The sequence below is a fragment of the Phaethon aethereus genome, assembly GCF_964289735.1.
Source record: "Phaethon aethereus genome assembly, chromosome: 15".
In the NCBI taxonomy this organism is placed as follows: Eukaryota; Metazoa; Chordata; class Aves; order Phaethontiformes; family Phaethontidae; genus Phaethon; species Phaethon aethereus.
In genome coordinates this window covers 16,730,198-16,873,576 of record NC_138591.1, presented here as the reverse complement: position 1 = coordinate 16,873,576, position 143,379 = coordinate 16,730,198, and the positions used below count along the sequence as shown (strand labels likewise).

Genomic DNA, 143,379 nt, shown 5'->3' with positions numbered 1-143,379 from the left:
TTTTAATTTAAATTTTTAAATACTTACAGAGGGAGAGAAGCCTTTCCTAGGCTACGTTCCAAGCAAGTGGAAATTTGGGGTTCGGTTTGTTTTCTCAAAGCCCACCGTCCCTCTTGCCCTCCCTCCCTTCGCTCGCACCCCTTGCCGCAGCAAACACGTAATAATAATAATCCATTTTTCAGCCGTCTTTCGGCAAAAGTGGATTATTTCCTGCGATTACCACCAGGGGCTGCGGCATGTCATGAGTTGTGATCGCTCATACGGTCCGGGTGAAGGATTTGGAGTTATGTCGTTACAGGTAAATCGGATGTATGAAGTGATGCGCTGCAATTAATGCCTCGATCTGTGGTTTCCTGTGTTCCAGAATGGCGTTCTTTCTGGAGGAGGTGATGACTTGCACCAAGCGTCTCCTGGAGGTGATATCTGGCTGGCTGCCTCGACATTTTTTCGGTGCGATCCTGGTTTCCCTCCCAGCTCTCGCAGTTTTTTCACACTTCACCTCCGATTTTGAAACAAATATACATGTAAGTTGTCGAACTCTGTTTCACGATCTGACGGTTTGGATCTAACAAAGCTTGTTGCTCGCCTGCCTCGCCTCCCTCGTGCTTTACATCTGTTTGATACAGATCCCTGAGAGGGATAAGGCTTTTGTGTGTGGTGAAATGCCTGGTTTGTTATGTAAATACAGTCACTTGCTTCTTTGAAAAGTGATATAAAAGAGGAGAGGGATACCTATAAATACCTGCCTGCATACATACTCTTTTTTTTCACTTGGACCAAACACTTCTGCAGGTGTTTATTCTAGATAACACCAGTGGCGTATCCCAGGCTTTTCGTTGCCTTCGCTCCGGTTTAGATGGAGGGTTTGTAGTCGGAGGTGCTGTGTATACATTAAAAACTTTGCATGTGCCTTGGTGAATCGCGGCAGCGAGAACAGCATTATAGCAGCGGGTGTTTCTTCTTTGCAGAGTTAGATGGAGAAACTGAAAGGAGAGAGCTCGCAGTACGTAGAAATGACTGCCCTGCGGGGATGGCTACGGGAACACGATAGCTGTCTTCTGAAAAAGGAACGGAGAGAGATTGGTGTATTTAGCCCAGCCACAGAAAGGTCCCCAGGGGATTTGGTGTCTCCTTTCGTAAAAACATTCGAAAAGGGAGAACACGGGGTTAAATATTGAGGAGGGGGAAGAACAGTTTAATTTAAAGGCTAACTGTAGCATAAAATCAATGCTTAAAAACTGTTTGTGAATACCGTGGACTGGAACTGGAGAAGAAAGTTTCTTCCTCTGCAAGTTTCTCTAAGGTAGCACAGTGTACAGTCCTTCCTTTCCAGGATCTTCAGGGGATTCTGTTTCACAAATCTCTTGCTGTTTCAGGGTCCTGAGCATAGGTGACAACCAGATCCTCGTCGTTCTTCCTATCACGGTTTATTACTGGGTGTTGGGAAGTGTTTTTTCCATGGGAGCGTGTGGACCAGACGTTTTTTGGTCCTTCCTGATTTACACATGTATTCCATGGTTATCACAGTCACAGAAAAGTGTATTTGATAATCTTTCACATCCCATGTTTTAAAATCTTTCAGCAGCTTTTACCTTTTGTGAATTATAGTTAACTATTTCTAAGCTGTAAATTTTACTTTATTTTATTTTCAGTTTAATGGTGGTCTTCCTCCCTCATGACTACCAGTAAACTAATTGTAGGAGTGTTTTCCTCACAGTGAAGGGAGCTGAAACCCTTCGAATCTCTCAAATCCATCCACTGGTTTTTATATCATTCCATTCATCACCATCCTTGATCATATCTCCAAACGTTTTAAAAAAAAAAAAAAAAGTTGGAAGAATCATTTTTCGAGCGTATTCTCGATACCTGTTCAGATCAGCTTGTTAGTCTATAAATGCTTCAGGCAGCAGCAGTAAGATGGTGGTGTTCATCACCAAACTGAGAATGAACTTGGCTTTCTTTCTTCTTGCAGGTCCTCCAGAGTCGTGGGGTTGTTGGCTCACTCTCCAAGAGATGTCCCAACTCGTCTTGTGCTCAGTGTTTCAACAATCATGGAGCTCTAGGAAATGGAGTCAATCTATAGAGGGTCAGGTAAGTGTCATATTTTACTATGACATGGTTTTGCAAAGTTTTTTTTTTATTCATAGCATTTTATACCCTCCCTGGATATAAAATAATTAAAATCAAAATTAACAAAAACAGCAATGAAAAAAAAAAAAAAACTTTCCAAAGCCATGCATACATAGTAAAACACAGCACGTACTGACCCTCTATAGGCTGGCTTCATGCTGGGGCATCACTTGGAGTGAGAACCAGTGCTCTGCCACTTTAGGAGACCTGAAATGGGGGGAAAAAAGTAAGTTTAAATTATGTTTTTTTATGGACACTTTTGAAATTCCTTTTTTCCATTTTTGAGTCACTTAAAAATCAACAACTGTGCTTGTGGTTTAAAAATGGTAAATTATGTAAGGCTTTTTTCCCATATGCTGTGTCTGCTTCTGAATCACATGCTTATTTGTTATGCTACAGTATTGCTAATCTGCAGGCTCTGCGCTTCAGCTGTAAAGGAAATGTAAAATGAGAGAGAAAGGGAGAGGATGATCATTTGATACTGTAAAATGCAGTATATAGCTAGAGCAGGACTCCGTAATGCAGTTGTGGAGTCTCTGTTTTAGCTTGGATGGTCATGAATATTCTTGATAAAACCAAAATCTGTGCATCAGCTTGAGAGTTTTGACCACTGTAAGATTGTATCTTGGGGAAATGGAGGCATTCTGGGGAATACATCCATCCTGCCCTTCCTTTTCTTTATCCAGTGAAGGTATGGAAAGGGAAGGAGTTTTGTTGGGTTGTGGGTTGGGGTGTTTTTGAGATGGGGCATTTGGAACAGAAAATCTAAAATTGTCCTTTCAAATTGGCACAAGTGGTGGCGTTACCGAGCAGCAGTTGACAACGACTGATACCTGCCCTTCGTTACCAAACTGGATTTTTTCTTTTTTGAGTTCACCTGCTGTTGGCCAGTACGATACTGTCCTCTAAGAAGTGTTTTTAAGGGTGGGCAGTTGGGCGAAGTTTTTGAGGACGAACGTGTTCCACATTTTTCAATGCAGTTGACGTCCTGTTTAAAACAGACAGGTTCTGACCCCAGTAACTGAGAGGAGGTTGTCATGAATGTTTACCCTCTTTTTTCTTTTCTTTTTTCTTTCCTTTTTTTTTTTTTTTTAATTAATAAGAAGAGGCACTGAGCTTTTTGCAAAGGTAAGCTGAAGGTATTGAAAGTTACTGAAATAATGGTTGTGTAATGCAGTAATACCAAACTGCATCTAGGGAAAGTTGTGACAAACTAGCTGTGCTAAAAGTTTTCTTGCTCTTTGAAGGGAAGACCTCCGTCTTCAAGTGCTGTCTCCTGACACAGACACTATGAGGGATTACTTACTGTGCATATAATACAGGCAAAATTAGATCCTTCTCTTTTATATCAGACATTCTTTAATTCACGCTGGCATTTATGGTGCAGAAGGGCTCCAGTCAGCAAGAAGAAGCTAACTCACGCTCTCTCTCTCCGTTGCAGTACTCCATGTTTATGTGTTGCGCGATTCTGATCACCATCGTGCAGTACTGTAACTTCTGCCAGCTTAGCTCCTGGATGAGATCTCTGTTGGCAACCGTAGTGGGAGCAGCGCTTCTTATTCTGCTCTACATCTCCTTGTGTCCAGACAGGTGAGCATCACGCCTTAGCACTCGTACACCGTGTTTTAGACGAACAAATTTTCCTTCCTCCCGCCGGTGAGGTGAGGCTCTAGTGCATGGCATTTTAGTATCTGCCGTGAATTTCTCCTCCCAAATCAAATTGTTAAGTTTGAGATGCTGGAGTTCTGCTCTTTTTTTTTTTTTTTTTTTTTTTTTTTTTCTTTTGGAAGGATTTCAGGACGATATCTGAGGGGCCCGTTTCTGCAGTCTGTGTTGAAATGACACGATGTCCTCAGCTGATGTGTTTCTAGGGCACACTTACCAGACTCTCAGAATTGCTTTTCACTGTTTGTTTGAAAATCTGTTTTATTAAGTAATTTCTGAGGCATTTGCTGGTGCCAGAGCACCCAGTTGTTCCCCCACACCCCTCTAGATTTATTTTTGCCCTTAGGAATCATGTCTTTCTTCCACCTCCTCCCTCAAGCAGTTTTCCCCTGTGGAAGGCAGGTGCTTAGATTCAATAGGACTGTAATACCCCGTTTCCTTTCTCACTTCCCTGTCTTTCCAGAAGACACTGCACGGCAGTAACCAGAGGAATCAAGTTAATGCAGTTTCTGTCCAGTAACCTGAAGGCTTTTCAGTTTTTCCTCTGATAAGCAATTTTCCCCATAGGAGAACTTGTTTGCAGTATTCTCCTTCTGCTTTCCTGCCGAGAGAGTCAAGGGAGTCCTTCCAGCCATCCACTCCTATTGTTAAAATTTTATAATCAACTTCTCAGTGGCTTGAGAAATATCCTAGCCTAATATCCTCTTATCATAATGTGGACTTTGCAAGGACTTCTTATGCTAGATCATCCTAGTTCCTATCAAAAGCCTTTCCTTTTACCCTTCTTCTGCTGAATCATATGGTGAAAAACACAAAAAAAGGGCCCAAACAAGCCAAAAAGAGTTTGCAGATACATGTTTTGTGTGAATATTTAGCTTTTGATCCCATCTTCAGGTATCTTCAACACTGTCTTTTAATCTTCATCTAAGTTATATAAAAAAGACAGAATAAAAGTCACCCCTAAACAGCTGTTCACGTCTGTAGTTTGGAAGTGGCTGTAAGGGTTGTAGGAAGAAGGTCTTTCCTTGGGGAAAAAAAACCAAACTTGGAACTGGAGTCAGCTGACAAATGGTTTCTGTATCACATTAGACTAAAGAAAAAGCCCTTTCTTGCCTCTCTGCAGAGCACTCGGGCAAGGAGTGCAGGACAGTTCCTTCTAGCTTAAGTGGAGGGGTGTAGCGATGCCTCCCCTTCCTCATCTTTGATTTGTCCCTTTGTTGTAGTTATCTGGCTTTACCTAACGTCGTCCCTCCTCCAGCACACGAAGTGACCTTCTCCCATTAAAGAAAGCTGACTTGCCTCCCGTTGGCTTTTTCCCTTGTAGCACTGACACTCACAGTCCAGCCACCAGCTTCAGTGAGAAGTGAATTTCCCTGGTTTTTCAGGGAAATTAGTGAAGAGCAAACCCTTGACGCCATCTCTTGACTCCCTGGCTGCTCCTCGGTAATCCCCCCCCAAGCAGGGGTTCTTGCAGCTCCTTCAGCTAAACGCGTGCTAGCATGTCCACGTGCAGCTAGCGTGGCATAACTAGATGCTGGTTCACGGCAGAGGCTTTTAAAATAGGGTAATATAGTATATTTGTAGTACCGAAAGTCTTCATACAAAGGCAGGCAGCGAAGCCGAAGCATGAAATAGATATCGTAGTGATTGACGTCCCCTTGAGTGGTTGAAAAAACCTCTGTGCGCCCACGACAAAGGCATCTTGTCGCAGACGAAAATCAGAAGGTTTGGTGCCATCTTCGTAACTCCTAATTCCTCAAAGACAAAATTTTAGAACAAATTGTATGTGCGATTACTAAATCGGCTTGTGCGTAAGCTCTGTGTTAGGACTCTGTGCAGAAAGACAGGCACAAAACTTGGGATTTTCCCTGTGTTTCAGCTTTATTAAGGGACTGGGAAAGGCTGTTGCCAAGCAGAGAGGTAGAGACCTTGCTGTTGTATCAGCTCATAGCGTCAGCTTTTGCTGACTACTAAAGGGGTGGTATGAATGTTCAAGAAAGCTTGTCTTCAGAAATTTTGCTGATTATAGCATATTTTTGCCTATGGTTTGAATAGCAGTGACCATTAATGGGCAAAGTACAGAAATCATGGAATACGTTGTTATTTCATCTTTTAAAAATAAGTATTTTAAATAATAGACAGAACTGTGCAACTGCAGATCTGAAAAGTGATTCATAGAACTGATCATGAACAAAAATAATACAGGTTGAATCAGTGAGACCCATAACTTTTGTTTGTTGATAATAACTTTGTTGTTCCTCTCTTGTCATTATAAGTCTGGACAATATTTTTTGGTCACAGTCATAATTACAGCTTTGTATGCATCACAGGCAAATCCATTCAGCAGATTTCTTTACTTCTTCCAAAAGTAACTGATCTTGAGAGTTGTAATACTTGATTGAGAAACTATAATGCATGAACTATTTACTTATTTTCTGTAATGGTATTTTCAAAAATAGGCTTTATATATATTTGGGGGTTTTTTGGGTTTTGGGGAGCGGGGTTTGGTTTTTTGTGGGTTGTTTTTTTTTTTTTAATCTTTGTATTGTGTGGTGAGATAAGATGAAGGCATAACTGGGTTTTAGAGGTCTGAAATTGCTTTTCCGCGTTTCCAAGGTAAGATTGGATTGTTTAACAATTACTCGTTGCAGGCATCGTCTTGACCGCGTTATCATCAGTTACCCTTCAGAGGTGTTTGCATCTCTGTGTCTGACTGTGGTTGCTTCTTCCAAGGGAGAAAAAAGTGCAGATAAGTCACGTTCAAACAAAGTTTGTCCGAAGCAGATCAAGCGTGCAATGCAATTACTGGTCCTACGGTTTACATAATACAAAAGTTGAAAATGCTAACTGAAATTCTGGCAGAATGCTTTAATTTTGCTTCTGATATCAATGCTTTTTTATTTCAGCTCCGTGGAAACTTTTCATCTAGATTTGGCACAGAACTTTAGGTAAGCTTTATATAAAATTACCATCTTTACGTTTAGGGAATGAAGCATTTTCAGTCAATTATACGTAGCAAAACTTCTCATCCACAGTAATGCACTTGAGAATTCAGCAAATTGGATCAGGAAGTTGTGTTTTAGCTCCTTGTGTACATGATTTCCTTTACAGAGGACTGAGGTATGACCAAAAATCATCAGAGAGCTGACGCTGCAGTCGGAGTTGCGTAATGCTGTTTTCTTTTTAAATTTGACTTCTAGGAAATAGAACTATGAAGGAGCTATTGAAAACAGTATCTCTTTTTCTAGTAGTAGGAGTTTTTAATCCATTAGCTCTACATCACGAGCTATTTGTTTTATTTCCTCGGTTTATTTGCACCATTCAGGAGTGTGCTGAGTTGGATGCTATCCACAGCTGGCCAGGTGAGATTTCCCTGTGGCAGAGGAACTTCAGCTGAAAAGGCTGGCTTCACCAGCGCGGAGACATGCGGGCGACTGCCACCCCGAGCTCCCTTAGGCAGAATAGCAAGTCATGTCATCGAGAGCAAATGACTTTTAAACAGACTTTTAAACAAAGAGACAAAAAGCTTTTCCTGGGTCGTTATTAGCCCCTTATAGACCAACACGTTAAAGATTCACCCTGATTATTTCGGTGCTGAAGTTCTCATCGTTTTAGTGCAAGCTTTGCAATATTTAAAGTGTTCTTACTGGTCGTTGGTGTTAGAAAACTATATGTTTGCTAATTGCAAATTTGGAGGCAATACTGGGGCAATATTGTACTTGATTGGACTAATGACCCTGTGAATATGTGACTCGGTAATTCATCTGAAGTTTGTATTCAGGAGGATGCTGCTTTTATTGGGGAGTATGTATCAAAACAAAATTGCTTCTTAAAAATATCATCTACAGGAATTCTGTGGTACAGAGAGATAGTAACTGTGCTTTCATCTTAGGTATTTATTCACCAAGAAGTTAGCACTTACTACAGTGATTTTTTTTTTTATTTTTTTACATCGGTTTTCTTGTTTGTATGGCTTTGATTCACGAAAGACAATTTCATTTTCGTAACGGAATTCCATTTCGCTAAAGCCAGAACGGAAAGCTAAAGCCAAAAGAACAGAGGTAGCTTGATTTTTTTTTTTTTTGTAAGCTAAAACACTTGAAGGGAACCTGCTCAAAATGCAATGTACGAAATATTAAAGCATGGTGATCACTGAAAGTAACGCCTTAGGATTAGCCTGAATTTGGATCTTTAGTGCTTTATTAGTAGTTTGTGAAATCACCGAACCTTTTGTGCTGCTCAGAATTACAAATGTCTTGCCCAGCATTGACATCGGCTTAGCAGGCTCCTGACCAGCTGCTAATCGCTAATAAATAATTCATTCTGCCCTTAATAATTGACAGCCCAGTCTTCCATTCGGTGACTATTTCTACATCTCCATTTATTAGAAACCTGGCCAAAAAATTAGCTGTGTCAAGCATAGTTTGCATACAAATATTTTTCTTCCGTGAACGTATCACGGAACTTCTAACTCGGGACAAAGGAAGGTAAAAGCAGGTAAGAACCCAAACCATGCAGGAGATGTTGGCGCAAACAGGCGTGGGAGCGCGCTCTGCCTGCTTTGCAAATCCTAACCTGTGACTTAAATACCAAAGAAGGCAACGACCAAATTGTCTGGCTCATTAAACGTTTCTAAAGCTTCGCTTTAAGCTTTTTATTACGAGCTGTGCTAGATTTGCGCTTGGACGGTCGTTCCTTCGGTTGGGGGAAAAACTGCCTGTACGTCGTGCGCGCGTCAGTACTACGTAGCGCTGCCCTTCCTGCGCGTCGGCCGCGGTTTTGGCAGGTTAGTTGGTCGCTGTCTCTGTTTTAACGCAGGAACTGTGTCAGCCCAGCGTCGATTCTTTTAATGGTCCAGACTCCGCTGAGCTGAAGCTGCCCGGACTTACAAACCGACGCGAATGCTTCTACGTGTTGGAAGTTACAGGAGAGTTAATCCTATCCTGTTTCTACCGCTGGTCTGCAAGAGAATTTGGCATCGCTTTTCAGGGGTCTTCTAACGTACAATATTGAATGCCACAGTTCTAGAGTTCCGTGCAAACCCAATTTCCCCTTTCTCCTGGTGAGGGGCTAATAGAAAGTTGAAACTCCCTTATCCTAACAGACATTTTTTGCTGTTGCTTTCTCCCTGAATTAAATACATAAAAAAGGTTCCTTGCTCACCCCAGTCAGCACAAAAGCTTTTCCTGTGTTCGAAGAGGGGCAAACTTACTCGTTTTGCATGCCTTTAATGAGGTTATTGCCTTTTCTTGATCAAGGATTGAGATCATTATTAATGTTACGTGGGAAGGGAGGTAGTAGTAATGGTAACGAAGTCTTAGCACAGAGTTCATCTCTGGACTGTCCACGCTGTGCTCAATAAATCAAAATACGGAATTTGCCTCGTGTTCCCGACAGACTGGTTCTTCAGCCCAAAAGAGAGAATGACCGTAAACGCGGTCTTTTAAGCAGGAAATGTTTCTCAGTTTTCCTTCGTTTCTTATCTCGGAGCAGGTAGGGTGTATCATTTTCCGGTTTGTGATGGCTCGAGGAGGAACGGTGATAGGCCACTTGAGGTGGAAGACTAAAATCGTTTGATGGTAGAGGGTTTTTTTTATATGCATCCACTATATGTTCTTCACCGAAAGCAGCTGTTTGGTTTCCCCTTGCCGCACTGTTCCGCCATTCCATTCTTTTTTAAGATTTAGCAGGCATGCATCCTCTTCAAGTAGAGCAAGATACCCAAATCCAAACATAGGTTACTGGCTCAGAAGCAAAACGGCTTTCCAAAAACCTTTATAAGTGGAAAGCCATTATCTTTATGATTTGTGATCAAGCCAAAGGAGATTCTATCTCCGGAGTTCTCACTTGTTCCATATTCAACATACAGCCTGGATGAAGATGCCAAATTAATAGTTAGGTGTCTGTGCCAGGAAGCACTTCACCAGTTTGAGTTAAAGGAACATTCTCAGTTTAGGATTTCGATCTGAATGACTTTTAAAATTAGTTTCCTGCTGCAGCAGCTCATGAAAAGTAGAGCTTAAAAAGGTTTGGGTGGGTGTGATCCTTTCTGTTACAGGTGCGTGGGGTTTTTTTTTTTCTTTTCATTCTAAAGGGTAGCTTCAGGTCGTCTTTGCTAACTGCCTGTGTGAAGATGATTTATAGTCCTGTAGGTCCTGTAACCTGGTCGCTGCAGCGTCCAGAAATTGACTTTCCAAATGAGTGAGGTATAATTGCTCCCTCCTTCGGGCTGGCGTTTTTGTACTGACGCTTGCAGCAGTCACATCGTGATCAAAAACGCCTGCTCTGGAGAAGATACTGCACCTTCTTTTTTTCTGAGATACTAACCCATTACCTTATTAATGAAATCAGGTCAGCTTTCAAGTGAGTCACTCGTTTCCCATGCAGATCTCTGAGGTTTGTACACCCACGTGGGAAACGAGGTCAGGCCACGCTTGAGGAGATGATTGAGAGCTCGCAGATGCCGGTGCTTCAGGGGCGGTGAATGAGAGGCGGCGGTTTCTTCTTAAAAAGCAGATCTTGCGTCCGACACAGGCCACTTTTTGTAACCCAAAATTTGTGGTGCTTGCCTGATTCATTTAAGAGGAATTCAGGTATTTTGAGGATTATTTTCTACAATAAGCTGTAAATAAAAAAGCTTTTAATGACTTAAATAAATCCCTGTGGCAGGGATGTTTGATGTTAGACCAGATTATCTGGATCAAACTTGTACTCTCAAAGGAATAACATGTCATTGCTCAGATCCTCTAGCAGATCTCGTCCCAGAAGATACGGAAAATAATGAACTCTTCAGAAAAGAACCTGAATCGTGCTCTTTAACTAAGAGTCATTCCTCGCCTTCTCAAGCCTAATTTAATTTCTAAGATCTTTTCTTTTACTTATCCTCCCCTCATTTTGTTTCAGAAGCCCATCAAACTGGGAGGATGTTCTGCCACCTGCAGAATAGGCAGCAAGGATTGTACTTCGGGAATTGTTACCATTCTAGTCATTAATAACTTAGTCTTTGTCTGAGTCTCTGACTTGCCTTTCTAGGCAGAAAGTGAATAGGTTCATAACAGAGCTTCTGTTGAGAAAAAGTAGTTGTAAGGGAGAAAGAAAGGAGCTTTATTACAGCAATGCACCAGCAACTTCGGGAACCTGATTGTAGGGACCTATTCTGTGAGTTGGGCGTAATCTCCTTTCGTTCTTCCCGCGGGGCTTTTTTTAATATCAAATCAATAAAATGAATATACCTTCACTTCTCCCGGGAGAAGTATATTTATGGTTGAAAACAAAAGGAGTAATTTCCGACATAATACGCGGTCTTATCTTTAATCTGAATTCAACCTGTAAGCTCTCTATTGTAAATATTTTACTTACGGCAAACTTTTTCTCCTACAGGCTTACTACGATAAAAGCTAATAGGTCCAAACAAAGACCGTAGCCCATACAACTGTTTTCAGAGATTGTGCACATCCATCTCTTTCACAACGGCGTCATGTTTTTGCTTCATCACGCTTTTCTGTCAGTCAGATATTTGAACATTCAGAAGAAGAACGTGGGTCCATAATACAGCTCAACTGCTAAAATGTCTGCTTTGATTTCAGAAGTGGAAGTGTTGGACGTAACAAAACAAATTGAACTTAGAAATGTTTTCACGTATTACAGAAACAAATTTAGTCTTCTCTTCTTGAGCTGTTGCTACAGTTGTGCTTTGAGTTTTAATCTCTTTTGCTAACATTCCTTCAAGGAGAAAGGTTGATGTGGTGCTTTCCCTTATCAAACCATCTCTTAACTTGAAAAACTTCAGCTTGTGTCTGCTGATGTCAAATCTTAAGCTTTGGCGTAATTTTATAGAAAAAAATTACAGTTAAGTGACTCCAGACATCACCGCATGCCAATCTGTCTGGGTTTAGACTTAGTTTTTAGGATTGCATAGGTGGTGTCTTCTCAGATTAAAGTGGTGTCTTTGCATCTCTCCAGAAAGTTGAGATTGTAGACTGCAGATGTCTCCTTCTTAAGGGCGGTTTGGCACTGGAAGCATCTTCCATCAGTGCTTCGTAATCTGCACAGGTAGTCGACGAATTGTCAGAAGGATTTGAAATACTGCTCTCAATCTATGTGAGACATGACTTTTTTTAATTTTTTTTTTTTTATCTTGGCACTTTGAGAAACGTTCTGTCTCCGCTGTAAAAAGCTTTGGTGGTTATAATGTACAAAAGATGTCAACCCAGAGCTCCATATTCTCTGCTTTCACTCAGGAGACATGCAGTTCTCCATCAAGTGTCTTGTACAGGGTTATCTTCTTCCAAAACCTTCACCTGTTAACATTAAAGGCAGATTGCAAAGGTTACTGGTCTTTGAGCAGACAGGGGAAGAGCACAACGAGTATATAAAGTAGATGTTTCTGAATATTGGAGGTAATACAAAAAAAACCCCAGTAAATCCCACAAAACTTACACGCACGCATCCCCCATACAGACATACATGTGCACGCATGTGTCTAAACACACACGGGGGCATTATTAAGCGTTTTTATATCCATATTTACCTGTAGTGCTTTTAGTTACGTATTTAGATCTAACGATAACCGTTTCTGTGGTAAAGTCCTTAAAATAAGGCTACCATAAAGGCTGGGCAATTTCTGTGTTGCTGAACCTGATGATAGGTCTTTAAGGAAGCACTCGGTGAGTTTAAGAATGAAATTTATTCTTTAGCGTGCTTAACAGCAGATAGAGTTATCGAAGCCTCTTTTATAATTTAGTTTGTAATGTACACTTCCTACGCTTTTTTTTTTCTAGAAAAGGATTTCTTAACTACAGAGCAGTGCCCCAACTCTTGTGTTTTTAAATGCAGCTTTCATGTTCTTCCTTTTCTTCTGCTTCCAGCTCCAGAAAAAGTCCGTGCAACAGTTCGGTGCCAAACGACACGAAGAGGCCAGCAGACCTCATCGGTCAGGAGGTGATTTTGGTTTCCTTCCTTCTGCTCCTCCTGGTCTGGTTTCTGAATCGAGAGTTTGAGGTCAGTTACCGCCTCCACTACCATGGAGATGTGGAGGCTGATCTTCATCGCACCAAAATTCAGAGCATGAGGGATCAAGCTGACTGGTTGCTGAGGAATATTATTCCCTACCACGTGGCTGAGCAGTTGAAGGTTTCCCAGAGCTATTCCAAAAACCACGACAGCGGCGGAGTAATCTTTGCAAGTATCGTGAACTTCAGCGAGTTCTATGAAGAGAACTACGAAGGAGGCAAAGAGTGCTACCGAGTCCTGAATGAATTGATTGGGGATTTTGATGAGCTGCTGAGCAAACCGCATTACGGCAGCATTGAGAAAATCAAAACGATTGGGGCAACCTACATGGCTGCTTCAGGACTGAACACCTCGCAGTGTCAGGACAACAACCATCCCCATGGACATTTGCAGACCCTTTTTGAATTTGCCAAAGAAATGATGCGAGTGGTGGATGACTTCAACAACAACATGCTGTGGTTTAATTTTAAACTTAGGATTGGCTTTAACCACGGCCCCCTCACTGCTGGGGTCATTGGCACCACCAAGTTGTTGTATGACATTTGGGGTGACACTGTGAACATTGCTAGCAGAATGGACACCACTGGCGTCGAGTGTCGTATACAGGTGAGTGAGGAGAGCTACCGCATCCTAAACAAGATGGGGTATGACTTTGACTATAGGGGGACGGTCAATGTGAAGGGGAAAGGTCAGATGAAGACCTACCTTTACCCAAAATGCATGGACAACGGGATCGTGCCACATCACCAGTTGTCTATATCTCCAGACATTCGGGTTCAAGTGGATGGCAGCATTGGGCGATCTCCGACGGACGAGATTGCCAACCTGGTGCCTTCTGTACAGAATTCTGATAAGATAGCCCATGGCACAGATAACTCAGAAACCAAGGACATCCTTCCTTCCGCCAAGAAGCTCCAGAAAGATGCGGTGAAGGCAGAGGAGAGGTGCAGGTTTGGCAAAGCCGCGGAGAAGACTGACTGTGAGGAAGCGGGAACTGAGGAGGTCAATGAACTGACAAAGCTAAATATCTCTAAGAGTGTATGATGCACTGTCAGAGTTGCATGAAGTGCTCTGTCAATAGAAACACAAAGACATTTGCAATTGGCAGTTTTCTTTCTCAAGAGAGACCTTCTCAACACCTGGGTTGTACGTTTGTTTTCATTTCAGCGCCTGGTGCTGTGTGGATCACAGCTCTTCAGGGCTTGTTTTCATCCATCTCTCTCCTCCATGCCCCAAATCACACCCCCAGCTCCCTGTGCAACCATCCTACAGCTGAGTAGAGGATATTAAGTGCCTTCAGATATACTCCATTGGACTCCCTGTCAAGGTACAGAGGCCCCAAGTGAAATCATAGCTTTGGGTATTTATCTAATTTTAAAGAAAAGAAAAGCTGTGGTTATATCACTTTTATTGTTGTTTCTCACAAAACACTTTTTTTGGCTAATGCAACTCCTTGGGTTTTTTATATCTCTCTGAACAATGTTTTACTGTTATCAGACCTTTTGTATGTAAACACACAGACAAATGTGCATGTATCTACCATATGAGACTGACGTAAAGTGCCAGTAACGTACCACAAAAGAATGTCTGGGCGAGGGGGTGACACAATTTGACTTTGTGTTGGGCTGGAGGAGGAGTTCTGCAGTGGCTCAACATTTAGTTAGAGTAGGCTGAACAACTGCTGTAGTTTTATTCTCCTTTACCGATGCTTTCTTCAACCTTAATGTGCCATTGTGTGCTTTGGATACACTTCTTTTCCATATAGCCAATGAGTTACCGATATTTGGGAATGGCATAAGGGTTCGGACATCACCAGCTCTCAGGACAGGTTTCCAGCAGCAGACGAGTGACCGCGAGAGTGTTAACAATTCAGGTCTTGCGAGCCTAAAGCAGTTTCGTGTTACTCCGTACGCTAGCTGAATTTGCGAAGGTAGGTGGAGTTGGTAACTCTTAAGCTTGGTCGGATTTGAGAGAGAGAGAAAAGCGAAATAAATGTTTTGGGAATGCCTTTATTTATTTTATTTATTTTATTCCTGGATTTATTTTGTCCGGGGGGGTTTGTGTGCGGAAGGGATCAGGAGAGATGAATTGGTAATTGGTTTAATAAGAGTAATAAGATGGTGTTTCAGCCTCTTTGAACTACCAGCCACTGTGAGGATGCTACCTAGGCAATATTTGTCTCAAAGCTGGTGAAACTTCCGAAGCTGCCAAACGCGATTGAGTTATCCCAGCTTCCCTCCATACTGGATCAATGGTGCTGCACAGTAGCCTTCAGGATTTCCCCCCACGCCCACACGCTGTGCTTTTGCAGCAGGGAGTAGCACAGCACGCTCCCTGCGTGCCCCTGAAAGCAGGAATAGGGAGAATAGTCCTTTCTAGTGAGCTGAGAAGCACAACAATTTTCCCAGCCCTGCAGCGAGCGCAGGAACCTGCTTTTGGGGAGGGGGACCTGCAGGCTGGGGGCCTTAGACTGTACTGGTTTGCCCTCTGCACGCTCCCATCACCTCCCTCACCTGCGCTTGATGCCCCGCTTCGGATAATACTGATCAGTTCAGCTAACTCCTCGCGACGCCAAATAAAAATGCAAGGATTTTTATGCCCAAAATGAGTTCGTTAGCCAGGGAAGAGCCGGTGAAAGGCAGCGCTGCGCGCTCTGCGCATGGGCGTGTGTTGAATTCTTTCCCTCTGAACTGCATTCAGAACATGTTGATGCTGCTTTTTTATTCCCGATGTGATTTTTCGGCGTTCGAGTAATAAACGTCTGCCTTGTGAAGCTCCTATTCAGCTATTTGAGATCCACCTACACTCCACGGTCAGCACGGAGCCCTCGAAGCCTTTGTCAGACGTAAATCTGGGAGATTTCGGAGATCTCTGTTAGTTAAACAAGACTCTGCACGCTGTTCCCCCACGAGCTGCCCTTCAGGCACGTCTGAATTGTGTCTGATAGGAAAGCTATTTAAAATTTAATCTTACTTGCTCAATCTGCCAGCACACCAAAAAAAACAGGGGATGCCCATCCCCATACCCTTCTGCCACAGACGCTGTAGCCTGTTTGGGGGCTATTCCTGACGAGCGACAAGACCAGGTTTGTAGCAGTGCATGGTTTTACAGCAGCCTTCCCTCTCTCTAGCTTAAAACTAGCCCCCCGACGCCTCCCTCCCGCAGTGGGTTGCACGTCCGACTTCCAGGAAGTGTAATTCTGCAAATACCTCTTGCATCTGAAGAATGTGTTCCTGAAACCATTTGGGGGGCTCTTGTTTCACTTAAGGCTGTGTCAGTATTCCTTTTCTTACGGCAGAGGCGGCAACGTGGTCCCGTGCTGTCGCGCGATGGTGCGTAGATGTATCGTTGGTTTTCTGGGAAGATTAGGGTACCAAAAAAAAACCCACCCCCCCCAAAAAAAAAACAACCCCCAACCAGGGCCTCTTTTTTTTTTTTTGTTGGCGCTAAGCAAATAAGATGACTGAGGACAGAAGTATTAGCGGGCTCCGAAATCAAGGGCACGGCCGGCGACGTTACTCTGCCTTAACTTTGAAGCTGGGAAGAAGAGTGGTAAGAAGTTGACCTACTGGTGGTTCCCCTCTTCGCTTGTTGCCACCGGGACGGCGGCAAGCGTTGGACGACTGAGAGCACAGGGCGTCTTGCGGAGGTTCTTGGTCTCCTCTTTGACGCGGCGTAGTCGCGAAACGGAGGAGCTAAGCTCTCGGCGTACGGTCGGGATGGCCCAGGCACAAGGAGCGAGGCGATACCTGTTTTGTAGGGCAGCGGGAGCTGAACCTTCTACGCCTTTGAAAAGATGTCCCAATACTTGTGAAAATTCATTCTGGATCCGTCGTGCCGTTCTGCGTTCCTCTCTGCCGCCCTGAGACGCGTGCGCGTCGGGGCAGGTGACCTTGGTCAAAGCTCATTTCGTTCAAAGAGCTTCTTGCGCTTGTCCCGTTAGTGCCGGCGCGATTCGAACGCGGTGTGAAAGTCGAGGAGCCGGCCCGGTACCTGGAAGCGTGTTCTGCACGAATAGCCTGTGCGTTGCCGCGCTCCCTATTTTTAGGGTGTTTTAATGGTGAGGATTTAAAAATTATCCGGAGGAGGGGAGGGCAGGGGGGAAGGTTGCGGAATATTTTCTAGCCCCGTGTCGCCTTCTGCCTCAGTTCACTTGCGGGAGCTGCCCGAGAGCGTAGAGTAATGAGGAATAATACACTGAATATTTTCTGTAGCGTCTTAAGCTGCTGCTCGCACACAAAAATGCTTATTTTTCTCCCAGCTACTTCGGCGAAACAGATTTCTCGGTGGAAAACAAGTACATGGCATTCCCGTTGAGTTCCTTCTGGCGTTTATGGTTTTGAGAAGCACAGATTGGGCTGTAGCTTCCCAGGATTTGGGGCCGTTCCCCTTTACTGGAGGTAACGCGAGCGGGGCGGGACGGTGCCGCTGCCTGACTGATTTCGGCGTGACAGGATGAGGGGGGAGAGGATGGACTCCCCGAGGGCTTTACAAAAAAATAAGTATTTGGGTTCTCTTCAGGGCTACAACACAGAAAGGAGGAGCCCGGAGCAAAAATGAAAGGAGCTATAAACCAAACGCTGTACCCGTACCAGCTTTTAGCTAAAGAAGAGCTTGTTCTTGATTAAAGAGCCAAGCTTTTAGGGTATCTAGCATGTTTTTAAATTGCCAACTCTAACCTGGTTCTAAAACTTTAATTCTGAACACAGCAGAAGAAAAATATTGCAAGGGAACAGTTCCTACGCGTTTTTATTTTGCAACATCGAAGAAGCTGAGAGCCCCCGAGGTTGGACATAAAGCCGTCAGCTGTGCAGCTTGGGGTGTTTTTTGTTCTTTTGGGGTTTTTTTGCCAAATTTAAAGACCGCGTCTGTTTTCTCCCTTCTTCCCTGCTGCGGTCACGTTTGCTCGGTCCGGACGGGACGCGCCAGCGGTTCTCGCCTCCCCGCTCCTCGCCGCCGCTAAACTGCGTTTTCCCGCGTTGCGCAGCAAGATTTGAGCTCTGCCAGGCCACGGCCTCGGATGCTGCTTTCTTCTGCGAAGAGCAGCAGGCACGTATCAGGAGTTAAATTTAAGACACCTGGAGGAAAAAAAAAATACGTTTATCATCACACCAGAAGTGGAAAAAGTGTTTTATTACCCTGAGTTTTAGCAAGCGTGCAAGCGGGTAAGAAATAAGATCGAGTTGTTTGCCGTCAGCGTTGGGATTCGCTGAAGCAGCGTTGCTTTAAGTCCTGTTTTGATTAAATAATACAAAACTGCTAAAAATGCAGTAATTATTTAGTGATGTGACTTTGCCAGTTGCCGACGGTGTCTCGGGGGTCGTTTGACTGTAAATAGAGAACGATTTTCATGTGGAAAGAGAAACGGTGGAGGTAGAGGTGCGGGGACCCCCCCGTGCCGTGGTGGGATCTCGGAGAAGCAGAAAACCCAGCCGGGGTCTTGGAGTAATCCTGAGACTCGGCTAGCTCTGTGTGGAACATCAATTTGGGCAGGAAAGTCATGCCAATGTTGGTTGGTTTGGGGTTTTTTATTTGTTGTTTTGGGGTTTTTTTCACTTTCAAGTTCTGTAGGCAGGCTGTAGCAGTCCTTGTTTTGATTTCTGAGGGAGCAACATTGAAGGGGAAAAACCTGAGCTACGTGGTGGCTGAGAATATCCTCCGCTGCCAGTGGCGGTAGGATTCTGCAAAGTCCTGTAAAAAAGTTGGAAATCATAACCGGTAACGCGCTAATTCTGGCAGACGCTGTAGTTGTCCAGGTTTTAGTTTGAGTGCTCTGATGGCCCTGAAGCTTTTTCAGTCGAGAGCTGCGAAATCGCGGACCGTTTTCTGCTAAATACCCCAAAAACGTAAAGGAACCCGGAGAGCTGGAAGACCGTGGTCTGCCGCGGGAGGAGCGTGCGGCATAACGGTGGGGTTTTGGCTGGCTGTGCGAGCGTAGGCAGCCCGGGGGATGCTCTGTACGATCGCCTGTGCTTCCAGGTCTGAAATGGGTGAGAAAAGGAGGAGCTCAGGGAGCCTTAAAATGGGCTTTTTTTTTTTTTTTTTCAAATCTGCTTTAACGCTGCCCTCGGAACTCTGTCCGGAGCCATGAGAAGGAGTTTTGTCAGTGAAAATCCGACATGAGGAGCTTATTGGTTTTGTCTTCATTCAGGCTCTGAAGAGGTTCGAGCAGAAGATAAAACAGGGGTGAAATATATTTTTGTCTTGGCAGCGGCTCGGTTGAAGTGGTGCCTTGGGGAAGACTTTTGAGGTGCTTCAGAGATGCGCCATAAAGCTCTGGTAGGAAAAAAAAAAATATTGCAAGTTTTTGGTAGAAAACCTTTTCCAAGCCTTTATCAGGCGAGCGAAACGTCTGCCTTCCGCCCTTCTATGCGACGCGTGTAGAGGCGTTTGCTACTTAACCTTCGAGAGTCAACGGTAGCGTTTGAGAAAGAAGATTATTTTGGAAAAAAAAAATAGATCTGTAGGAGGTACTTCGAGCTTTTTTTTTTTTTTTCTTCTTTTTTCCCCCTGGTACTTCATTGTAGCTGGCTTGCTTGAACGTTGGCTCGCCCAGCCCCAGGCTGGCGAGGAGCGGGAGGCAGGCGCCCGGCGTTTGCACGCGCGCCGCTCCCGGTGACGTCATTTTTAGCAGCTGCTTCACGCGCGTGCCTCCGAGTCGGGAATCGGTGCCGAGGAAGTAGTTGTTCGTGTTTTATGCCTCTGGAAGAGCCCGGAGGCCGCCGTGTCGACTTTGCGCGTCGTAGCCCTTACGTGGTCTGTTCTGTTCTCTCCCTGTTTTACGTGACGACGCGTATTTTAATCTCCAGAAGTTGCAGCGTTCGCTGAATCTGAAGAACTGCAGAAGGCCGTGGCTGGGAACGCTTTCTAAAATTCTAAGTTTTGGCTCTAACCGGTGCTGCTCTAACCAATTTGTCATCCGGCGATAAGCGGCAGCACGCAGTGATGTTGGAGCCCAGCGTCCCGGCGCGCGATCGCTGCCGCCGGCGCGTCCCCGGCTTGAGCGTCGATTTTCACATCCTCCTTCGGATGAGTCCAAACGAAGCGACTTCCTCGAGTTTTTCCTTTCTTTTCTCCCTCAGTCACTTGCGTCGTCGCTTGGTTTCGAACTTTTTTGGCGAAATAGCGCAACCGGGAGACGGTTTGTACCGATTCGTTGCTGACGGGTTTAAGCCGAGGGCGGGGAGAGCGCGGCGTGTGGCACGTCCGCGGGTGTGCCCGGAGGGAAAATGCCTCTCTAGCGTCTTTGAAACTTTGCCTGTATTCGAGTGCGACCAGAGCTCCGTGTTTGATTTATTTCGAACGTTAGCCGTGTCACTCTGTCTGGCTCCTGCCCCGAGGAGCTGCCCAAAGGAGGGGGCTCGCAGCGTCGCAGTGGTCTGCCCTACGTCGCTGAACCAGGACTTGGCCACCGTGCAGGTACCGGCACGGTCCCACCGGCCACCGTCAGACTTTTTCTCTTCACGTGTGGCGGTTCAGGAGCCCACTGTTGCCAGAGGAACCCTCTCCCCAGTGTAACTTCTCGTTTCCAGAGACCGTGCTGCGAGAGGGATGCCAAGACAGAGACTTGCTATACCCTACTGCGAGTACAGCTTTAAACTTCCAAAGTAATAAACTCTTTAAAGCCAAGAGCCTTAACAACTCTAAGCGTCTGCTGAGAGACAAAACACGGTGTCAGGTTTGCGCTGAGCGTCCGGGAGCTTTCTCTGCTCGGTGGCGGGTGTCTCCCATTTGCGCGGCGGCAGCGGTGGCAGCGCCCGAAGGGGACGAGGACCTTGGCCACCCTCAGCGATTACCCAGGAACCGGTAGGCAGGCTCCCGCCTTGTGCTCTCAGGAAAGTCGCCTCGCTCTCGTGGGCTGGTGTGATGGCTTTATACACCGCCTTGCTCGGAAAAGCTCCTTCTTTCCCCGAAATGGTGTTTTTAATTTAGCATGAAACGCTGTCTTTGCTGGCGGAGGGGCTGGATTCCTCCCTTCCCACCCGCCGGGTCTCTCGCTCCAGCGGCGCCGAGATGGAGAAGGCAGTTCTCTAAAAGCCGCCCCCGCCGTGTTCCCCGCGACGTGGGCGCCGACCGTCCTCGCGAAAGCGCGCGCGCGGCGGTGGCGGCGAAGGCGCCGGTCGAGAGCGTCGTGGAAACGCCACCGAACTCTGGATGGGAACGCGACTTGGGAAGAGTCTCCAGTTAAAAAGAAAGGCGGCGGGGGGCAAGTGCGGACGTTTCGGGGTCTCCAGGTTACGTCTCTCCTTTCCCCCGGCGACGTCCGCGTTCCCGCTGCCGCCTCCCCTCCCGCCCGGCGCAGGGGGGACCGGCCTGTTGGCGGCCGCCGCGGGGGGCAGCCGGCAGCTTCTGCCGGGGGCTGCGCGCGGGGACGGGGCTTCCCCGCGGCCGCTTCGCTGTACGTGCTCTGCCCGCGCTTCCTTGGCACAACCGAAACGGGGGCCGGGGGGGGGCCCCGGGGGGAGTTGTTACCTGTGAAATATTAAGCTATACATGTATATAGATAAAACGCGTATTATCTCTGACTCGTTGCTACGGCTCTGTAATCCACTGTGTATTAAATGTTTTACTGTATGGCAGATCATTTCACGCTATTCGAGATGTAGAAAAGCTGAGAAAGTAATTCACAATACACTATGTCAACTTAAAATTGGTTTGCTTTTTTATTTTTGCTCCAGCACGACTTCAGACGCAACCCTGTGCCGTTTGCACATTGTTTCGAAGAATAATAGTCTGGAACAGAAGGGGGGTGGGTTTTTTTTTTTAGCCCTTTGGTTTGGATCTGGTCTTTTACCACGTTTCTTCAAGAAATGACGAAACCGCCGAGTTCATTTTTCATTAGGTGCATGTTTAGAAGGCGTTTTAAGAGGAATTTGTCACGTAGACCCGCTGCACCTTGGTGTGTCAGTTGGCAGTAAATGACCGTCCTGTGCCCGGTGCCAGTTGCGAAGACGGCTCCTTCCTAATTTTTCCTCCTTTTAACACCGCTCTAAGGCGCCGGGAAGGGGCTGTGCAGCGGCCCAGCCAGCAGCGGCTCGGCAGCCGTCGTATTGTCGCCGCTGGCCGCGGCGGGAGACCGGGCAGAGCGCTTTCCCACGCCGGGAGCTTGCTTTGGCCAAAATTGGGGATGAATTTTAAATAGCAATTTTTTTTTTTTTTTTTTTTTTTTTTTTTCCTTTAGCAGAGAGCGTGGATGGTTTATTCTGGAATACCAGTGCCTCGTTCAAATTATCTTAATCCACGGGGAAAGGGGAGTCAGGCACTGTTGTTCTGGAGTGAGATGCCCCAGAAAAAGAAACAGCTGCCCAGGAGCGCCCATCCAAGAAGAGGAGCCTTGGCGCCTGCGAAATCTGAACGCGTCCGGCCAAAAGAGCTGAGGGTGTTGGACTGCTGCAGGCGACTCAGCAGCAAAACCCCTGTCTGTCTGTCTGTCTGTCTCACACACAGCCCCTGCCTCCCTCGGGGTCTCTTTTAAGCATCCCAACTCCACGTTCGTTCGGTTTCACTGGGGGGGAAAAAAAAAAACCAAACTAACCCGAACGAAGCCCCGAGCCCTTGCAAAGTCAGGTTTTGACCTGGAAGACTTGAAGGTTTCCTCTGGATCCGTGCCCGGGCGCTCTGCTCCTTCTGCCCGCTGATGACCAGAGACCTGCCGCCGTCACGTCCTCCAGCACCAAACCTTCCTCCTCCTCCTCCTCCTCCTCCTCCTCGCGCGTGCCAACGACGGGGCCGCGCGGCCGTAAGCTTTTGTACGGGTCCCCATTCCCCTTTCCCCTGTGCTCCCCGCGGCTCGCGGCAGACCAGGGGCTTTGTCCTCCTGGAATCACCGGGAGGTGGAGTCCGGTTTCTCCGAGTGTCCCGATTTATTGTTTTCCCCCATATTTTAAATAGTTCGGGTGGGTTGTTTTTTTTCCCCAAAGACAAGGTGAGTATCGGTTGGTGCGATGGGCTCCACAGCCGGCGGTTGTGCCGCGTTCCTCGATGCCGACCCAGGTTTTGAGCACCTGGAGGTGTGTGCGAAGCCACGCTCGAGTGTTCCCGGGCGTTCGCCTTCTGTTGTAGGCGAAAACTCTTCCAACGTTGCCCGGTCGGGTTCCTGTTGTAGCTTGTGGTGATTGTCAACTGCCGAGGGATATTTTTTAATAAATCTCACCGGGGCATTTCGAAGAAATCCAAGTCTTCCCGTTTTTCCTTTTCAGCTCAGCGTTGTCTTCTCCCCACGTAACTCCGCGTTAAAGCGTCTTCTCTTTCTCTGCTTCGGTGCGTGGTCAAGAACACCTTGTACACCGGCGCTGGGTACGTCGAAGGGTGCACCCGCTGTTCCTGCGGTTTGCTGGGGACTCTGGGTGCACGAAAAGCCCGAAGATCTTCCGGGGACGCGTGTCACGGTGGTTCCCAAAAGGCCAGGCTGCGTTTGTCCGCGGGCAGCCCCGGGTGACTCGGTGTCCTCGGCCGAGCCAGGCGATGGGGGACGACCTGGACCTGCGTCGGGTGCAGCACGGCAGCGAGGGTGCTCGAGCCTGGCTCCCCTCGCCAGCGACCGCCTTTCACGCCGCTCAAAAAGCTTTTCCTCCACCTCTGGGGCCAAATCTCTTTTTGAAGGAAGAATATTTTTCCCCAGCCCTCCCTGGTTTCGTAACGTTTCGGTCCAGCCAAAGCCCATAAGCAATTCGCATCCGGTTACCGTCGCCGCTTCGGCGGCGGCATCGCGCGGCGCGGATCCGCCACCGCGCTGCGGAGGGAGCCGGGACCTGCCGGGGCTTCGCTCGGCCGGGCCGCAGCCGCCTTTTGTTCTCGTTTGTTAACCGGTATTTTTGCTTTTGGTAACTAAATTTTTGTTGCTTTCCGGTGCTGAGCGGCGATTCTCATTTTACAGCTTCGCGGAGTTTATGGGAATTTAAGAGCTAGATGCAAATGAACTTCATTAACATGCTTAATTATCTTATAAACCTCATATCCATCTGTCCTGCGTATGCTTTGTACTCGATGCTTTAAGGCGGGCGACCACGTGAGGCTTGGCACGAGGCGGCTGCGCGCGGGGGCCTGGGGGGAGAGCGCGGCTCCGCGGCGGGACCGGGCTTCAGTGCCGGGGGCGCGTGCTGCAAATGGGCGAAATGGCATTTTTGCAAAGGCCGGGTCCAAGCTGGGAGCCTGGAAACGAACCAGTAGAACACGCAGCAGGGCGGCGCGGTCCCAGGAGTGAGTTGCTAAAAGCAAAAAAAAAAAAAACACAAAAACCCAACATGGAAACTTTTCTGACGCGTCAAAAGGAGAAACAGGCTGGCAAGAGGCTCCGGGCCAGCAGCTCCCCGATGGGCGAGAGGTCGGGGCTGGGAAGGCAGAGCCGGAGCCGGGAGCTTCGCCCACCGTGGAAAAGCTTCGGGCAAGCCTTGGAAGACCTCGTGGTCTTCCAAGCCAGCGTGGCCTCGCGGTGCCGCGCTGAAGGACCCGTCCCAGCTGAGGCATCTCTAGCCGAGGGGCTTTAAGCCGGAGGCCACGCAGAGGATGGGTTTGCTGTCGGGGTCACCGCGGAGCTTCATGCCGCTGCTCGGGTCAGGCTCCCTCCTCCCTCGCGCCCAGTGGCTGCCGGTGGCGCGAGAGAGCTGTGGGGTCCGGCGGAGCACCCGTGGGTGCTCGGACGCCAGCCCGTTGCGGCGCCGAGCGCCAGCGCCGATTGCTTGCAGCAAATCTCCGTAAGCGTGGCGAGGGGCAGCGCGAGGGCGACGAGCCGGCTGCAGCGGGGGCTGCGCCCCGCCGAGCTCCGCCGCCGAGCGAGCCCCCGGGCTCCTGCCGGCGCACGGGGCAAAGCCGGAGGCAGAGGTGCGAGAGCATTCCAGAGCCCGATGGGATCTTCTGCGGGCTGAATCTCCGGGCCCGGCTGCCCGTTCCTCCGGTCGGTGCTCCAGCCTGGTTTTGGGAATATGGAGCCCCAGAGCCTTCTCCGGCGGCCGGCTCCTCCCCTGCGTGGGGAACGGCTGAAATAAGCCCCAAACCCTGCCCGTCTGCACCCGAGATCCTGAACCTGATCCCCTCGGTGCCACACGACGCGTTTTGCGAGGGGGAAGCTGTGCCGCAGTCGCAGCACTGGGTGCCGCCAGCAGCGTCGCAGGCAATGCTTTTTCTCCTTAGTTAATTTTATTCAAAAATGCCATAAAAAATGAGCCTTTACTGCCAGGCTGCCATGCAAATCCACCAATCTGCTGGGGAAGAGACAGTGTGAACCCCAGACTTGCGCCAGAGCCCCCAAAGGGTTTACGGGCCGTAACGGGGACTGGGGACAGAGAGTGGCTCTGGAGGAGAGGGAACAGCGGCCGCAGGGGTTGGGACGTGGAGCTGGAGCTGCTGCGGTTGGGCACAGGGGGCCGGGAGCGCCTCGGCAGGGAAAAACAAGCCGAGAGCAGAACTTGCTACAAATCTTCAGCTTTTTTTATATGGCGGCATCGCGCCGGAGCTGCCTCCATCGGTGGGCTCAGCGCAGGGGGGTGACCCATCGGGGTGCTGCTGCGTGCACCTCGCCCTCCTCTCATCCCGGGACGAGCAGCGACGTTGCTTTACACCCGATGGCCGCTTGTCAGGGGTACGTTCACAACGAAGCCAAGGCAGAACGTGAAGTTGTTTCTCGGGGCCCGGGAAGGAGCGAGGACCCGGCGTGCGGCAGCCCCGGAGCCGCAGAGCCCCGGGGACAGGCGTCCTGCCGCCGCGGCACTGAGCCCGCGTGTGCGGCAAGCGCAACGCATAGCGAGGCGCTGACGGAGGATCTCCTTCCCTTCTCTTGGTTTGCCAGCTCGTACCGTGGCAAAGACACCTTGTTCCCGCAGGGACTCGGGTAACACCCCGGCCCGGGCACCCCCCTCCACCTTCCCTCCCGCTTTGCATCCAGCTTCCCTGGTCCAAGGCCAAGGTCGCTATCGAGTTACCAGCCGCCCCGGCCTCCCCGTTTCCCTCCGGCACAGCCAGACGTGAAGTTTTAAGAGTGAGGATATTGAAAACTTCAAGGCTGGAGCTCTAAGTAATTTTATACATTGGCAAAAGAGACATGCGGCTGCAGGGCGAGCGATGCCGCCCTGTGCCACAGCGTGACCGCTCGCGGCCAAAGGGCCCTCGCCGAGCCGTGGCGGAGGGGCTGGAAAGCCCATGCCCGAGCCCTTCCACTCCCACAGGGCGAGGGACGGGTTCGGCGGCCGGTGCAGGCCTGGGGATGGGCTTGGCCAGGCGCAAGGAGCTGCCAGCAAAGCCTGAAACCGCCCCCGGCGCATCCAGCTCCGCTCCGGCGCTGGGGCTGGGGGAGGCCGCGAGCCCAAACCCTCCGCACATCCAGGCTGGGGAGGGAAAATGTGGGCTTGGGGCGGGTTGGTGGGTTTGGAGGCAGGAGGTCTGCAGGTGTTTCGGGGGAGCACAGACCCGGGGGGCATGGCACTGCGGTTCGATGGCATCGTGGGCGATGCGTGAACCTTTATAACTCCCAAGGCGCGGTGCCAGCTGGGCTCTGAATCCTTCCTCCCGGAAAAAGGGGATAAGATTTATCTTTTCTTTTCTAACCTGTAGAAAGTACAAGCGGGAAGTGCCCCCCTCGTGTTGCTCCTGCCCCGCGGGGCCACTGTCGCACCGTGCTTACCCCCGTGTGCGGGACCCACGGCTGCACCCGCGGGTGCCCGTGAGATCCGGCTGTGCGCGACCGGCTCGGGCAGGCGCAGGTCCTGCTGGTTCAGGTCCTCGGCTCCCCGGAGCCCTCCCAAACTCTGCCCGGGGACATCCTCCCGTCTCCGGTGAGGGGGGTCGCAGGGAGCCCCCCGAGAGGGGAAGCGTCTAGGGGAGGCGAGGAGCGGGCACAGCGCCGGGGTGGTGCCCGGAGCCAGCGATCCCCCCGCGCTGCTTTTTGGCCCGGGAGCTGCCCGGGTTGCTGGTGGTCCGGCGCAGGGGCCCGGCGGGGGCCGGCACCGCTGTGCCGATGCCGAACGCACCCCCGGGGGCGTCGGGAGAGGGGAGCCGGGGCAGCGGTGGGCCGAGTTTCCAGCTGAGGTCCGGCAGCGCGCGTCGCTCTGCTCCCAGCCCGGGTCCCCCCAGACTCCTCTCTCACCGCTGGACCCTGTTTTGCGCGTCGTCTGCCGTTTTCCTTCCTCCTGGGTCCGTTTTTGGGTGCCCCTGTGCTATCTGCACGTGGCAGGCGGCGGCTTCTTGCTTTCATACCTGCTGCAGGTGTAGACGCCCAAAGGCCCCCAGCACTAGAGCTGCAGGTGCCGAGAAAGACCCCGCAAAGCAAAGGGACCGCGACGCGTGGAAACCCGCCGCTGGGGCCAGGGTGGCCCTGGGGGCATGGGGACAGCGGGGCGGGGGTGGGCTGGCGAAGGCGCAGGGCCCGGCATGTCCCGGCCTTTATCTCCCCCTAGTGCCACCCCGCTCGGCGCCCTCGCTCCGGCACCGCACAGCGCAGGGTCCGGCGGTGCCGCGCACGGCTGCCGTGGGGCGTGGGGGGGAACCCGGCTCTGGGGCAGCCACGTCCTGCAGCGGTGTGGGGTGCGCGGTCGCTGCCGGGAGCGCGGGGGGACTGGGCACGGCTTGGGGGCGCGGGGCGCGGCGACGTGGTGGGGCAGGACCTGCGTCAGCATCGGGAGCGGCGACCTGAGTAACCCAAAAACCCGGTCGAGCAGACGCCAGGTAGGGCCGTGGCATCCGACAGCGATAAGGAGGCGTTCGGCAGCCTGGGAGCGCACCGCTGCGGTGGTGCTGGGGAGGAGAGGGAGATGATGGAGAGCGAGGCGAGGAAGGCGCCTTCGCTTGGCCCAGGGGTACCCAAAAGGTGACGTTTCCAAGGTTGGAATGCGGCTGTTTCAGCATCGGTGTCTGCTGCACATCGTCCCGTCCCCTCGCAGCCAGCGCCGGCGTGAGGCTGACGGTTCATCGCAGCTGCGAGGGTCCGCGGGGCGGAAGGAGAGGGTCCCCCATCCCCGAGGCCCCGGGGGGTCTCTGCACCGCGCTCGGGGCAGCCCCGGCCCCGCTGGAGCTGGGGGTCAGCCCTGGGCTCTGTGGGACCTCTGGGGACAAAGGTCCTGATCCCGTCTTGTCCCTGGGCCATGCATGCACCGAACCGTGTCCAGCCTCAGCGGGAGCCGCAGGGTCGCACGCAGCCCCTGCGGGCGGGTTCGTCCTCTGCCGTCAGGCTGCGCAGCGCGAGGCCGTGCTCGGCGCGGGGCTCTGCTCTGTGGGGGGCCACGAGCGACGCTGGCCCCACGCCACCGCGTGCCCGGTGGGAGGACCCGCCCGAGCCGGGGGGGCTGCGCAGGGGCCGTGCTGGTGCCTGGCCCCCCTGCGCTCCTCCGCGCCCGGTGCCGATCCCTGGGCCGTTCCCAGCAGGAATCAGCCCGCAGAAGGAGTTTGCTGCACTCTTCCGGCTTTAGAAACGTTTTGAAATCGGAGGATTCCCCTTCTTCAAACCACACAGAGGCAGAGTCACCCGAAGGGTTAATTGCAGCGAACCCCCCGGGCCGGAGGACGCCGGCAGCCCTGCGCCCGGGTATTTATAGCAGGGTGAACTTAGAGCGCGTCCCGCCAGCAGCGGGGGGAACCCCGGCCGCAGGCGCGGGGAGGCCCCGGCGGAGCTGGAGGCGGGCGGGGGTCCCAGCCCCGGGGCTGCGGCAAAGCTACCGAGACCGTCTGCCACCACGTCCCGGCCCCCACGCGCTCGGCTCCAGAGCCGGGCACCCCACGGCCGGGCGGGGACGCCCGGGCACGCGGCCGGGTGGCCGAGGACGCAGGGTTAGGTGTCCTACAGCCGCGGCGTTGGAGCAGCCTCCTCCCGAGCTGATGTTCCCGGCTTCGGAGCGGCGTGTGCTGCCAGCGGGACGCCGACATCTCCCCTTTTCCGTGACAAACAGCAGGCAGGAGCTCCCACCTTCTCACGCTGTCCCGGGCCAGACCCCCTCCCACCAGGCGACCCGCCAGCCCGTTCACCGCGTCCTGGAGGGAAGCAGAGCAACGTCACGTCTGGCTCCTAACTCTGAAACGGGGCAGAGGAGGGGGGACTATGGGTGGCAGGGGATGGGAAGCCTTTGTGTGTGTGCAAAGCCATGGAAAAAACCTTAAAAACAACAACAACAACAACAAAAACTACCAAAAATAGAGGATTTGCTTATCTTTTAGCAGGTGGCAGCTGTACCTGTGGAGCACCGGGCCCCACATCCGACGCAGCAGTTTGTCCCTGTCAATGCGGTTTGCAAGAGCCGGCGGAGAGGCTGGAGGACGTGCTGGGCTCACAGACGGCCACGGCCACCCTACGGTCACGGTGAGCCTCACGCCATGCGTTGCCGCTGCCCGGTGCTTCTGAGCCCTGCTCCCCACCAAAACCCGAGGCCGTCCTGCTGCTGGGGCCATCCCAAACCTGCAGCATGGTCCACAGCCGTCAGATGGTCTGTGACTGTCCTGGTCTAGGAGGACATCAGCGGTCTACACGGGAGAGTGGTCTTGTCAAGTGCAAGGGGAAGAAGAGAAGTGTCTCAAAGAGGTGTTGTCTGGAGCGTGCTTGGGTAGGTGCTTCCGAAAGGACATTGATCTGAGACGCATTGATCTAGGAATGTCAGATGGAACAATGTCATCTTGCCACTGATGGAGACAGCGTGTGGGCTGGGAGCCAGCCGCAAACCATCTGAGGAGGAGCGTTATGAGTCCGAAACAGCGTTCTTTCAAGAGCGGGACTGCTGAAAGCAAGCGGTTCCTGAGGACGGGCTGAGCTGCTGATGGCTGTGCAGGACACGCACCCACCCAGCTCTCGCTGCCAGCACTGCAAGCACAGGGGTCTCTGGAAGACCCCATCCCTGCTGACGAGTCTTTCTCCAGCCGCAGCATTGCCGAGGCTGGGAGCATTTGGTTGGGGCATTATTTTTAGGAACGATTGAGACTGAAGCAGAGAGGAAGACGGAAAGCCCTGGCCTGGCATGCCTCCGTCCACGGTGGGCTCGTGCTTTGGCCATTCCATGCTGTTGAGATCTCCTTGACTCAAAATCGATATACTTCTTTGCGCAGAAGGACGAGGAGTGGAGATGGGCAACAAGGACGGTGAAAGAAATGGAGTGGCTTCCACCCAAGGAGCAAGTAAAGCTGGGGTTCTCCATCCGGGGCAGGAGATGACAAGGGAAAAGACGACAGAAGGCAGGAAAACCGAAGTTTTCCCTCGGTCAAGTCTGGGTGGATCTTCATGAGGACAACGGGAAATGCATCACTAACACGAAGATTATCTCCAGCTCCTTCTCCTGGGGCTGAGCGTAGAACTTGCAGACGTGATTACTAGAAACCTACCAAGACCACGTAGTCATTTTTTCCTTCCTCAAAAGCAACTGAAATGTTTTGGCTGAAATTTGCTTTTTTGGAGGGTGAGTGATCATTGCGATTCTGGCCCCAGAAGAGAACATTTCATCTACTGTAGGTAATGTTTGTCAGCGTTGTAAGCAAATGAAAATTGGGTCTTATAAAGGGCAATGTCTGGAAATCATCATCACGGAGGACTGGCCTCATTTATAATTACAAATATATACAGTTTTGTACAATTACGCATCTGGGCCAGCTCTGAGAGCAATTGCTCAAGATTGCCTCTTTTTTCCTGAAAGCGCTGGCGATTTATTTCTGGGAAAACTTCTTCTACGCCCTCGGGCAAATAAAACGGCATTGCTGTTGCCCTCTGAGGTGTTTTTAGGTCCTACCCTCCCCAGGGACGTCGATAGACCTTTGCATCAGCAGCCAGAGGAGCAAGCACCGAAATGTCAGGGAAGGAAGGGGAGGAATGGTTTCAGTCTTACGGATTTCTGCGTTCGTTACGCAAGGTTGTTGGGGGGAAAAAAATAGGCTGATATCCCTTTTTTTAGGAAATACAGGGAGTTTTGTGGGTGACATAGCACCTTCCACTGAGAATGCCGGTATGAGATAAGAGGGTTTCAAATCAAGGAGTAAACATCTTCCCGTGGGGACTGGATTCATACCGGGGAGGAAAGTGTTTCTTAAAGGTTTTTTCGACGCTCTACAAACTACATTTTAGCAGCACAATGTGCATTTACTGCAAGGATGCTAATTCTCACCTTCACCTGCAAATTTTTGCTGGTTCATCTGAGTTTCGGTGAAGCTTTGGGGAGCGGGCAAGCGAAACTACCTCTGTTTTGTGGATGTGGTGGTTTTCAGGGCAGGAATTTCAGGGCGAGGGGGAGAGTTCCGCGTGCTCCGTAGGAAGGGAGGGATTTTTCAGCGGCCGCCGGAGCAGGCTGTGGTTTAGCGATACTTTAATTTCATTCACAACGAGTGGCCCGGTGGGGGGGGGTTTATTCTGATTTCAGGTTGGTGGCCCTTTGAGATTTGCTATGCCGTGCTTCAGATCCGCTGCTGTCTGGCAGAACAACCCAGGCTGCTCGGAAGCGATGATGAGCATAAATGAACGAGTGGGTGAAATGTTCATTATATTGCCTACTGCCATGTTTGTGTACCAGATTTTGTTACCATCTGTCATTTCTGTTTTCTTCTTGTTGCCAAAAGTTGTCATTCTGAATGGAGGGTGGAGACATATTTTCAAAAGCTAACAGGAGATAATTTTAGGTACTTCGGGGCTCGTGTGTTCAGTGCTGGGTGTCAGCAGCCCTCGTGCGCATCGGCCTCGCGAGTCCTTGATAAATTCTGGGCAGTGATTTAGTTAAAGTAGTTTTTGAAGTCACTGGTTGCAGGCACGCAAATGCACGAGTTCCTCAGCGCTCGCCATTAGAAAAAAAAAGGTATCTGGTCCTTGCCATCGCAAAGGAAAGCTTGAAAATAAAATACATGTTTTCCCTACTGTTAAATAAAATGGAGACTATAAAGAAGGGGGTGTGTGTAGTGACATCGGACTCTAGCTCCCTGGCTAGAAATCTGACCGAGAAGGAGAGCGACAGCTCCGCTATAACAGCCTGCGACGTCCCCAGGTTATTTCCAGAGATGTAAATGTCCCGGGGACGAGAAGCTGGACAAATTCAACCTTGAAATAAGCTGCAGCTCTCTCGCAGCGACAGTAACCGCATACTGCGACAATTTGCGAGGGGAGCGGCGCGCTCACCAGGGCTCGCAGCCTTTAAAGCGAAACGAGCTCGTTTTCAGCTGCAGGTTTTTAATTCAGTTCTGGGAGGAGTGGCTCAGCCTGCGAGCAGGGAGCTGGGTGGCTGAAGCCACGAGGGTTTCTTGCCTTTGCCCCAGTGCTGCCAGAGCACCCGGTCCGGGAGCTCGGTGCTCTGTGCCAGCCGGGGAGGGAGAGGGCTGCGGGGTGCATGGATTGTCCCTCTCCCTTTGGGCCGGAGCGCTGAGCCCGTGCCGAGAGCGTTTAAAGCCTCCCTGGCAGTGCCGGGGCCGTGCTGGCACCTTGTCGCTTCCCGTCTCAGCCCACAGTAGCTCCGCTCCCCCGGGGTCTGCGGGGTTTTAATCCGGCCCGAGTTACAGGGCTCAGCGTTAGAGATGCCTGGCAGGAGGGATTTGAACTCCATGTCCAGAGCCGTGGGATGTCCACCCACTGCCGAACCGTGCCGGGACGTTTTCTGGCTTTGGCAGGCCGAGAAGCCACCAAGGGAGCAGCCCAAGCAGATCCTTCGAAGGGGGCCGGGAACGGGTCTCTGGGCTCCACCACGGGGCAGTTTGCACCAGAGGGTAAAGGAAGCGTCATGTTGTGAGGGAGCCAAATCCACGTTCCCTCCTCCGGGTCTCTGCCCTGGCCCCTTCCTTGTAACCGTGGGGGGAGGCAGGACCAGGGGTGCCAGAGGAGGCTCGGGAGCGCGGTGCGCCTCGGGTGCCGGTGCTGTCGGCCGCGGCTTAGCCCAAGCGTGCGTCGGGGGGTCAGCCGGAGCCGGCCACCTCTGCAGCGGGAAGCCTCGCCTCACTCTTCTTCCCGACGGCTTTGCTCTCCCCACGTGTGGGTCACGGGACTGCACATGCCCCAGCGGCTGGGCTCGTGCTGGCTCTGGTACCTTTTGTGATGCTTTCAGTTATAAACTCTTCCTGGCAGAGGCTCCATCCGTGCAAAATCCTGTATTTTACCAGCTTTTGTAGTATGGGTTTGAGGTAACAGGTCTGTCCTGTTTTAGCGCGCCGGTAACGTAAATTGGCTTTCCTAGCTTGAATTCTCCCCCATTTGCTCTCTCCCAGAGGGTAATTTGACAAAGCTGGCGAGCAAATTCCACCTGTGCGTTTCGCGATGCTGCCGGCATCACTGAAAGCCGTTTTTATTTCACAAGTGTATTTATTTCAGAGGTCTCAAGTTCAAACCGGCCCGGTAAATTGTCCTAAATGAGCACCAAGTGCCTTCGTGGGTAGGAGCACCGGGAAGGGAGCTGAGAAGCCTTCAGATTCGGGCTTGGACCGCGGGGAGTGGAGCTGACCTGGCAAGGGGTTGCTCGCAGGCTGATTTAACAGATGTGACCATGGGCTGGATGTGGGGGAGTCGGGGGGCAGATCCCAGGCGTGGTGGTTCGTCAGGCACCGCTCCAGGATCCGGGTGGTGGGACCGCCGGGCTTGGCAACTGGGAGCTGCTCCGGCTCCACTCCCCTGCTAAGCACAAGACCCGGATAAGCTTTAATGGCTGATACGGGATAGGAAAAAAACCAGGAAAAAAGGGGAATTTCCCTCCTTAATGCCTAATCTGCTGTTGGCTTAAGAAAACAGAAAAACAAGCGACCTAGGATGACCGAAGACCTAAGCACAGCTTGCTCAGCGCAGGGCTGGGCACACCGACAGCCAACTTGTGGAATTCGGCGTTGTAGGAAGTAAGGAGCGTGCGTAAGGCGGACAGGTTGGTTTGAAAAGTTAATCCTGTTATAATGAGAGGCCGTGTCGTAACAGCAAAATCGTAGAGTCACAAATCAGCGGGCGAGGTGCCACCAAGCCCTTACAGTGTGTCAAGTCCTGCAGGAACGGGGCAGGAGTACCGTGCATGACGAAAATAATCCAGCCTCACGCTTAAAGGAATGGAGCAATAACCTGAGCGAGCCAGGGAAGGCTCCTCTCCCGGTCCAGCTGACAAGGTGTTTGGCCTTGAGGAACTTCAGGCGAGAAGAGTATCGTGTCCAACCAAGGACACAAAATCCAAACAAATTAAAATGCATCTGGACTAATGTGCGGTGATGTGCATACACGTTAAAAGTGCTTCCTGACCTTTACAGGGATTGTTTTATACCCTGGAGCATGACATTTTATTACTCTTGCCTTCTACATAATTTATCATAGAAAAATATTATTTTGGCTATAAAACTATTCGCCTTCATGTTAAGCCCAGCAATAGTATTTAACTTTCTGATCCTTTTTGAAACTAATTTCCCCAGGCAAATTACATACTGTGCCAAGAGATTCCTTCAGCTTTAAATTTGCCTGCCATTAATGTCACAGAATGGGACATCACAGCTGAGAGGGTGATCATTTTTTTTTTAATAACCTTGAAAGCAGCAGAGTAGAGCACCTCACCGGAGCTGCTCTCACACAAGTTTTCCAGTGGAAATTATCCCAGTTTTTCCTCTGCCGGTTATCACCACCACGACAGTCCACTTTGCTGCCCTGCTCTGGTCCCCTCAACCTGAGCGAGAAGCCGTAATGACAACAATTATTTCTGGTTTTGCCTGAGCCCGTTGTTGAGGCGCCGTGCAAACGCGTCGGCGAAAGGCGATTTCCGCTGGAAAAGGTTTTACAGCTGAAGCCCTCGTGCTGTGTTTGGGAGAAACGCTGGAGTGAATCGACAGAAGGGGTTTGGGTTTGGCTCTACCAGACTCTACACTCAGCACCCAGGAGGTGCCGGGGTGATTCAGGCAGCCGAGGCCAGTCGGTAGGAGGGAAGTGAGACGCATCCGAGTGGGGTGCACGAGAGCCAGACCTTACCCAAGGAGGTCCCCGAGAGAACCACAGGGCTAGAGGAACAGTGGAGCCTTTGAACTGGTCATAGCCATAACAAGAAAAAATAAGGAATTTGGTTGGAATCAAACTGATGTGAAAAATTCAGCGAGGGGAAGGGTGAAGGTCGCTTCGTCCTTTCTTACCCCTTTTATTTTCCTCCTTTCGGAGCTAAAAGCTCTTTTTAAAGCTCTGCTCATGCAACATGGAAATTAAATGTTTTCTTTATCAATTAATAGATCAGAAGGTTTCAGTGCTTTCCAAATTCCAAAAGCTGGAACCTCAAGGGTTTTCTGAATACTCACTGAATACCTGAGCATGCAAGAGTTATCCACCTGCAGAAAAGCGCGGTTTTCCACAAACATCTTACTTGCTAGGAAGAGGGGGAAAGAAAGCCGTCATCATCCAAGCCTACCAGTCCCCCAGAAATGCTGAGAAGACGACCGGCATTCAGCCTCATTTCTCCCGGAAAACGCAGTTCCTAACTCCAGACCAGAGGGAGGTGTCTCCTCTGCTTGCCCTCTGCCACTGTAATGCTCTCCTGACGTCCAGCCCGGCACCACAGCCTGCCTGGTTTGGCCCCAGGTCTCCTGAACCTCAGCTCCTGAGCAGGAGGGCCCTCAAGAGACCACCGTGCCCGTCCACCCACCCCAAAGATGGGCCTGGAGCTAGATCTTTCCTGGTAGCTGCGTGACCCACATGGCGATGGGGACCAGGCACCCACGGCATGGCTTGGCGGGGTGCTCTTCAAGGAATGTGGGGCTGGGCCATAACAAGTCCCACTTTGAACCAGGCAGCATGGAGCTCTGAACACCCCCCTCCTGTGCAAGGTGCTCTTTTTTTGTCTAAAAGAAGGAAAGGACCTTTGTGGTGGAGGAAGAGCAAGGCTGGAGGAACAAACAGGCAGTTAATGCATTCACCTTGCCAGCCCAGCTCAGTGGGCTCCCTGCCCTGATGAATATTGAAGAATTTTATACAAATTGGAACTGGTTCAGCAGGACAGTTTTCCAGAGACCCAGCCCAGAATGGCTTCCTGGTCGCCGCTGGGGGCCCTTCCCTCCATGGGAGGAGAGGAGTCTTGCTCGAAGGCTGGCGGGGGACCAGCACTCCAGTTCCTCTTCAGGGTGAACTGTGGGAAATGCAGGCTGGGGGGCTTCCTGAGAAAGGGTGGTTGTGGGGGGACCCCCAGGCCAGTGGGATGGAGAGATGGCCACCTGCAAAGCTGCTGGGCCTTGAGTGCTGCGGAGGTCTCATGTGCCGCGGGCTAGAGGTGTTCGCATGTGTCCAGCCGCAGAACCGTAGTCACCAGGCATTTCCACCGCTGGAATACTCAAAATTTAGGTGCCTCAGGGGAAAGGAGAGGGCTGAGCAGGGTCTGCAGGCTGGGTGGTGACTAGGTGGTCAAGACAGCAGTAGGGAAGGGAAGCCCTGTGGAAGAGCCGACCGTTTCCCCCCAAGGAGCTCAGCTTTGGGACAGCGGTTGGGGTCTGTGGAAGGACAGTGCTGTCGAGCATTCGCCGTCGGAGCTGGTCTCTGCCCCGAGAGGGCCTGTCAGATGCGTGACGGCACATGACAGTGCCTGAGCACGGACAGGGCAGCCACCTCTGAGGCTTTACCGGTCTCCAAGAATTTGGGCAGAGTTAACTCTTGGAGCCTAACATGGAAGATGAGGGACCTGGCTGCCACCTAAAACCCAAACATTTCACCTGGCTTTTAACCCAGGTGACAGAGAGAGGCTGACACTATGGAAGACCTTGGGGTTGCTCCCTGGGTGACTCGGGGAGTTCAACAGAGCCTCTGATAAGAAATAAAGTTTTTTAACGGGTGTGAGGAGTCAAGGCCAAAGCAAAAAGGTTGTGGGTGGTGGACAAGCCAGGATTAACCCCTGACAAGGTAGGGAGAATTTTCCAGGAATTAAGGTCCTAGAGATAACCAAAGGTCTTGCACTAAAGCCGTGTTTGACACCAAGAGTTCCTCTAAAGAAGAGGACTGAGGCACAGAGACAGGCAAGGCTTAGTGGAGCAGGAGCAAACAGCAGAGCTGTACGTCCACCAGCCAGGACAATGGCAGAGCCGGGGAAAAATGCAATCGCTGTCCCCATGGCCTGGCTTTGCAAAGGCTCAGCAGAATTTTGCACGCGGGTGACTAACAGGATGATGGTAAGGCTACAGGCTCAGGCAGAGTTTTCATGGGAAGATCAGATTTTGCTGCAGCAAAAAATAAGGACTGCCAGCCAGAACGCAAGGAGGGCATTTCCAAATGTCATCTGAGATGCTTATGTGGAAGTCACGGTGTCGCTGTGAGCATTGCTACCCATGAAAAAAAGAAAGCTATATGCAGAGAGAGAAAAACAGCTGAACTACAAGATTTATAGTAATGAATTTACTTCCACAGAAGAAATACGCAGTCTATCCAAGTAGGTTAATAAATGCTTGGGTCGCATTTGATCGAAAGGAGCAATGCTTAGTGTGGTAAAACGTTCTGAGCCCTTGATCTTGTCTCTGTGATGCCATCCTGAAAAGGGCAGAGGACAGAAATGGGTGAGGAGGAATATGAAGACGTCTTTAAAGGTACAGGGAAGCGCCCAATCCCCCACCTTGGGTCAGAGGTTCAAAGATGCTAGCGTGTCACTGCTCTGAGGTGCACGGGGTGAAGAGAAGAAGGAATGGATGGAGGCACCAGCTCTGGTGGGAAGGGTGAGATCTTTCTCCGAGATACAGGTTCAGGCAAGAGGTGGAACCTTGGTGAACTTAGCAGATGGGAGCATGAGCGGTGCTCGCTGACGGAGCTCACAGCTCAGCACGTTAACCCGGACTGCCGTTCTTTGGGGGTTCAGGGGTTCGGCTAACGCCAAGCTGTGACCTGCAGCACCTGGAGAGCTTGCAAATTCTCCCTCCTACTGTGTAATGCGGAAGACCAAGTCTTTGAGGGACAAGGCAGAGAGCAGGGAGGTGGAAAACACTGAAATCTTCCCATCTCGAATGGCCAGAGTGTGCCTATGGGCACCCTGCACTTCATGTGCTCAGGGAAGTGATCTTTCACCGTAATCTGCAGGGGAAAAAAAAAAAATTGTGCCTTTGTTTTGGCCCATGTTGGCTGAAACCACCCATAAACCACTAATTGCAGCTGCTAAAAGGGAGCTGGCAGACGTGAAACTTGCCCAGATTACCCAGATTACTATTTTATGGATAGAAATATGCTTTTCAAACTGACTGTCAGGCTGCGTGAGAGCTGGTGTCGCATGGACAAAACTGTAGTGTAGCAGAGCCCAAAGACAGACATTTTTTATAGCAGTTTGACTTTTAAAAAATCAATCAAATGGACCATTGTCTCTCCCACAAAGTGGAAAGTATGATTTCTGGAGCAACAACCCAGGACAAGAGTGTAAAGACAGTTTTAGACAGATTTTTCTTAATAGTTTGTCAAGCATGGCAAAATTACAGACCAACTCCGGCAAAAGGGCTTCACATTTGGGACATAAGAAAAAAGGACCACTCGGAGTGACAGATTGGATCACACTGATGACGGACAACTACGTGTTTTTCCTGAACCGTTATTCTCACTTCTGTGAGACAAGCCTTACTTCTCACATGGATAGTCCTCTACATCAGAGTTATGCTAGTAGAGAAGATGGTCTCCACAGATGATGGGCAGAGTTTTGAGCAGTTCACAGCGAGGTCCATGTCTGCGTCCGGTCCCCACTAGACTCTATTCAACAAGTAGGTAGGAAATGGCGTTAAAATAACGAATACGTACAGAAAAGGAAAGCAGAATCAGGTCTGACCAGTGCTTGAGAGCATTAAATGACAGGATGGCACTGACAGAACATGGCTAGCCACCTGCAGATACTTTGTTTTGCAGAAAATGAAGAAAGAAAATGAAAAGACCGCTCGGGATGTTAGTTAGGCTCCATCGCCCAAGGAGCTAAGGGTTTGCAGAAGTGCGCAGACATATAGCTGAACACCAAACAGTGCCATGATTGCGGTGCCAGGGGTTACCACCACTTCCTGAACACAAGAAGAATTCACACATACGATGAAAATCAGAAGCCATAAACAACAGTTATTTCACATAAAGTTGCCTCGCAGTCCCGTGAGTGCAGGGCGTGTGTAACCAGCCAGCCATGCTTGGAGGAAGGGTGAGCAGCACCTTCTGCGGCTGCCAGGATGAGAGGAGGTAACAGTCGCTGGGCTTGTCTTTTTGCCTGGGACAGCTTCTATTTGGCAGCACCCAGGGATGGTAAGGCAACCAGATGCTGGGACGTAACGTTACCAGGCAAAACAGACTCTCTTATTCCGCATGTGAACTAGCTCTGATGATGCCACGGTGACTCCAAGTCACAGTGCAGCGCTCTTCAGAAGTTACTCAAACGTTGTTAATTGTTTGGCTCTCAGGATTTGAGGTCACAAGCTATAGAAATGATACTTCCATGTTTTGGACGGGGAAGTAAGGTAGGATCTCGGGAACTTTAAGCGGCTTAGTTTTGGAGACAGGAAGTTTGGAAATGGGCTGCAGCAGGGCAGATTTTATTATGCAATTTCTCTTGGAGCTAGTTCCTGGATAAAGGAGTTACCCACCTGCTTCACCGTGCCTCCTCAGCACCGGCAACGAAGTCCTCAGGAGTCCATGCAAGGGCTTAACCATCGGCTGGGGGAGCGGGGAGCCGCGCACTGGGCTCCAGACTGGGAACCCTGGGTGCAAGCCTGCAAGCAGGGCTCATCTGCTTCCTATGCAGCCGCTTCCAAAGACTTCCTCACAGAATCCTCCTACTCCGTTTGAGCTCGTTCTGTGTTTGGCATTACCAGTGGGTGAGGCCATCTGACTCTTGCAATACTGATACCGAAGGGCTATGGTACCCTGAGCACTGCAGTGCTTTTGGGCATTTAATCACAGCCCTGTTTCCAAGGGCGGTGGATAAGGGTCGAGGTTTCCCCCTCCCTCCTGCCATTAACCCAGTGCTGTTCTAATCCCATGGCAACTGGAACATCGTGCCGCGGAGGAGCTGCAGGGGGTGGGTTAGTTGGGCACGGTGGTGTGTTGGATTGATGGTTGGACTTGATCTTAAAGGTCTTTTCCAACCTTAGTGATTCTGTGGCACAGCAGCAATAAGATCCTCCTCCTCTGCGACTGCCCGGGGTACAGGATTCCCTGATGTTCTGGCAGGAGCACCTTCCTGGAGCTAGGCAGTAGCTGTGGGATCGCTCAGCGTCTGTCCCCAGTGGTCCATCTCCATCCCGATTTCATGCCAGAGCTGCAGATTTATGGTGGCAGCAGAGAAGGGGGTTATGAGCAGAGCAAAATGCTGTGAGGGTCTTCTGGCGTCAGCTGCTCCAGCAAATCCTCCTTTTCCAAGACCACAAGTGATGTAATGGGCAAGGCAAGCGCAAGGAGTTATCCAAGCTGCAGTTCAAAATGCACTGACCAAATTTGTTAAAAAGTTGAAGCAGCAGATAGCGAAGGGCACTGCTGTCCTCAGTTGTGCCTGACAGACAATCTGACCTGATTTCCACCCCCCGCCTCCAACAGCAAAACATTTTCTCCCAACTGAAACTGCGGCAAATGCCTTATGTTACAGTCAAACACTGCTGGACAAAAGCTGTTGCTCTTGTGTCTGGAGCCGCTGTGAGACGCCGAACCCTGTCCCACGCTGAGCCATCCTAAAACAGATGGGGACTCGCTGCTTTTGAAGGAAATTAAGGAAGGCATAACCAGGGAGCACTTACTTGTGTAGCTAATGAGTAATATAGTGATAGAAGCAGAGGCCTGTAGGAGACCTCCAGCGTGATTACAGCCAGACCTCAGCAAGGACAGGCACCATGTAAATAAATACGGAATTTGCAAGTAAATGTAATGAAATGCATGTAAATGTAATGAATTCGAGTTCTGCAGTCAACGAAAGACAGACTTGCTCTTTGCAAAAGAAAGTGTCATGATAGGTCTCCTTTGAAGCAATAAAATGTTGCCGATTAATCCATCGCGGCTTATGGACTTCATCAACAGATCCTCAGGATTGTCTCACTGCCCTTCTCCAGCCTGCCCTCGGGTTGTGGCTGCTCTTCGGGGACATTCCGACATGTAGGCGACGAAAACAGCCCCGAGCAACCAGTTTGGGTACGAGGAGCTCTGCTGCCACGTTGGCACGGCACGTCGTCGGGGCTTATACAACCTGCTTCTCAGGTTGAGAACCAGTATGGAAATCCACAGAGGTACATGAGCTCCAGTCCCAGAAACCTGTTCCGGGCTGGGGAAGTCTGTGTAGACAGAGCACAAGGTGTTTGTAAAGCAAGGCCCTGGTCAGCTCCGATCAGCTCAGGTTGGAGACCGGCCCTGACGCGGGGCTGGAGGAGCGGGGGAAGCTGAGCCCCTGCGGGTGCAGGAAGCAGGAGGAGAAGCCCGTCGGCCAGGCCACAGCAACCCCTCGCAGGGTGCCTGCGGGTGCAGGCACAGGCAGGCGTGAGGAGGGTGCAGGGGCTGCTGCGCGGGTTCCGCTCGGGAGGCGGGAGGAGGCAGAGGAGAAGGGCCGGCGAGGGGCGGCCTTGAGGGAAGCCCGGGTAGGCGGGCGCTGAGGGGACACAAGCACCCCATGGCCTCAGCGTCGCCCCAAAGGCCCTGGGCTGCCTGTCACCCGCTGAGCGCAGCGCTGGCAGGAGAGGGAGCGTGGCCTGCGTCGGGGCGTTGGGTCCTGTTGTGTCTGAGCCCTGGGGGAACCAGGGGCACTGAGGGAGGGACCCCGAGAGGCGACGCTGTGTGGGGGACATTGAGGGCGACATCTGTGTTGGGACTGAGAGACAAGGCTGTGAGGAGGCTGAGAGGGGACGCTGTGAGGGGGGGACGTTGAGAGGGGACATCCGCCTCAGGCCTGAGAGGGCGAACTGAGGGGAGGATAATGTGGGGGGCGGCTGTGAGGGGACTGAGGGGAGGCTGAGATGGGACACTGCGAGGGGGACGTTGAAAGGAGACATTGCGGTGGGACTGAGAGGGGAGATTGGGGGTGGCTGAGGGGAGGCGGCTGTGAGGGGACTGAGGGGAGACTGAGAGGGGACACCGTGAAGGGGCAGCTGAAGGAGAAGCCATGACGGGGGCTAGTCGGGGGAGACTGAGGTGAGCGACCGGGGGCAACGGAGGGGGACGCTGAGGAGGGGACTGAGGGGGAACACTGCGAATAGGAAACCGTGCGGGCGCCGAGGGGGTCCATGAGGAGGAAGAGCGCACGGGGAGACCGAGAGGGCGGGGCGCTCCGCCGGCCCCTCGGCGGAGCACCCGTCCCCTAACCCCTCCGCGGAGCAACTGAGGACGAGCTCGTCTCTTTCCGGCGCCGCTCGCGCCTTTCCGGCGCCGGCGAGGGCGGGGGGAGGCATGCCCCGTGCGCGGTGACGCAAGGCGCAGTCCCCGCCCCGTCCCCGCCCCCATGGTCTCTGGAAAAGAGAAGAGAAAAAAAAACTTTTTTTTTTAATTGAGGAATCAACAGCCGCCATCTTGTCGCGGAGCCGGAGCGCGGCGCGAGCGGAGCAGGGCCGGGCCGGGCCGGGCCGGGGCAGCGGGGCCGCCCGCCGGGACACGGGCAGCCGCGCGGAGCGCCGCCGACGGGCAGAGGGGCTCGGGGCAGCGGGGCAGAGCCGGCCGGAGCCAACCGAGCGCCGCCGCCGGGACCGGGAGCCGCGGCCGCCGCCGCGCCGCGCTCATTGTTTTGGGGCGTTTTTTGGCTGTTTTCGGTTTTTTTCCGGTTTTTTCCGTTTTTTTAAATTTCCCCCCCCCCTCCTTTCTCCTCTTCCCCCTCTTTCCCCCCACCCCCCTCCCCCTCCCCTACCTCGGCCGCGGTTCGGCCGGGGGCGGCGGGCGGGGGCCGCCGCGGGGCCGGGGCGAAACCCCCCGGCGCGCAGGGGAGGGGACGGGGCGAGGTGGAGGGGAGCGTGTGTGTGTGTGTGTGGTGTGGGGGGGGCGGGGGGGGGCGCTATGCTCCCCCAGTGACTGACTGAGCCGCCATCCGGGCACCTCCTCGGCGGCGGCCGGGCGGGGGGAAGAGGCCGGGAGGAGCGAGACCGGCAGGGAGGGGGCGCTGGGCTCTTCCCCACCCCGCCCCGAACCCTCCTCCCCTGCGGCCTGCTGCGGCGGCGGCGGCCCGGCCCGGGTATGGGGGAACGGGGGCCGCCGCCGGTCGGGCACTGAGCGGCGCTGTTGTTCGACGGTGGGTTCCCCTTTGGAGGAACGGGGAGAAAAAGCTTCGCCCCTTCTTCAGACTCCCCCTTCTCCAACGATTACCGGCTCGACGGCCTTTCCTCGGACGGCCCTGCCGGCTACCATGGCGGAGAACTTACTCGACGGGCCGCCCAACCCCAAGCGAGCCAAGCTCAACTCGCCGGGTTTCTCCGCCAGCGATAGCACAGGTAAGGCCTGCGGGGCGGTGTGGGGGCGGGCGGGCCTCACCGGCGGTTCCCCCCCTCCTCTCACTCCCCGCTCCGGCGGGGCGGGAGGACCCGGCCGGGCCCTCCCGCCCCGCCGGAGCGGGGAGTGAAGGGAGGGGGGGAACCGCCCGCCCTCGGTTCCCGGCGGGGGTGGGAACCGGCCTGACGAGGTACCGGGGAAAGCGGGGGGGGAGGAAATCCTTCCCGGAGCGGTTGGGCCTCCTCCAGTCGAAGTTACCGGGCGGGACCTGGCCGTTAAAGTACCGTCCCGGCTATAAAATAGCGGTTGGGAGAGCCGAGGGGTAAAAGCCTTTTGAGTTTAATTTCCCCATTATCAACTAACGCTTCGTTTTAAATGATTGAAGGGATTGGAGGGATCCGCCTCGGCTTGGATGCTGGGGGTGCCCAGGTGAGCGGGGTGTGCGGGTAGGGAAGGAGGAAAAACCCGGCTGGCAGAAACACCGACCACCCTGCTTCTGGAGGGGGTGGTCGGGGTTTCTAGCTGTACTCCTTAAAACCCTTACATCGCCCACAACTAAAATTTAGCCCAGTGTAGGGCAGCCTCTTCCACCGTGCCCCTGCGTGCGAGACACTACGGAATAAAAAACTCCCTAATGGCATATTAATACCTTGCTTTTTTTTATCCTCCCACCTGTGACCCTGGTTTAAGGCGCTGGGCTTGACCTGTTTTGAGCATTTTTCCTTAAAAAATCCCGAATAATTGGCAGATAATAATTTAAGTTGTGGGCTTGCTTGCGTGATGAAATGCCCAGCAGCCTGGCAGTCGCTGCGACTTGTCCGTTTGTCGCGTAGTGTCTTTGCCGTCTTTTTTTTTTTTTAAATTGTAATGGGTTTGTAGGTAATAAAACGCATCAAAATTTCTCATTTCCAGCAAGCGCGTGCCCGTTGTAAATACGCACGTGTGTGCATAAGAGCATGTGTGCGTGTACTGACGTCTTTCAGTGTTCCAACTGTTGTAGTCACTGAAGCAGTGGTTTTATAGGGACAAGAAGTGTGCTGGATTTGCACTTCTGTTTTCAGAGATTCATGAATCTTGTTGAAGGGACAGTGATAAGTTAATTATGCTATGCCTGCTGTGTTTTTATAGACTGAAAAAATTAATACTATAATTGAACTGATAAATTCTGCGGGATTTTTCGATTTGCTTAATCTGCATTTGGCAATAGCTTATAGGTACTTCAGTCTCGGGTTTTTTTTTTTTTTTAATGGAATCTTTTTCTTCTCAACCTACAAATAAATGAAACATGCCCAAACTAAGCGGTATTGAGAGTAAGAATTAGCGGAGAATATCTAGGTGAGGTCTTGTGATTGAACTACGTTAATTCCTTTCGTAGAAGCGCCAGAATATCATCTGGAAGGCTGATACGCAAGTTGCTACGAAATGCACCACAGCAACTCAGGGAAAGCACAGTTTTTCTTTAATTCTTCAGCTGGACTTTTTAGACACTACTGGTAGTCAGTGAAAGATGTTTTGAAGTGGTGTCGTCTTTTTTTTTTTTTTTTTTCTTTCTTCCTTCCCCTTTCTTGAAGTTCACTTGGTCTGTTCTGGAATGCTTCAGTCATAATTACGTCCTGTTCAGCAAGTTCTAATGCGTCTTGGTGAGCTCCGTGCAGTGCTAGATACGTAAACTCCAGCATCTGCATGAAGTTTTGCACGGTTGAGGGGGTCTCTGGTCACCGGGGACAGCAAACCTCAGGTTGTATTCTGAGCAAGTAGGAGTGTGTCTGTAGCTTTCTGTTGTCATCCCGGTGTTCTTCAGGCAAAAATACCTCTCTGCTTGAGAGTGCAAGTGATGTTTGTGCACTTAGAAGTGCTTTTTCCAAAAAAAATCTCTTTACGTTTGTTGCCAGCAGCTAACGCTGCTTGTTGAAAGATTGCTGAACGTTTCTGTGCATCGTAGCAGGCAATACAAATAGTTTGAGTAGCGATTGCTATCAAATACCTGCTCCTGAACCTAAACCAGACTGCTCTCCTGCGCTGAGGCTTAAATGAAAAAGTTATGTTGCAACCCGGAAAGTTGCCTTTGTGACCAGAGGTGCTTGGGTAGATGGGTTTGAGCCTTGCGCCCAGAACGAGCAGTAAGTCGTGTGTATCGGATAACTGAATTGTAGTTGCAGTCATAAGCCCGCGCTGTTTCATGCTGCAGCTTGAGTGGGATGTGCTTTAAAAGACGTTGCGTTAGGCCCGGTTGTGCAGTTCTGTTGCTGAACAGCCAGGCTCCGAGCCTGCAAATGCTCGTAACTGGGCGTAGCGGTGCGATGGTGAAGGGTATGATGTCAGGCCTGAACGTTCGGCAGAAAGCAACTGCTCGTCCTTATTTATATTTCACTTTACGCTTTGATGCGGTGATGTTAAGCAACTCCTTTTGTCAGGGTAAATTTTAGCTGCCTTTAATCTTTCTGATAAAAATAGCTCCTCAGCTTACCGGGGCGAAGTTTGTGCAATTGCAATTGGTCTACTTACGTTCTGAAAATAGGACTTTTCCTGTTAAACTTAAGCAACTAAATCAAATGTGTGGTCTCAGAGAAGGGAGTAGAGAGGAAGGGATAACTGAAATGTCTGCTGTGACCATTGTTAAGTGTCATGATAGTCCCATTTTGCAGTTTCCCTGTTGCCCTTTGTATCAATAAGGAAGGTTAAGACTTGTGGCTGTTAACTTAGCTTGCAGTTGCCGTGCAGTATTGAACAAACCGAATCTTGTGGTAAAATGCCCATGGGAAAGATTTTTCCTTGTCTAGCCAGGTAAGGGTAGTGCTTTTATCCAATTACCGCTTTGTTAGATACACAGTATTTTTCATACCTAAGCATTTGTCTCTTCTATAACTTACAAGGCATTCTCATCTAGCATGCTGCAGAATAAACAAGGGACTCGTACAAAAAAGACTGTACCTTTGGTTATGTCAGTGTATTATTTTAATGTTGAGTGTCGTGATTACTCTGTACGTTGCTGGCATTGGTCCTTCAGCAGAATGTACAGTGAACTGGCAGCGTTCCTGAGTTGGTCTTGGTCTGAACTCCGCGCACAGACTGCAAAAAACCTGCTTGAATGGAGCAGCAGCAAAGCCAGCGTTCTTCAGGTGCCCCTTCACTGTGGTTCTGCAGGTAGCTTGGTGGTGCAAGTAAGGCCTCTGTCTGCATTTGTTACGTAGCCTGCAGCCTTCTGCTGTGCTATGCTGGTTCCAGAAACGACATATCGTAATTTGGGCCAAAGCAGAGGGTGTCCTTAACTGCGTTATGAGTTAATGAATTCCTAAAGTAGGTGAAGTTGGAAAGAAGGCAAGATGAGCAGCCTCAGAATTCCATCAGAGGTGGATTTTCACTTCATAACTTTCTTGTGTGTGTGGTTTGCTTTTTTTAACACACACACACACCCTGACCATAAACAGGTTAAGCAGTATGGCTGCTGCCGCAAAAGCTACGGGCTGAGATCTCTGGTAATTCACTTTCTCTTTACAGCCCAGAGCCTGTATTTTAAAATTGGGGGAAGACTGGCCTCATTGCACGTCCCTTTGTATGTGCTGAAATAAGTAGATCTCTGGCTGTCCCCCAGCGAGCTACAGAACTTCGCAGAAGGGAGTTGGTGTCGATACGCAGTCTGATTTGATCTTACTCTTCTACTAAAAACCAGATAGGTGTATTTCAGTGGATTTAGTTTTTAACATTAAAACAAAGTAGCCTAGGGAGAGACAGTGAGTCTTTCTAAGTTTATGTTCACACCCTTAGCTGAGACTTCAGAGGGACTGATGTCTCTGTGATCTAAACCCAGATTTTGTTTGTGCACATGAAAGCGTTAGTATGTATGTTTTAGAAGGGTTCGTTCCTGCATAGTTGAAAACTTTCACGGAAGCCTGTTCAGTTGGACTGCTCCTGTTCTATATGATGGGTGCAAAACTTTCGTGTCATTTGTGCGCTGTGACAGTAAGAATCGCTCTTACACACATGCTTTCTCTCTCTCTCCCTGGAATAAGAAAGGTAGTTTCTTTTATTAATAAGAAAATTCATATAAGAAATGGTAATTCCATTAAGTGAATAGACTTGGATTTATAAGCTTAAAACTGGGGGAAGAAGGCTTCTTCTGGAAAGATGTCGGTGAAGGAGTGAGTGTAGTTGTAATTATTTTGCAGGAGTATCCTTTGATTCATGGTACTTGCACCATAACTAGGTGGGATGGGAAAAAAATGCGGTGTGGTGTCTCCTGGCTATATTGTTTCTTAAGACTTTACCATATACATGTAATGATAGGAGTGGTGAATGGGAGAGGATGATGCCAGCAAAAATGTTTACTTTGAGCTTTGTTAAGTTTGATTTTTTTTTTTTTTTTTTCTTTTTTCACCTTAAGTGTCTGACCTGCATACCTTTTATGCCTGCAGTTGTAATCTGGGGCAGGAGATTTGCAAGATTAGAAACTGGCTTATTTATTGAGAGTCTAGCGCAGCTAATTCTTACCAGTTCATGAAACATTGCTGATAGCGGGTTATTCTATACTTTCTCATTTTTGGGGTTTTTAATAGATTTTTCCAAGGAGTTTGACAATAATATCTGGGTGAGATGAAAAGTTGAGCAGATAATTGAGCAGTAAAATCAGCCAGCCTGATTTTATGTGACAGTCTGCAGTCCTACAGTTGTGCCCCTTCCTTTCTTTTGAAATTCATACTTCAAGTGATAATTGCATATGTATTTGTGAGTTTGTCGAATTGATTCCTCCCCCTCCTTCGTCATGACTTTAAATTAACGCGGTAAATGCTGTCTTGTGCTGTGATATAGTGCTCCTGGAGAAGCCCTGCCAACAGCAGGCAGGAATAGAGGCTGTGCTTGGGGGGTCAGTCTTTGTTTTACCCCAGAGATCTCTTGATAGCTTGTGAAATGATTCTCGGGTTTTGTTGCAGATTATTCACTTTCTATTCCGGCTGAACGTTCCTTGGAGTCATAGCCCAGTGCCATTAATTATTTCTACAGCAGCATGCTGTGTTTCGCTATTATATCTGCAACTTCACATTAAAAAAAATCCACCTATTCTTGGTGTTTATTTTTCTTATAGATTTTGCTCTCTGTTACCTGCTAATAGAGAAGAACAAAAATGTCACTCTACTAGCAAAATGCTGCAGGTTCATGTGAAATCGGGTTGGAGGGGCTAGTTGAAAAACAGGATTTGAAAAATTTTGGGGTTTGTTCTTATAAACGAAAAAGCATGTGGGATAGCTTAGAAATCTGACACTTCCATCCTAACTTGGTTTACGCTTTCAAGAATTTTTGCTTTGTAAATCTTCCTTTTAACATATGTTATGTTTTCCATCTGTCTTCTCAGATGTCTAAGATACAGAGAGGACCTAAATCTTTTATTTGGAAAATTCTCTTTAATAAAGATGTCTCAACAAATACTATCAAGTGTTGTGCAGAACCATAGTGTGAATCAAAAGCAAACTGAAACTTCTATTATCACTAGTAATTTGCAATCATAACTTGGAATCTAAATCTCTTAACATACACTCTTCAAAAGCTTCACTTCATCTTGCCTTTCCTTTTTTCTTATTCACCACCACTGAGAAACAAGGATCTTATTTGGAACATTGGATAAATACAGTATCTTTGATTTGCAATAACTTAATGTGGTTTTTTTAATTTATTTACACATATGTCTGTAAAATAATCTACTTCTCTGAGGGACATCTTTAATGCTGTGGAATCTCCCTCAGGAAAACTGTTGTCAAAATGGGTTGCGCTTTCTAGGTGACGTGCCTTCCAATCTCATAGGTAGACATTATTTCATTGCTGCTGTTGGACATCTCTGAGGCAGACATCAGAGCGAGCTACTTTCTGTTGCGCAGTGAGAGAGGAAGGTGGAATATTAGATGCCAACCCCTGTCAGTGTGTGTCGCACCTGAAGAGCATGAGCTTCTCTTTCTCTCTGCCCAACTTTACCGCTGCCGGTACTTTGACAGCTGTTTTAGTGGGTGTTGTTGATGACATAGCTTCTGTGTCATGCCCTGTGTAGTTTCACCTAATGGAGCAAAGAAACGTGGAAATTACCAAGAAGCTTGAATTCAGTAAGTACTGAATGTAAATCTGTTTTGTAGTAGCTGTGAAGTTTTTTCCTAAGGTTCATAAACTCCTTTAAGGAAAGCATTAATGAGAGTGATTCAGAACAGCCTCATGTGTGGTGTGTTCTTGCAGAGCTGAATTTGAGTTGCCAAGCAAATGACCCTTTGCTTATAATATGGTATCAGAAATAGGAAGGAAAAAGTGTCATTAAAACAAAGAGAATGGAAACACTCTTTTTGCAGCTATTGTATGTCGTAAAGGAGACACAAAACTGTCCTCTTTCTTAATAATCTTGTGTAACACTTTTTTGTTTGTTGCATAATATTACTTTGAGTACCTCTTAATCGTTGCTATTTTAGTCTTTGCAGAATGGGCCTGTTCTATGCTTCTGTTACAGAAGGTGCATAAAGGTGGGAACTTTTAGAGGAGAACTTGTGTAGCAGAGGGGAGTGTTTGAAGCAGCCTGAGCTAGAAGGCAATATTGAGCTTGAAGTTCTCAGCACCGATGCTGTGTCAGGAGGATAGAGGACTGAACAATTTAAAATCTGAAACACCTTGTGTTGACCTATGTATTTAATAAGAAGTCTATGGCCAGAGGACATCACAGTTAAAGTGTGTTTGTCAAGATAATTCGGGTCTTTGTACGTTACCTGCTGATTTTTTTTCCCTGGATGTGCAGTGAGGGTGGCACAGCCTTAACGTGAAGCAGTGGACCTGTCAGTTGTGTGAGCTAACTGAAGACATTCGTATGCAAACGCTGTTTTGGTACAGACTGTGCACTTCATGCTGCCATAAGCAAGTGCCCACTATTAATTACTGGATTCTCAGATGAATCCTCTTTAAAGGGTCATCCTGAACTTAAATGTTTTGTCAACTGTTGAAATAGGGCAACAGAAAAGATCTGTGTGTTTGTGATGGGGTGAGGAGATCCCTCTTCTGTTAATGTGCTCCAAGAACACTGAAATATTTAGTAGTCACGATGGTCGTATGCGTGAGAAGCTGATGTTACCAGTACTGCAGTCCCAATCTATAGGCAGATTGCTTGCCCCCTCTTCCTTTTGTGCAGATTTCTGCTCTTAACAGCTAAAAAAAATTACTGAAGCCTTTTGGTCAGTAGGTGTGTGTAGCCTGATTGCCACATGCAATGTGACGATAGTCATGTCCATGTTGTTGATGCTGCTGTGTAGGATTTAAAGTTACTCGCAAGAGCAGATACAGCAGTAGTGTCAAAATAGTGAGGACACCTTGGGAAACAATTAGGAGGAAGAATGGTTATGGAGAGGCTCTGTAGGACCAGAGGAAAGCAAAGTCCATCCTTCGTTCGCCATCTGATACTTCCAGCAGACCAGAGTGAGTGCTCTTGTTGGGCTGCTTCTGCCACATGTTTTGGGGGTTATTTTGGTTTTATTCCCCTCTGGCATCTAAGAAGAGATAAGAGATTAGCTTCTTATCTGAATGCATTTTTCTGTTTGTTTCTGTATATTAATTTTGGTGCCAGGTGCATTTAATGTGCCCTTATATACTACTTTGGTTTTAATAGTGGAACATTCAAGTAATCTGTGATGTTTTTGTTTTTTTTTTTTTTTAATGGACGAGAAGTAGAAGTAGATCTGAAAACGGGGATTATTCCTGAAAGAACCTGGTATCTTAGGTGTTTCTGGCCCTTCAACACATTGTATTTTCATTAGGATCGCAGCAAAAGAGAGGTGGCAGAGACAGTTTAGATAAGTACAGTAGAGAGAAACTTGAGGTTATGACATTGTGATACACAATGTGCAAGTGAAAAGAGAGGCTAGGAACTAAACTCAGTGTAATCAAGGAGGGATCTTGGTTTATACCCTCGTCTTTTCAGGGAGGTGAGAAAGAAGCCTGGGGCAGAACAGTTGGTCTTTCCTGTATCAGGTAGTTGTTATCACACACATTAGTTGTGGTATAGGCGATATCGGTACGTGCATTTTCCCCGCCCTGACTTGTATGTCTGGTGTTTGGGCTGGTGTCAGGAGAGTTTTTAAAACTGCATCAATAATACTGGTAGTATTGCAGTAGAGGTTAGAAGAGAACTGATTCTTTTTCATTAGCTTCTTGATTTGTTTGCTTTGTGTAATGAGCTTCAGTTTTGAAAAGTCACTTAGCTGCTGAAGTCCTACAAAAATGTATTGGAGGAGATTTTAGGAGCTTGAAGCTACTTTAACTTAAAAGATTAACTAGATTCTAAGCTGATAGTGTCCCTTTTGGTATTGGGGTGCACATAATGGATCTAATTTAATTGATTTTAGGAATTGTGTCACGTCTTAGTTGCATGTCTGTACCCTGAATGGTACTCATCTTAGGGAGAGCCATGGTTTGCCAGAAGACAAGTTGCAGAGGAAGTGTGGTAGAACAAATCTATCCTTGGTCTCCCTGTTCTTAAAATCCCAGCCACAGGAAGGCAAATGTTGCACGCATTTTCAAGAAAGGCTAAAAGTACAATACAGGCAACTACAGACGAATGGGTCAGCCTCCCTTCCATCGCTGGTAAGATCATGGAGGAGCTGGAGTGAATTTAATGAAGAGCTACCAAGGAGGTCTAGGGACTGGAGCGCTTGCCCTTTGAGAAGAGGCTGAGGGGCTGGGCTGCAGACCTCTTGATGTCCCTTCCAACCTGAGTGACTGTGAGTCTGTAAGCAAGAGAGCACTGTAATAAATACTCTCATGAGTTTCCTAGAGACAAGTACCTAGAATGCCTGAAGGCGAGGCTCATTTCTGTGTATCAATATATTTGAGTTTTGACCAGTCCACTGACTTAAGGATGAGCAAACCAGACACTCTTTCTTTCTCATCCCTAATGCAAGTAGTTCAAAAGATCGGGCAGAAAGAAATTTAGTTAAATATCCATATCTGTTATTATGCAAGCCATAACTTGCTTGGACTCATTCAGATGCTGGCTATTGGAACTCTCATTTCCCCCTCACCTTCCTCCACACAGACTTTACGGTCTCCTTGGTCCAGCCAGGTCCCTCATTGCTGTCTTTCTCAACCTGGTTGTTAAACATCATGTTCTGAAAAAGTCGTGCTCTTCTCCTGAAAGTCAAGGTCAGGTGCACACCAGTTTGCAATCTTTCTGTGTCTCTCATTAGGTTAAGACGCTAATGTAAAGTTTCCTTGCTGGAAAATTTATTTTTTCTATGAATGCATTGTTTAATTGCTCTAAAACATTAAATGTGCTAATTGTCTTTTATGAAACAATAAATTATAGAATCCTCAAACCTCGACAGGACGTTGGAATGGATCTGGTAATTGCTGACTGCACCAAACAGTATGGCTATTGAGTTGAGTTACCTGACATTGAATTTTAGGGAATGGCTAGAGCTCTGAACTGTTGAGGCTTTGTCTGCTGGGGTCTGGCATGATTGAAAGAAGCCTTACAAAACAAAATTGGGCTCACTGAAATGTAACAGCTATGTTGGCATGAAAGAAAGGCACGGTGAAAATACTGCTTGTGTACTGGCACTGCAGTGTGACTTCAGTGTCTGCTCTGTGGATGGGCAGTCAGAGTTTGGGACAGGAAAACTCCCAATCATGTTTCCAGTGGAGATTACGCTGTTAAAAAATGAAACTGAATGTCATAGTTCTTCACCTGCTTGCTGTGTGATATGTTTGAGATGATAAATTACATAAAGAAATACCTTAGAATGTTTGTCACTTCTCCAGGCTAAGCTAAAAGTGGAAAAAATGGTGACATTGAAACAAGTTAATTGATGGAATATGTATATTAGGAAAGAATCTGGTGATAACAGTTGCAAGTAGTCATACAGCTGAAAATGCTCTGCCTGAAAATGCAGCACAGGTTTGGGGTTTTTTTTTTATGTTCTTTTTTTCTGCTGGGAAGGCTTGGAAGGAAACAGAACTTTTTTTTTTTTATTCTGGTTGCTGAAAGCATTGTCCAGGAAGGCAGAAAACTGTGACATTTAAGCTCATCAAACTGAAATTAGGAGAGAGTCTTTCTCAAGTGTGGTTATCTCCTATGTGTGAAAATAGCTGCTCAAAGAACGCAGAATTCTCAAATTGGAAAAGGAGCACTTTGGAAAGAGTCAGGGTGTTGTAGTTGCCTAGTGCTTCTCCAAACCTTCTGAAAGACATGTTATCTCTGGTTTTTGGTTCTCTTCTGTTAAGAGGCTGTTTGGCTTTATGTAACAGAGATAATGAAAGGCATGAGGTTTAGGATCGGAAGTGCTGTGTGAGAAGTGAGACCCTATGAGGTGGGTCTCCGCAACCTTAGTCAGCTCTACTGCTTCCTGAGTACTGAAATCAGACGTATGTGCCTTATTATTTAAGGGAATCTATCCTCTTTTGAAATAAAAACCCTTTTTCTGATCTGTTGCATGCTAGGTAAGAAGCAGGTTTGAGAGACAGAGCAGGTACAAAGCTCGGTAATTGGAGTGGGACTCCTCAGTGTAGGTATTTTTTGAGCATTGCTTCAGATGACTCTATGTAAAGGCAGAGGCATCTCTCCATTTTTTTAGACTCTTGTTAGCTACTGTTGACTTTGAGAAATAGTTGAAGCATAGAGAATGGGATCAATTATGTTCTTCTCAGGAGGATGAGGTGACTGAGATTACTTTTCATTTTGCTACCAGTAGAAGTGGGCCCCATTCTTATTATGGCAGATTTTTATATGTGTACACATGTATTTATTATTTTTATAACTGTCAAGACAATCACTTATCTTTGCAGATTTGTTGCAGACATGCTTTAGTAGACTTTTGTTTTCTGTTGTATTTTATAACTGTTGTAAAATGTGTGCCGTGTGTTGATGTTTTTAACGTACATGACTGATTAAAATATAAAAGCAGGAAGATTAATCATTGCCTGAACATTTGAATACTCAGTGAATTTTTACAGGGCTGCTGTGCTAAGCTGTTTACCTGCTTTTTATTTTCCTGCTGGCAGAGCTGTAAACTTTCCATGCCCAACCTTAATGTAGAGCATTCTTACAGGAGCTTAAGAGTGGTAGATTATTTTAGGTTTTAAGAGGCAGTATTCCCAAACGCTTTCTTCACTCTTTTTGTAAACTGCAACAACATTTCCAGTCCTTGGCTCTGGCAAGGCTGTTAAAGAGTCCAGCCAGCCAAACAAAAAAAAAGTGAGCACTTGTACTTCAACATCCCATTTTGAAATACAACTGGAAAAAACTACTCTTCTTTTAAGCCACAGCAACATCTTCCCCCTCCACCTTTTGTCACTTCTCTGCTCCTGGCCACACACATATACATCTTTTCTTCATGAAATACTAACAATTCGAGTGCAGAAGCTTGGAAAAACACCGTTCGTGGGATTTACAAAGTTGTCTGAACAACCGCTGTAAACCTTGAACTTCCCAGCAAGCTGGGATGACGAGAGCAGTTTAACAAAGGTGAAGCGTCAGCCATGGACCCTGTGTCACCACCCTTCGTGACGCGCAGGCAGATGGCTTTGGTCGTGCTCCAGGCTGCAGCCGCTGCTGCCGTCTCTGGCAGAGCCTGCCAGCGCGCAGGGAGAGGGGCTGGGCTGCCGGGACCCGGGCGCCGGCGACTTGCTTCTGGCCAAACGGGGCTTGGCACTGAATCAGGCAATGGGGTCTTCATCAGAGAGGGTGGATGGAATAAATAGTGACACCTTGGAAGAAGGAAAGTAGAAAGAAAATAGATAGGAAGAGACACAAATTGCAGTGTAGCGAGTGTCAAGTGGTTGTGTGGGAAAGAGGAGGAGAGATGAAGCGATCGCTGAAAAGAATGTAGTCGACAGTACACCAGGAATTTCTGCAAAAGGCAAGCTGAAAAGGTGAACTAAACAACCGAAGGGAAAGGCAGCAAGTCAGAGAGAAATTAAAAATACTTCAATGAATCTAGCTAATGAAAATGTTAGTTTGTTACTTCCCTGCTTGAAAGGCAATAGGAGGTCTGTTCCTGAGCTGTGATTTTGTCACAGCCAATGTCATGCAAGCCTGGAAGGATTCTTCAGAGCTTATTGACTTCAGTAGGTAACGATGGCAGGGTGTAGGTCCCGAAAGGACATGCTGCTGTGCGCACCTCAAATCAGGCAGAATTTAATATTTTTGTGTGTGTCTACTGTGACTGCTTATGTAATTCACTGGTCATTGCAACACATCTGAAATTTTTTATTTTCATTTTTCTTCAGTTAGGTTGAATTGAAAATTCGAATGCTGATGACATGCATGATATTTAAGTGTACTGCGATGTGCTGGCAATGCATGCTAGCTTTGTGATACAGGTTACGTGGTATTTGGTTTTTGTTGTTTCTCTTCAATGCATTTAGTGTGGTCCAGGCTGTCACTTGCTGAATGATCTTATGTTACTTTTGCAGCCTGAGTCTTGCACCTACTCTTTGTGGTTGAAGAGCAAATTAAACTTTTAAAACAATGAAGCTTTTGGGATGCCCTTCTTTAGAAAAGAACTTTTGTTTGCTCTAAGCTGGAAAAAATTTGGTTTGTCTGTTGCTCACTGTGAGGGACTAGGGTTTTTCAGGGCTGACTTGGGGGTTGAATTATGTGTTTCACACATTTCTGTTATGTTACAGTAAAAAGTGGTTGTTTTGGATCACATGCTTGGACTGGAAAACTTTTCTGATGTGTGCTGCATGTTTGAACAGCTACTCTGATGAATTGAGGCTAGTTTGCTTATGCCTTTATTACTACTGCTGTATGTACTTGTCCTTATGTCTTCAAATACATAACTTTTATTTTTACATGGAAGTACTTATATACAGTCAAGTAACTTTCTATTTTTAGTTACAAACCAAAATAACATTGTTGCACAGATGCTGCTTATGATGTGCAATGAAATATTTTAGTGAACCTGAGTTGCTCCTTTTCAAAAAAAAAAACCCAAAAACAAACCCAAACCCCAGCACCACCCCCAGTTTTTGTCAGTCTGGATGTTCTAGCCAGGCAGAGCAGTTCCTTCAAGTGGCTTAATGTAGATTTTATTTGATTTATTTTGCTCATCTGGAGAGTATGTGGATTACCTCTGTCAATATTGGGCATGATAAATGAGGGCTGGGCACTTAGAGAGAAATTTGAATTGAGCCATTCAGGGATCGAGAAGTGACTTGATTCAGGAGGCATTATGAGGAGAAAATGCTGAGTGCCTTTCGGGACCTTCTGAGGTAGTGGATTGTGGTACAAATCAATGACAAGAAACTGATATTGAACGTGTTTATATGTGAGACTGGGATCAAACTACTGAAATAGTAGTTGTCTTTTGATCAAGCCTAGCTGGAAGATGCTCTTTGGCCATGTGCAAACATAAATTACAAGGTTGAGGTAGAATTGCTGAGTGAAATGCAGTGGCTTGGGATTACATAGGAGGTCGGTGAAGGTGATGTAATCACCCTTTTGGGAGAGTAAATCAATAGGAAAAAAAAAATCTCTTGGTATTTCTGCCACCTTCTTTTAGCCAAAACAAGAGAAATTTAGGAGTTAAGTTAGGACATTGTATTCGTGCCACCTTTAGTTTCTTAAGCTTGGTACAACGTTTTGTCAAAAGTCTTGCGAAAAAACTACTTATTGGCCAGTGCTCTACCCTGTATGGTTGTATGTGCACAGTATGTACCAACAACTGTGCTTTCTGAAAGGCTCTAGAGTTCATGTCACGGGGACCCTCGCTTGCTTGCTGGTGATATTGAGTCTTGGGTAAAGATACATGTCATTAAGACTAGCATAAAGTAGTGTAGATGAATATGTTAGTTACTTGTTTGTCATGTTTTTCTCACCTGTGTTTCTGTTTTAACTTGTAGATTTTGGATCTTTGTTTGACTTGGAAAATGATCTTCCTGATGAGCTGATCCCCAATGGCGAGTTGGGCCTTTTAAACAGCAGTGGGAACCTTGTTCCAGATGCAGCTTCCAAACACAAACAACTTTCCGAACTTCTAAGGGGAGGCAGCGGCTCTTCCTTAAACCCAGGAATTGGAAATGTGAACTCAAATAGCCCTGTCCAGCAGGGAGTTGGTAGTCAAGTTCAAGGGCAGCCGAACAGTGCTAATATCGGTAATCTGGGTGCTATGGGTAAGAGCCCTTTAAACCAGGGAGACTCTTCTGCTTCAGGCCTTGCAAAGCAAGCAGCCAGCACCTCTGGACCTACCACACCTGCATCACAAACTCTGAACTCTCAAGCACAAAAACAAGTGGGGATGGTGACGAGCAGCCCTGCAACATCACAGACTGCACCTGGGATATGTATGAATACTAATTTCAGTCAGACACACCAGAGCCTTCTCAACAGTAATTCTGGTCACAGTTTAATGAATCAGCCTCAGCAAGGACAAGGGCAGGTAATGAATGGATCTCTTGGGGCAGCTGGAAGAGGAAGGGGAGCAGGAATGCAATATTCTGCCCCTGCCATGCAGGGGAATGCAGGCAGTGTGCTGGCAGAGACTTTAACCCAAGTATCTCCACAGATGGCTGGTCACACCGGACTGAACACAGCACAGACAGGAGCAATGACTAAAGTATGTACATACGATTTAATGTATTCTCTTCATTGCACTTGTTTTTTCTGCATACAGGTGTTTAGAAAATGTAGTAGATTCTTTTCTGGAACAGAACTAAGGAGTGCACTTTCTTGAGTCTGTATTTATCTGTTTCAGTCACCGGTGATATCATGAAAGCAGGATAATTGAAACAGTGTTTCTCATGTAATCAGAAATGAAAGAGCTTGTTGAAAAACACATCCTTGAAGTTAAAAGTCAGGTAGTATCTTAGCAGGGTGAATTAGAAAGGAGCAGCATAATCCTGTGAAAAGGAAGCAGATTATTACTTCTGTGCAGGATCTCAATTTAGCTGCCAGACAACATCATCTTCTAAAGCAGTGTGAAAACTGTTAGAGAAATATTTGTAGATTGAAGGGAGAGGTGTAGTAATTGGTCCTCTTGTCAAGGACCACTGTCAACAGCTCTGTGGTGAGTGTTTTTCAAATATGGAGGAACTGATCTGAAAACATCAAATTTCATTGCCAAGCTAATGCACACTCTGTGAAAGGGAAAGGCAGTGTCTAGGCAAGTGACTAGGCAAGTTTGGTGGCCACTGCAGATCAGGGCAGGGAATACATACACCTGGAAGTATCTGCCTCTGTCTTGGGGCACTGCTGTGGTCCCTGGTTGATATAGTCATTGTTTTTTAGTTCTTCTCTAAGACCACAGCTGGAAAGTGAAGTGTTTTGATTGCTGCTCCTCCTGTCTTCCAGTTGGATAGCAATGTGCTTTGTCTCTTGTCTGTGTGGCTTTGGTACAGATCCTTCCTGAAATTTTTGATGGCAAACCCATCATGTAGAAAATCTTTTTTTTTTTTAATCTCTGATATTTTATCTATTCGTACATCACTAGTCATTATCGTTGTAATTCATTAACACATAAATGTTAATTCACTGATGTGTTAGGAATTACGGGAAAAAATTGCATTGCCCGACATAAAAGTGTATGTCATGTTCTCTGAAGCAGTGCTGATGACATTGTGGATTACTGTGTAGTTAATTTTTTTTTTTTTAATTTAAAAACATAAAAAGCATTCTCTCTGCAGTGAAGGGGATCCCTTTGCTTAAGGAAGAGATGCTTGTGGTCTGAGTGAAGGTCATAGCATGTGAAAGTGGATATAGCTGCCTCCAGCCTCCAAATTGGCTAAATTGTAGTGTGGAGCGGAGAGCTCTGCACAGAAAGAATATCGGCTTATCTTTCATTTGTTTTTCTTTAAGGATTTGTGGGAAGAACGACAAATTCTAATTATCTGGCTTATTTGTATAAACTTATGGATATCTATGTTCTTAGGAGTAGATTTTTCCTAGACACTACACAGTTATGTAGTGAAACTACTAATTTTCTATGTGAACTAAGTCAAGTAGAATTACCCCAAAGCAAAGGGACTTGCCTGAGGTCTTCATCTGATAGAGTATGTATGAACCTGGTGGGCGAGGTTCTGTGATGTCTTGGTTTATTTTAAACAAACCCACTCCTGGTAAGGAATAGGCCAGCACTCTCAAATTCCATTTTTCAAGGACTTCAGTTCTAGCCTGATGCTAGCTGCAGGTGGGATTCACCAGCTTGGGGAGGCGACCTGGACTTTCTCAGTTAGCATATGTTCAAGAAGTAAAGTAAAAGTTAATTTAAACAAGGAATATGTTGGATAAGGATAGTGCAAGTATCCCTATTACATACATCATTAGTTTGTCCTTGTGCAGTGCTGTGTTCAGCACTGGTGATGCATTTCCAAAAGATTAGAGTAAAATGAGTGCTTTCAAGTCCTTACACACAAAGTTGTTTGGAGAAACTGAAAAAGTAGGACTGTTTCGTGACAGAGCGTAAGTGATAAAATGGTGCTTCTGTGAAGGCACTAGCACTTAAGAGAAAACAGTTTTCAAAACTTGGCCAACTTACAAAAATCGAGCTCCATCTCTTGTTGAACAAGATGAAGCTTAAAAGCATTGTGTTGGGTTTTTTTTAAGTTTTACTTTATTTAGATCGTAATTTTCTCTTCATAAGAGAGCAAGTGAGCTGAACGTTTTACACAAATATTTTGGGTTTTCATTTTGGAACAATCGCTCCCTGAATTTTCTTCTGACCAGTGGAAGCATTCTCTTTTTTTGCCATTTTCCTTAGTAGGCATTTGAGGACTGTCATTGTCTTCCAGTCTCTTCCCGTCCCCCAGTTCATTGTCCTAATAGGGTTACCAGCTCTGATCGTGTGTTAACTTTTTCTCTTATTGATGGTCTGGTTGTGATGGAAACTTTTAAGAAAAGTAGAGAAACACTTCAGTGAGTTTGTTTTTCTGAAACTGAAATTCCTTCTGAAGGACTTTGTGGGTTAGTTTGGTTTTTTCACCTCCTGTTCCCTGATGACTACCACTTAACATATACAGCTTAAAAGATTTGAAAAGCAGCAACAGAAGTGGTGAGGCAACTGATCTACCTAATAGTGAATGTACCTAACTTGACTAAAGGGCTTAAAATGTAGCTGCCATTTGTGCCTGAAGAAGTGTGTCAAGGCTGGAAGCAAATTCTCTAGGTGGTGACTGTAGCAGTATATCCTAAGGGAAAGAAAGAGGTGTGAAATACAAAAGCAGAAAAAAAAAACCTAAAAGAACTTTTTAAACCAAGATTTTCTTTTTCTGCTTAAAATAAGTGATGTGCATCACTGATTAATCTCATTCAAGTACGGCTCAGATGCCCATTTTTCTCAATTCAGTGTGTTCATATGCAGTGTGTAGCAGTCATGACCCTTTATGGTTTGGGACCACTTTTGTTGGGCAAGACCTTGCTTCCTTGATGGTTTGTTCTAATCCTTTTTTAGTAAATGACTAATCAAGGAAAGTCCATTGTTTTTTTCTGTTTTTCTTTCTTGTGGTATGTTTTTATAAGCATTCTTTCTATTAAGAGGAAAAATAAGGGGGAAAAAAAAAATGCAGAATCTGATCCCTTCATCTACTCTCAGAAATAACTGGGATTCATTTTGTCTGGAGCATCATAAGCCAATATTGTTAATTTTGAGCTGGACTTGCCATTTTAGGGCAGCTCTTGAAAGAATGAAAAGTGTGCTGGAAATGAGCATGGTAGCTGAAGCTCATGATGTGTGTGCTTGCATAAGCCAAAGGTGGCGAGTAAACCTTATCCCTAACCGATTTAAAAGGGAATGAAAAATAACCGATTCTCAGTGTCAGAGGGCCATAAGCTGCTGGCATCAAGACAAATTTTTTTTGTTTTGGTAGGGAGAGACTAAAGCAAAATACTTCCTCAATCTATAGAGACATGAGCAAAGGATTTCATAGATTTCATATGATCCTCTGGAAGAAGCACCCTGTCAGTACAAGTTAAACAATAGCTATTAAAGTCATAGTCATGTTTTCTTGGGAGTAAATAGCATGTTCTTGATAGTCTAGAATATTCTTGGAAATAGAGGGTAGAGTAGTCCCTGAGAAGGTTTTGTGAATTAAAGATACACCAAATTACTATAGCAAGGATTTGAGTTCGTAGTTGCCCATGACTGTGCAGTTTGCATATTCAGAATGATTTAGAGCTCCTGCTTTGCGATTTTTGACTTCTCTGAGATCTTCTGGAAGCCTCTTCTATGCTACTGTATGTATCTCTGCTCTGTTCACTGCCAGACTCCTTCCTGTAACAATTCTGTTTGTAACTGTGGCATTGTGGCCCTGTTTTCTTGAATGACACTACAAGGATAGTTTTCATTTGAGTGGGTTGAAGTCCTTTAAGAAATCTGCTTAAAAGAGCAGAAGGATTCTTATTTGAACAATTATCATTTGGTGGGGTAGAGGAGCAGATCATCTTGTCACAGTAATTTCTAGTAGTAGCAGAATTCTCCTGTTGTGTGGTGCCATACTTTTTTGTAGAGTCCAGAGAATGCATTCAAACCATCTAGAAAACCTTTTTAAATTAGAGTTGTTTTTTTAAGATTGTTGGTTGTCGAACACTTGAAGCAGTAGCAAAACTAAGCAGATGGTCTATTGCTTCCATAGAAATGAGCACTTCATTATGAACATGCTCTGTGCCTAATACTTTCCTGTTGCTGTGAGAGTTCATCTTTTTCAAATGAGGGAGATGAAGCCTTCATATAGTTTATTGTGGCTGGCAGCTAGATCTTGAAGTTGTGTTTCTGTAGATCAGATGTTATATAGTCTTTTGCTCAGATGCGTTCCCCTTGTCCTAATACTGTTATCAAAACCTGTGGAAAATCAGAAGAAAATTTTGGGAAGTTCCCATTTCTTTTGTATGGTTATCAGCCTTCCTTTTTGCACTCTATTCAGAGTTTTGGGTGGAGATTCACCTAGTTGGTACTTTTGCTCTTCCCCTTAAGTAGTAGTAAAGTCCCATCGAGATTAGTAGGATTCTTGACTGTTTTCTTTTTCATGTGTTTCCAAGGTGCAGTGCCTGTAAAAGGAGTCGCCTTTTCTTCAGTAACTTCAGAGCCGTATCACTCAAATAAGGATATGCTGGTACCCAACAGCAGAAACATAGAAAAAAAATCCTGGAGCTGTGTGTGGCTGATGATTTGCAGAAGCCACTGCTTTTAAGCTGCAGTGAAACTGCAGCTTGCTGGGGGTTCCTTTCAAAGTGGTTTTATCTATAGAACTAGTAAACCTACCTCAAGCTTCGTTTTCTTCCTGAAAAGAGCAATTTAATGAAACATGTTATTGGGCTCTGTATGCCCCAGAAAAGGATGGAATTGTTTGGTCAGATCTTAGTCTGAATCTATGAACGGATCAGGAGGAAATCGTTGTTTATTTTCATACCTAGTTATGAGGATTACAATATTATTGGTTTTTTGTAAAATGCCTTTTCAAGATTGTAGATTTTAAGTAACCTTGTTTTGAAAACTCTAAAGGAAAATATTTATGTTGATGCAAGCTAGAACCTGCCTGGCAGGGAAAAACCGATAGACAAGCTGATCTGTCTTCCAGTGTAGTATTTCAGGAGATGATCTGGTAGCAATGAGTTTAGATACAGAGTTCAAAATGCTGTGTACAAGTGATGAGTTTTACTTACTTGTGCATTTATATATTTAACTGGAAGTTGCTACCAGTAGTAGGATTGGCACCAAAATCTTAGAGGTTCAAAATATCACTAACTGTGATATTTTGTGCAAAAATAAACCTAATATGCTGGGTTTCTGCATATGAATTCAGAGCAATCTTTTCTCTTAAGTATATTGGCGTAATTAATTTGAATAGTGCATGTTTTCAACTTCTGATCAAAATAGCCATATAGCAGTGCATGTTGCAGTAGGAGAAGTTTTAAAGAGGAGGAGGAACTCTTACCAGAAGTGAACTTCAGAAAACAGTGAAACCATTTTTTATCTCTACCAAGAGAATAACCAGTTGTGTCTCTCTCTTTTTTTTTCTTAAATCTGTAAAAGGACTGAATTCTGTTATTTGTTGTTTCTAGGATGGGTGTATATCTAATAAATGTGCTTTTGACAAGCACATTCATAGTTTTGCACCCTGTGGTGGTTCACTGAGTGGTGTTTTGGTGTTGGATATTAATCTTGAGTAAATTTAATAGGAGAGTGAACTACTCTGAAGAGCAAGAATTCTGATACAAGACTTCAGTTGTATATGTAGTTATGTTGCTTGACTCTGTGTTTTGAGGAATCTGTACTAAGGAAAATTTGTGGTGAGAAAAAATGAAGCAAACTATTTATTTAAACAGATTACCCGGCTGATATTGCTAAGTACCAGATTTAGATACGCTTGCTGATTGTGAATTAAGTCAGCTGAAGATGTTCTCATTCCTTGGCAGTTCTGTGTGTTTTAGCAAACTGCTGGTGCTGTTTGTTTCTTTGGTGACTCTCAATCTGTCTGAATCTGCCTGAATTGTTTTAACGTGACTTGCAGCTAATTTGCTTCTCATCCTTTTAAGTTGTCCTTACGAGGCTGCCAAGCTGACTGTCTCCGAGCAGACCATGCCGCTGGCAAACACAAGTAGCCAGTCCAAATGATACTGCAAATAATGCTTCTTCCCAGTTTCAAAGGGCTCTTAATAATGTTACAGACTTGACCGTAGTCACTTGGTTCTCTGTTGAATAACTTCTATCACCAAAACAGTATTTTTACTGAGAAGAGACATATGTGCTTTTATAATAATACAAACAGAAGAAGGATATAAATATATAGAAACACATAACAACAAAACTCATGGACTCGTGGTAAAATTAAAGTATCTGTAATGTAGTTTTGTTTTGAAATAGGACCATGCAAAATGGTACTTGACAAATGAGTTTACTCTGGTATACCAAAGAGATTTGGTGACTTAAAAAGCTTACTTACCACAAGTATTACTCCTGGCACCTGAAATTGAGTTGTTTCCTATTTCTAGTACATGAGTTAAATTCCATTTGCAGTTGTGCAATGTCATTGAAGATCTTTGAAGCGATAGTCACTTGGCTCCTGTTTCCTGCTTATGCTTAAGCAGGTGCTTAGATTCAGTTTGGCCCTAGTGCCACGAGGTGAATGCTGCAAGAAGCAGAACGGTCAGCCTTCGTGTAGGCAGACCACAACTTGGTTTCCCCTCCTTCTGCTTCCAACTCAGGCAGTTAAAAAGCCCATCTCTGTTAACTTGCATGGGCTTATTGTCCAGCTGATAAAAATGAAATGTTTGTGGTGTCTTTTCAGAACAGGATTGTGCTTTTATCTTCTAGTGTGGTAACACAATGTAAACATTAAGGATTTTATCACTAACTCTAAATCATATTGGTTACAGTCTTGAAATTCTTCAATTTTTGTCATTGGAATGGGGTTTATTTCTAAGTAATGTATCTGAAAGAAGGTTTGGAAGTGAAACTAATGGATCTACCGGTTCTTTTGGAAGCCACAGATTAAAAGCAAGATTTCCAGTGTTCTTTCAGAAGGTTTATTAAATTGACAAAATGAACTTCCCAGTCCTTACTAACAGATGTAACTGAAGTTATTTCCTTCTAGTTTTTAGACTGTTTTCACGTATCTTCCCACTGCTGTTTGTAGTTTGTTTTTTTAATACACAGGTTTAAAAATGACTCAGATGTTGGGAGGGAGGAAAGCCTGCCAGCTTAAATGTTGGTGTGTAGAAGTTATGCAATGCCTGGTTACTTCAGTGAGAAAGGAATGTCTTTGTCATAGTAATTTTCTTAGTAGACTCCAATAGTGCATATAGATAATATTGTACAGGAGCACTTCTGACAAGACCTTTTAGCAGGTCTCAAAACTTCTCCCTCCTTGAAAGATAAACTTAATATTTCTACTTGACAGTGAGCTGTGATTATATTGTGAATCCTGTAATTGGAAGTACATACAGAAACATGTCAAAGCAGCTGGTATTATGGTCTGAAAACTAAATGCTGTTGGTCTGTTTTCTTAGAAAAAAGGCAATGCCAGAAACTTCAAAAATTGGGTGTAGCATGATACACTGTGTTAACCTACCTAAGAAACAGATCAGGAGTGGAGAAACAGTGAGAGGAGGCGATTCTCCTGTGGCTTCCGCAAGTGAAAAACACTTTGTTGAAGTACAAATGGGACACCTTCTACCGTCAGACAAAAACAACATTATGTTTGAAAGTTGTACTTTGGAATTTTGAAATCCCCTCACTTTGCTAAGGGGTTGAAATTTCAATACAGAAGGCTACACAGGGCATGCCCAAGTCTACTTTGTAGAAGGCAGGCTATTTTTTACTTTTATTTAAAGAGTAACTTTTAAACTAGAAAAGATGTTTCAATAGACACTTCCCCCCCCATCTCAAAAAAAAAAAAAAAAAACAAACCCAAAAACCCCCCTCAATTCTTATTGGCACGATTGCTAGTTTACTTTGCAGTGCTGACCTAAGGAATGGCAAAATATAATAGCATTTTCCTTTCATCTTGTGAATATTCAGAGGAAATACCTGAGTGTTGTTTGGAAGCCTAAGTCCACTTGTGTGTGGCATCGGTGGACAGTTTGACTGCTGCAACTTTGTCCATCGGCTTTGAATGGCACATGCTCATTTCTCCTCCCCACCCTCCTCTTCCTTCCCGCTACAGTAAAGACTATTTACTCCAGAAATTGCTGTGGCTGTGGAGGGAAGTAAGATGCTAAGCATATCGTTGGTGTTTTAACGGTGTGTATGTAATCCAAGCAATCCCTTTAATTTTAAGGCCAGAAATACTTTCTAGAATTGAGATGTAGATGAATGAGGACTTGAGATGATTTTTGAACTGATGCTACAAAAACTACCACGAAGTAGCATCTGGAAATGTCAGTACTTAGATGTTCTGAAGGTGCTCAAGCCCCAAAGTGGTAGTCATATTCTTTGGTATGTGTATGTATGAATCTGCTTTAGCTTTGGCAAATAAGAAGCATACTGTGCCAGTAGTGCCTTTGTCTTAGAAAGGGTCATAATGAAAATACAGCACATTAAATACAGGCACATCCTCGCCAAAAGGACCCATCTATGAAACCCATCTTTTACAAGAAAGTAGTAAATAGGCTATTTAGCAGTCTCTGAGAGATGCTGCTGTTTTGGGGTAGAAAGCTTTTGTATTTTCAGAGTGACTGCAGTGTAACACTGTCCTATCTGTATGGTATTCTTTTTTTTTAAGGGGATTAAAACAAACAAACAAAAAACAAGTCCCCCTGGAAACTTCTGGCAAGTTGACTAAAGTAACTGTCTGTATGATGGGAGGATCTTTGTATCCTGGAAATGGAAAAGTGTTGAAACACCATGAATTGAAGATGAGATTTCACTCTTAGAATAACCTGTGTTTGCTTCCTTAGTCTGATATTGGGCATCTTGGGTTAAAATATGTTTCTGGATAGTACTGTGTGCAGGCCACTCTTAGTGAGAAGCGTGTCTGCACAGGCCCAGTTTGTTCACACTGTGCAGTTTTAAGCATGTGTTTAAAGGTGACCATCAGATCTTACCTTGTTTAAAAACCTGTGGAGAAGACTCTCGATAGCTTCACAGGAAATGTTTCTACAGAAAGACTGGAGATTTCAAGGTAGCTCTTGAAGTCAGTATGGTATTTCAAAATAAATGTATTTGGCTCTTAGAGTTATTTTAAAACTATTTAAACAGTGTAAATTATTCATAGTTATGTTTCTCCTTAGTTACTGTTAATTTCAGGCTATGATATTTGGGCTAAGTGGTTGTTTTGAGTTTTTTCTTCTAATGTATTTAATGTAACCTGTAGTGTAAATTTTGTTTCTTGTCTATTTGATTTTCTTCCCCCACCTTCCTTCTGGATTGAAATAGAATAATTACTTCTTTTAGAAGCACAGTCTCTCCCTTCAGTGTGCCTACTTTTCCTTTAGAATTCATGTCTGTCAAGGAGTGTACGTACTGTAAAGAAAGGAAACAGAATACCTCTTTTCATTATGTTTTTGAGACACCTTTCCTGTTCCTGTTACTCTGTAGAGCTACTATTGCCTTTTCCCCCACCCCTATGGAGTATCGTATCACACAGACTGCCTGATAATGTATCTTTGGTCAGTTCTGGGAGATAAATGGGAAAGAATCTCTTAAATAGTGCTACTGTTTTTCTTAGCAAAACAGTTTATTCCTTAATACTAAATTTTTGGAGCATGACATGCTCCCTTTTACTTGGCTGTCTCCAGCCAACTGTAAGAACTTGAGAACTGCTGAGGTGCCGCAGACACATAAGACTAATATCTACAATACACAAAATAAAGGAAGAAGCATGGGCTTTGTGTTGAGATTTGCTGTTGGTTTAGAAACCTGCATCTAGCTTAATGATAATTAAGTATAGGAATTAGGGGAGGACAGGGGTATTTTGAGTTGAGATCCTGTGCTAGAAAATTCTGGTTTGATGCGACCAGAAATGTGTTTTAGTACACGCTGATGCTGCTTCTGGAAGTAAGTCAAAAAGATTTTGGCCTGTGAATATGCAAGCAAGTATCTGTAGAGATGTATCTTAACTGAATTTCAGTCTCTCAAAATCGTCTTTTTAAGTGTTGTTGGATTACTGTTTGTGTCCAAACTCGATTTTCTTGATGAAACAAACCTTTGAAACCTCTTCAGTTAATTTTGTGGTTCTGGTTAACTTTCTATTCTTACATAGTAAGAATAGCTCTTGTTTATCTGAAGAAAGCCACTACTTCTGCTTGGCACTCAAAAGCTCTTGAAGCAATTGGAATACATTGATCAATTGTGGCTAATTATCCATTAGAGCTTTGAAGTTTTTATTTGCAGAGGTTACACTCATTACAAAGTAACTTTATTTTTTATTTGTAAGTACAACAGCGATGCTCAGTGCAGAAATTACTTCGATTCTTCCTGTAGTATGTTCTGTTGTATTAGCACTCAGGCTTGTGTAGAATTTTGGAGACATTTGCTTTCTTTAGGCATATATACAGTGCAAGCATATGACTTTTATTTTCCTGGAAAAGGTTAGTTACTAGTTAAATGTATTAAAAGAGTTTGTTCTCTATATATCCAGTCATTTATAAAGAGTGTTTTCCCACAAAATTCTGTGTCTTCTATTTCAGTAATTATGTGGAAACGTTTATACATTTTTAAAGTGGTCTTGTTGCCTTGGAATACTTACATTTGTCTTTAACCTCTGTGAAATGCTTGGAAGAGAATTTCAAGTCTTATTACAAGTGGTAATAAAACACCTGGCTTCCTCTTAATGGGATTTTAAAAAAAAAAATTTACTTCATCCTTTATTACAGGATGAAAGATTTGGTAAAGAAAGAAATAAATTATAATTATTCCTGGACATTTGAGTATTTTCCTTTGAGGTAGTTGACTACTGAAGAGCAAGACACTCTAAAGGCTTCATGAATCTGTTGTGGTAGGCTTTTGTTATAGCAGTTAACTTAAAGAGGTGGGAGAATGGAAACTTCAGCACAAGATAGGCTTCCTCTGAACGCTGCTAGCCAGATCATTATTTAATTCTCAAAACTGATTCTTGAAATGTTACTTTTTTTAAGGCATTCTTGTTACTTACTGACTTTAAAAGTGAATGTTTTAAAATTAGTATTTTTGTCAAACTGCCAAATCTGCAGATTGGGTTAGGTGAGAAGCTCTCACCTCAGCTCAGATAATAGATTTGCCACCATTCTTGCACTGAAACTGAATTAACTTTTTTTTTTTTGGTAACGCCACTGGCTTTCTGCCATAAAATGATTAATCTTTTCCGTCCTTCTCCATCTGTCCCTCTGGCATATATGTTCAAGCACCATGGTGACTTTCTTTTGGAACACGTTACTATAGGATGAAAGAGTAATTAGTAGAGACTCTTTTTTTGGTCAGTAAACAGATACAAGATGATGCCAATGTAGTAAAGGAAGCCTGTCTTTCCCACTTCACAAATGAACATAAATTCCTAATGGACCTATCTTTTACACTTCTCTGAGAGCCTTAATCGGTTAGGTGGACCTTGCTTCGTGTTAGAGGTTTGTATTTCATACCGGAGGGAGATAAGGGTCCAAAGTGCAAAGTCCTCAGCGTGTGCCTGGCTGGAAAGATGCTTTTTTGCACTGAGCGTGCAGGCAAAGCGGCTGATCAGAGTCATGGCAGTAGCACACAGGGAGTGAGGAGGGATTAACTCCAGGTGGTTGATGCCAGATCATAGTAGCTCTGGAACTTGTGTGTGTTAAATTCCTCTGGGAACCGATGGTGAAGCGGTGCAGATGGCAAAGCATAGGTCTCGGTCTCTCATGGAGTTACCACTCTGGAAGGCAGAAAGCTTTCGAAAACAGCCTTTCGAAAGCTGTTCTGTCCTCTTCCACTGTTGCTTACTAACAATATTAGAAGCAGCTGAATTGTTTATTGGTCTGAATTTCTGATGTTCCTCCATTGCTAGGAGCAGATCTACTCTTGCATTCACAGTACTTTATATGCTTTAAATGATAACTCCTGAACATCTGAGATGCCTGACTTGCTTGACTTCCTCCTTTTGAGAGGAAGATAAGAAAGATCAAAAGGAAGAAAGTAAAAGTTATTTAAGCCAAGCAAGGTGACATGCTTCTTGGTAGCAGAAACACTTCAATGGAAGGGAAGAGAGAATGCTGAGCTTTTTAACCAAGTTGCACGTTGAAAGCACAGATTTGAAGTAGGTGTAGTAACTTGATGACAGGGATTTGAAGGCTTAGTCCAATAATGGCGTATGAAGTAACTGGTTTTGGTGAGGCCCGAAAAAGAGGAAAGTAAAGGGTGCATGGCTTGATGGCAGCAAGTACAGAAGTAGTTCTGAATCATCCCTGTCCTGTAGTGACTTAAGACAGTGATAGCTTGGAGGCAGGACCAGTATTCCATTTCTGTATATCCAATCATCCTGTTCATGCCAAACCCAAAGGGTACTTCTTGGATCTGTGGGTTGTAGTGAGAAGTGCAGAATTTCCATTTTGTGCTAGCATGCTCTTTTAAAAAAAATAATAAATTAATTAAAAAGAGAGAGAGAAGAAAGGTGTCCCTGACATATTGGTGATGTAATAGGGGATTTTGGATGAAGCATGTGAGATGCTGAGTAGCAATGGCTCTGGAAGGGTTGGATTATTTATGCACAGTTGCTGTGTCAACCTAAGGCTATTGATTATGGTATAACCCTAGAGTCACAGCTCGGGCATTCGGAAAACTGAATCACAGTTTATAGGTAACTTTTGAAAGGTGGAACTAGTTATTGTCTCCTCAGCATTTAGCATTTTATTTCACACTGGGTTCTTTCAGTGATACAACAGGAGGAAGTAGCGGCGACATCCTTCCTTGCAAATACAAGGGATTTAGGAGAAAGTAACGAGTGACAAATACGTCTTATTAGAGCAGTTTATACTGTTGAAAAGGCAAGCACTCACATGTGCAGCTCTTCAAGATTACCATTAGTTTGTGAAGTTCTGGCCTTTTATCAAAACAGATCATGTCTAGGATGCCTCTGCTCTATCTCTTCTTTCCTTAATTATGATATGCATGTTGTGTTCTCTAAAATAATTTAGATTAATAATCTGGGCTTTACACTTTAATTGATTTTAGCTTCTGTACCATAGACTCAGTCTAGAATAATATAAGGGTAGTGGTGGCTCACCAAAAGGCTGTCTTTGTGTCTTCCTTCTAGAACTATTTTGTCAGGTTATGGGAACAGTTTGGTGGGAAGAAAGGCTCTGACCTTCCTATTTTTCTATTGCCAAAATAGAAGATCTGAGAGTAGCTTAACCAGTAGATTGGCTGTGTATCCTCACACTGCTACTATAGAGGCACCCTTCCCTAAGGGTCTTCTAAACTATTTCCTATCGTGTTTTCTGCTGCCTCTCATGTCCTTGGATAATCTTTCTGAGGTGCTGACAAGACAAAACTGGCAATAATGCTGGTGCATTCAGAGCCCTGGATACACTGTCTGCGCTAAACGCAGTGGGTAATGGCAGGGGTCTTTGTGCCTGTTCTTCCTGGAGATGTTAATCTGAGTGTCGTAATCTACTTGTCCATCTCTCTAGTTGGCAATCTGAAGAATTTAATAATCTGCGAGACTTTTAACAAAAATGGGTCCAACTGACCAGTGATTTCCAGAGTTATTAGAGGAAAAAATGATTTGAGGAAGGGGGAGGAGAAGGGATGCTGATTGTCACAGCAACCATTGCTTAAGCTCAGTTTCTGTAGGATACCTAGCTAACAACGTAGCTAGTTTTGTGATGCTGCAATCAATGTCATTCTGAAGAGGCAACTTAATTGCTGCTGGATTGAGTGAATGAATGAAATTCTGTCTGCAGTCTGCCCTCTCCCTGATCTCATGGTGTTAGAAGAGCAATCATCTGAAGTTGCACTTAGCCATGCTCAGTCTAATACAGTTCTGCAGTGCAGAGGAGGATACAACAGCTTGATGCAGTTTTTGGTTGCTGTTCTGCACTTTTGCTTTTCTGGACTTCGATACTTGTCTCTGGGTTGGGTTAATGGACTTGGCAGCTTGGTCAAGGTCTTAGATAATTTTTTGCTTCCTGAGACAACTTTTTCTTCTCACCTTTCTGTGTTGTCTGTATCAAGCAGAAGAAAACTTCTAATTCTCTATTATTAGGTACCATTTTGTAAAGACTTAAGCGTATAAAAATTAGTGATACAAAGTTAGTGATGATACCTCTGATTACAGGCCTTATGTTTTGTGAATTAATTCCTGTTGATGAATAGAAGCACACACTATTTAGATTAATCATAGGAATTGCAGTGGTATTTGGCCACTTACCTTTTTTTCTAATTTTTGCTTTGAAGCTATAGAGCTTCAGCTCTTATCTGTTGCTATGTTTTTGCTAAATAGAAAATATTTGTGTTACCACCTTTCTGTTCCCAAAATCAGTATTTTAGGATCACTTCAGTCCTTGTCTTAATATAAGCAAATTAATAAGATTATATGGTAAGCTAAATAAATTAGGCTATTAGATTGCAATTAGACTGTCTGTTCTAGCTGTGCTTTTTAGTCCTTTGAATAGTTCTTGAGGTCTCTCTGAATCCTGTCATTTTAATGTATTGTTCATGAAGAACTAATACAGCATGATTGTCGTCATTACAATAGCATTCACATCAAGCCAAACACATAAAGATGTCGCTTTGCACTTACCCAGTCTTCTTTTCATACCTCCTGTTGTCATATTGAGAGCTCAGATTTGTTGTTCAAGCAATTTGCAGATTCACAGCTTTTAAAGTCCAGCCAAGCTTGTTTAGCTTGCTTCCTTTCTTTCTAGGACTGTGTTTTAGTTAAAAATCTAATAAGTACTGAATTGAATATGAACGATAACTATTCTTAGTTTACAGGATTGGGTCATAATCAGATTACTTCAGCCGGGCTTACTTTCCACTGAACCCATGCTGCTTTGAGTTCTTTGATTCTCATATCAACCTTTCAGTATTGTTTTTTTTCTGCTGTCAGGCTAGTCCACATCTAGCAGCAATTGTTTTGTTTTTAAATACTTGGCCAGGATAACCTTCCTTTCTGTACAGAATAGTCAGTGCTTCAAAACTTAATGAAAATCACAGAATGGTAGGGATTGGAAGTGACCTCTGAAGATCATCTGGTCTAACCTCCCTGCCAAGGCAGGATGACCTAGGGCAGGTTGCACAGGAACACGTCCAGTCGGGTTTAAAAAAAAAGAGCATTTAACTTAAAAATAAATTGGTTTTTTTTCTGAACTAACCTGTCTGGACCAACTAATTTAAAAAACAAAAACAAAAACAAAAACAAAAACCAAGAAAACACATCATTAACTTTATGTAGTCAGCAGTGGTGCCAAATACAAAACCAAGAGTGTTGTCAGAAGTAGGGGCTGCTCCTTGGCATGTGCCTGCAAATGAGGATGCTTTCTCTCTTGCAGGAAAACTGATAGTGAACTCAGTCTGTCCTGACAGAACTTTATTAAGTTTAGAAACCCTGGAGTGAAAGGTGGGTTGGGGCAACAGAGGAGAGCAGAGTTTCCCAAAGGAAAATGGGTAGCAAGGACCTGAACTGTATACAGCTCTGTGGTTTATGACAGCGGATTGGAGGGGAAGCTAAAAAAGGGATTGTGAATAGGAAATTATCTGCCTGTAACAGTGAATGGTTTTTGCAGCATGTTGTATCGGTTGCGTGTCCTGGGAGTCTCAGGAATGCGTGGTAATGAAGTAAGTCTGCTTGAATGAGAGAACTGGCTGTAGTGGTAGAGGTGAAGGGACAGTTCATAAAAACTTGGAGTAGGAGGAAAGGACAGGATTTATTTACGGCCTAGACACTTTGTGTGCAAAGCGGGAGTAGCTCCTTGATGCTGAGCTAGAGGAAGCAGTACTGTAGTATGTCAGCAGTGATAAAGAAGAGAGGAAAAGAGTAAGCTTTAAAAATAGAACAAATGGCATAGTGTGAAGACCCAGTCCGGTCCTTTTAAATTACATCGGTGAACTTCTCATTTCTGTCATATCAACTCTGAGTTGCACCATCAGATGAGGTATATATAGATTTGGTCACAGACTTCATCTGTAATATCTCTGAAACTCCAGGAGCTAGAGGAAATTGAATTGCTGTTCTGATCCGAAAATAACTAAAAAGGAGAAAAACCAAAACACCAAAAACCAAAGAGAAGAACTTCCCACAGCTGCTGCTCAAAACATTGCTGTGTGCGATGTCTTGTATAGTCCAAATCAGCTAACAAAGGTTTTAAGTTTTCCTTTTTTCAGCTTGGAATTTTGTACATTCCTTGGCTTGTGAGAGTAGTGAAATACCCTATTTCCTATCCACACTCAGTAACAGCTTCCAGTATCTAGAGAGTTGCCATAGTGATAAAAAAGGGAACAGAATCTGCTTGTCTTTCTGGGATAGCAGAATTATTAAATTAAACGCATCTTTTCCATTAAAGGAGAGTAGCATTATCATATTTCTGAGAAGACCTGTTTTAGAGTAGAAATAATGTGTTTAAGCTCGTGTCCTGCATTATTCATGTTACTACTTCTGGCACTTCTAGCCTTGACTTGCGGTTCTGTGCTGGGTTGGTTTATAGCATCCCTGCATCTCCCCTATTGCAACTGATGGAACCGCTGCGTAGGAAACACCTTGCTTGTGAAAAAGTCTACTTTACTCCATCAGAAGTTGTTGCAGTTGTGACCACAAAGAACCGGCAAGAAGCGAGAGTTGCACAAAATTGTAACACGGAAACATGAGCATAAAACGTGATTTGCCAGAGGATGAGGCGGGATGAAAGGAGCCACCCCGGGATGAAGGAGGGCTGAGAAGGTGGCCTGCGGAAAATGGTGGTTGCATCAGGTAGAGAAGAAAGGAGATGAACAGACAGTTGAATGAACTGATAGAGAAGGCAACAGGGGAGGGAACATCCTTAAGCTTAGAACAAAACGGGAGTGAACCGCAGCATAACCCAGGTTTTTGGAGAGAAGCTTTATGCTTTTGTTGTAGTGGAAATACATCAGCTACTACGCTGGTATGTTGAAGCTTGAGTAGCCCTGTGATACACATCTGTGCCCATTTGTTGTGGGTGGAAAAAGAAACAACTCGCACTGGTTTGCTTTTTGCTTTCATTGCTTTCAGGAAAGTTAATTTAACAAACTTCAAGCAAAATACAAGTCTCTGTGATGACCCACCGAGTCCCACATCAAAATGACTGTTCTTACCAGGCTGCTAACTCCCATGTTCACGCTGGTTTATCTTTTTTGATGATTTGTAATTACCTAGTAGTCTTCCCCTGAACTAGCTAATTCAGGATCAGAGTTCTGTTTCAGGAATGTAAAAACAAAGGTCTTCGAGTATCTGCCTTCCCCCACCTGCCCCCTCATTTCACACAGGAAAAAAAACCTCGGGGCAGAGGCAGGAGCTGCAGTGTTCGAACCTTCCGACTCATTTGCTTTGGAGCTGCTGGTTTCAGTTTGCAGAATGAATAAGCAGTGTAAAATCTTTACTCTGTATATGCTCAATCATCTGATTATATTTGCCAGTTGTTTTTTGAGATTTCAATGAGCAGTGGTTTGGATCAAGTTTTACGGAAGGTCCCCTGATCTCAGTGTTCAGATAATTAACCAGGAAATGTCAGCGAATGCTTTATGCACTTGGATGTCTTTTCAGCGTCTGAAATGCAGGGGATCTGCCAGGTTCTTCCTTTTCTTCCACCTCCTATTTGTTGCCTTCCCACCGGTGAGGAGCTGACAGTGGTTGATTTTGCTGGACTCCCTACCTGACTCTGTTTGCTGGAGGTGGTTGCTGCTGGAATAAATGCCGAGCTGCTCCTCGGGTTACCAGTAACAGCTCTGAAAATACCGTTGATCTTGATGCTGTTTGGCAGCAGCTTGTTCTGCCACTAAAACTCCTCGTCAATCCCAGCCTTGGTTGAAAACTGTTATAAGTAGATAAGAGTTCGTTAGAGCAGTTCTTGCATTGTGTTGTGCACTTGTAGTCTCTGGTAGTCACAGTCCTGTTGATAAATTTAGCTCCTATGAGGCAAAACTCCTCTGAAACTACAAACATCTATTATCTTCAATAAACTTCTCTTGGTCCCGCCTGATTTTTGTCTCCATATTTAACTTCAGGGATTGCCACATAAGAAAAGTAGGTCTTTCCACGTTTTTAGATTTTTTTTTTTTAAAGATGGACTTCAAACAAAAAAAAGTCTTTGGCAGGTTGTTTCAGTGGCAGTAATTTACAAAATTGAAGTGTAGGTTAAAGGGCATGTCTAATGTTTTACAGTGTTATCAAACTATCTGCCTTTTTTTTTTAAGTTGTAGACTGGTGTAACTCTTCAGCCATAGGTTCCTTTCACATACTGAAGCACTGCTTTAAACATTGAAATACCATGTGGCAGAAAGCACATTTAAAAAAATACAAGGTTTCAAAGGGAAGCTGCTCTGCTTCCAGCTTGATTTCAAAGAACAAGCAAGGCATTTCTTAAAATTTCAATCAAGTATCTATTAGTTAACGACCACCTAGAAAAGGAAGAGTTATCCTCATCATATTAAGTACTTAGTTTGGAAGACCTGAAAGGTTGCTTTGTTGTTGTTCTGGGCTGTGATATGTTTAATAACAAGATCTATTGAAAAGGAAATATTAAAATATAATAAACCAACCATGTGGTTTACCATGTTAGGATTGCTGTTCCTTGGTGATTTGGGGACGTTCTAGTGGTTTAGCGTTTTAACATACTTAAAATGAAATTGTCTGTTCTCTTTCTTTTGAGACTGAAATATTTGTAATATTTTTTCTAAAACTCTATTTTTAAACATTTTCCCTTTTATTAAAGAAGTTAATCTTTCCTGATAATGAAATGAGATTAACAGCTCTCTGTTTCTTTTGGCGCAAGAACTTAAATTTGGTGTAAAATGTGCTTAGAGTTCTCACTGCCTAAAGAAATTCTCTCTTCTGCTTTTTCAAAATTCATCTGTGTTTAAGGTTTTGCCAGAGGCTTACAACGTTATGCTGCACAAGCTCAGCACATCCGTGTTGGGCAACTTTGTTGTCTGTACTGAATCTTTTTCATCTCCTCACCCGTGGGTGAATATGCTCAGTCCTTAAGCTGCAACATCTAAGGAGGACTTGGCTTGCGCTGTCTCCTGCAGGCTGGTGTGGCCCAAGTAGGGCTGTGGAAATACTGGAAACAGGTTCATGTGTATGCAGCATTTCTGTTTCTCTCTCCCAGTTTGGGTTCACCATTGTGCTTTCACAGTGGTGACGGTGACTGTAGGGCCTGTAGGAAGTGGTAGTATAGCACTGGTTGCCAGAAGAGTCTATTATACAATCTAAAAAAACCCCAAAACCACCTACCAAACCTGCAAGCAACTCCAGAGAAGACTAGAAGGGCTAAGTCCTCCTGCAGGCAAATGAAGTTTGTAGTTGGGGATTTAGACACAAGGGGAAACCGAGTAACAGCCAAACAGCTAATGTTCCTATTTCTGGCCTCTGGAAGGTTAAAGTAGTAGGTCATAAGCTGCTTTCTCAGAATCTCACTTTTAGTTTCAGAAATTTTCTTCACTGTTAATCTGATAGACTGTCATAGTATTAATGAATAGCTGAAGATATCAGATGACCCTTTCTCATACCTTGTCTGAAATAGTGGGTTGAGTGGGTAAGTTTATTAAATGCTTCACTATTAAATCTTCATAGAAAAGCTGCCAAAATAAAATCCATGCTGTAATAAATAATAATTTCTAAAAAAATTTCTTTGAACATAATCCTACAAAACAAATGCAGAAATACAGAAAATAAAATTATTTGTGTTTGTGCAATGTGATAATAGCCAATACCACCTTTCTTTAAAAGCACTCTTTATTACTAAGCTTTTGATGCTCTTAGGACTAAAAAAACCCCTCATTGCTTATATGCTATTTGATTTATTCAACTTTACTGTGGAACACAGCACATATGTGATGACTCTTACACTGCCAAGTGACAGCTTTTTTTTTAATGTGTGTATAGTGGGTCAGATTATTCTGTAAAGATTCAGCGTTTTGTACAGTGGAAAAAGACCTGAATCTGGCAACAGTCCCTCTTGCAGGATGCAGGTTAAGGGAGTATTTCCTAACGTAAAGCTACTTCAGGTACGGCTGGGCCAGCTGTCTGAAGCCCAAGTGTACAAAGTACACTGACAAAGAGGACAAGGCACAGTTAAACTGTGTTTATTGGACTCTGCCCCGACATAATTTACTGCTCTTAACCAGTGCTTCATCAACTGGTCCTTCAGTCCAATTCCTGTAAGCATGAAAAAGCAACCATTGAGCAGTTCCTTATTACAAGGCTGTTACACTGATAAGCTGATGTGCGTGGTCCCGCTTCCAGCCATGGGAATAGTCCTCCTGAATCCCTGCTGGTAAGGGAAGTGAAAAGACAAGGACCATGGAAAACTAGTGTGTTGTGTAAGTAAGGGCTGGAGAGGTCAAAGGAAGGGGAAAATAGGATTTAGTATTTCAAATAAAGACTCACTCAGTGGTTGGGTTTATATTTAAGACATTCTGATGGGTGATAAAGTCATCTAGAAATCCTCCCAGTGCGGGGCAGGGGGAGCACAAACATGATATGTCGACTTTTGTTTCCTCTTTATTTGGGGGGGGTGGGGTGGGGTGTGTGCAGAGGGTCCTAGTCTTAGTCATCCTCTTTCAAAGAAATAAATTCCTGCTAAAATGTCTTTTCAGGACTTTTTGTCCAGTGTAATACTAACTGACTCAATTGTGATTTTCCACTTCTCTTGGGAGACTGTTCTTCAGGCGAAATGGTTCTTTGGATGGACAGTGTTCTCTTTACTCATTCAGGGGGAGTTGCATTTCTGCTTGCTATTCTTAAGGAGTTTTGGGGGTGTAATTTGTCAAGGATGTCAGCCTTAGATAGATGTCCTTTTGTTCAGACATTTTTCCTCAAGTACCAAAACAAAATTAGATAAGCATTTGCTAGATGCTTCTCTATATCTCCTTTCCCTTCCCATCCAGTCTATGTACAACGTCATGCTTTGTGCACAGAATGCACAAAGTATTACAGGATTTGAGGTTTGTCTGGTTTTCAAAAGTTCTTGCAGTGTTGGAAAAAGTAATTTCTGTCAATGCAGATTGGGAAGGATAATCTTGTTTTCTCTTTTGCGTTTCACAACACCTTTGTAAGTTGAATCGCAAGACATCAGTCAGCGCTGTGTAAATATTTGTAAAATATTTTTTTTAAAACATAATTTAAATTTGATTAAAGTTGTAAAATTGAGAATTTAATATTGAGCAACTTAAACTGGAATTTTGTCTCTGTGAATGCAAAGATGGATATAATAATTTTGTTCATTCTTTTCCAGATGGGAATGACAGGTAACACCAGTCCCTTTGGGCAGCCTTTCAGTCAAACTGGAGGGCAGCAGATGGGAGCTACAGGAGTGAATCCTCAGTTACCAAACAAGCCAGGCATGGCGAATAGTTTGTCTCCCTTTCCTGCTGACATCAAGAGTACTCCCGTCACCAGTGTGCCAAATATGGTGAGTTGTACCTGCCCGTTTCCCTCGTTCATTATGTCTTGGTAGTGCATTCTAAATTCTTGGGTGATTAATGGCTTCTGCAGCGTGACTGGGCTGCTGCTCCATGGGCACTCAAATATCAGAGTTGCCCCATGGTTCCTCACTACCACTCTGCAGTGAAAAGTTTCTGTGCAATTTTTACGCAGTAATTTAACTTTCTAAGCAATCAGTGTTTTGTTACAATGATTGCATTACATCCTTTCATTTTGCCTGGTACATTTAGTTCTAAACCAGATGAAAATGTCTTGTCTCTAAGTGCTGTTCATAGGTTTAAATTCCTAAATCAATTAGAATGTGTTGGATACATCACAGTCTTCCCTGAAACTAAATAGTACCTTCCCTATACTTTGAATCTAATATGGTAAATACACCAAATGCTTCTTGGTTTATATTGTGCATGGCTTGCAGATCACCAGCTTATGAGAATAGTTCTTATTAGGATACCCTGCCCAAGTTCATAGTATTCCGTTTCTTTATAAACTGAAATTAAACATTCCCATTTGTATCAGTATGTCTGCGTATTAATCAAACTGCTTGTGTCGTTTCTATGGAAACTCCAGCTTGTTGCATTTTATATTCTTAGACATGGTAGCAGTTACTATAGAAACTTGTAAAACCTTCCATAACATGCAAATTGCTTATTTTTTAATTTAACTAGAACACCAGCTATTTTTTGGCACAAGCAATGCTTGTCCTTCCATCAGTGAGTTTGCTACCTGCCTATCACTATAATAGGGCTATATATGAGAGGGAACAGGATGTAATAAACTTCCTCTTTTCTCCTGATTTTAGAGGACCACTTCCTAATTCTCCTTTAGTTACACTGTGAAATCTTTGTTTAATATCATCTGTCATTTACTGCTTATGATTATGGAAAGGAGCTGGTGACTAGGATTAAGATCATGTTCAGAATACCACTTGCACTCATGCAGAATATTTGTAAGAGACAATTTGCTGCATGACTATTCTAATTTTGTTTTTAAAATACTTTCAGTTTGGATCAGGTGTAAAGCAAATGAATTATTGCCCAGATTCTGCAGAGGACCTGCAAATCTGCCCAGTGTATTGTATTCATCTCCAGGGACTGGATGATTCTGAAGCTAATTTTGTGCTCTTAAATGTCAGGTTTGGGAAAGCCTAAAATTTTAATGTACTAGCTTACTAGTATAGGGTGTAATGGCAGATATTCAGGTGGAATAAAAAAAGGCATTTGCCATCAAGGCTTGTCTAGTGGTGGGGGAAGAAATAAAAGAAGAAACTTTGCTTCCTTTCTCTATCTTGTCCAAGAGACAGAGGAAAGTAAGGGGGACTTAATTTCCCAGTACTATCAACTGCAGTTTCTTTAAAGTGTCAAAAATATGAGTCCCCTTCTGAGAGGACAATCAAAACCATCTTTCTTTGTTTCTCAGGTGTCAAAAGCTTCGTATGTCCAGTATATCTTTCTCTCCCTCAAGCCAATATGCAGAGTAATAACCATTTCAGCCAATAGACAGCTCTAGCGTTGAGGCAAAAGGTCTGAACCCTGCTTATGGATCCTGTGGTGGTTAGCGTTTGATTGCATTCCTGATGGGGGTGGAACTTACATCTTTAAAAACTGAAGTTTCCATCTAAACATTTTTATTGCAAAGCCAGGAATTTAAAAGGAAATGTCAGACTTGTTAAATTTTAACCTTTACTTGGCAGCAGTGGGTAAGGCAGTGTAATTATTTGGTAATAGTACATACATGGCCATATGCTATTCCTTCCACAGGGACTTTGCTTTATTCAGCATAGAATATGAACAGTGCCCTCTGAAAGAGCATGTAGTCAACATTTTGTTCTATTTTTGCTGTTCAGTTTGTAGCTGTGGGCCTTGTTGACTGTATGTAGTAATACGTTTCACTCAGCTGGTCTCTTCCAAACGGTCTTTCTGTGGCAGTCATCACTGGAGTAGGCATACACTTGGGATTCGTTAATTTTCACAGTGCCTCTCTGAGATAAAGATGTGTTGTTCTTGTTTTAAACATGAGGCTGAGAGGCATGAAGAGAGTAAGACTGGAAGAACCTGCTGACTGAACTTGAGGTTTGTAGGCTCTGGCTTGCTAAAGCCTTCCTCATTTTATATGTTAAGACATTATCTAAGTGTAAAATAACATTCACGTTGATTAGCTGTGTGCTCCTGCAACTCATGGCAGTGATGTATGTGCCTCATATTGATCAACAAAAATATGACTCAAATGGCACTTGTGAAAATTGCTTGTGACAGAGGCAGCTGCCCAGAGCGGAGTTGCAATGTTTGACCTACTACACCATGCTTTCTTGCTGCAATCCCTTCACCATTTGCTATGTCCCATGATGCTTTAGGACCCTAGAGATGGCAGTTTGATTGAATGCATTTGGCCCTGTGTGTGGTCTGCTGGAGAGATGGTCGATCCTGTTCCCTGAAGGAGGCAGGAGTGCAGTGGAAAAGGGTATAGTGTTACGTTACCGTCTATCAAAAATGAACCTGTGGAGGATCAGTTCAGACTCCATTTAGTACAGCAAGCGAAAGACCAACTACTTTTTAAAAGGACCTCCAGGGATTTTTGTGAGATGATTGGAACCACATATCTTGCTATACCAGCCCTCTATATTATCTTTATCTTAAAAGGGCCCCAAAAGTACTCTTCCATGTGAGAGGCAAACGCATGTGAATGAAAACATTGGTTATATGTGGCATGTCTGAGGCAGGAAACCAGATTCCATCATGACGTTAAACACCTTCGTTGCCACTAAGAATATCTAAATAAGAGAAGAGGAAAGGTGCAGCTGTTGTCTTAAAACCCACTTGGTCCTGAAAAGAAAGGAATTTTTTAAATATTCCTTTCAATCTTTTGCCTTTCTGTGTAGCTGTATGAGTGTGCTGCAAAAGTAAAACAAAAGATGAGTGTGTTTCTTAACCCACACTATTATAAGCATGGTTACGTGTGGCACCCCTGTCCCAAACACTAACCAGGAGTTTCCCTAATGCCAGGCAAAACCCTCACGTTGGCAGCCAGGATAAACCTCTGCTGCAGCAGTGGATTTATTTTTTTTTTAATCCAAATTCAGGCTACCGCTCTCCTAAGAACACCACACTCTCTCTTCTTCCTTGCCTCCCAAATTAAGTGGTTCTCAGAAGTGTTAGTTCAGTGCATCTTCTAGCCCTTGTTCAAATCATGACCTTACACTAGACCCTGAGAAGCACATTTGGTTTAATCTCTTTAATTAGAAAAGAAGTAACAAACCTTATGGTATTAAAATGATTAAAAGGTCAGCATTAAGGTATTAATTTTCAGTGCCAGTCAGATGGATCGATTTTTTTTTTTTCTTTGTTTTCTTAACTGTGGATCCAAACAACATATTATCCATTGCTTTGTGTGACTTTTACAGAATACAGTCAGTTTTCCTTGCAGAATGGGCAGCTTGACATCTTGAGTGAATGACTTCTTTCCAAAAGAAAGATGTTGCTTCTGACGTTCTTGGAAGTTTTGGTGACACGCTGTTGAGATTCAGCGTGACTTAAATTGTTCAATGCAGGATTGGCAATGCTGTGCTGTGGTGAGATCATGCAAAATCTCTGGACTGTGGAAGTGAGCCATGTTCTGCACTTCAGCACTCAGCACAGTGTGCAGCCTGTACGGCAGCCAGGAGCCTCTTGTGTTTTCGGAGTACCCAGGCTCCTGGATGTGCTGTCAGTGAGGGGAACAGTGTTAGTCTTTTCCATCAACCTTGGTGAAGCTTTGTGGTGTCTGCAGTGCTGCGTATTCCAAGGGTGGTGATGGATGGTTTCTTCGTGGACATACCAGTAAATCTAGTATTTCTACATGGGGTAGGAGTACAATGTGTGAAGTTTGGCTTTGAGACACCACGTTGGTTTCACAGTTATCCTTATGACCAGCAGATGGAGTTGAGAGAATATTACTTTTTTGAAGCAAAGGAAATAATTTCTCCTTGGTTCTCGAGACTTAGAATTGGAGCGGCACATGATGTCTTGCATTTTTTTCCCTGATCTCTTATTAAACTGCGTCTTGAGTTTTCTATGCATTCTTCCTTGTTTCTCTGTTTCTTTTTATGTCCTTTGGATTTCTTTATTAACAGATTTTGATCAGAAGAGAGGAAAACAATGACTGGGAGATGAGAATGTCTTGGGCATGCCTTGCTGCAGACCTCCTAGAGAAAGGAAGAAAGCTTTGAAAGTGTGAGGCCAGGTTTAATTAGAACAAGTAGAACCGTAGCTACTCAAAATAGACATCTCGTATTTTATTCTAGAGACCAGAAATAAAAGGCTTTATGAAAAAATCTGTAGTGTCCTTACAGTGAGGAAGGCTTGCTTTCTTAACCTTTCAGTGATTTCCCCCCCTGCCCTTGCAGCAAACTCAGCCTTTCATTGAGGGAAAGGCCTGTGACTGTCGCCCCAGAGGCGTGCTGTGTGTCTGCTTGCCGCTCTCATCAGCGGTCTCCCAGTCGGTTGTGGGCTTGCTGTTTGCTGTGTTCACCTTCCGTGTGCCTGCCCTGACCTGCACTCTGAAAGTTTCTCTTTCCCAAGAATGCTCACTTCTTCCCTTCCTCAAGGAACTCCCGCCTGATTTGAAGTGGAGCAGTAGCCTAGCAAACAGCTGGGAAAAGCTCGTGTATTGCTTAGCCATGGTCTTCTAAAGGAAAAGATCTTAACCTGGAAACAAATCTAACAGATAGTGTTCAGTGCCCGAGAAACTATGTTGTTGTGTCAGGAGCAGAATAGGCATCTCTGTTCTGTCCTCATGCAGGAGTTTATCCTGGGAACATGTATTGCTTTGAATGGTCGAGCATTTCAGGTTTTGCACCATCTGTAAATACAGTGCCAGGCTGGCAGAAGCTGAAAAAGAGGATCTGCGCTTTCCCCAGCGCTCTGGCTCATGTTCCACTCTCCCATCTCCTGTATACAAATGTATGTGGTGGGGAATATCCATTACCATTTCTACTCTCTTCGAGCAGTTGAGGTGAAGTCCTCCATAGCCAGCAGTCTGGCAGCATGGCTTTCCTTCACTTACAAACTTCTAATTTGCCTCTCATACGCAGATTCAGATTTTTAATGTTGATCATTCCTCAGTTTGTTTTATCACACAGTAAATCCTAAATAAACCCCTCTTAAAATTTTGTTCAGATAATTTCCTGTATGTTGGAGGTGGACTTTGGCTGCAGATTCCTATATCAAGCTTCGTTCCTTTTTGTTTGTTTATTATGTGTTTCTTGTCATTTGCTGGTCCTTCAAACTGGAAAGTTCATAAAGGCAAAGAGGTAAAACTTCGGAAGTGTATCCTTAAGAAAGATGCTGTTCCAGCCTTGATTCCCAGCAGAGTCAACTGCATAATACTGAGGCATTTGCTTGTTTTAGAAAACCCTTTTAGTAATTAAAAGCCAAATGCACTGAGGGCAGTCTCTAGAACAAAATACTCAAGTTCCTTCTATGGAATGACCATAGGAGCCTTCTCACTTTTTGTGGCTGTCTTGGGCTTGCAAGGCTCACTCCCCAGTACCAGCTTCGGAGGTGGAAGTTCTGCTCCACAGGGGTAAGTGAAAGTTGGAAGATGAAAATCTTCCTCTTCACTCATGACTTGAAAACTCTGCCTGTAGTCATGCCAATGCCAAAGCTTGGAAATAAATCTTGGGCTGTGAACATACTTTTCATAAGACAAGACAGTGCATCATGTTGACTTGGTATCCAGGAGGTGCAAGTATCACCTTACCTCTCTTCTGGTTTACTAACTACAGTGCAAGCTTTCAGATTGGTGCTACTAACAGGCTAACATAGTTTAATGCCACCTGAGTCAATGTCCCTCCAGAGAGCACGACCACCTTCTGAGTCTGTGTCCAGTTCAGGAAGCCTTTTTCCCCTTCTTTTAAGTCTTCTGCCTGCCATACAGACTCAGGTCCTGATTCCTTCTGCTACTTGGGTGAGAAGATGCAGTACTGCATCTAATACAAGTGCTTATGCCTGTAGTACTTCCACCCGTGTCAGCAGTTCTGTGTGTGCGTAAGCCTCCAATCTTTAGAGCCAAGGTAGACCTTCAGATTCCTGGTGTCAGAAGGATCCTTCGTGTATGGATAGGACCAGGCTGTTCAGACCATGCCTGTTCACAGTTAACTGCTGGAGCCAGAGAAACCACCATCCATGTGGAGAATATCGCAGTGAATTGCAAGAAGTCTAAACTGGTTCCACAGCAAAGCTCTGTTAGTCACTGGAGAAAGCCTCGGTCCATTAAGTGTCTGCACTGAGAAACACAGTCATCAGACTTCCTTGATGCTATCAGATAGCTGCTGGTTGAGCTCTCGTGGCAGTTCTGTGGGAGAACAGTGCTTCCTGGGTTGTTCAGAGCTGATTCAATGCTTGTTAGAGCATTCCTGCAGTTGCTGTTTGCAGGAAGGACTTCTTTCAATCTTAATGTAAATGTGCGGGGTACACGATTGGAGTTGGTCGCAATGTGAATACTTAATTCAGATAGAAGTGCTGCTAATTAGAAGTGTTTGAGATTTACAGTTCATGTGTATATCCACTTTATGCCCACTAAGCCTGTGATTGAAGGGGAAATGAAGAGATTTGGGTGTGTTTCACTGTATGTAGTCATGCATGAGTGAAGGTGGGATGCAACCTTGCTCTCTGCAGGTACTGCAAGGGTTGTTTGTTTTTTTTTGAAGTCTTAATCGATAGAGTGGATGTGCCCATAATGTAAATGCACAGGTGGATGACATGTTTAAAAAAAAAAAAAAAAAATCTCTTGTCACTAGTAAATAACGTCCCTGTTCTAGCCCAAGATGTCAACAGACTGAGAAACCCCAAGTGCTACAGGCCTTCTGGTCAGGGTGAGGGAAGGTCTATAAAACAAACAACTCTATCAAAATAGTAATCCTTTATGGCAGTGGATTCTTAATTATCTCACTAAGGTCCACTGTTGATGACAAACCTGTCTTAAAGAACTAAAAGGCATTTTTTAAATGCAGGATTTGTCCTAATACAGTTATTCCAGAAAGTTGTATTCTTTTATCAGGGGGAAAGAAAGAACAAAGAAATAAAAAGAAATTACGGAAGAGGAAATAGAACATTACATTTAGTAAAATACCTGGAAGCTAGGCTGACAGTTGAGTTCTGTATCAAGTTGTTCACCTGTTGAAAGATTACCAGTGCTACTGAAATTGGTGCCTACTTTTATAAGAAAAAGTACGTAGTGTTTGGTCTTGACAGACAATGTTGAGTGCTTTTGAATATTAACACATCAAAACTTAAAGGATTACTGCTCATCTCAGTAAAGTAGAACGGCCAGGGAATTTTGTGTCCATCCAAGTCCATGAAGATGAGATACTTGTGCATCTGTGCTGCCCAGAAGCACAGGAGGTTTTTGTTCTTCAGAATAGAGACAGGGCAGAGCTACCTTTCTGTACGAATGTATAGTTTCCATAATTCTAAATGGTATTAATAGCTGCTTTACACTATAGAAGCGTTGTATTACTCTGTTTCTAGAAAACTGGTTAATGAAGCTACCATCTCTGTTGGAGGTTTTAGCAGAATTCCAACCCCTGATCTGTTTGTTCTGTTCATGGTGGAGTTGAGCAAACTAGCAAGAGAAGCAAAACCATCTCTCTTTTTTACCTTGTGTATCTGACCACTGAAGCATTTCTTTTAATTGTGGGAGCAGAAGTGTCTGAATTTCCTGCTTCATCAAGGAAATTGTTAGTCATTCAGGTGAAGCAACGTGAAGCCTCCTGCTCGTTCTGGAGTGAAATGATTTCTGTGGTTGATGGAGGATTTACTTGCCTTTGGCCTGACTGCAGTGCACACTAGTGTGTCTCTGGTTTTGAACTGCTCCTGCAGACCACTGTTCTTAAGCTAACAGGGAAGAGATCAACTTCCTCAGTCAACAGTCTTGAAAGTAAGGTAGATGGTGAAAAGATGATTCATTATATTTGCAGGTCTAGGACTTCACAAGGTTGAAATGGTGACCAGCATAACTCTTACAGAGCTTAGGCAATATTCTGAGTTCTTTTTTTTGTGCCTACCTGCAGTCAGTCTCATCTGGACCGAGACTGCTTGTTCTTCTAACTACTGATACTCCATGATTCTACTTTTTTGTTACTTGATCTTCAAAAAATCCTTTTGGGTCAGGGCATCTGTGCTGATACAGCTGTAGTCATGTCTGGTAACTTGTCGGGTAGGAGCAAAAGGAGAACTTTGGCTTGGGAAACAATTCTTTGACTGGGATGAAAATATCGCTTCCAACAAGATTTTCTTTGGCATGGTCTCTGTATTTTTCTGCAGATTGGCTGAACTAATTGTTTCCTATTTGTGACCCAAGAATTGTTTCAGCAAAACCTATCTGCTCTTGTGGATTTGTTCACAGAAGAAATAGAAGACTTAATTTCAGCTGCGTGCACTGGGAGCATAAATGGATGGGTTTCCCTCACCCTCTTTCCTTTTATTGCTCTTTTTCTTGCAAGCTCAAGGCAAACAGATGCAGCAATTTCTCTTTGTTTAAGACTTACTATAATCATCAGTGGCAGAGTCCCCACCTCCTCCATCAAATACCAGACATTGTGTTTTCTACTTGATCATGTGTTCTTTGGAAGAAAAAACTAGCTCTTTAAGACCTGATTTTTCCAGCTGAATGTGAGCCGGCAGTGTGCCCAGGTGGCCAAGAAGGCCAACAGCATCCTGGCCTGTATCTGAAATAGTGTGACCAGCAGGAGTAGGGATGTGGTTGTGCCCCTGTACTCGGCAGTCGTGAGGCCACACCTTGAATACTGTGTTCAGTGTTGGGCCACTCACTACAAGAAGGACGTTGAGGTGCTGGAGCGTGTCCAGAGAAGGGCAACGAAGCTGGTGAGGGGTCTGGAGCACAAGTCTTATGAGGAGCGCTAAGGGAACTGGGGTTGTTCAGTCTGGAGAAGAGGAGGCTGAGGGGAGACCTTATCGCTCTCTACAACTACCTGAAAGAGGGTTGTGGCGATGTGGGTGTTGGTCTCTTCTCCCAAGTAACTAGTGATAGAATGAGAGGAAATGACCTCAGTTTGCACTAGGGGAGGTTTAGATTGGATATTAGGAAAAATTTCTTTATGGAGAGAGTGGTCAAGCATTGGAACAGGCTGCCCAGGGAGGTGGTGGAGTCACCATCGCTGGAAGCATTAAGAAAATGTGTAGACATGGCACTTCAGGACATGGTTTAGTGGGCATGGTGGTGTTGGGTTGATGGTTGGACTTGATGATCTTAAAGGTCTTTTCCAACCTTAATGATTCTGTGATGTGCAGGTGGCAAGGCTGAGGACAAAGCTTGCTGCTGGAGTAGTGAGAGCTTGTGCCAGGGAACCTTTTCATTGACCTAAGGAAATAAGTTTTATTGCTGTTATGTGCTCTGTTTTGTAGGCTGTGGAATTTTGGGAGAGGGAGTCCTCAAAGGTCAGAAGTAGAGCGGGCTACAAATGGTGTATACTGTCACTTAAGGATGATTGTCCTTAAATGTAGTAAGCAGGCTTTGGTCAGTAGCTCTACAGAGAGCACTGAACTATTTCCTCCGTTACCTCCCCAGTATAATCCTGTTCTTCCAACATTCCATTTGTAAGTATTTTTAATGGCTGGTTTTTCCTTAGGTAGCTTGGAAATTGGTGAGCTTTTCTGTGGTAACCTGTATTTACAGTGCAAAATCAAAGTGATTCTTGGGACAGTTTCATGTTTGTCCATGAGATTAATTTGGGCTGCAAGTCACAGGGATTTAAGCACTTTTGCAGTCCCATGTCTGCTCCTGCTAGTGGAGTCATAGCAGGCTGTGGATGTGTTTAATTTTGAAAATCAGATTTCTATGTTTGTTGTCCTTTAATGGTCCAAGAAGGGAGTAGCAAAGCTGCTAAATCTGTGCTGAAGAAACGACGTGTTAAGGAAGCTATTTCTCTCTTCCACACTGTTATGAGCTATACAACCTAGCGTCACCTTGTAGTTGACTGTGGTTCACTTCAGTAGGCAAAATGCAATCCAGATTTAGGTGGCCCTCTCTGGAAGAAAACAGTATATGTCTTACCTTGGAAACCTTCTCTATGAAAGGAGTATCAGCACTCACTTGTGAGAAGAAAGGCTAATTCAGGCTTGGAAGATCAGTTCTACCTTTTACTGTAATAGATACAGTCATATGATTTTGACTTTCTTCTCTCATTGGACTCCCCTTTCTGTTGGAGACAAGAAACTAGGATGGAAGTGTATAAAACTTATGATAGGAAAATATCATACTTAACAAACTTTAAGTATTCCGTTTCCAAGTGTGGTAAGAGCTCATTTCTGTTGTAATTATGATCTGCCTGATAAACAGAAGATTTTTTGGATGACTTGTTAATGAAAATGTTGGTTGTAAATGTCTCAACAGAGGAATCTCTCAATATATTTTTGCTGTTCCAAGGTTAGAATAGAAATGTTTGAGAATGCCAGCTTCTGTAGCATAATAATACTCCTAGCAAGTCATAGCAGAATGCTTGGCAAATAGTCTTGTGATACTCAAATTATTATACAAGATTAAGATTGGAATTGAGACTTGCAAACATGATGCTAAACTCTCTGTTCTCTCAGTCCCAGATGCAAACCCAAGTACAACAAGTGGGCATTGTACCGACGCAGGCAATGGCAACTGGACCGACAGCAGATCCAGAGAAGCGCAAACTGATCCAGCAGCAGTTGGTTCTGCTGCTTCATGCTCACAAATGTCAGAGGCGTGAGCAAGCAAATGGAGAGGTGCGGGCCTGTGCTCTCCCGCACTGTCGAACCATGAAAAATGTCCTCAACCACATGACGCACTGTCAAGCTGGGAAGGCCTGTCAAGGTGAGAGCGTGTTGCTGAAGCTGCTCTTGCAAATGAGCTGTGGAAGGTTTTGTGCATATTTGTCAGCAGTGTTTGTCTTCTTGTCAAGAAGATCCCTGTAGTTGGCACAAATGTGTGCCGAAACTGGTTCTTTAATTAAACAGCTGCTCCCTCTTTCATTACCTTTGCCTGGTTTCCATTTCTGATCTCTTCGCAATCATCAGTTTAGAAACAGAATGTGATACTTGCCTTTGAGAAGTAGGATAGTACCAGCGTAGCCTTGAAAGCATCTTTTTCATCCCCTCTGTTGTATAAAGAGGGTGTAATAGCCGCTGTGTCTTTGTCTTAGGTTCTAGTACTAGTTTCTTCATTTGTTATGTCATTATTGGTGGGTCCCAAAAAATTTTACTTGCATTTAGCTGTGTTTAGTTATGAGGAACGATAGAGTTGCTCTAAAAAATGAGATGAGTTAATTCAAAACCAGTTAACCAAGGAGTGACCTTAATTCTATTGCTTTTCCTTGTTACAGTTGCTCATTGTGCGTCTTCGAGACAAATCATCTCCCACTGGAAGAATTGTACTCGGCACGACTGTCCTGTGTGCCTTCCTTTGAAAAATGCCAGTGACAAAAGAAATCAACAACGTAAGTAGTTGTTTTACTGCTGTCATGATGGAATGACACTGTTAAAATAAAGATGATCAAATGTGCAGTGTAGGAGTAAACTTTGACAGTGTCCCAGCAAACTTAATAGCTGTTTAATAACCTTATTATTCTCCTTTCTGATCATTGAATGCAGTTTATTACTTAAATAAACAATAATTGAAAAGGGAAAGTCTCAGATCAAGCGCACATCTGTTTTTAAAGGGTGTGGCAACTTCTAGCTGGTGTTTTACTGTGAGGTAGGTCAATACATTCGAGTTGTAATGCAGTTTTGGAGGTAGGTAGGGTTTGGGGGAAGATGCAAGCTACTTCATTGTTTTTCTTGCTGATAGAAGCAACGTAAATCAACATGGTAGTGAGTAATAATAATCAAAAATGTTTGTAAAAAAGAATTCGTGTGCACAAAAAGATCTGGTCTAGGTGTCTTTAATGATTAAGTGTACTTAATGCTGGTATAGACTAGCTGAAGTTCTGTGAGTTGTAGTGGTTTTGCCTGTGCCTGTTGTTATGTAATAGCTTAGCAGTTCCTGATGTTTGGGGCAGTCAGTTTCTAGGGCCTTTCTTCTGTCTTGTTGAAAATTGAACAGAAAATGCCAAACTTACATCAGTGGGTTTGCTTCTCATCAAATCCTTTGAAAACATGCCATGGTACAACATTTTACAGCGAAGATGCAGCAATTCTGGAAGTCTAAGTAATGTTATGTCTAAGTATATTTAAATAAGGGTTAAGAAGTGGGAAATAGCTGGAGGACTTGTGAAGCTTGTACATTTGAATTGTGTTGGAAGTGTTCTGCTAATTTCCATTTAGGCTGAGACTGCAGTGAGAAACACTAATAAACCTTGGAGGTCAGAGAAGAGCTCCTAGGTTAGGTGAAATTAAGGCAGAGGGGAGAGTAGATGGTAAGACTTTCCAAATTATCTATTGAGGATGGTCTCATAGTTTCAGGAGGAGTTTTTTATCTCTAAAACTGAAAAAATTACTAATACAGACCTACTTGGAGGTAAGGATTTTGTCATTTTACCAAAGTTCCCCTTGATAAACAAGTTGCATCTTGTGTGTTAAAAGCAGTAATTTGTTGCAAGTGATTAGTTATGTTTGGCCTTCGAAAAATGTGTTGAAAGCTTTGCTTTTTAATATGACACGGTCCATTTGTGCATAACATCCTTATTAAACAGTTGTTATCAAAGTGCTAACAACATCTAGCACAACAGAATTGTTTTTTTCAATACAAGCTGCTGTAGAGTAGTTTGTAGTAGTTTGTGCCGTATTTGTTTTTACGTCATTCATACAACTTAGAAAAAGAAAAGGCACTTGAACAAAAACAGTCCTTAAAAATAATTTTGTTATGGGATCAAATAGGATGCTGTTTGAATGCAGTGGAATTCTAATGGATAAGTGTAGAGTTGGTCTTTTGTTACATGCAGGGAAAATAAATAGGAAATCTCGTCTATTCAATTAATCAATAACCCAACAGTAGTAACCATGAAAATTTGGAGCTTAGTATGCTGAGGTGCAAGGTTCTTTGTTCTGGATTATGTCTCTGAGTCATACACCTAACAACCTGTGGTTTGTTTGAAGGTAAAAGATGAAGGCTGAAAATACTTGTTTAGATATATTATAAAGGATACCCCGTTTTAGGCATTCAAAAACATTTGTGAAAGGATTTACATTAATATGTGCATTTGAAAACACTGTGCCCAATCAGGTGAAAACTAACCTAAGTTAGTTTAAGACTTGAAGAAAATGTTGGCTCTCTCCGGAATAAATAATCATAGCATCTACTAAATTGAGGGGAGGAGGGATTCTGCGTATGGCAAAATGTGATGAGAATATTTAGAAAGGGAAAAAGAAATCAGAAGTATAGTGACCCTCGTTACTGTTGTCCTTACAGAATGAATGACCATGTGATGGTCATTAAAGACTTTGAGTCCTAGAATTTTTCCTCCTGTGCTCATGCCTATTTTACCATTGTTGTTTCAAGTCCTGTTATATCCGCTTTCAAGCGGCTCCTTCAGAGTGCGCCAGTCTTTTAGAAACAGTTCTGCAGTTCAGCACTTCTGAAACGTTGCAGTATGGTGGCTTGCTTCCACCCTTCCCATGTGCAATGGTTCACATGCTCTTTATCGCTATCTATTCCTACTCCTTGGGAGTTTCCCTCTGCATTTCGCAAGAAATCCTGGGTTTTAGGTTATGACCATGGAGCTGTTTCTTTACAGGTATCTTCATGTTTTAGTGTTTAGATTCTTTGCAAGGAACATCTGTGCCAGGTTTCATTTGTATAGTTTGCTTTGTGGTTGGTTTGTTGTTGTTTTGGGGGGTTTTTTGGGGGTTTTTTTGAGTAATCCTGAACTGTCGTCTTATAATTGTGACAGTAATGTGACTTGTTGGGATAGCATATGTTGGGACAAGTTTGAAACTTTCTGTTCCACGTGGCTCTTACTGTTTATACCACGTATACCTCTGGGAGGGTAGGGGGACACTGCAAAAAAAAAAAAAAAAGTATTGTTTTGGACATGCCAAAATACTAAGCTTCTCTCTTGAATAGGCCAGTGACTCCTGTGTTTTGAAGTACTTAAAATTTGGTAGAAATGTTTTGGGGTTGGAGGGTTGTTTTTGTTAGGAAGTACTTGCTCCCTGCTGAGCCCACTGCAATTTGAGTTATAAACTTGCAAACTGCTCTTGATATACTTCCTAGCTTTCTAACTCTGTTGGAACAGTTATTTTTCTGAAGATTTGACTTGTCATGAACATGCTTGAGCATCTTAATTCTTCTGTTCCTGGCCTGGGCAGGTGTGTATTGTGCCACCAAACAGCTACTGGCTATGCTTCCCCTTGCAGCTGTACAGGTGTTAGTAAGTATGCTGTGCTCACCATTTACCATGACCTGGGCCACCCTCAGGCAATGCTTGATGTGCTTCATTCCAGGATCAGGAGACTCTAAAAATAATCTTTGGGATCCCTGTTCAGCTGAGTGAGACTGGAAGGTGGAGTTGTGAACATGGAGCTAGTCTTCCCCATATTTTTCCTTATAGGAAATATTAAAATAAAAATGCAGTGAGGAAAAAGCTGGATTGAGAAAGAGTAAATCTGAGACCACTAATCTTCATGAAAAAATTTATTTTAAAGAAGACTGGGACATAAATTCCACAGTATGTGGACTCAGGGATGAAGGGGGTGGGATTCTAATGAGGGAAGTGAAAATAAGGACTAGGAACTAGCTGGCCAAGGAAGTATGTGATTGAGTATAGGCAGAAAAATGAAGACCTGGATGTAGGGCATTAGGGACCTTACCCTTTGCAGGGAAGGAAGGAGTGCATTGGTGCGTGGGGAAATGTGTTAAGAAAGAGTAGGCAGCAACTTCTTCATTAGAGCCCGTTTCCTGTGAAAACTGGAAATGAAATCCAGTTTACTCAATCTTACTGTCAGTAAATGTCTGCAAAATCTACAAACAAAATGTGTCTCCTTTTTTTCGAGTGCTGGAAGTCGTACATAATGGTGACCTACCAGCTATCAGTTATTCCATGGAGCCACAAGATAGATTGATAGTCCCCAGATTAAGAAGTTCCATTTGTTGACTAATACATTGCTATACTGTGAAGGCTTTTAGTTTAATGCTTAACTTAAATAAAAAATAAAATGGCATTTGTGGTGAAGTTTAATACTGACACTTCCTACCTTTAAGTTGCTCATAAAATCATTACGTACCCCATGACTTGATTCATGATCGTGTACACGTACCTTTTATATCCCTGCCTAATTCTGGGTGCAGGACAGGCTTGTGCTGAGGTGAGTCAAGGTTACCCACAGAATTTTTGCTCCAGCCAGTTTAAGCAGAGTGAGGAGCTGCAGGACAGAGCATTGCTACACGGCTGACTGAGTCTCAATTCCAGAATTTGGAAGCAAAATGAAAAATTTAAGTCAGACTTCTCAAAAATGGATTAACATGCTGCTTTCACTGGGGTGGTCAGGTTAGAGAAGTGCTGGGCATTCATACTTAAAATAGCATTAGGAGTCTGTGTTTAAAATAAATTCCAGTCAGCTGGAGGGGCAGAGGGGTTCCCCTCTAGAAGACATGAATGCAGTTTCATTAAGGCAGCATTATCTACTTTGCACACTGAAACAGAAATCCTGTAGAGGAGATCGTGTTTGATCGTTCAGATTACACCCTAATGCATATGCCCAGGAGGGCCCGATCGGGACTGTTCAGGAAGTTCTGGGGCTGCTTAACTTCTGCTTGTTTGAACTTTCACTCTTAAGATATGTAAACGCATGTGACTGTAACAGTGGGATGTACAGAGCTCAGTTGTCTTTAAAGCATTTAGAATGTGAACAGTCTTGTACAGAGTTGTCTTCACGCTTGTAGCTTCTGTCATGAGCTCATCAATGTCTAAAGCATCAGTTAATAAAAAGAAAATCACAGTAGACATTGCTTCATGTAGCAGTGACCTAGTGTGATAATTCCTGTTTGTTTCAGTGCTGTATTTATTTAAATTGACTTGATTTCCTGGGGTATCTCCACAGAAAGGACTGCATTTGCACTTGATCTGTCCAATATGGAAATGTAATGCTCTTCTCATCCATCATCTTGTTTGACAGACTGAGATAATGTCATGCATTCATATAAAGCCAATGCACAAACAGATCAAAAAAAAAAAAACCTTCGAAATCAGATTCCTGATGTGAAAATATACTCAATGCAGTATGCTGTTGAGTTATAAAATACAGAAGAGCTGAGACCAAATAGTCAGAGCCACTCATTTCCATGTTGTAAGCGTACTGCTGACTGTAAGAATCTAGTCTGTCCCCTAATGATAATACTTCCGTTTGAAGTGTTGAAGCAACATTTGGCTGTTCACTCGCGTTAGTGAGTTTTGCCTGCGTGAATAGGTACATGCACACATGTGGAACTTCTTGGAGATCATTAGTCTTTTCAAACTGCAAGTCAAAATAGTGGTCTTCAGACATTGTCCCCCTCATGATAATGTTAGTAGTTTTATGAAGAAACAGTGGGGTGTTTTTCTCTTTAGAATAGACTCACTCTCCATATTGTCACTTTTAGAGTGGCATTCAGATTGTCAACTCTGACAGATACGCAAACTGAGTTTTTTATAAGGAGTCTTTGGTCTGGGGCAGAAATAGAGATCTGGAAATCTGATCTTGCTGAAGTAGACTTCTCCAGAATTGGCTGGACTGTGGTTCCTAAAGCTGCTCTAACACAAGGGCTGAACTCGTGCTTCATAGTAACCGATAACCACTGACAAAGCTCAGCCCAAAACCGTGGGCAGGAGGTGGTTGAGTTCTCCAAGCTCTTCCGTAGCTTCAGTGTGAGCTTCAAGCCAAGCTTGCAGTTCTCAGAAGATCAGTGCCAGCTTTTCCCCCAGAAGAGCACAAGGAATGGTGAAACACTTGGCTATTCTCAGTGGGATGGCTAGAAGCCTTTTTCCTGTTCCCAGCCTTCAGCGTCACCTGTGGTCATTCTGCCATCTCCAGAGATATGCCTCTGATTTACAGACAGTGTTGAAAGTGTATGGGTTGTTTTTTTTGTTGTTGTAACTTTTCTGGAGAAATATCATCCTCTTTCTCTAACAAGCTGGAATTTTTATTAGCTCCTGAATCAATATTTTGCTCTCACAACAGCCTCTGAAGCCTTTTGAATTCCAGGGTGACACAAGTTGCGTGCTATTTAACCTGTCTAGAGACTTCCCATTTCTTGGCTTGTACTAGTGTAAGGGCATCTTTCTCTTAGACTGTCTTATTCCAGTGTACGAGGTGTAAGTCCAACAAGAAATTAATACAGTTGCTTTTTAATATGTCTTTTTTTAAATGAAACTATAGGATCTCAATCAGCTTCTGTCTGTGTCTTTAAACTTTGAAAATGATCAGTGAGTTCGAAAGTTGGTATGAATGTGTCCACAGAATGTAAGCATATGTAAGCCCAATTTCTATGGTAAACCCAGTGTTGAAAATACTGTGGATTGTTCTTGGGGCCAAAAAAGAAATGTCTTCTGTGGGGCTGCTTATTCTGGAGAGGGGGATCTCTTGACTATATTTATTTGTAGTTCTTTGGCAAATGAGATAAAATTGAATTCTCATCTGGAGAGGAAAAAGTCTGGACTCTGTAATGTGTGTGTTTTCTCTTGGATGGAATCTGAAAGTGATATCTTTTTCAGTGATTCTCTCAGTTTCCATAGTGGGTAAGGATTTCAGGAAGCCTAAATAATGCTGTTAATGTCTCAGAAGGCTTGTTTTCCTGGTTTTATTTTTTTCTAACCATGTGCCTCTCCTAATATTTCAATAAAACAGCTATTGTTGCCTATATTAAAAACTATTATTGTTGCTATGTTTAGCTCTCAAATTTGTAATGCACATTACATATTTAATTACTCGAGGGGGGGGAAATGTGAAGTATGTATTACTTCTACCAGAGTCTCAGTTATCAAAATGCAGTGTCTCTGCAGTGAAGGAAATACTTCATGTCATTCACAATGGAACATGTTGTTACTTAGAACAGCAGCTAGAATGAGGACCAGAAAGCAGATTTTGATTCACTTTTGGGTTTAGTACAAACTATTTTTCCCTGTTATTTCCATTTCCTGTCTACAGTGGAAATGACTCTTCCGTACATCTGTGTGGTGAGAGAGGTTGGTTGGTTGTGGTGGTCATATAGGTTAATGAATACCTAAATATTATTATCTAAATTGTTTACCAAAACCTGTGGCAGGCTCATCCCCTTTCTGACTCTTCAAATTATTTTAGATTTTGTCAGTACAATCTGAAACCCATCAGGGCTTTTCATATCTCTGAATAACTTGGGTTTTAGGGTAATTTGGCCTTCAGAGGATTCATCTAGTGACTGCTCGGAATGAAAATTTCTACCAACAGATCTTCAGTATTACCTTTGTGTCCAAGGACACAGTATTTCTGCTGAACTCAGGATCTCTGTTCTGGAGCCAAATATTTTGACCTAAAATGGGATTGATGGGAAAGAGGGAGGTAGAAGAATTAATTATTCCCCCCCCCCCTTAGTCTACTGTCCCAAGCATGAAAATCCTATTTAGCCTTATACTGGAGCCTATACTTTATGTATATTACAGTAATTATGGACTTATCTGCCTGAAATTTACAGCACTTCTCTTTAGATTGCATGTATTAATTGCTAGGGTGGTTTCTGTCCTGTAGAATCAAAGACTGAGTTTCCCCACTTGGCATCTCGGGTGTCGTTCTGTCCTTTGGCAGAAAAATATATACCGTATAACTATATGCATGTTCTGTTGATTCTTGGCATGATTTGTTTTATTGTTTGTCCTCACTGATTTTCAATTTTCTCTTATGCTTTCTTTTTTTTATAGCCCTTTTAGGGTCTCCAGCTGGTGGAATCCAAAATTCCATTGGTTCTGTTGGCACAGGCCAGCAGAATACTCCATCGCTAAGTAATCCTAATCCGATTGACCCCAGCTCCATGCAACGAGCCTACGCTGCTCTTGGACTGCCATATGGCAACCAGCCTCAAACACAGTTGCAGCCCCAGGTACAAGGTCAGCAGCCGGCACAGCCTCAGGCTCACCAGCAAATGAGGACTATTAATGCATTGGGTAGGTGGAAAAAATATCAAGAAATTCAGGTCTTAAAATAAACTTAAAATAAAATTGTTGAATTTTTAGAATAGTCTAGTATTTTGCTTGACCAGAGCAGTAACTTTCTCTTCATGTTGATTAATAACTTAAAAATACACTGTTTATAAACACTACCATTCATTTACATTTGAATATTAGAAAACTTTGAATATATTGCTTCTGCCAAGTAGCAGTAGTTTTAGTTGCTTTTAAAATATAGCCTATAGCTTATTGTTGTCTAAAATGATTAGACGGAATTGCTGAAGGATTTGATTTAACAAGTATTTCACCTGTTCTAGCAGATGATTGTGTCTCAAATGCTGATTTCTTTCTGGAATTTAATTGTAGTATTACCTTTTTAGCTTACTGAACTAGTCTTAAGAGTTTATGAATTTTAAACTTTAATAGACTAAGTTTTATAGAAAAAAAAGTGTTCAGACTGAAAGTAACTTTTGATTCTGTGAGTAGCTATATTGATGCACCACAGCAGATACTATCATAAGATAGGCTGTTTCTTTTGTTAACCAGTTGGGTCAGTAAAGTGTAGTTTTGCTATGTTATTGTCAAAATTGTGAGCTTGGTACCAACAATGATTGATTTTTGTCCCAAAGGAGCCAACCAGATGAACCTTCCTGCCGGAGGAATAACAACAGACCAGCAAGCTAGTCTAATTTCTGAAACTGCTCTTCCAACATCCCTTGGGACAAATAAGTAATGCACGCATTTTTATTCTTGCTCAATTAAACATTTATTTATATGCTTATGAATGTAAAAAAAGAGCATGCTTTAAAAACTAATTGTATTGGCATGGAAACGATCAGTAGTATCTACAGCTATGCTCATTTTTCCTATTTCAATTCTATATCTACCGCTTTGTCCCCCCCGAGAGTCCCAGAATATTTAGTAGTTTTAATTTATTTCCCAATGGAAGAATATTTTGTATTTTTGTGTTGCGATTCTTTATCATTCATACTGTCTTGCAAACTCCTGAGCTTTGCTGCTGTAGGTGTTGCAATTTGCTGATATCAGTATTTCACTTAGAGAATGTTTGATGGAGTAGCTAGAAGTCATGAAAGGAACTACTTAAAAATTACTTCAGGCATCAAACATACAACAGAACGCTGCATTTTGTACTGTAAGTGTCTCTCTTCTTTTTATTTTAGCCCACTAATGAATGATGGCACAAATTCCGGTAATGTTGGAAACCTCAGCTCAATGCCAACGGCTGCACCTCCTTCTAGTACCGGGGTAAGGAAAGCATGGCATGAACATGTCACTCAGGACCTGCGCAATCATTTAGTGCATAAACTGTAAGTATTCACCAAAACGGTGTATTTTCCTGAATGTTTTTAAAGAATTTCAATACTGTAGTTCTAATATTAAGCTGAAAAGTTGTTGATGAGAAGTTCACCAGTAGTGGTTCTCTGATGCTGGGCTACTGAGGGTGAGCTGTTAGCTCTAAATCTCCTCTTCAGTTCATTCTTCATGCTCATTGAGGAATGAGCATGAAATTAGTTTATATTGCTAGTAAATCTGCTCTGCTGTAGTAAACAAGTATTTAGAATCTAGACTGTCGAACCTCACATTTCTTTCATCATTGAATTTGCTTTAATCTTGTAAGGAATAGTGCAATATAGATTTATTGTTTTAAAACTATTTTGATATGCTTTCACATCTCTGATGTATGAAGGAATGTCCAGGTTGAGTATTACAAAGCTGCACAGAATTTTTCTTTTCTCTGAAGAATTTTTCTTTTATTCTTTCTCCTTTCTTGTAGTGTCCAAGCCATCTTCCCCACTCCTGATCCGGCAGCACTGAAGGATCGCCGCATGGAGAACTTGGTGGCTTATGCCAGGAAAGTGGAAGGAGATATGTATGAATCTGCTAACAGTAGGGTATGTTGCTTCAGTCCAAGTATTCAGTATATGTTCAAGAGTAGTAGTATCACAAATCTCATAAGCATAATGAAAACCACAGAGAATCATTTCACTGTTAGCTTGACGAGGATAGTTGTGCTTTCTGTCTATGACAGTGTTTGTGTAGTCCCAAGCCATCTGATTAATGTCACTCCAAGCTAATTCACCTCCCTCAGCTCCATGAAAACTAGACATCATCATCCCAGCCCTATTTGCATTCCTTCTGAAAGTGTGATTGATGTGCATGAAGGTTGGAGCATAGTTTGCAGTTCTTGATGTGTTCTTTGCTGACTTGCTCCTTTCTGGAAGTCTGTGTAAAGTTTCAAAACTTTCTCAGTACCTCTTTACCATTGGAGGTTTTCTCTAGGACTCAGTCCTGTTACACGGCTTAGCTTTTACCTGCACTGTTGGAATTGTTTCTTCCCTACTCAGCAGCACCAAGAGTGATTTGGCTAAGACACATAGTTGTTTCACATCTCAAAGTAGTAAGAAGTCAGTTTGCTTGCATTTGTCCTTGTCCTTGTGTGTGGGAAACAAGAAGGAATTCCTGCTCTGGTTCATGATTTTTGCACTGTCTGCAAAGAGGTGTCAGTTCAAATCTCTGTTGCTCAGAGGGAGCAAACCCCTGTTGATTGACATGCTGAGGACACTATTTCATTATGACACTGTGGTAATTCTACCCTAAAGGAACTACTCCCTGAAAGTTTTCATCAGGTAAAGACAATGTTAGTAGCGCCAGTAATAATAGCTAATGAGATCTTACCTGATCAGAATGTTGAGGTCCTTTCTTAAGTAAGGTAAGAGTAGCTAAAGAGAGAGCAGTTAGTGGCATTTTAGGTGATAATCATCCAGTAAGACAGTAGCACTTGGAGTCTGACCCTCTCAGACCATCTCCCAGAACAGCTGAAGGTGGAAGGCAAGTTTTATTTCCTAGAGGCAGAGGCCATACTTGTAATGCTGCTGCTGTGTCAGCATTGGTCAGTGACAATATTATATGCTCCTTGTGGCTACCAGGAGGTTGTTTGGCAAGGAAGACTTGTGTGTGATCACCCTTGATCAACCTGACAGATTTAGAGAACAACTTTAGAGAGAACGAGGATTTCATAGGCATGCATAGGCATCTAAATACCTTCTCAGTAAGGATGAACGTAGTAGACTTCTGGTTATAAAATTAAATGTCTTCTGACCTCTATGCCAGAAAAATACCCAAATGTATCTTCTCTTCACCCCTTAAAACAGCTGTCAGAGCCTCCTTGCCAGAATTCTCTTCTATGGGAATTCATCTAACATACTTGGCTCCAAACAGCAAATTTGGAAGAAGGGAGTAATTTAGAATGTATTAATGATGCTGTGTGGAATTGCATCCTTCTTTTTGAGGAGCATCCGTTCTACTTTGACATTGAAAAACAGATTAGCATGAGGCATCATTGTAAGCAGCTTGATGATGTTTTGGTAGGATGTGCTCCTTGCAAACATGTCCTTTTTCAGGAGTCTTTGCAGTGTGAAAGTAGCACAATATTAAATTTACAAGTAAGTTTACAGTGAATTGTCTTGAGCAGGAGGAGGAAAGGGGCTGTAGTGCTTTTAAATTGGACAGCAGAAATTGTCTGCACTGATGGAGTTTTGAGACATTTGGAGGAGGGAAGTGACCTAAAACCAAAGCTTTAAATTGCAACACTGGACTTTCTTAACAAGGCTGGTGAGGAATATCTCATACTAGTTTTCTGAAATGAACTCAATCCTACAAATTCTAGTTTGGATGAAAATTGGATGAAGACAAAATGGTTGTGGGACAAGCATCATTCAGTCTTTGCTCCATGTAGCACTGGGTTTTAAGAGCATAGTTAACCCTGCAAAATAAATGTAGTCTTGAGGGTTTGTGGGGTTTTTTTTGACTTTAACAGGTGCATGATCTCATGCACTTGGCAAATAGGTATCCAGCACTTGCTGACAAGCAAAATTGTCTACCTTCCTGTGCACTGTGACTGTCTTATTTGATCTGTTGTCAATGTGAATTGAATAAAATGTTATTTTTCATCTTGTACAGATGTAGTGTTTAGTTGTCTGTGCCTGTGGACTATTTTTCACTGATTTCCTCCATTCCTTTGGAGTTTTGTTTGGTTTTGTTTATTCCCTGCAATGACTGTAGTCAGACTTTTTAGGAATAGAGCGGTTCCTTTCTTTGTGTAAAAATTGATCTGTCTCTAACACCTGTCTCCTGAAGTTTATTCAGTGTAACTGTGTTGCTGGGAACATCTTTTTCTTTTGTCTGTGAGTTAGTGGAAATGTTTATTATGAAAATAACATTTAAAAACCTTTAACACTTGGAAACTAAATCTCAGCTTCCTGTTGTTTTTTGTCGAAGCAACAGAGAATCTACAGTCTTCTCCATTGTCTACTAACCTACTCAGAGTAGGTATGAAGGATAGCCTTAAAGCTAAGTCTCATGTGTTTTCTGGAAGCTTTGTTTTTCCTTTTCTGCATTAGAGCAGTGATGAGACTGTCTGAACTGAACAGAATTCTGAAAAGAAATATTTCTTTTTCAAACAGGGAGGTGTATACATTTAAATAAAAAAAACCCCAAAACCGAAAAACCAAATGGGTGACAGTATTCTGGTAGACTACATGAGTTCTGCTGCTTTCTTACACTTGATGCTGAATACTATTTTTTTTTCTCTTTTAGGATGAATACTATCATTTATTAGCCGAGAAAATCTATAAGATACAAAAGGAGCTAGAAGAGAAACGGAGGTCTCGTCTACATAAACAAGGGATGTTGGGGAATCAGCCAGCCTTACAGACCCCAGGACCTCAGCCCCCTGGTATCCCACAGGTGGCTGCTGCCATGGGTCAGGCACAGCCTGTGAGGCCACCCAGTAAGTACTTCTATAGGACGTACTTCTGCATTTCAGCTGTAGCTCTGCACAGTTTGTCTCCTCGGGCTCTCATGCTAATCTTGAGCCTGTATTTTAAATTGCTTTTTGCTGACCATTCTTCTGTTGTGTTACAGATGGGCCTATGTCCATGCCAACCGTGCCTATAAGTCGTATGCAGGTTTCCCAAGGTATCTATGTCTTTCTCTCTGATTGCAGTTTGTGGGTTCAAAATAATTGTATTGGGGGGGAAAAGCTGATCTTCTGTTTTTCTCTTGGAATTGGGGCGGGGGGAAACTACTGGGTCTCCCTTTTTTCAGCATCAGTCTTGATTGTTGCTTTGTGGCAGGAGCTGTCTCAGTGCAGTCTTGTCTTAGGAACTGGCTATATGTACCCAGTCCTTTGCTAGCGATTGGGAAGTAATTCAGTCTTTTCAAAAAGAGGAGGGCGCAAGCAAGAACACTGTAGATAATCTCATTTAAAACACTGTAACAGTGGAGGGAGGAGGATGTTGGTATGTTTTCATCACTTAATTAGCCAAAAATACACCTGTAGCTGGAAACTTAGCATGTTAATCCTAGGATCTGTACAACTTATTTCCTTTCTTGGTTTCTGATGCAAAGTGCATCTAAAAAAGCTTTGTAGCTTGTTCATAGCACTGATGGCTTGCCATCATTGATTTAGGCTGCTGTGGGCTCATGGGTGGGTTTTTTTTTCTGAAGAATACAAACCTGTGACTTTTAGGTGCTTCAGCTTCCTCCAAAAAAGTGTCCCCAATTATTTTTATTTCTTAGAGTTAGTAGTAAGTTGAAACTTCTGTTGAAATGCCCTGAGAAGTTACATCCTTTTAGAATTCATTTCAATAGGAGAAAAAGTTGATAGCAAGTACAGCTCCATAATTATTTATTTACACCTTTATTTCTGTTAGACAAGTTTGGGTTTTTTGGAGGGATTAAATGTTTCGTATAAAAAACCCACAACACCTGTTTAAGCATATTGCTAGCTTTTGTCCTGATTTGAGACTAGGAGTTGCCTTCATATATACAATATCTATTTTTATCATATTCAACCCTTTGAGTGAGGCCTGAATAAGACATTGCTGTATCAAAGCAAATGCCTGATTTTTAAGAAACCATCCCAAGGTATTATTTACAGATGCATCCTGTCTTTGCAGATCATCCACACTCTTTCATCTCTTGCACTCCGCCCCCCCCACCCCCAACACCAAAAGTTGTATTTCACCCTAACTGGTATTCTTCCAAATGCTACTTGCATCCTGATGTCTCTTAAGTCAAGTGATTTGAAGAAAGTTAAAAGAAAATGTTGAAGTGTAGGGCAGTCAAACTTTAGTCATAATGAATGTTAATTTTATAGTAGAGTGTACGTACATAAATTCTAATGACTTGTTCCTAATGAGTTGTTTTGGGGGTGCATTTGCAGGAATGAATCAGTTTAACCCCATGTCCATAGGGAATGTACAGATGCCACAAGCACCTATGGGACCCCGTGCAGCTTCTCCAATGAACCATCCTGTACAAATGAACAACATGGGCGCCGTTCCTGCGGTTCGTACTTCTTGTTACCAAGTTTTTTCTCAAAATTGGTTGACTACATTTAGCAGCGTTAATGCTATTCTGAAAAGGCCATGTCATAGAGTAGTACTGTAAATTGTAGGATAATTTCATGGAAACATAGAGAGTCTGTCAGGCTTTTATTGAGGCATTTGTTTTCCATATTTATGTGTTGTAAAACTAACAACAACAACAAAAAGTTAGAGGTAGCTGCCAGAAATGCAATAATCTCCAACAGTCTGTGGAAGACCATAGTTCTTTCAGAAACTGTGACTTGCAGTACATATAGCTTCTTTATTCCTCCATGAAAACATGTTTTTATTCTTTAGAAAAACAAAAATATTTTCAGTTTCAGTGGTTAATCTCCATTATCTCTGAGAACAAAATGGAGTTTTTACATCTCTAGTAGAGTTTTGAATATCACCTGTTTAAAAATAACTTCCTCGTGGATACTGTGGAACAAATGCTAAAGTTTTATGGATATGTCCATTTCCATTTGGTTTACTGAAGCCAGTTTTCCTTTTATTTTTTTTGTCCTATCTTTTGGTCCATTCAATTGAGGGTATTTTCCTTTGTCTTGCTACATAATACTAAATGGTAATATCTTTAATTTGGGTGTCAATTTTTAGATGGCAATGTCTCCTTCCCGAATGCCCCAGCCGCAGAACATGATGGGAGCTCATTCCAACAACATGATGGGTCAGGCTCCTACCCAGAACCAATTCCTGACCCAGAATCAATTTCCAGCATCCAGTGGGGCTATGAATGTGAACAATGTGGGCATGGGTCAATCAACAGCCCAGGCTGGGGTGGCACAGGTAAGATGTATTTTCTAATACTTGAGTTATTTACTCTTCAGTTATTTTATTCTAATATATTTATGTATGTTTGTTTATATTTATATATCCATGATTTATTGTAGTCACCTCTGACTTTGGGGGATCCTGGGTTACATCTGCCTTCTTCATAAGCTCTTACAGAACCTATTTACATATGCTAACGGGGGGCAACGCCCTGTAATTCCTGATCTAAATGCTAAAAATAATGCATGTTGATGATGTTTGGGCGGGGGGAATATCAGAAGTTAGTTCATGGCACATGTATGAGCATATGCTTTTGTCTTTGTGTGGACCTTAGTAGCTAACTTTAAATCAAGAATACAATAAAGTTTGTTATAGCCTCTCTACTTCTGAAGACAAAATTGGTTTTTTTTCTGTTACAGTAGTAGTCAAGTGAAGTAGCAGCTGTGCTTATGCCAAAGTACATGCTTTTCCAGAGGGAGGGGCTTGTTTTTTAACTCTGAGACCAATTTAGGTTAGTTGGGACCTCCAAAGTTCTCTCATCCAGCCCCATCCTCAAATGAGAGATGACTTAGATCAGGTTACAAAGGGCTCTGTCAAGTCAAGTTTGGAATATGTTCAGGATGGAGGATCTACAATTTCTTGTGAACCCTTTGTGGTGAACATTGTTATTCCTAATGCACTTAGTTCATTAAAACTGACTGTGTACAGGCAATATAGAAGTATGTTTTAAATTCGAAACCTCATCTGCGGGAAACTTGATTGATTTGGAGATGTAAGAGTAAGAGGTACATCTGAGGGTAGAGTATTCTTTTTCATCACTAGTTATCTGATGCAATCTTTGGTAAAATACATAGCTTAACAGTCTGTGCACATCCAGAATACTTCATTGCTGCTGCTCTGAAAAACAGAACAACAATTTTCTTAAGCATCTGGAGTAGTCTAAATAGAACTTAACAAAAAAACACAACTCAACCAACAAAAAACAACACCAAACCAAAAACCCCCACTCTTAAGTCTTGCACTGTGCAATGGGGCAGGCATTAAATGTGTTGAACTGTCTTCTAAAGCAGGGCTGCTCTAGAGTCCTGGCCTAAAATGTGTATTTGCCTGAAGCCATTTTGTATGAAAGTCTGACCTTTGCCCAGCTAATGGCTTGTTTTAGAGCTTGCCTTTGGGTTTCTCTGTTATTTGGAGACTGTGAGGATCCCCTCTCTGTGCCAGTAGAATTAATGTAAAAAGACATGCATGGCACATCTGGGTCTAGGAGCAAGATCTTTGACTAAGAGCTGATGAAAACGATCAGAGAAATCAGAGCATAGTCATTTGCAATAGCAGCATTTGTTTATCGCTGATCTCACATTTAGACTTACAGTATACTTTTAAAGACGACTTCAGTGCTGTGAAGGATAGGTGTGATTCCCAGAGTTTTGGGGGTCACACGTCTGTAAGAGAATCTCTCTCTCTCGCAGGGGCAGGTTCCCAGTGCTGCTCTTCCCAACTCCATGAACATGCTAGGACCGCAGAGTGGGCAGTTACCATGTCCACCAGTGACCCAGCCACCTCTACATCAGACTACACCTCCTGTGTCCACTGCCGCTGGGATGCCGCCTATTCAGCACCAAACACCAACTGGAATGACTCCTCCTCAGCCAGCAGCACCCACTCAGCCATCGACACCGGTCTCCTCATCAGGACAGACACCAACACCGACACCGGGTTCTGTTCCAAACGCGACACAGACACAAAGCACACCTACAGGGCAGACTGCAGCACAGGCTCAAGTCACACCGCAACCTCAGACCCCAGTTCAACCCCAGTCTGTGCCGACCCCACAGCCCTCTCAGCAGCAGCCGACATCTGTGCAGGCGCAGCCACCTGGCACTCCAGTAAGTACCACCCCGTTGCATTTTCCTTGTGTAGTGGCATTCCACAAGAGTTCTCCCTGTGTATAGCACCATGTTGTGAATGTGTAGAGCCCATAGTTGCCAATAGTAGTTTCTGCTTTAGACCAAAGGATTCCTTATAGAGGTGTGTAAAAATGTGTGTTCAGATGTTCTCAGCATTGTTTGAAGGAGGGGGGCATATCGAATGACTTCAAACTGCCAAAGTAAAAATGGCAGCAGTGTGCAGAAAGATGAGGCATAACAGGCCTAATACCATATTTGGCCTTAATCAGAATCGGTCTTTTTTTATCATGAAATTTGCATATATTTTTTCTTTTAAGCTTTAGTCAGGATGAATGCACATGTCAAGGAATGTACAGTGTTTTGCTGGGCAGGTGTTTTCTCTGTAAAAGAAGCCTCTTTGGGGCAGAATTCTTCCTTGGCTTCTCCTCTGTAAAGCAGAGTTATTAACTGTGTTATATCGAAACTTGGCTACAGTGAGCTCCTGTATCCATGTTCTGCACTGTTTTAGAATATCATCTCATGTCTCTTTTGTGCTGTTCATTTTTAGTAAAGGAAAATATTTCTATATATGCAGTGTTTTTCTTTTGTACTGTTTTTACAACAGCTATCCCAGGCAGCAGCTAGTATTGATAACAGGGTCCCCACCCCTGCCTCAGTTGCTAGTGCTGATACGAATTCCCAGCAACTAGGACCAGATGCACCAATGCTAGAAAGCAAATCAGAAGTTAAAACTGAAGAAACTGAGCCAGAGACTAGTGAGACACAAGTGGAAGCTAAGACTGAGGTAAATGAGATTCTATACAGCTTAACTGAAAGCAGTGATAGATATAAAAGCACTTAATGATGTGTCTGAATTGGTGAGCTAAGGGGCGAGAGGAGGGTAGTTACTGGAAAGTAACTGTCCTAAGGAAAGCCATGGATGGAGAGTGCTTTGACAATCTCAAACGAACGTTTTGTTGACTCAGGTTTGGGTCATAGATGTAATAGTACATCTCGTTGCATCCTTTCTTAAGGTGGAGGAGGATTTACAAGGATCTTCACAAACAAAGGAGGAAACAGATGGAACAGAACTGAAACAAGAGCCAATGGAAATAGAAGAAAAGAAGCCTGAAATAAAAGTAGATGCTAAGGAGGAAGAGGAGAGCGGCACTAATGGAACCACTTCACAATCCACATCGCCATCTCAGCCCCGCAAAAAAAGTATGTGTATGAAAACTGAGTTTTTCTTGTGTACTTTATTTTACTAGCATTTGTTTTCCATGGTTTCAGTTGCCGCTGGGAGGTCCGTTTTGTACATGTGCTCCAGCACGTGGAGCTTTAGGAGATCCATACTCTGTGTAATTTATTTGAAAGTAGCATTCCTTTAATGTTCGATGAATCACAGGTGAGAAAAGCACATCGTTGTGGTGTTGATACCAGCAGTCTTCTCACAGCTTCCAGTTTCTGCCCAGAAAGGACCAAAGCAATAAGGCAGTGATTGCTGGAGAAATTATGTACATAAATCTCTCCCTGCACATCTTGGCCAGTGCTCTTTCGAGGGACCTTAGTGTAGATAGCGTGCTCTCAGTGCCCGAGAATATCTATTGCTTTGCTTTTCTGGTGCACACACCACCTTCATACTGAGTTTTAGCCTCACTTTGAGAATCAGATACTTGAACTCTTCTCCTGAATCTGTGCTCCTCCAAGGCTGGTCTGCTGCAATAGCCTTAAACTTTGAAGTCCTGTGTAGTTTTCACTGTAGTGTTAATTTGAAAGCTTTCTTCTCAGAAATAGTTAGGTCAGTGTTCTCTTAAATTCATCTATGGTGTTAGCATAGATTTAGGTGTGACTGTATGGATATACTGTATATTTTTCCAAAAGGAAACTTAGTGGCATTACAGATCTTGAATGGACTTACATAAATGATTGCATGCCTTGGGTTAGTAAGAAATAAATTATTAAGATTCTTAAAGAAAACAAGCAAGAATAAATTACTCCATTTGTAGTGCAGGCTTTGTGGGACCCTGCAAGATAAGCTTCTGGACTCAAAACCTTAGCTGTTTAGAGACCTCTGCCTCTTAGCATCCTGGTTTTTGGAGATGATGCTTTCTGCAGTTAGTTTTTAGGTTTTGACCAAAGGTAAGCTCTCAACGTGCTGCAAGTGTCAAAAAAGGGAAAGTGATGACCCATTCCATTACTTTTCTTCTTCTTCCCTTGCAAAGGAAACTGCATGTAACTGCATTAGGAGAACGTTATGGTGCATGCTTTCCAGAATGTGATCAAGAAATCGTAAAGTTTTAAAGTGTGTGCAGCTTGGATATTGATCTCTTGTATATGCCTTGGGTTGCATTTAATTACTAAACATAATCTTTTTGTAATGAAATGCGATGAAACACGTTTTCCTGTAGACTGTATTTGCAGTTTGTAGCACAGTGGGCCAGGCAAATGAGAGTGTGCTGCGGAACTAACTGGCAGAGCCTATTTCGAACAAAATGTAACACAGGGAGTGGAAAGCTTATTAGCATTTATAAACCAGTTATATTCCCAGTGGAAAGAATTATTGCTGCTTGTTAGGAGTGCACTTGGAAGTAAATCGAGGCAAGTGGTTGAAAGAGGAAGGTTCTTGCAGAATTAGTCTGTGGAAGAGCTGCACTGTTGTTCTGCTGATTCAGTCTGGGTTACTACCCATTTCCAATTCCTCATTTGGTAACACATGTGCAGCATGGGCAGGTACAACAGCATATACAATTTTAAATTGTGAGGTTTTCTCACAAAGTAGTTTATCCAACTTTAATAGAGAGTTTCTATTAAAATGCTAAATAAACCAAGAGGCATTCGAGAGCAAATACTGTGAAGTGTGCTTAAGCGTTATATGATATTTTAAAAATACTTACGAGACTCATCTGGAGTTTTTCATGGGTTACAAAAGTATTGGAAACTCTTCTTCCTTCCCATGCGGCCAGATTCCTGAGGTGTGCCCCACAGTAACCTGGGACGTAGCAGATACGTGCTGCCACTGCTGAGGCTCGCAGTTGGAAGTGTCATGGAGTGTGTGCTATAAGATAACTTAGCAAGCTGTTGCCTGATGCCTTAATGTTTGAAAAAAAAAATTAATCTGGACCCTAAAGGAGTGTTTTTCTGAGTACAAATGGCTTATATTGTGGAGTTGGAATCTCATCTGTTTGTACCACCCATCCAGGTGTACTGAACACCGTCGGCCTGGCTGTGCTCACCTCCTGTAACTAGACTGTAACATGGCTTAAGTGACACGGAATACTGTATGGGCTAGAGAACAGCCCAAGAGAATACTGCTGAGATTTGCAGACACCCCTTCAGCAGCCTTTTCTTCCTCATCAAGGGTTTGCCTTCATAAATGGGGACAACCAAACCCTTCCAAATTCAGGGTTTGGTTTGTGTTGGTTCTCTTTCTTTTTGCTGCAAATCTAATGTAAGCAAGAAGGGAAGGGCTCTGGTTCCTTGCCTCTTCCCTTGCAGTCTTCTCAAAAGAAATGGTGTACTATTCATTTGGGTAGCTCCTGTCTCCTCGTTGTAGATGGCTGCCTTAGTTTGATGACCTTCACGATTAGTTTTGCTCGTTTCTTCCCTTCTTTATAAGATATAATAATGCAAAACCTGCAAGGGCTTCAGCGGGCATGGGGGATTGGTTCAGGTGTATTGTCCTTATTATTTTGAAGATGACTTCATCTTCCTTTACAAATTTTCTCCTTAGTAATCCTAAGCAAGATTTCCTCTTTTTGAAAGGAATAAAAATTTAAAAAGGTAAAAAAGGTAGCATTATACTCTTCTCTGGCAGATAATACGTCATCATGATTCAGGCAAAGATCCCATTTTCTTTTTACCACCCACACATCCAAGACAAAATGGGATAACTGGATGCCGGCTCCTTACAAAGATCTTCTAGCTACCAGAGGAGAAGTGAGAGCATTTAATTGTAGAAAAGGGGGAGAGGGGAGAACAGAAATTTTCTTGTAAAATTTGAGTATAGGGAGATCCTATGATCAAATGTTCTGTTACTAGTCATATTCCTTAGAGGCGGAGCAGCTTTTTTACTGCTAAAAATGAAGGCAACTTTTCTTTACATTTTTTGGTGAAGTCATAAATCAAAATAACTGGATTTTGATTTTTATTTTTTCAAACTTCAAAATGGAAGTAGGGTGTAAACTTTATTAGCAGAGATAATGAGGCTTTAAGGAAATTGGCAAAAGTGGTGCTGAATCTCATGGTTTGGGTTTAAATTAAGATTGGATTTATTTTCAAAGATACTGTAGCTTAGTTGTACGTTGGTACGGGGAAAATTCTAAAAGCAATGTCAAGCAGGTGGCCAGAATAGGTTATTAAAAGGTGCTTTTTGACCTTTACATTTCATTAAATGAAATAATTCAGATTATCAGGTTATGATCTACCTGAGCCAGAGCAAGATGGTTCCAGAAGCAATAGATAATACTTTTTCTCATGAATGGAATATAATATTTCCTTCTGTTCTCGAGAATTCCGTAGTATAATTTAGTAGTTGTTTATAAAACTGTGAGAGTATATGGTAGAGTTCCTTTCATAGAAGGGTGCCTGCATATATGGTATCAATAAATATGGAAGAGAATTGCCATTTTATTGGGACTGAAATTGTGGCAACAGACAAAATGATCATCAAGTTGCATTTATTCTTGTACCAGCAAGTGTCGGCCTCCTTGTCTCCTCTTGTTTTTAACATGGCACATCTAAGTTCAGTAGTAGCAGCATGAGATCTTGAATGTACCTGTAAGGCAAGCCCTTGCAGAAGCCCTTCTGGCAGCTGGCTTAGTCCCTTGCCATGATTTTGGTGACTTGGGTGGTATTTTGCCTGTTGTGTACATGAGCACCAGTTCTCTCTCCAGTTTGAGGCAGTGCAGTCGAATTTTCATTCTGACTAACAATTTCCAGGAGCTGTAGCATCTACAAGTGGCTAAAAAAATTGAGAACTTAATGCCTAAAAAATGTTTTGAGTACTGTCAACTCAATTTTTTGTCTTGCTTTATTTTTGTGTGTAATTTCAGTGAGTGTAGTTGAGGCAAAAAGACTTCCCTTCAGAAACATCACCCAAATAAAAAAGGAAGTGTGTGGGGAGGGAACCCATACTTTTTAAAAATCATATGTTTTTTAACTAGAAGTCCCAAAAAGCAATTTATATCTTACTAAAATGCCATTTGAGTGACAAAAGCAATGATCACCCTTGAAGGGGTTATTACAATAAATCAATAGGTAGTCCTATTGATTTAAGTGCTTTCAACAGAACTCCTAATTGCTCCCTTTTATTGGTATCATTCTTGTTTCAGACAGGTAGATAAATATTAGATGCCATCTTGCTTTCCTTAGTTGTCTTTTTTTCCTCAATAACAAGCATTCTTCCCTATTTAAAGACTCTGTTCCTAAGGAAATAAATGTAATTATACTGCTGAGATGTTCAAAGAGCTCTCCAAGTTATCATTTTTCAGAAAAAGCATTGCCTTTCTTGTCCTTGTTACCCACTATTGAAAGAAACATGGCTGTTGCCATGCCACTGTTGCCAAGTGGTTGTAATGATGCATATAAATCTGGAAGTATTAACACTTTCAAAATCAATTAACAGTCCATTAGGCCAGGACTGTTTGTATACTATGGCCAGAAAATTCCTGTGCCAGCTCTCGAGACATCTGGTTAGTCTCTGTAGAGCTGACTCTTCGGCCCTGTCCACTACGGTGTATTTTTGCTAGAAGGATCTTGGCTTGGAAATAGCAAACGGCATTAGAAGGGAGGGAGAGGAAAATACGCTTATTCTCATCTCTGAAGAGCTAAGGTTCATCCATGTTGAAGCAATTGAATTAATTTGGTTCTGGATAAGGTTGTGGGTGTTTTTATGCTCTAGAATATGTATCATGGGCTACAGTTCTTCTCTCCTTATTCTGGGAATGTCACCTAGTATGATTTGAGTAAACGTAAAGGCTGTGCAGCAACCTCTTGATGGTAAGTTTTTTGCCTCTGATCAGCTATGCAGATCAGGAAATGTCTCTTTAAGATTTTTATGTTAACGTAGGTTGGTTTTGGTTTGGTTTTAGTTTGTTCTTTTTTAGGGATGTCAAGAGGTTAGGAAACCTAGAAGCAAATTTTCTAACCTTTCTGGCTTTCATTTACAGTTTTCAAACCTGAGGAGCTGCGCCAGGCTCTCATGCCTACCCTTGAAGCTTTGTACCGCCAGGACCCAGAGTCTCTACCTTTCAGACAGCCTGTGGATCCCCAACTTTTAGGGATTCCGGTGAGTTGGCATTAAAAAAAATATAATTTTTTTTTGTGTTTTGTCTTTGCTCCTATAAAAACTTTGTGTTTTCTGTTAAACATATTGTGAACTTCTGACATCTTAAAAATAAAGGGGTTTGTGTGTGTTTGAAGGACTACTTCGACATTGTGAAGAATCCTATGGATCTTTCAACCATTAAACGTAAATTGGATACTGGGCAGTACCAGGAACCCTGGCAGTATGTGGATGATGTTTGGCTAATGTTTAACAATGCCTGGCTGTACAATCGCAAGACTTCCAGGGTCTATAAGTTTTGCACTAAACTCGCGGAGGTGTTTGAACAAGAAATCGATCCCGTTATGCAATCACTTGGCTACTGTTGTGGGCGCAAGGTATGTATTCCAGGGATGGAGTTGTATTCTTTCAAAGAGCTCAGCTTGATTAATCAGATAAAACATTAGCTTTGCATACTCTTCTTAAAAAATTGAATTATTGAATGAAAGAGTTGCTAAAAGTTTGGCTTTATTGTAAACGGGCTAAGAGCTGAAGGAGGTAGATAGCATCCTTCTTGCTGCTATGCTATTATTGTTGTATTTTTCTCCCTCAGAGAACACCGTTTTTGGTCATAAGCAATATTAAAATGCTCTGCTTGTTTCCCAAGTCCCTTGCAATAAAGTAAGCCATTAGAGGGTCATCTCTTTAGTTAATAACTAATTAAATTCAGAGAGCTGTACTAATATATTTACAATAGCTTGGGAAAATGTGATAAACATAACAATGTATTATGATATTCATAAGTGTCAGGTTTGCCTAGTAGATACTTGGTTAGCATAAGATTACATTTAAGATTACATTTTAAAGCTTCTTTTCTCACTGTTGTTTTGCAGTATGAGTTCTCTCCGCAGACCTTGTGCTGCTACGGCAAGCAGTTGTGTACTATTCCTCGCGATGCTGCCTACTACAGTTACCAGAATAGGTAAGTCCCTGACTTTGGTTTTGGTTTTTTTTTTCCGTATTCAGGAAGTGAGATCCTTTGAGTTCTCTGCATGTACGCAGGAGGCAGATTATTAACTTTTTCTTCCTGTTGTCAGCCAAGTCAGGAGAAAGTTATTTTTACATCTTTGCATGCTGTCCTGCAGGTGACCCTTTAGTTTCCTGTGCTGCAGCTTGATACATACTGTGCTTAAGCGCTTGCTGTTAGGTAGGCTACACCACTTAAGTGGAAGTGAAGTTGTCCATGTTTTCCACAAAATGGGTAGCAGGTAGAAGGGCAGAACTGCAAAAAGGCACTGAGAAATCATGTTCTGGGAGAATTGTAAAAATATGCAGGTTTGTTTTCAAATTAGTGTCAGAATTTGAAAAGTAAAGGATACAGTGATTGATTGCAAGACTTGCTTTCTCTCTTCCTATTAGTACTTAATTCTATTCAAGTTAGCTTTGAATTAGCATTGAAAACTACACATACTCCATGAGAAGCTATGAAAACAATAGTTTCTATTATTTTTTAATTAATATTAGGACTTGGTGTTTGTATGATTATTAAACAATTGTTATAGTAATAATTTTCCATTTAATGCTTAAATCTACAATGCTGTAATAACAAAACAAACTTGTCTTTGTTTTTGGTTTCTTAGATTCCACCCCCGTCCCCCCCCAAAAATAAGAAAAATTGCAGAACATAAATGAGCTAAGGCACAAACTTCCTTTTCCCTGTTTAAAACGAAGTTATGAATTGCTTTCCAGAGGCTTGGCAGTCTCTAAATCTTGCCAGCTTTGAAGCGTGCAGCGGACTGTGGTCTAACTGAAGTTACGGAACGAATTCAGACAGTCGGTGCTTGCATTTAGTCTCTCTTAGGGTGATCCCTACATCGCCAAACATGCTGTAAGATGACGCAAGACTGTTGCATACCACCTAGCTGAAGCAGCATGGTGTGGGAAATGAAAACGTGTCGTCTTACGTTTTGAGTTGGGTATTAGGTGGCCGTTGTGATAGCATTGACGTGGAGGAATGTAAATTCACGAGCTCTCATAAAAGGCTTTTTACAGCCACCATGAACTCCGAAAAAAGTCAGTCTGAAGAGAAATAAAGCAATTAAAATGCATTTAAATGGATGGTACTTCAGTACTGGAAGCGGGGAAGAAATACCCTTAAATACCAACTCTGTGTGGTAGAATTTCAAATGCTTTACATGTTATGCATCCAGGTAGTACTGTATTTGAAAAGAATAGCAACTTCAAAAATAATTGAAGAAGGGGTCATTTTTCTTTCACTTACACCTTTCCTATTTAAGTTAGTATTGAATCATTTGGATTACTCAGTGGAAGGCAATGTTGGTTGCTAGCAAGAAGTACAGGGTTTGATGGGGCAGTAGGTTTGTCTGGACTCGGTGATGCAGTATTTCAATTTCCTACCTGTTACAAATGTGATAGTCCATTTACACTGAGTTTAGACAAAAAAGGTAGTAATAAAAGGAAGGTGACTTGTCAAAGTGTTAGTAGGCCAGTAGCAGAACAGAATTAGGCGTAGATTTCTGTTCATCCAGATGTCTTGAGAAAGGGTCAGGGCTTTGGGATTTGGGGTGGCTTTTGTGGGGCGGGGGGGGGGGGGGGGCGGCGTGGTATTTGAGGTTTTATCTTTCAGGCCAACTAAGTCAAGTGATGAATTGTTTTTTGGGGTTGGATTTTTTAACATACATTTCTGAAGATCAATCACCATATTTTTAAGTGTGTATTTGGACTATCGGATCATAGAAAGCTCTTACTCATCAGCTGCTTTGCTCTAAAACAGTCAAATTGAACTGTTTCCTTTGACAGTGATCTTCAAATCTTAGATTTTTCTTAACCATGGAAGTTAGTGAAAAACAGTTTCTGTGGTTCCAGCACGTCTTTAACTGGCCAAATGTTCTTGTCATTTTCCATTTACGGAACAGACAAAATTGGATGTACATCTGGCGTATAGCATAACTACATTACAACTAAGAATATTTAGGCACCATTGGATAAATGAATTCTGGCACTACAGTTCAATGATTAAAAGTTAATTATCTGGTATAGAACTGTTTGGCTTCCATAATAAGGCAGAAGTTTAGGTTAAAGTAACTGTTTGGAAAATATACTTCATGTGTGAATATCCATTTGAGTAAACTGATTGGTATTTCATATCAGTACTAGCATCCAGTTACTAATTTAGAATTTCCTTTGAATGCACTTAATTACAGTTGGAAATTCTCTGGTAAGGCAGAGATTGAGCATTTTCTGGACTTTGGTATTGAGCCATCATGTTACTCTTTGATAAACGGGAAACAGTCACCTGAACAGTCTGCATTTGAAAAGCTTTTCATTTTTGATGTGTTGCAATAAGTACATTCTTCGGATTTTTTATGACTGTTAAAATGAGAGTATTGCATGCTTTCTATGGGTTTTATTGAATATTTGTAGTGACATGCAAAGTCAATGAATTACAAGCAAGTGTTTGTTTCTGAGGGTCCATATTCACAATAAGTTCCAGCTATTGTTTCACCTTGGTTATTTTACGGACAAATGTTCATGATCTTCAGGTGATTCATTTTCACTGTATTTCAACTTTTATTTCCTCATTTTAATACCATGGACTAAAGCTTGACTCTTGTTAGCGTTAGGCTTTGGTTTTGCAGCATGTGGGATCTTGTGCTCCCCTTCAGATCTGCAGATCGCTGGAGCATGCGCTTAACACGCTGCCAAACCGAAACTCTCATCCCTGCGAGGCTGAGCTTCCCGCAGGCACAGCCTGAACAGCCGCTGAAATACCAGGGCTGGTGGAGCCAGTTAAGATTTCTGTGATGTGACTTAAATCCAGTATTGAAGGCAGCCTCGTTGCTCAGTTTCATGAGTGTTTTGAAAGCCCATAGATAATTCTGAAAATGGATCAGAATTAACCTTTTCTGGGATTGTTTGAATGTAGCAAAGTATTAATAGGACTCTTGACAATGGATTTTTCTGGCTACGCACTCCTGTGTTTGGGTCCTCCTGTGTTTCAGTCCTTCCCAGTCTGACTCTTAAAATGAGCAACCTTGTTAGTAAGGAAAATAATTAGTGGGGTTTTTTTAAATTTAAGAAAAATTTAAAGAAGCAAATTATAGAAGAAAAGGACATGGGCAGTGTGTAAAAGATAAAATTCTGAACCTGTTATGTTTGAGGGGTTTTTTTAAGAAAATTATTAGATGATACTGTATCAGTTTAGGGGTATAGGGTGAGGGGCAAGTGAAGTCAGTGTAAATGACATGTGCAGTGTCAGAATCCACTCCTGAAATTTTCTTGTAATATCGCCTTGTAATAACCATAATATATTTATCATTCCCAATGATTACAAATTAATAGAATACTTTTTTTTTCTCCTGGCCTTGTTGTGTTGCATTATCAGCTCCAAAAGCCTTGTGTTTCCTTGGGAGGGTGATGTGCTTAATCCTAGCTGAGCTGCCCCAGGAGGAGAGAAGTCACTTGCAGTTTAACTTGTGGTAGGCTCGCAAGCAGCCCTCTGGGCAGGGAGCATGGCATTTTAGCTCACGTGGTTGCTGTCGAAGTTGCAGCTGCCCTGCTGGTAAGATGATTACGTGGATATGTCAGTATGGGCGATATTAGCTAGAATAAAATACACCTTTTTCCTCTTCGTGTCAATCCCACAGTAGAGGGGAGTATTCAGCGTGCTGCTGCGTTTAAGTGGTTCTTGGCTAGCAGAGTAGCTCTTGAAGCTTGAGCCAGCTGGCAGAGTTTGCAGAAGTTTTCAGGCTCTTCTAAATTATGCTATGGTAACGTGGACCTGACTGCAGCCTGGGGAGGACACAGATTGCTCTGCAGAACGTCTTTCCCCGATTCATCGGGTGCTGCTGAAGGACTTGCTCCCACTTGCGCTGCGTTTCACAAGCGTTTAGAAAACGTGTAGGGGTGACGTGATGGCCAGTGTGTGTCGCAGGAGGGAGTTCTGATCCATGCATTTCAATAAGTGCCTATAAATGGCTTTTGTCGTCTCCAGGAGAGCACAGCCTTGGTGATCTGTCACCTGGATTACAGTAGTTTAGGTGTACGAGTATGTGTTTGAAAGGGCAAGCTGCCATGTTTATTAATCTCCATCCCTTAAGTTGTTGGTTCATTGTGACACTGAGTCTCGTTTGATGCCTTTTATACTTACCATTCTTAAAGTTCTAGTGTTTGAGTACTAAAACTGTGTTTTACTGTGCTGCCATTGCTGCTTATACTCTCTCACTCTTGATCCTCCATAAAGCTCCTTTATTTTGATGATCCTTTGTGGCCCTTCCTGCATTTTACAGCTGTGGCCTCTCTTTGTTACCTTTGTTCATGTGTGAATTCATATCCTTTCCAAACATGTAGCCTCTTTTTTCTTTTTTTTTTTTTTTTAATGACCCTGACAACTTTGGTTCCAGTTCATCTGAAACAAAAAACACACCCAAAAAAAAAAAAAAAAAAAAATCTGTGTAACTTAGATCTTATGTTTTTTTTTCAAATGCAGATTGTATTTTTGTAGAGTTGTAGTCCAATTTACTCAGCTTGGTTTGTAAAACTGCGGTATTGGTTTTGCTGAGTATAACTTGGATTGGCTCTTGGTCTGGTGACCAAAAATTGTACCTAGCCTCACATTCAATTTGTAAAGCTTAATTCCACATCTTTAATATGCCTGATAAATATATTGTATGTATGTACAATATTTAATGTTGTTCACATATATACATATATTGTACTTAATAGATAAATGGCTGGAAACTCTGACCCATAATTGCATTTCTGTTAAATGTTTGTCTAGAGTATGGATTTGGTTTCATTTATATTAATTAATATTAGCTGAGCAATTGGTCACATTTAATCTTACAGTCAAGTAACTTTGGAATTTAATATTTTTATAGATTTTTTTTTTTCAATACCAAGTGTTTCTGCTTTTACAGTTTTTACTGACGATCAGTAAATGCTTTGAGCATATTTTCTAATTTCTTAAATCTGTAATAAATGCGGTCTTAAAGCTTTTTGACAGGCTGTCTTTTTTTAACCAAAGGAAACTCAATCAGTCGAAAGCCTGGAATCAAAGGGCATTTTTTCCTAAGTAATGCAAATCAAATCCAAATTCTTAAATTTGAAGTCTATACAAATGTAGCGCTTGGTAGCTACTTCATTAATCCCCCCCCAAATTTTGAATTTGACGCCTGACGACTTGTTAGTAATGTATAAAATGAGACCGAATGCTAATCTGTGCTTTGCCTTGGCTTTCTGCTCTGTGTTGTCTTGGTGTTTGCGTCTTACCTCTTACGTCTGTGCTGTTTGTTCCCTCCCCTGTTCTCTAATCCTGCCCTCCCCTCCCCTCTGTTCCTCCTCATTGTCCACACTGACCCATGAATCAACCAACAACGCCCCCCCTTTCGTCGTGGTGATCTGCCCTGCTCTGGTTGGTGGCTCCGTGCTTGGGTGGCTGTATGTTGTGCTGGACCAGTTCACCCAAATATGGCCTTCTTGCTGACAGGTATCACTTCTGTGAGAAGTGTTTCACTGAAATCCAGGGGGAGAATGTCACCCTGGGTGATGACCCTTCCCAGCCTCAAACGTAAGTCACTTCTTTTCTTCTGCATGCCGCCTTTTTAAATAGGAGGGGTGATGCGTAGTCTTGATTTAACAGCAAAAACCTGTGGCCGGTGGTGGTGTTCGTGGGGAAATGCCTACTTTCTTACTAATAGGAGATTTTTTACAGTAAAAGATGATTAACAGTTGTTATTGTGTTGGGTCTGTTGGTCTGCCCGACAATGTCGCTTGTGTGCGGTTGCGCTACTCAAGAGCTGCCCGTAGACTGGTTGCAGCGGGTGGCGGACACTAGATAACATGCTTGGAGGAGAGGAGAATGGAAGCTATGTCAATAAATGTCGCTAATCAAATTAAAGACACTGGCTAATCCTTATGTCTCACCTTTTGAAGCACAGCTTTTGTTTATGAAACCAGCGGCTTCTGGCCAGAAAGTAAGATGCCCTAAGATTTATGAGGAATGCAAGCTGGTGGCCGCTTTACTGGTGAAAGCCTCCCTTGTTCTTTAGATTTTTAAATTTATATGTTTACTTGGGTACCTCTTACTTTGTTTTTAATTTACACAGAAAGAGAAATGGGAAAAATATTTTCTGTAGCTTAAAATCAACTGAATTGCTTTCTTTGAATAGAAAAAAAAGTACTTATATGCTTTCTTCAGACTTGAGGTTTGCTCATTTGCTGTAATTCAGAAGAAACATGATAATTGTCTTGGCCTCTGATATAAAGGTGCTACTGAGTTTTCATATTAACTCTTTGTCTTTAGAACCATCTCTAAGGATCAGTTTGAAAAGAAGAAAAATGACACACTAGATCCAGAGCCGTAAGTACCAAGCTGTTGTTTTTATTAAGATGATCTCTTCACTTTCAGTTGTGCTTTAACCAGCACTTAAGAAATTAGGCAGTGAATAAAGAAGTCTTCCTTTTCCTCCTCGTCTCTGCCCAAACAGGCTGCAGAATCTTTCTCCAGAGTTCATAGCACAAAGTAAGAACTTGATGTCTGACATTGATATCCAAGAGGAAAATGTGAGCCTGTTTTCATGGCAGTTTCTAGTTCTGTGTATTTGGGTAATTTCTAAGGCGTGTTCTGCAAGGCACTGGCTGAAAATGGCCCTCTGTCATGCAGAGCCTTTCACACCAAGCCCTGGGTACCTGTTGGGGTGTACATGGGAGTTCTGCTTTCTCCTCTTCTGGTTTAGCTAGGCTTCTAAAAGAGGTTTTTCTCTTCACCTGAGTGCTTAGCCCCATCCTCCTTCCTTGTGTTTATTACGCTCAGGAAGTTCAGTAAAAGCCAAGTTGAACACTTCTTTAGTAGCACTGTGCTACTTTTCAGCTAGTTAAGGACAGTAGGAAAGTAGATTTTATGTCGCTACTGCTTTGTTCTCTGTCAGTTTGATACACAATACATTTGAATTCCTTTTCTCATCTTTCCAAATACTAAATAGAGCTCCTCTCCTAGGCCTTGAAAGGGGGACTGAGATATACCCCAGTGCATTTGGCTTCATAACCAATGTTGCAGTCTTGACTGAGAAAACTTCTAATCATTTTCCCATCCAAAAAAAGAATTTTGATATATTATTTTGAGGGAAAAAAAAAAAAAGACTACAGCAGACCCATGCAGGCGAAAACAAGTTAATACATGATTTCTTGGCACAGTGATTCATGAATGACTAGTTTTTACATTTACAGTAAGTTGAGCAACCATTTAGTCAGATTGTGGTTGTTGCAACAATTGAAAATTAAATCTGTGGAGGTATTGTTGAGCAGAATTCTTTGAAGCTGGGAAAACTCAGAACTCTGCTTAGAAAAGGATCCAGAAAAAGTTGTGCATGAAAGCCCTTTTCACATTTTTAGACTAGTACATTTTACTATGTCTATAGATAGATATCTTATTTGCACATGAGATTGATAGACGTATATCAGAAGCTATTCTAATTAGTATTTTTTTAAACCGACATATAAATTTGGCCTGCTGAAGTTGATTCAGTTCTTAGCAGAGGGTTGGAAAGTCCTTCTTTCTTGCTGAATTCTGGAAAATTACGTGCCTAACCACAAAAGTGATTGGCTGCTCTTCTTTCTTCTCAGGTTTGTTGACTGCAAAGAGTGTGGTCGGAAGATGCACCAGATTTGTGTATTACATTATGATATTATTTGGCCTTCAGGGTAAGATGTTTGTTAGTTTTTTACCCCTTGTACAGTAAGACCAATGTAGGTTATATAATTAAGACTTTCTGCCTTTGCTCTTCAATATGCAGCCACTGCCTTTTAAGAACTGAGTACAAAAGGACAAAGCATTTCTAAATAAAATACTTTTTTTTGGTGTTTGAGGTCTCATTTCAGTATATTCAGATGAAAATGTGCATGAAACCAACTTGTTCATATATGCAGATTTCTGTGGTTTCTTTCTAACTACTAAACAATGGAAGCTGGTTGGAGGTAAGTTTGTATACTACACAACACAAATGCATGTGTAACTGCTTGGCAGAATTAAACCAGCTTATGAAGGCTTTAAGTCCCTCACAAATGGAGAGATACAAGCTGTTCAAATCCAGAGAAAAGTATATTGTACTCTGACATTTAAATTATGGGTTCAGACATCGGGTTTAAGCTAGCCAATAATGGGTTTATGCTAAGTTTTTGGTGATTTTTTTTTTTTCCTCAATAGGTTTGTCTGTGATAATTGTCTGAAGAAAACTGGTAGAACACGCAAAGAAAACAAATTCAGTGCTAAAAGTGAGTTTGATATTTCTATTTTTATCTTCAACTTTCATCTTTTCTCTGCCACCCCTAATAGCTCTTTGATTGAGACTTTCTGTTGTCATGAGAGACAGTACAGGAACATTTGCAGAATGGGGAGTAGTGTAGCGCAAGGCTTTAGTAGCTGGCAGAATTTTAATCAACATTTTAAAGACCTACTCTATGTGTTTGTGGTCAGTTTTAATGCTGCTGGAGGTATTTGGCATCTATGTCCTTATTTTTCTAAGATTAAAAAAAAAAAGAGGGGGAAACAGAACAGGAGAAAACATAAGGCTGCATGCACTTTACTGGCTATATTTAGACGTGTTTCCATGTAGTGTTGAAACTGTAGTAAATTACCGTCACCTCTGTGCCCTTCAAATAACATGCAGTAACAAGTTGTACTGCATTTCAGGTGTACTGTGGTGGTGCCAAGTACTAATGTACTTGAAGAGCTTTTCTTGCTTCTAGAGTGGATTGTGGTACAAGAACTGTCTGCTGGCATAAGTAACCAATTGTACTACACGTCTAGATTTTCTTGGAAGTAACCATTATCATGGTCTTGTTGAAATGTGCACTAAAGAGAGTGCCAAAAGCTGCCGGGTCAACTAGTCTCGGTCCCCTTAGTAATCCTTACACAGGTGTTCTTTGCATGCATTTAACATTGCAGAACATAATTTGAGAACTTACTCGTAAACGTTTGGGGGGCGGAGAGGGGAAGAGTAGGAGCTAGCATTGGGAATGCAGTGTCAGTGGCGTAGAGTGGAAAAATAAAGTGAGTGTTGAAACCAAGAAGGTGATTCAGATATTTGAACAACTGGAACTTGCAGATACACTCGATTCCTCCCTTGTTCTTCTTTGGTCCTTGGAAGTTCTGGGCACTACCTTGTCATACTGTGACTTTGCAAGCCTCAGTCTTCCAAATTGCAATAAAGGAGTGGTTTTGCATTAACTGTAACTTCTTGATAACTTTGTGTGTGGTTGATTGCATAATAAGAGATTTGAAGGGGGATAATTTGGAGATGATAATGCTGTGTGAGATATATTAGGTTACAGTAATCAAAACGGTCTCTGGAGTAATCTGACGCATGCAAGATAGCATTGTTTAAAAAAGATTAAAATTAGTCTCATAAAGACAGATTAAGATTGTATGAGAACATTAATAAAATGATGACATAAAAATGTAGTTTTAGATAACCATTTTAAATAGATGCCTCTTCTGTTATATGCTGACTTTACAGCATATATTGATGTCAGTTGTCTTAAGTATGCAATTCTTTGGACGTCTGCAGTTGTTCTGTGACATTATTTAAAGTTTGAGTAAGCAGCATTTAGTTTAAGGTAACCATTCTGTTCTTTGGGGATCTGGACAGGGAAATAACGGTGCTTTTCTCCTTTCCACTGATCGCCTTTTCCTTCTCCTTTCCCTGCTGTTTGGCTATCTTGTTTTCTTTTTCCCATGATGATTTGAGTCCTGCTGCCAGCTGTAATGAACTGGTGGACTCAGCTCTTGAGATCGGTTCTATTTAACAGTGCTGTAGTGGAAACACAAGAACAGGGAAGGAAAGCCTGCTCTTGTCAAAACCTTGGTCTTGCTACTGACCTAAAACCAAACATGAATGATGAAAGTTTGAAGCATTGACATGTTTCCTCTCCTCTCTCCCTCCCTCGCCTATAAAAACCTTTGCTTTCTGAATTGCCATCAATATTTCTGTGCTCTCAAGCATGCTGGCACAACTGCTAACAGTCAAGATAGCACAGCCCTCCGCTGCAAGCTATTGCTCAGCTGTTAGGGTAACATTCATATTCCTAATGTATATTAAATAAAATTTGGTTGTCTTAACCACATTGCAAGGAAGTTGCATAGAAGTTGACTGATAGCATGCCAAATATAGCCTATAAACCTGTGTACAGCTGTGTTATTCTGTGAAATTCCTAACTTTTGAAGTATTTTTCTTAGTAAGAAAATCTACAAATACTACTCCACTAGTAGCTAATGCAGCGACGTTCAAAGACAAAAGATATCCTGACAAATAAGTCACCCAGAGTAGTTTCCTGACAAAAAGTCACAGTAAGCCAGAAGTCTGACTTTCTTCCTATTTGTCCAATTACTCATCCAGTAACAAATATCTGGCCATTGCTACTGCAACACAACTGCTGTACTCAAGAGGCCTGAAAGCCTTCTGTGTTGGCTGGATGGCTTTTTTCAAGTTTGCACTGCAGTTTTCATTGAGACCTCAGCTTTTATTGGACGTACATACGTTAGAGGTGTCCCAAGAACCAAAATCCGGTTGCTTTCTGAAAGAATTTGCATGTTCTAATCTATCAAAGTATGTGGCTTTTAGATCCTTTCCTTACAGTGCATGTAATCTTAATGCTGCCAATTTTTTTTATCTTCTTAATATGGTCTTTTTGTTTGTTTGTTTTTCAAGTCTTAATGCATTGCAGCATAAGGAAGCAAGCAGATATCCTTTGGTTGCTTAGCATTGGAAAGATGATAAAATGAAAAGACAGTAGAGTTAACTAAAATGGCTTTCTAAAAATGTACCACCTCATTAGCTGAAATTGAGCCGTTTCTTTTTTTTTTCTGTTTGTCTTTGGAGAAATCAACAATATTAAATAATTTCTTCAGAAAATATTTGTGAATTTTCTTTAAAATTCATCAAATTTCCTTTAAAGTCAACCCCCTTCTATTATATATGGAAAGCCCAATATAACGTATTGGGCTGGAAAACACTGGGAAAGGCCAATGTATTGGAATTGGTAAAGGGCATAGTGTATTTTTACATTAACTTGCCTTTAAATTTTATTATTGGCTCCCAGGTAAATGATATTTAGACTGTGTTGTGCTGGCTATAACCACAGAATCTCACTGGACAAGGGGACAGACTAGAAGATAGAAAACAAGATTGCAGCGTTTGGCAATTTCTATAAACTGCTTGTAAAATAAAACTTCAAGTAGATAAATCCCTTAAAGTGAGATCTTCCTCTGAGTATATGGGGCTTTGTTCCCCAGTATTGGAGCCTAAAATAACTTTTAGCATAGATATTTCGCTGCAGGGTTCTGTATGCCATCTCAGTAGTCGGGAAGAAGAACCAACAGCCTTGTGTCAGTAGCCAGATAACAACTGAAAAATGAAGCAATGGAGAGCTGAAAATTAAATGCATTTTAGTAAAATGAACATCTGTAAATTGCACCATCACTTTGGAAAAGAGAGCAGATTGACCATAAAAATGAAGTAGAAATACTAGTTGGTAAAATAAGTAGAGTAGCATAAGAGAAGAAGTCATAAATCAAGTCAAAACAGCGTGCTACTTCTGTATTCTCCATTTAACCCAAAATCTTCATCTTGATTTCTGTAATTTGTTGTGGATTCATTTGAAAACCATCACATCCTGTAATACTACAAAACAGCTATCGCCACAAAAGCTAATTGTAAATGTAAAGACTGAGAGGAGGTGATCTGGACAATATGTAGACTTGAACTTTTAAGGACCTCTATCTCTGTGGAAGAACTATTTAAGCTTTATGTGCAGATTACTGTAACTGTTCAATCTAAAAGCTCTCTTGAAAAGAAAAGAAAAAGCAATGAAATCTCCATTGAAGTCAAAAGGCTTTTCATTTCTGTTGATTTGCTTTGCTTTGCTTGAAAAGGTGTGGCATTGAGCCAGATCTATAAAGTGATGTAATCGCTGTCAGCCAGCCAGATAGTGTTTTTGTTAGGAGAAAACATTTGCAGTGTTCATAAAATAAGCCTGCAAATTTAAAAATGCTATGTAAAGCCTTCTTTGTTAGTTCACTTACTAAGTAGTTTTCCCACAATAGTGGTTTTAGCTTCCACACTAGGGTATGAACACTTAAGGTTTGGTTAAAAATATGTGTTGCTTTGCTTTTTGAATTTTGGCTGTATAAATAAAAAATCAAATGTTCATGTGGAGGTAAAACAAAGGGGAAAAATGCTTCTATACAGAGAAGAAAGCTGAAAGATTTTTACAAGCATAGTAACACCCTGAACTTAACAGTGATTTCTCCAGTATTAATGTTTCCATTGTCATGTTCCTCCCCTTCCTTTCTAGGGCTGCAGACTACACGTTTAGGAAACCATTTGGAAGACAGAGTAAACAAATTCTTGCGGCGGCAGAATCATCCTGAAGCTGGAGAGGTCTTTGTCAGAGTAGTAGCAAGTTCAGATAAGACAGTAGAAGTTAAACCAGGAATGAAATCCAGGTTAGTTCTATTAATTACAATAAATGCAATCTTGGAATTTTTTTATTTTGAAGTCTCCCTACATAAATATTGCAAAACTGTGCCCTAATCCCTTGGCACGTTTTTGAAACGTAGGCATGAGTGAAGTTACAAAAGGAAGAAAAGCAGCATGCAGTAAATGAACTTAGAGGAGATTCAGAATACAGTTGTATTTCTACTGTTTGGGTGGGGGGGTAGCGGGGACATCCTGGCTTGGGTTGTAATACTATGACTTTGTATTACTAAATCTTGAGAGAGAGCCTGACCACATTTTGGTTAGCATTACAGAATTCATAGTTTAGTTTGGAACAGTTGCTGAGACTCTGTTCGTTACTGTTCCTTCATTTTGTTGTGTTTTTAGAAATACTTCAGCTTTCAGAAGTTATTTTTAATTTGCTTCATCATAAATGAAAAGCTGAAAAGGTTTATTCTATGAACTGTTTTGGTTTTAATTCATAAAGACAGTGTTTACGTGACATCACTTCATCATAGTGCATCAAGTATTGTACTCTGGAGTGTATTTAAAGGCTTGCGGTTTCTGAGGATGCTCTTGTACTCAATGCTTGCCTGTTCAGTCATATGCGAACTATCTGGAAACTGTCTTTCTGTTGAGTTTTATAGTAACAAACCTTGCATTGACAGGACTCCCTGTTTTAATGCAGCTCTGATCTGACCCTGTTTAACTTCTGCATAAATGTTTCTAATGAGTTAAAAATAAGGTTAAAAAGAATTTCCTCATTCTGGTAGAACACTAGTTTAATAATTAGCTTTTTGTTGTTGTTTGTTTCTTTTTTTTTACCCCCCCCTGTTCCTTCCTAATCGTTCTTTCCTTCAGATTTGTGGATTCCGGTGAGATGTCAGAATCTTTCCCTTACCGTACCAAAGCTCTGTTTGCATTTGAGGAGATAGATGGAGTAGATGTGTGCTTCTTCGGCATGCATGTACAGGAGTATGGCTCAGATTGCCCCCCTCCAAATACAAGGTACTCTTTCATTTCTGTACCGGTGGTGCATGCATAGAGAACATCTTGGCTACATTCAGTCAAATACAGAAGATTGGGAGATATGTTTCAATTCTGTGGCACAAATACTGTATGACTGCAGATGACTTTGAAGGGGAAACAGTTTTTTGTAGTCTGTATTTAATTTTGCCTCTTGATGTATATTCTTGCTGCCTAAAAAAATGGTACCTATTTCTTGCTTTTGAGAACTGTTTATACCATGTTAAGATGCTTAAAAATGCATTAAAATAATGTCACCGTTAATTTTTCTTTGTTCAGTATGGCTGTGTATGTATCTGGTATAAAAGTCAGTTCTCAGTAGACAAAACAGACGTTCAGCCGTACATGATCTTCTGTCATTCTTCTCTCATTACTATAGGCGTGTGTACATATCGTATCTAGATAGTATTCATTTCTTCCGCCCCCGTTGTCTCCGAACTGCAGTTTATCATGAAATCCTCATTGGATATTTGGAGTACGTGAAGAAACTTGGGTAAGCGAGATTTTGTAAAGAAAGAAATCTTTTCTTCTTGGCATTTTATTTATCCAGGATGCCAGGTAGCTTTTCACTTGGGATAGTCTCTTTCCTTCTGCCCGCCCTGAGATATGTGGAATACTACATGCCTCTTCTGCAGTGGAGATCCCAGTTGGGATTTTATCATTGAGGTGGTTTTTCTGTTGTTAGAATTCTTAAACTAACAGCATATCACTCTTTATCAGAGGTTCACTTGATGTTTAAGCTTCAACATTATATCCCAGACCTTTTCTCATCTATTGTACAAATAGAGGTTATTGCCTCAGCATCTTTGTTACAAAGAAAAAACAGAAGAGAATGGGGTGGGGGGAAAGCCAGAGGTCTGAATTTGCATCTTGGTTTGTCTGAGTTAATTTTAAGATGGTAATAAAATGGTTAAATTTTTCTTTTCTTGTGTGTGAAACACAGGTATGTGACTGGACACATTTGGGCCTGTCCCCCAAGTGAAGGAGATGACTATATTTTTCATTGCCATCCACCTGATCAGAAAATACCCAAACCCAAACGTTTGCAAGAATGGTATAAGAAGATGCTGGACAAGGCATTTGCCGAGAGAATCATTCATGACTACAAGGTTTGCTACTGTTTACTTCCTGAATTTAATTTTTTATGGGCTTTTCATTTGAAGGTAACTAATACTGTTTCATAAGACATGAAACTGTTGGTACAAGAGTTTTTATTCTCAGCTTGTGTGTACATTTTCTCAGATTTTTTGGAGGTTCTGCCTTTCAGACTGAACATTCCTTAGGTTTGGTTTCTGCATTAAGAGAAACGTGCAAGAACCTGCCTTCGTGTACTTGTCTTTCACTGCAGTCTTCTAGGCAAGGAAGTATGTGGTTTGTTAACGTGTACAGAAGTTGGTTGCTTCTGGTAATTCTGGAGGATCAGGTGGACTACTGGACCCCACTATAGTGTGAAATCAAAAAAACTGCTTATAAAACAGCTGCTTCACTTGAAGAGAAGAAGGGTGATGTTCATAGTTGGAGAATATCTCACATGTACCCAGGGAAATAAGTTAAAGATGGCAAAGGTAGCATTTGCCACTCCTTACATGCTAAAATTTACAAGAATTTAAATGACAGTGCTGGAAAAAATTGATGTTTTGATTGCAAATGGCAGTTACTAAATGTGTGGAATAGAAGAGCGTATAGCAAGCCTTGTCATCTGATCCAGCGTAGCAAAGAGCTAGAAAATCTGTGTCTCCCCCAATAAGGAGGTCTTGAAATGAATCCAAAGAAGAAAATTGGCTGGTCTGGTACGTGCTTGTTAAACACGATGTACTTAAACAAACCAACCACCTCTAGAACAACTATGTGAAATACCTGTTCCTTTTCAGAATACCTGTTCCTCTCAGTGGCCCCCAATCTTTCCGGCCAGGCAGTCCACAGAGCTTCAGCCAGCGGTCAGCGAAGGACGCAGGCTGCACACAAGTTCCCCTACCACAACCAGACATTATTTAATATTCCTGTGTGTAATAGTTGGCCGGTGCATTCAGCGATTCTTCTGGAGTGACCAGGCCTAGTGCACATATGATGCACAGCCCAGACGCACATGCATTGAAGCCCTTACTGAAATCTGTAAGGGAAAGGGCTGGATGAGACGTGCTTGCTGTCACTAGAACAATTCCTGCTCTTGTCCAAGAGCCGGTGTAGGAAAAGCTAAGTAGAGTAAGCTTCATTTTTAATTGCCATAGTTACCAGGGAGGGGTTTGCTATGTTTTCCAGGGGTACCTTAGTCTCTCCCATCGTGTCAGGAGCACGAACCGATTGCGTGATGGAGGTTCAGGAGAGCCTCAGCAGCTGCCATTCCAAGATGAAACTGGGAGTGGGCTGTTACCAGTACTGCCAGGCCGGTTTTTGAGCTGCACCCAGAAAGGGAGGCCTGCCAGGAGTGGGCCGTGGGCTGTAAGCAAGGCACAGCTGTTCAGTGTAGCCCTGGGTCACGTCTCTGGTTCTCTTCTCTCTCCCAAGTGGTCTTCATTTATTTATTCTTGGTATTTCGTGTTACGCTTAACAGGACATCTTCAAACAAGCAACTGAGGACAGGCTGACAAGTGCCAAGGAGCTGCCTTACTTTGAAGGTGACTTCTGGCCCAATGTGCTGGAAGAAAGCATTAAGGAGTTGGAGCAGGAGGAGGAGGAAAGGAAAAAGGAAGAAAGCACTGCAGCTAGTGAAACAACAGAGGTGAGTTAACTTTATATGCTATATTTGCTTCTGGCTCACAAAGCTGACAATTAACACTATAATTAATTAACACTTTCATAAATTAGAGAGCTCACATCCAGTAAACTAGAAAAGAAGGTCATTCACATCGAATGTTAAATCAGGGTTCCCTTTAACTGCATTTCTGGTTTTCTTCCTGGATAATAATTATACTGATGGCTTGGGGTTGTTTTTTTTCTAACAGAATCAGAAGTCAGTCAGTTCAGCATCTCTGTTCTCAGAGAAATGTGTTAAGCTACTTTTGGATTGCATCATGACTGCTACATTTGCTTGCAGGCTGAGCTTCTGGTTCACACCTTTGCAAATCACCTTCAGTGTTTGCATTTGGAAAGATGCTGTATTTTTCAAAGCTGAATTAAATTTTGCAAAGGTACTTGTAGTCATTTGCAACAGTAGGAGGCTGAAGTTTAGAAGTATTTATTGCAGGCTTTGCATTGGTGTGAAATGTTGATCCTGATGGTACTGTTCCTTCACCAGAATTCTCTCTTTGTATATTTAAAAAAAAAAAAAAAAAATTACTTTCTCAGGATCCTGGCCAGAATTTCATTATTCATTTTTATTGTTGTCTTGATTGTATCTGTACCCAAATGGTCTTAGCACTTTTATGCTGTCCCTTTTACTTGTGATTTGCAGCACGGTGTTTTGAAAATAAATAGAGCAGGAAAATCTGAAGTCAAGCAGATTGAGGTGGAACCAAAAACTTTTAACTGGGGAGGGACTGCGTTCAGCTTAGCTGCCGTGACAGTTTGCATACAGTCTGTGTTACGTGTAATTGATGTGGAGTGATGGACCTTAATCCATCAATTTCATTATGTCAAAAAATTCCTTCTGTTAAACCTTAGCAGATCCTTCAAAACTAATATAGTTTGTTGCTATATTTTTTATGGAACCATAAAGTTAATAGTTTTCACCTTGTTCCTTCTGAATGTAACTTTTAATATTGAACTATTTCAACAGACATAGCAGTATAAAAGTAACTGAAAGATAAGGCTTGGAATTTAAGTTGCGGTCCTCTTTTGCTAACAGTGTCGCTTCCAATAAATCGTAGGCATGCTCTTCCAGGGAAAACACCACTGTAAACCTCTATGTCTAAGAGGGGAAAAAAGGCATTTTAAAAAACTGAGAACAGCTAACTGTGAAACTCATGCAAGTTGTCTGCCTAAAGTGAGAAAATGCAGCCTTGGCTGTTAACATCCCTGTGTTCCCACTTAAGGCCATTGATGTTGCTTGGGGTAGCAGGGGAACAAAATCTTCATCCGAGTTGCTGAAGATGTCATCCAGGAATGCAACAAAAAACGTACCAGTGTGGTCTGGTTAAAAAAAGAGGAGTGAAATTATAAGCATGAGAACTTCTCCAGTGTAGTCACCTGAACTTGCGTCACTTTATAGAGGATGTTACGCCCAGCAAGGGGCATCTCCACGTGTAGAAGTACTTGATGAATCTTTGCAATTTGCCTTGTACTGAGATGGTACAGAATGCGGCTATCTTTTCTTAATTTCTTAGTACTAAACTTTGTATAAGTGGAGAGAGAGCTTCTTAAAACTCAACATGTGCTGCATGTATCGGAGTCTAAAGATGTGGTAAATATGCAGAAGTTCTTGGAAAAGGTTCTGAAGGGACGAGGCTGCCTGAGTAACTGTGCCATCGGCATCTCTGGCAAACCTGTCTGAGTATGTTTTATACTACGTCACCAAAATGAAGTAGTATAAAACAACCTTACAACTTCTTAAAACATTTTGGGATAGCTTTGTACAATTGACCAAACATAAAGTTGTCTAAAGGTGGAGTAGAAAGATAACTTAGAATAACACTGTCAGCTAAGTGTCAATCTATTATTCCTTTTGGTGTTTAAATTTTAAAATCTATGTCAGTGCTGTAGAATGCGTGGGCAAAGGAGGACATGCCCTAATTCCATCAGGGTGGTAGCAAATTTTGGGGAAGAGAAGTCAAGATGAGCACGGACAATACCTTCTTTCTTAATACCTTCAAATCACTTAGAGCTCTGTCTGGTTTCCCATAAAATAGTATCATTTTAATCTCCAAACAGGTTTGGTCAAAAAGTCAATAAAATTAGTTACAGAAAAACCAAGATTGGGCAGGAAATTTCTATCTAAGACTAATTAATGGAATGGAGGGATGGCAACAGTCTATATATAGAATTGCTTTCTTCAGTTGGAATATTTTTGTTTTCTTTGAATAAACATACTTGTGGATAAACCCTGTGTTTGCTTGTACATAGTGTTCGTGAAACTTTCTTGCGTTTGTGTGTGTATGTATATATATATATATATGAGTATTTCAGTAGCTTATTTTTAATATTATGATAACCAGTATTCTAGCAGTTAGGGGATTTTTACTGAGTGGTGAGCTCCCTTCTGAGGGCTTGGGTTTTTATTTTTCAAGGACATGGGAAGTCTAGAAGTTATTTCTGTTTTCACAGGTCATCTAAATAGCATCATGTGCTATTTTTTACTCTTTACTTACATCTAGTATTCAGTATATGGTTGCTGTGGTCTACGTTGGTTGTAACTTAGACACAAGTGAAGGTTTTGGGGGATTTTTTTCTTTTTTTTGTTCAATTTGCAGCATTAAGTCTTCAGGACGGAGAATAATATATTTTGTGTCGGTTTCAAATCCTGCATGTTCTTAGCTGTGTACTAGCCCTAAATTTGTTCAATAAAAACAAGCCAACAAAAATTAAATCAGAGCTCAAGCAAGTATGTGAAACCCCAAATGCACAACAAAGCAAAATGCTGCACTTCCGGAATTTTTTTAAGTCCATTTTATTTGTAACTCATTTTACCATCAAATGTCTATAAGATCTTGTAAAGGAGGCAATGGAAGCTGAAGTACAGTGTTTGAGAAGGAAAAAATAAGTGTAAGGTACAAATTATTTAATGTGTATGCATACTTTAAAAATCTATTTTTAAACAGTGTTTGAATTTGTTTGCCTGCCAGTTTGGCTTTTGATTTTTCCCGGAAGATAGGATATATTTAACACAGTGTGGCTGATTTGCCGGCACTGGAACAAAGTTCTGTTACTGACAGCAGAAGTGTTTCACTTTCAGCAACGGTGAATGGGAGAGAGCTCCATAAAGTGTAACATCCTTTCCTATGCATGTATTGCAGGGAAGCCAGGGTGACAGCAAAAATGCCAAGAAAAAGAACAACAAAAAAACCAACAAGAATAAGAGCAGCATCAGCAGAGCTAACAAGAAGAAACCCAGCATGCCAAACGTGTCCAATGATCTATCTCAGAAGCTGTATGCTACTATGGAGAAGCATAAAGAGGTACTGTCAAAATACACTGCATAAAGAGAAGATTTTGTTTCTGTAAATCCAGGCATGATGATAGTCAGAACTGAAAAATCAGGAGGAGTAAAGCTTGTGATTGCGCTAGTTTTTCTGTTGTGTAACAGCATATTGGAGGAAATTAGCCTAAACTAAGTTCATGAGGTAACATTTGTAGCATACTATTACTGCAACGGAACATGAGCTTTTTCCTGCAAGATTATCTAACCTCATTAATTTAATCCCCCCCCCCCATTTATTTGCAGGTCTTTTTTGTGATTCATTTACATGCCGGGCCTGTAATTAACACTCTGCCTCCCATCGTGGACCCTGATCCATTACTTAGCTGTGATTTGATGGATGGGCGAGATGCCTTCCTCACCTTAGCCAGAGATAAGCACTGGGAGTTCTCCTCACTACGCCGATCCAAGTGGTCCACGCTCTGCATGCTGGTAGAACTACATACTCAAGGGCAGGATCGCTTTGTCTATACGTGCAATGAGTGTAAACATCATGTGGAGACAAGGTGGCATTGCACTGTCTGTGAGGTAGGTGTATATCACCAGAGACTTCTGCTCTCTCTTGCTCTACAGCCAAGCTTGATTTTTTTTATTATTATTATTATTTTTTGATATTGCCCAAAGCTCCTCCAGATTAAGCTTATCCTGATAAAAAGGCCGTCAAGCCTTAAGGGAAAGCAACTTACCACAGTGGGGTACCTCTTCTTCTAGAATAAGTGCTTTTTAGTTTCTTGACATGGAAAACGCCAGTATGCTGGAATGGCTCCTGCTGCACCATTTACTTCACTATGGCTCCTCTGCATAGACAAGTTTTTAACTTAATTTTAAAGAACTTTAGGACTGGGTGGTAGGGTGTGACTGCATCAGACTAGTCTGAATCTGCAGGGCACTAGTTCATCCACATTAAATGGATGTCCAAGAGAGAAGTTTGCGTACTTTCCTGCAAGGTAGCTTTCCTTCCGCTTTGTATGTGGTGGTACTTGTTGTAAGGAGGGCAGCCAGGCGTGTGTCCGGACTGCCGCAAAGCTGGGTAAGGAGGCTGCCACAGCTCTTCATCATTGTCCCTTTGGCCCAGCGTTAGAGGTTGCCTGCCCTTCAGATCAGCACATATAATTGCTTCCTAACCTGGCTCAATGCTTTTAATGACTAGTACTTTTACAGCATAGATCAATTCCACTGAATGGTGTTAGAGAGCAATTATGCATGGAGTTATACCAGTGGACTTGAGGAGAAGGTAGCCTCTACAGAGCTTGTGATGACCTCTGGCTGCAGCTGAACCAAAAAAAGAAAAAAATTTGAATAAGTGCAGCCTAGTTTTTATACTGCAAGTTATTGCCAGGTCTGCAGTGGAAGAGTCTTAATTAATCCCTCCGAGGAAAGCGTTGAACGAGGCTTCTTGAGGCAAGACTGCAGGAGATGGATTGTACACACTAGGGGAGTTAAGTGGTGGAAGGACGTATGGCCTTTAGGTTTCTTTTGGGTACTTCTTATAAGGGAGTGCCCTTCCTCCAGCAAAAAAGGACAAGGCAGTGAAAATGTGGGTGTTTGAGCAGGTTTTCAGACGTTTGTCTGAGCATGAAACTTGCATTTGATTTGAGGGTCATTTTAGAGATGAAAAAATAGGTATTTCAGGGTAGTGATGATATTAGTCAGTAATTACACTAAGAATAGCTAAATGGAGAGTCAAGGACTGTTTTTTAAGCATTGACAGAAGGTTTGTCTTACTAGTTGGAGGTTTTGGCCCTCCTTGTGTAGGTACCCCATAGACATCACGGAAAAGTAAACAGTTCCTGTTGTCAAAAGGAGAAAACAAAAAACCCCCAAACCCTGCAAAGATGCTTTAATGTAATAAAATGAAGACAGAATTACAGCTCCTATTTGCGTTGTTACCCACTGTAGCCGAGACTTGTGCACTTGCAGACTCGCTTTGCTGGGGCAGCTGACGTGGCTTCTGCCCTCAGCTGCCCAGTACTCCCTGGTCCTACTCCCACTGTCATGGTGGATCTGCAGGTGCTTCCCTACCTCGGTGTATGTCCTGGTTTCAGCTGGGATAGACTTAATTTTCTTCACAGAAGCTAGTATGAGGCTGTGTTTTGGATGTGGGATGGAAATCCAGGCGTACATTGAACCGGGCAGCTGTTCACGGTGCGTGGCGGCTGTCCTGCTTTTGTCCTGCTGTGTGTTTGTTCCCACTGAAACCCAAAGTGTGCTTCCACGCCGGGCTCACGTTGCTCGCCTAGCACCGCTGTTACTCTTCCAGTACAGCCCTTTTGCTGGTACAGTTAGTGCTCTATAGACAACTGAACTCTGGGTTTTCTTTTCTTTCAGGACTACGACCTCTGCATTAACTGCTACAACACTAAGAGCCACGACCACAAGATGGTTAAGTGGGGCCTGGGTCTGGATGATGAGAGCAACAGCCAAGGAGAGCAGCAGTCAAAGAGCCCCCAGGAGTCGCGACGACTGAGCATCCAGCGCTGCATTCAGTCCCTTGTCCATGCCTGTCAGTGCCGCAATGCAAACTGCTCATTGCCATCCTGCCAGAAGATGAAACGGGTTGTCCAGCACACCAAGGGCTGCAAGCGCAAGACCAACGGTGGCTGTCCAGTGTGCAAACAGCTCATAGCTCTTTGCTGCTACCATGCCAAACACTGCCAAGAGAACAAATGCCCTGTGCCATTCTGTCTCAATATCAAACACAAGCTTCGACAGCAGCAGATCCAGCATCGCCTGCAGCAGGCTCAGCTCATGCGCAGAAGGATGGCTACCATGAACACCCGAAACGTGCCTCAGCAAAGTTTGCCTTCTCCTACCTCAGCAACGCCTGGTACCCCTACACAGCAGCCAAGTACACCGCAAACACCACAGCCTCCTCCCCAGCCCCAGCCCTCCCCTGTAAGTATGTCACCGGCTGGCTTTCCCAGTGTGTCGAGAACTCAGCCCCCTACTACTGTTTCAACAGGAAAACCTGCAAACCCGGTTTCCGCACCTCCACCTCCGGCTCAGCCTCCACCGGCCGCGGTGGAAGCGGCTCGGCAGATTGAGAGAGAAGCTGCCCAGCAGCAGCAGCAGCTCTACAGGGTCAACAACATTAACAATGGTTTGCCTCCTGGTCGCCCAGGACTAGTAAACCCAACGGTGGGTTCAGTGAACCAGATGCAGCAAGTCAGCATGAATGTACCCCGGCCCAACCCTGTAAGTGGTCCAGTGATGTCCAACATGCAGCCCGGACAATGGCAGTCACCTCCAATGCCGCAACAGCAACCCATGCAGCCAGGAATGGCAAGACCAGTTATGCCAATGGCGACGCCACAAGCCGTGGCTGGGCCGAGGATGCCGGGCGTGCAGCAGCCACCTCGGAGCATCCCCCCGAATGCACTTCAGGACTTACTGAGGACCTTGAAATCACCGAGTTCTCCACAGCAGCAGCAGCAGGTTCTTAATATCCTTAAATCCAACCCTCAGCTTATGGCAGCTTTTATAAAGCAAAGAACAGCCAAATACGTGGCTAACCAGCCTGGGATGCAGCCACAAGCAGGCATACAGCCCCAGCCTGGGATGCAGCAGCCGCAGACCGGCATGCAACAGCCAGGCATGCATGCTCAAGCAGGATTGCAGAACATGAACGCGATGCAAGCAGGAGTGCAGAGACCGAGCGTTCCTCCCCAGCAGCAAGGGATAGGAGCTATGAATCCCCAGGGACAAGCGATAAACATTATGAACCCCGGCCACAACCCTAGCATGGCAAACATGAGTCCGCAGTACAGAGAAATACTGAGGCGGCAACTACTGCAGCAGCAGCAACAGCAGCAGCAGCAGCAAGGAGGGGCTGGCATGGCAGGAGGGATGGCAGGACATAACCAGTTCCAGCAGCCTCAAGGACCGGGAGGTTACCCTCAAGCCATGCAGCAGCAGCGGATGCAGCAGCATATATCGATACAGGGGGGTTCCATGGGACAGATGGCTCAGATGGGACAGCTGAACCAGATGGGCCAGCCCGGCATGGGGGCAGATGGCACTCCCAACATCCAGCAAGCACTGCAGCAGCGGATCCTGCAACAGCAGCAGATGAAACAGCAGATAGGGTCCCCCGGGCAGCCTAACCCCATGAGCCCACAGCAGCACATGCTCTCAGGACAACCGCAGGCGTCTCATCTCCCTGGCCAGCAGATCGCCACCTCCCTCAGCAACCAGGTGCGGTCCCCAGCACCCGTTCAGTCTCCCCGTCCCCAGTCCCAGCCACCACATTCCAGCCCGTCACCCAGGATACAGCCCCAACCATCACCTCACCACGTCTCTCCCCAGACTGGTTCCCCCCACCCAGGACTCGCAGTTACTATGGCTAGCTCCATGGATCAGGGACACTTGGGCAACCCAGAACAGAGTGCAATGCTTCCACAACTAAACACCCCGAACAGGAGTGCGTTGTCTAACGAATTGTCTCTGGTCGGTGACACCACCGGGGACACATTAGAAAAATTTGTGGAGGGTTTGTAGCATTATGGGAGCATCACTTTTTTTTTTTCCTTTCGTGTTCTTGGACATTTTGTACTGAAAATTCAGACATCTGGGTTGTTTTGAATCCTAGATGGAACTGCTGCTTCCTACACATGGAAGAATGAATTGCTGTTTAAAAAAAAACAAAAAACAAAAAAACAAAAAAAAAACCAATACAAAGAATATATTTTTTTGTTAAAGCCAGGCGGTTAAAATATCTGGTCTCTTTTGTGGGTTTTTTTGGTTTTTATTTTTTTGTTGCTGTTGACTCATACCTTTTTTTTAATGGGGAAAACAAGTTCATTATATTCATATTTTTTATTTGTATTTTCAAGACTTTAAACATTTGCGTTTAAAAGAAGAAAAAAATAATATTCAGAAACTGTTTCCTGAAATAATGCAACATTATAATGTATCCCGGTAACTTTGACACGTTGCGGGAAGATTTTTTTTTTTCTATAGTGAACTCTGCAGGCGTTTGAAGTATTACCCCTGGAAAGATAGGAATTGACTCTTGCACACAAAAACACACATTGGCCAATGCCAAAATCCTTGTCTTGCAGATGTAGAAATTGTTGCTTTGTTTCTCTGATAAAACTGGTTTTAGATGAAAATAGGGATGATCACTCTTAGACCGTGCTGATTTGAATAGAGAAGAAGCATTCTTTTCTTTCTTTCTTCTGTGTGAAACTTGAAATGAGGAAAAGCAATTCTAGTGTAAATCATGCAAGCGCTATAATTACTATAAATAAGAAAATCCAAGAAGATTCAATCACTGTATAGAATGGTAAAAAAAAAAACTCATTTCTTACTTATAATATCATATTGTTAAATAAACTGTGTGCAACAGACAAAAAGGGTGGTCCTTCTTGAATTCATGTACATGGTATTAACACTTAGTGTTTGGGTTTTTTGTTATGAAAATGCTGTTTTCAACATTGTATTTGGACTATGCATGTCTTTTTTCCATTGTATATAAAGTATTGCTTAAAATTGATATAAATTACTGAAGTTTTTAACATGTATTCTGTTCTTTAAAAATCCATGTAAGAATGTTTAAGGTTTTTATTTATTTATATATTTTTTTGATCATGTTCTTTGTAAGACATGGCTATGAATATTCACTCATTACACAGAGCAGCCAGAGGCCTCGATGGGAGTGGCAGGATACATGGAGTATTGTAGGTAGCATGTCTCTTTTACGACACCCTTTAGTGATTGTTTCCTTTTCGGGGAGGGAGAGGAGCGGGGAATGGTTCCCAGACATGGAATATATTTGCAGGTGGTCATCCGTAGGGTTAACTGGAATAAATTATTAATAGCCGTTGCTTTTTAAAAACTGCATTAATTTAGAGAAGGATCACCAGTGAAAGGAAAATAGAGAGTATTGAGTTAATTCTAGGCTAATTTATTTAGTCTACAGTAAAATATGAACCTATTGACTTTAACACTATTTTTCTGCTGTTAACTCTGAGTCTAGATTTGAGGGTTTTCTGTGGAATAAAAAATAACAAATCATGCACATGTTCCCTTTAATATCCTGTCACCATGCCCTCATGTTCCGGGGATATACTTGCCCCTCCTCCCCCCCAGCAAATTACTTTCTTGGCGTTAAAAAGTCCAGGGAAACTTTCCCAGCGTAGGTGTGAGCTAAAACCACGACTAGCCTAAAATGCCATCAACTCGGACCTTGAGGCTTCTCAATTACATACGACTGGCATGGGATTTGCAGCAAACCCAGCAAGGTATCGCGCCCCGCAGCTGCGGTCCGGCGGGGAGCGCCGGGCACACTTGGCTTTTCACGTTAAGTTACCGCTTCCTCCAGCCTTTACGTTTTCGTAGGAACGGTGTTGGGGGAGGATGGGGGGAGAAGAGCAAACGATTCATCTCAACTTCTGTCCCCGTACTGTGAAAATAGTAGTGCACTGCGGCACTACTTCATTCTTCTTAACTGTAGAGGGTCTCTGCTTAAACTTTTCTTGCAAACTTCTAACTATTGTACCTTTTTCACCACCATTGGATTCATCTGCCCACGCAATTGTCTTCAGCAATTCAAGATGTCAGAATTTGGGGCTGGGGTGAGGTCAGTGAACACTAACCCAAAGCTTGTCCAAAAGAAATTGCTGTAAAAAAAAAAAAAAAAAAAGAAAGCCCTGATGCTGTGTCTCATGCTGTGTACTTAAAAAGAGGAAAAATACTATATTTGTGATCAAAAAGAGGAAACTTGAAATGTGCTGGTGTTTCTAATAAAAGCTGGTAAAACTGCTTGGATTGAAGGATGGTTCCACTTGGCTGGTGCCCGCTAGGATCGGCGAAGCCTGACACCCAAGGTTAAGATAACTGCACTCAATCTCGCTAATACCTTTAAGTATCTATTTTTAAAAACAGCGGCACCGCTTCTGGATTTGGATAAGCAGAGTCCTGTTTGGAGCACAGAGAGGTGGTATGGCTCCCGGGCTGCAGCTCACTTGAGTTCCCGTTTCTGGGGAAGAGTGGAAAAAAAAAAAAACAACAAACACCTGATGGGAAGCAAATACCAGAATATTTTTTTTTAAGTACAACCTGAAGTAATGGATTTAGATCTGATAATCCCAGCTTGCTGGAGCAATTGTTTTAGACCAGAGCAGGTGTTTTACCAGGGAGAGAAGGGAAGTGCAAAGCTGAAGTCAAGCATCAGGAGGGGCTGGGCTTGGTGGACAGTCTTGGGGGGCTTCACTCCGGTCCTTTGAAATGCAGCATAACTGAAGACTGGATGAGCATCTGCTTTTTCAGGTCCTTGCCTGTGTTTTGATGGGGGAAGGTACTGGGGGTAAGGAACAGCATGCTAGAAACACGGGAGTTCGTAAGGCAAGAACGCACTGGAGATTGGTGCAGGATCTTTATCACCGGAGGGGTAATACGCCCCCGTGGTGGCTGAGGCCTTCCCCCTTACTGAATTCTGGAGGGGAAGAAGATGCTTTAAATCTGGCCCTTGAGCTGCAACAACTTGGTTCTCTGCTGCTCTTTTCTTTGGCTGTCTTCTGCGCTCTGCTCTCTGCTGCTGGCTATCCTGCCTTCTGCCAACGCTGCTACCTGCGCAGGCGGTGAGCATGTTCCTTCTTGCTGCAGACGCACCAGCTGAGGTTCTTCGTGCTTGCAGACGCGCCAGGCCCAGAGAACTGCCCTCGGCATGTGCATAAGCGCTCCCTGCTCTGGTCTTCCACCTGGATGCATTAGAGCGGAGGGGTGAGGGTCTGACCGCAGCAGTGGGCTGAGGAAGAGGAGCCCTCCTGCCACGGGTGCCACCAGCGCCAAACGGGCTGGGGACAGTAACCCTGTTGGTCGCTGTGTTGGAAGCCAGAAGCGGGACATGTCTGCAGCCGTAGCAGCGTAACGTTCCTTCAAGCCGGTGGCAGCGCACAGCAGTAAGCGAAAGCAGTTAATGGCTGACAAGGTGATCCGGCCGTGCACCAGGCAAGTTACAGCCTGCGGTTTTCTCAGTGCAGTGAAGATCCAGCAGCCACTGTGGAGCCGGGAGCTGGGGCACAGGACGCAGGTCGCTGTGCGGGGGCAGTCCTTCCTGCGCTTCCTCTCCAAGGCTGAGAGGTTAAAAGGGGGAGCGGGGTGATCTCTGCCACCCCCAGCGTGCTGCCAGGGCAGCGATTGGAGACAGTCGGTGCCAAACGCCAGGTAATCGAAACGAGCCTGAACAGAGGGGAGGATCTGTACCAGATCCCCTGCAATCCCCAAGCCTTCCCTGCAGGAACACGCTTCGTGGCTGAATGGTCAAAATGCACCCGAGGGAGGAGGGTGACGCAGTGCAGGGTGAGGCGGGAGGAGGATTTGGGTGTTTCACAGCAGGTACAAGAGCTCTGGTAGAGTGTCGTGGCAGAGCAATGCTCGGGAGTGCTGCGGGGTCAGCTGGAGGCGGCGATGAACGCAGCAGTAGGAGGGAAGTGTTTGAAAACGGGCTCAGAAGTAATTTTGGTTTTGGCCGCGGCACAGGGCATCTCGAGGCGGGGCAGGGGTTGGTTCTGGGTGGAAATGCAGCCTGGCAGAAAGGTGCCGGAGTGACGCAAAGGCTCGCACTGGGTTTGTTGCACCTAATCCGTAACATCCAGCACCATACAAATCCCGCTGCATGTGAGTGTTTCTTAGATGCAAACCTCCAAAACAACATGTGGACCAGCATAGCCTCAAAGATAAGTTGCAGGCACGAGTGACTTGCACGCGTGGCTTTTCCAGCAAGCTCCCCTGAGCCTGGGAATTACAAAGCTGTCTCTGTTAGGTGGACACGGTTCCCTCCTGAAGGCCCTCGTCTCCTCTGTCTGGAAGCGGTTAGCTCTCGCTGAAATGAGACCTGCTCGATCTTTTATTTTTAGCTGTGGTGTTCATTGCGGCCAGGCTCTGCTCTCAGGCACGTTCCAAATTCGGCTCTCAGTGGAGCGGTTTATTTCCTCTCACCCCCACCCCGTCCAAAGCCTTTCTCCAACACCTCAGCCCTTTAGGTCTTGATGATCTATGCTCACAGCAACCCCAGGAGATGAGGAATTTCAGAGGAACAGGAAAATGAGATATTAAGCAGTCTGCCCAAAGTCGACCAGGGGAGCCTGGCCAAGGTGCAGCACATGGAGGCTTCCTAAGGGCTGCTCCCAGTCTGGCGCAGCCTTTCCTCGGCCCTCAGGCCCCTCCATGGGCCAAACCAAGCTCCACCGGCTGCGATAGCGGAGCTTCTGCCGCAACCTGTGGCGTGGAATGGGGTCCCTGCAGCAAACGCTGGGTTGTTAGCTGCGCGGTACCCTCACGGGTGTCTGTACGGGGAGAAGCGGGTGGTT

General features: G+C 43.8%; 2 protein-coding genes across 2 annotated transcripts in view; both read left to right on the top strand.

Moving 5' to 3' along the window:
* Positions 1-13,851, top strand: part of ADCY9 (adenylate cyclase 9) — a gene marked incomplete at its 3' end in the record, with an annotated part of 81,727 nt that extends 67,876 nt beyond the window's left edge. The window contains exons 9-12 of the mRNA XM_082006788.1: positions 365-524; positions 3,572-3,720; positions 6,702-6,743; positions 12,663-13,851. Of these exons, the coding sequence (XP_081862914.1) occupies positions 365-524; positions 3,572-3,720; positions 6,702-6,743; positions 12,663-13,851 (1,540 nt within the window). The remainder of the gene's footprint in view (positions 1-364; positions 525-3,571; positions 3,721-6,701; positions 6,744-12,662) is intronic.
* Positions 13,852-42,974: 29,123 nt separating this feature from the next.
* On the top strand, positions 42,975-139,302 carry CREBBP (CREB binding lysine acetyltransferase; the record flags this gene model as incomplete). Its single annotated transcript, XM_082006880.1, has 31 exons — positions 42,975-43,059; positions 56,912-57,624; positions 78,849-79,025; positions 89,644-89,893; positions 90,402-90,515; positions 97,884-98,126; positions 98,759-98,858; positions 99,311-99,457; positions 99,925-100,042; positions 102,747-102,939; positions 103,074-103,127; positions 104,377-104,501; positions 105,137-105,325; positions 106,780-107,196; positions 107,822-108,001; positions 108,231-108,417; positions 113,364-113,482; positions 113,617-113,856; positions 114,352-114,440; positions 119,967-120,047; positions 120,783-120,839; positions 122,102-122,179; positions 122,682-122,749; positions 126,830-126,980; positions 127,834-127,980; positions 128,378-128,491; positions 128,942-129,107; positions 130,550-130,717; positions 133,887-134,048; positions 134,315-134,596; positions 136,397-139,302. 31 exons carry the CDS (start codon positions 42,975-42,977, stop codon positions 138,563-138,565), a joined length of 7,383 nt encoding a protein of 2,460 aa, XP_081863006.1. The 3' UTR covers positions 138,566-139,302.
* Positions 139,303-143,379: the final 4,077 nt, after the last annotated feature.